General features: G+C 41.3%; 7 protein-coding genes across 9 annotated transcripts in view; all 7 read left to right on the top strand.

Annotated features, from left to right (window-relative positions):
• Positions 1 to 641: 641 nt before the first annotated feature.
• Positions 642 to 61312, top strand: plcl5 (phospholipase C like 5). Its single transcript, XM_018702631.2, is given in 8 exon segments — positions 642 to 1433; positions 37596 to 37637; positions 37639 to 40083; positions 45146 to 45349; positions 48924 to 48999; positions 55770 to 55879; positions 59398 to 59601; positions 59603 to 61312. Coding segments are annotated over 8 exon segments (3633 nt in total). The 5' UTR covers positions 642 to 1130; the 3' UTR covers positions 59852 to 61312.
• Positions 61313 to 61450: 138 nt separating this feature from the next.
• On the top strand, positions 61451 to 63822 carry hcrt (hypocretin (orexin) neuropeptide precursor). Its single transcript, XM_018702644.2, has 2 exons — positions 61451 to 62451; positions 63229 to 63822. Exons 1-2 carry the CDS (start codon positions 62368 to 62370, stop codon positions 63592 to 63594), a joined length of 450 nt encoding a protein of 149 aa, XP_018558160.1. The 5' UTR covers positions 61451 to 62367; the 3' UTR covers positions 63595 to 63822.
• A 1902-nt stretch (positions 63823 to 65724) lies between these two features.
• Positions 65725 to 81507, top strand: kcnh4a (potassium voltage-gated channel, subfamily H (eag-related), member 4a). Its single transcript, XM_018702656.2, is given in 17 exon segments — positions 65725 to 66770; positions 71895 to 72128; positions 72493 to 72624; positions 72786 to 72919; positions 73662 to 73914; positions 75659 to 75816; positions 76224 to 76431; positions 76886 to 77080; positions 77176 to 77375; positions 78029 to 78278; positions 78368 to 78582; positions 78709 to 78747; positions 79386 to 79753; positions 79841 to 79920; positions 80204 to 80280; positions 80362 to 80985; positions 80987 to 81507. Coding segments are annotated over 17 exon segments (3618 nt in total). The 5' UTR covers positions 65725 to 66694; the 3' UTR covers positions 81362 to 81507.
• Positions 81508 to 82776: 1269 nt separating this feature from the next.
• Positions 82777 to 93205, top strand: rab5c (RAB5C, member RAS oncogene family). Of its 2 annotated transcripts, none has more exons than XM_018702667.2 (6): positions 82777 to 82912; positions 88821 to 89184; positions 90761 to 90912; positions 91129 to 91251; positions 91366 to 91459; positions 91920 to 93205. In XM_018702667.2, exons 2-6 carry the CDS (start codon positions 89019 to 89021, stop codon positions 92045 to 92047), a joined length of 663 nt encoding a protein of 220 aa, XP_018558183.1. In that variant the 5' UTR covers positions 82777 to 82912; positions 88821 to 89018; the 3' UTR covers positions 92048 to 93205. The 2 variants fall into 2 exon arrangements, with proteins under 2 accessions (XP_018558183.1, XP_050929766.1); XM_051073809.1 differs by lacking the exon at positions 82777 to 82912 and adding an exon at positions 87861 to 87877.
• Positions 93206 to 95024: 1819 nt separating this feature from the next.
• On the top strand, positions 95025 to 102122 carry kat2a (K(lysine) acetyltransferase 2A). Its single transcript, XM_018702679.2, has 18 exons — positions 95025 to 95300; positions 95613 to 95736; positions 95857 to 96002; positions 96095 to 96184; positions 96360 to 96541; positions 96666 to 96857; positions 97213 to 97319; positions 97622 to 97726; positions 97973 to 98109; positions 98209 to 98417; positions 98496 to 98622; positions 99034 to 99144; positions 99230 to 99373; positions 99473 to 99587; positions 99673 to 99709; positions 99920 to 99983; positions 100074 to 100158; positions 100287 to 102122. The coding sequence occupies exons 1-18, from the start codon at positions 95076 to 95078 to the stop codon at positions 100478 to 100480; spliced, it is 2394 nt and encodes a 797-aa protein (XP_018558195.1). The 5' UTR covers positions 95025 to 95075; the 3' UTR covers positions 100481 to 102122.
• A 1753-nt stretch (positions 102123 to 103875) lies between these two features.
• dhx58 (DEXH (Asp-Glu-X-His) box polypeptide 58) lies at positions 103876 to 108815 on the top strand. Its single transcript, XM_018702696.2, has 12 exons — positions 103876 to 104035; positions 104255 to 104445; positions 104567 to 104771; positions 104858 to 105048; positions 105181 to 105294; positions 105543 to 105675; positions 105860 to 106045; positions 106159 to 106412; positions 106553 to 106864; positions 106944 to 107134; positions 107218 to 107317; positions 107456 to 108815. Exons 1-12 carry the CDS (start codon positions 103978 to 103980, stop codon positions 107639 to 107641), a joined length of 2121 nt encoding a protein of 706 aa, XP_018558212.1. The 5' UTR covers positions 103876 to 103977; the 3' UTR covers positions 107642 to 108815.
• A 1535-nt stretch (positions 108816 to 110350) lies between these two features.
• The window catches only part of znf385c (zinc finger protein 385C), a 137519-nt gene continuing 125973 nt past the window's right edge, over positions 110351 to 121896 (top strand). For both annotated transcript variants that reach the window (XM_051074084.1, XM_051074082.1), the window contains exon 1: positions 110351 to 110668. In XM_051074084.1, coding sequence (XP_050930041.1) covers positions 110608 to 110668 — 61 coding nt within the window. In that variant the 5' untranslated portion in view covers positions 110351 to 110607. The remainder of the gene's footprint in view (positions 110669 to 121896) is intronic.

The following is a 121896-nucleotide window of genomic DNA, read 5'->3' as shown; positions in this document are numbered from 1 at the left end:
TATTTGGAAGGTGAAAACAATTTAAAAATTCATTCTTCTGAAATGGTGCTTCAGAGACAGGCACCCAAGCCACTTACTCTCAGAATTCAGATTTTTCTTTTTAGCTCTTGTCTTCGTGAGTTTGTGGTTAATTAAGGTTTTACATTTTTACAATGTTCACCAGGAGTTCAATGTCATTTTTCACTGTCTCGTGATAGCTTTGAAGTCAGGTGGTGATGGCCAAATGTCAATGGCAGATTTCATACTTTCTTTTTATACAAAATTCACTTTTCACAATTCACTTTTTCACAATTTTCACAAATTTTCTAATAGACTCCCTTGAGCTCCCTCTAGTGGAGAGCCTACAGCCTGCTGAATGTCAGTTTGAGAGTGAGTTTTAAGCTCCACTGAACTACTTCACATTAAATATAATACTGGTATTTTCTCTAATAGAACTATAGTACAACTATAATACAACAAAAAATGTGAGATGTTTTTTCTAAACTCTGAAGCTTCCGACATAATCAGTTTCGCTAAAGGAGATGAGGCGAGCACACGCCTGAGGAATCAAACTGTGATTGCGTGCACCGGATGCTGGATTTGATTGTACACGCACGCGCCGGTGTGTGTGCGCGAGTTTGCGGTCTTATTGCGATTGCGCCCTCTCACTCTTGAATTTGTCCCGCGGATGCATGCGAGCGAGGGGAAGCTCTCCCGTTTGCAAGCACTGCAAAAGTGTACAAGACGCGAGGCGATGCGCACAGCGGAGAGTCCACAGAAGCAGACGTGGTGATCGAAACAGATTTTTGAGGACAAGGAGACGACAGTGCAAGCTGTAAACAGAAACGGCAACGGCTAACCCTTATCTTAAGTCAGTATTTCCAGTGTTTTTGAGCACACGCCTCCAGAGAGCTAATCGGAGAAGGTCGCGTGCGGGGTACACCGTCTGCTCATTATTTCACCAGGACGGTTCAGTCTGACCATCCGCTACCCGGCTTCAGACGCTACGGTGCGCTCCCATGATGGACAAGCAGTGGTGATAGGGTAAAGAAGACGAACCATCCTGGACGCCAACAAGTCCACTGCACTGTGAGAAAATGGGCTGTTTTTACATCGTGGAGGGGAGGGCTTTGCTGTAACACCGGCGGATCATGGCAGGGGTACACACTTCAGATGCTGTGTCGGGACATTTTTTGGATCCTACCATCGGCGCCCCGCCAGCCCAGGGCGCGACCAACGCAGCGGGAATCACCGGCGATGCGGCCGCACTTCCTCCGACCGGTACTCGGGCGTACTTGGAGGTGTCGGCCGCTGCTCAGGGCTACGGGGCCGAGGGAGTTTACACCAATGGACGGTACAGGGAGCACGGCAGTCCAAGGATCGGGAGTGGCAGCCGTGATAATTCCGCCGAGAGAAGTCAGGGAGCTGGAAACACACCTTGCGGCATCATGAAGGTTGGTTGATTGAAACACTTAATGTCCATTGTCAATGATTCTCAAGGTGACACAAGGGGAATTTGCTAAGTGAGTGTGCCACAATATAGCCTAACAAAACAAGAACAAGCTACACAAATACGTGGTAAAACCGTGATAGTCAAAGACTTTCGGGGGTCCTCAGAGTTCCACTGGGTACTCCAGAAAAATGAGAATTAAGCTGCTTTATTTCAGCAAATAAAAACTTTCCGTAGAAGTTCTAAGAGAATTACCCAGAATTAGACTTAATGTCCAAAAAATAGTCTGTAATTCACTAATCAAGATTAACGAATGCAAAAGTGCTTCCCCAGCACATCTACTGTGTTTTGGTTTCATATGTGGATGTCCTGGTGTCTGTGACCCACCCCACATGTGTGTGTCAACCCCACTAATGAAATCAACAGACACTTTGACATGAGGTGGACAAGATGTGCTACAATAATCATCTTAAAAAACTATTAACGTTCTTAAACTCTTGTGATGTCACTAGCACATTCAATGAGAGTTTTAACACCAGCATGATCAAAAGGAGCCAGACAGTTTGCATTCTTTGGAGTCGGTTGTTGTTTGCTGCACTTATTACTCCTACAATAAAGCACACAGTATAATACAGATACACCCAGAACAACAGAGTAACACACCAATAGAGTGACTGTAGAGAGATGTAGTGTATTTGTTCTTTGTTCTTAACAGTGTAGTAGTAAAAGCAGGTCTCAGTGAAACGGATGGTTCACAGAATTTAATGTGCTTTGAAACTTTAGCCTAATATAAACTTGATTTGTGGGCCAGGGGCAGGCTGTCTTTCTCCATATAGCTCTTCCAGTAATGGATAGTGGGATTTTAATAGTTCTAATGGTTGCCCAGCACTAATTAGGGCCCCCATTACTGGAAGGTTAATTAACTGGTCCTCCACACACTGACATAGACAAGACGACAAGTTTCCGTTTAGGATTATATAATGTTACCCCACACAAGAATGCCTTGTTTTTACAACACAGTGTGCAGTCTGTTAGCATGACAGACTGCATCATGGGGTCCTTGGTGGAGATACAAGGATTGTGTAGGTGGGATGCACTGGAGAGTTGCATTCTGTCATATCAGACCTAGTTTGCTTAGCAACTGACACAAAACACTGGTTAATTCTTTGTTACCCCCATCATTGGATTCTCTGTGGATGTGGACAAACAATATGCACTCTCCAATAAACAACATTTATGCATACAGTGTATGGATACACTCTTTCAGGTACACTGTCTGTTTTTCCTTGGTACTACTACTTCTAAAAAAAGACAAAAATGTCTTTGAAATATCATATGACTTGAAAGCCGTAAATCCCCCCTCTTCCCACAAAACAATCAGTCCACCTCTGTGAGGCTCATGAGCAAAACATGACAGGAAAGCTGGAGGGGATTGTGCTGTCTAAATATGATTGATAACAAATCTTCAAAGGCTGGTTCTCTGAATACCATGTTCATATTGTGCTAGCAAGTGATCCTGCTGAGCTTTGCTAGCACAGTGTGAGCAAATTCTCATGTCTTATCTCCTAAGACAAGACAGCTCTAAAAATGTATTCATCAGTGTAGACACACAAAAATGTGTAATGTACCTGAGGCTGTATAGTTTCCATAACTGACCCATGAGCTCATTTCACAGGAAAGAAATCGTCTTTGTGATATATTTGGAATTCAGACAAATCAGCATTCTGTAGATATCTGAGTGACTTCACACCTCATGTCACTTGAGTGTGGCTTTCTACACTTGCACGTAGTGACCACAGTGGTGATCCATTATTGACTGCGCTGACATTTCAGAGGCTCTTCTCTTCTTCTGTTGGATGACCGTGTGTACTTGGCTGCAGCCATATATGCGCTTGGTTAAATAAAGTGAAATCTCAGTTATCTGAAAGGTATAATAGACTCAACTGTTGAAGCACACAAATTTAGATTGCAGATTTCTAGACACATCACCACCCCACTGTCCCTTCCTTCTTGGGGGCAGTTTTTAGAGGAGAAAAGTCTTAAATCTTATGTTAATCACATGATGGTCTTGTAGAACAGGTTTAAGTATTTAACATAAGGATATTCAAAGCAGAGAGGTGAAACACTCTTGTCACAGAACCTGAAGTATGCCTTGTAACTAATACTTTCTCATGTTCAGCAGGTGTGGCCCAGTAAGGTTTAATTTGTTGGAGCACCTCTAGAAAGATGCATTGCATATTATAGTCATGATATGGTACACACTGTTCAAACAGAGCATAGTGGGAAACTGGGTCAGCCATTCGGTAGACTTGGTTCACGTATAGCTTCAGCACAGCCACCTACACTTGAGCGGCACTTTGCTGCGTGTGTGTTTGAGTGGAGTGTTAAAAGGTGAAGGGGCTGCAGGTCCATGGGAATGGGGAGGCAAATGAGCAATTACAGCGCTGCATTACCTCATTAACTTGGCCCTCAACATGCAGATCTTACAAGAGAGGGGTTTGTGTGTCCTTAAGCGGGCATCCAACTTTGTCCTCTTGTCACTTCCTCAGCGGGGTGACAGAGTCATGGTGGAGAGGCTGAAGAGTGGCTAGAGGGGGGTTTGTGATGCAGCGTTGTTATGTAATGTTGGACTGTGGACAGCTGCAAGGCTGGCTCCAGCCTGGCTGCTGGGTGGAGGGGAACTGACAACCAGCACAACTAGAAGGAGCAAACATGATTTTTTTACCCAGAATTTAGGGACAACACTATTGCAAATGAACAGAATCTGAGTGTTTTGCTTTTTCTTTCATTTCTCCTTTTTCCCCCTCTTCTTTGCACTCTGCAGTCCTGAACCTTAGCAGCAGATAAAAGGTCAAGCATTTATTTTCAGACATCTGCAAGAAATAAAAAAAACACAGTTCAAAAGTTGTCCAAAAAGTCGTCATTAGCAGTGTCACATCAGTGATGTAACACTGTTAATATCCATTGGGAATAAAGATCAGTAAAGATCACATGGTTACTAGTCTGTCTTGCATAAGGTTCGCTCTTCCATCCACCTCCACACTGTGCCTCTGTGAATGGCAGGATATCAATCCACCCTCTCATTCATGACCTCATATAATAGATCTGAGCCAAACTGACCCAGTGTGACCCCTCATCAGCTCAAGAGTGTACAGGGATTGTTAATAAGGGACTGATATGTATGATTGGCTTATAGAGGAGTCAGTCCTGTCGACTGAGAGCGATAGTGTGACACTTTCATTTTCAAGAGGTTTAATGATGAAAGATTCAAGGCTTGAATGTTTTTTTTGCACATTTATATTTAGGTCAACTATATCTGGTGCCTGTAGTTTAAAGGAGAGTTTGTGAAACTGTGTTCCTGCTTCTCAAAGGACAGAAAATCCTCTGGGTTAAAAACAGGAAACTTCAGATATAATTTTGGTGTACTTGCGTCTCCAAACCTGCCTCTGATAAAGTGAAGCATTCTGCCACATACAAGCGGGATGCATAAAGTGGTGTCAGATAAGCACAGGCACTGAAATGCTCCTTCCAATCTGAAAGTCATCCTCCTCCACTCACTGACCATATAAATAGAAAAAGCAGTTTAGTACTGTGTTTGACCACCTCTGGCCCTGATAACAGCCACCACGCATCGTGCCAGTGACTCAACAGAGGACCTGTAGTGTCCCAGTTTTAAAGCTGACCATGTACACATCAGTGCCTTTCATAACTGCCCAAGGTTGATAGTTGGATAGTCCTTTTTATGGTGCCTTTTAGTTTATCCCACAGGGGTTCAGTGAGATTGATATCAGGGACAGTGACCAGGTCGTTAATGACATTTTATCTGAATGTTCCGAGGATCATTTTAGGGCAATTCTCACACCATGACATCGAAAATATCTGTCCCCCTGGGGATTTATGGTCATGACGAGTGGTGGAACTAGATTTGGTCCCTGTGCCACAAATTTATATTGCGACATTAAATGTTGTGGCATTTTTTTGTTGGTCTATACTTTTAATCAAATTGTCAATTGTTGCTTCACATGGCAAACAGGTTTGCTGCGTGAGTTGCCGTTGCATGCGGCTGTTTTATGTATTCAAATATAGAGTTATGCAAATAGAAAGGGAGAGCCTATTTCTTCTGCATGTTATGGTGTTTGCATTTGAATGTAGATCTAAGTCTCCTATATTGGGTTCGCTTAGACCTCTCATAGACTGAGTATTTGAAATCAAATGATGATGTTATTTCCTCAAATATCCCCAAGTGTTTAAACAGACTTGATGTTGGAATTATTTTGTCAGTTAAGAACATATTTGTCATTGATTTAATGTTGTTTGCTTGGCAAGAACAGTGTGATGAATTCCTCAGTAGTTTAAAAGTGACTTCAGATGTTCTGAAATATCCATCAGTTACAGCCTCTAGGTAATGTCCTACATATTGTGGCTCTGTATGTTTAAAGTGGCGTTTGTGATTGTGTTTGGGCCACAACAATTATTTTCCTTTTTGATTCATTTTCAGACTCTTTTTCTCAGTGAATTGTTTGGTCCATAAAACACGAGCAAACAGTGAAAAATACTTACCTAGAGCACAAGGTGATCCCATCACATTTCTTGTTTTAACAAAACCCCAAAGTATTTATTTAATCAGGTTAAATGTTATAAAAAGCAGAAAATCATCACATTGGAGAACCTTGAACCATCAGACATTTGGCATTTTTGCTTGAAAATGACTCAAATACTCAACTAATCATTGCAGCCCTACATTGTTTGGCCTAAAATTTACTAACTGGTATATTAAAATGTGCATGTCTGTTTTTTTTTTATCTTAAAGCAGCAGCAATAAACTGATAAACATCAAAAGTATTGCTATCTGTGAGTTGTCTTGTCTTGCAGTGAAAAACAATGCACAACAGTTGATTTTTGAAAGACTTTTTTTCTCATTCATACAATTTGTTGGTCTGTATCTAGCTACATTATTTCACTTTCAGGAGGCTTCCCTTTGAAAGAAACACAACTAATTCACTGTGTTTCATTGTGGCATTTCAAAAGTTTAGTTAAAACCTGTCTGAGACCTGGATGGAAATGTAGCTGTAGGGGATCTGTCAGACAGCAGCATGGTGTCTTAAATTTCTGCCCCCTGATGGATCCCACTGCCAGGCTTCCTCTGATCCCGGCTATTGTTTCCCTAATGTGAGATTTGGCTGATCCCCCTGAGGACTGAGGACACCTCAGTACAAGCCTGGACAAATAACACTGATTACATCTAGTGGGATCATCTGAGATGATGATGGTGATGAGAATTGGAATAAGAGCCCATGCACGCCTCACTGCTCTTATCACAGGCTTTATGGAAGTTTGGAGCTTCCCACAGAAATTTGATTTAAAGTAATGGCATATGGGTAGAGATTCCATAAGTTTGAGTAAGATGCAAGGATTTTAAAGAGCACAAGTAATTCCCATGTCTCCTGCAGCACTCCATGCTGAACACTTAGATATTTTTGGAAAACAGAGATCTGCACTGCGTTGAAAAGGAGGCAGCAGAAGATGTGAAGTGGTGATTACAGGCGTCTGGGGCTGCTGAATCATCGCTTGCTCTCTTGGCTGGTTCTCTCAAAGCAGCAATCTGCAAAAATACAAACATCTCAAATAGGCCTCTTTGTATTTGAATCCACAGCTCAAACAGCATCGAACAGAGAGCAAAAGCGTCAACAGTTTTTATAAAGGTCACTCACCCGCAGAGAAACACAGAGCTCAAGAGCCCCAAATGCATTCCTAGATCGAGAGTGATTAACATCTCAATGGATTGAATCTAAACAAAGAAGAGCTGTGATTTATGTCTGTTTTATGTTTGTATTTATCTTTTCATTTCAAGGTTATTTGATAGACTCAGTAAAACTCTCTTGTCTGTGTGTGTTATCACTTGAAGCTGCCAACTCAGATGAGTATAGAAAACTCTGGGGAGACGGAAAAGTTAAATAGATCAAAGTCATGAGTGAGTCTTGAGTGTTTATTGGAGATATGGAGAGTCCTTATCTGAGTTTCTGAGGCTTGGTTTCAAACACATCCTGTAATAGTAGACTTGAACAGAAGTTACTCTCTTAGGTGAATCGTGGTCATCCAGTCCCTTAGATACAGCACTAATGCTAATTATCAAACACTAACTCTGACAAGGATTCGCTTTATTTGACTTTCACCACAGACCAATAGTTTCTCTTGTCCTTGTGGCCATCCGTCTCCTGATCTCGGGGGTGGGGTTGTCCAAAGCTGCCTCCCAATCCTTCATCCTCCTTTATTCACTTAAAGGATAATGACTTGAGCTGGAACCTCAATTACCCATGTGTCAAATTGGGCCCCAGACAAAGAAAGTTCTTTCAAACAAGAACAATTGATTTGATTGGACACCACCAGGGAGTGTTTGGGTTAATGCCTTATCTTGATGATCCTTGCGGGAGGTGTGAAGCAGTGCTGACACTATGGCAGCAGCGGCAGTAGGGCATTGAGGTTTTACTGTATGTGTGGTCCTCTTGACAGGCAAAAAATCTTCCTACAGAACAGCCTGGGCAGGGCATTGGTTTGATCAAGAGATGTTACCACACAGTATTTAGAATCTTGTAGAATGATCTTGACTCTCCCAGAAGAACTATTGTCATTTCAAGCACATAAGTAAGGATGAGTAATATTCAGATTTGTCAAGCTGGATGTTTCCCAGGTTCATCTCGGCTAGGGGAACAGGGGTCTGATGGATGAATAGGACAATCTGTCTGCAAGAGCCACATCCACCTGGCTTTGCTCTGACATGTTTTTTACTGCCTGTAGAACATAACGGCACTTCTTCTCAATCACAATTTTTTCCATGTGCAGTAAGACAGTAAAGGGATGTAACAATACACTCTCAAGAATTCTGTGTGACTAAGCGCGATGAAACGGTTTGTAATCATCACAAATAAAATGTCCACCAAAATAAAAAGTTGCATGTTCAACACCGCTATTTGAAAGCTATTTGAATTCTGTGTAGCTCATACATTGTTTCAGTGGATCCTATAAGGTGGGATTGAAAACAATTTTAACATTCAAGGCTGTTCAGTGGAGTCAGGTTTAATTTTCTGCTGCTCTCACTCTCCCTCTTTCTCTGTGACAATGTGTAGCAGTCGTGCCTCGAGTTTCGTATCCTGTCATATTACAGACATTAAGTGTGAATCCCAGGTTTTCCCCGAGTAATCCCATTGATGGGAAGGAAACATAGGAGACAGAGCTAGCTTGAAACTTAATTAAAAAGAGCAGAAAAGGATGGTAACAGGTAAGACTAGTGCCAAGTCCTCAAAGGCCTCGCTTTATTTCCTCAGACAGTCACTCTGTTGGGTTTGGCCTGCCGGAGGGAGCACACTGTTGTCACGTCCGCACCATTTCATTCCTCTGTTCCTCCTCTTGCTATCCAAGGTGGTCTGGTGGAGTTATCTCTGTGCCTGAGATCAGAACAGGGAGAGAATGATTAGCAGAGGGAGCAGTATGATGGATGAATTAGGACGTGTGTGTATGTGTGTCTTTTTGTACACGTGCGTGGTCATTTTCAGCTGCAGGCTCTCTGGTATAGAAAGTGACAGTAGTGAATGTTAATGGTAAATTAAGCATCCTCCTGGCACTGCAGCAGCTTTTCTCACTGAAATGGAGGGAAATTTCTAACAGAAAGTTGAACATGACAGCAGACCAAACCCCTGACAACTGCATCCTGAGAAAATACAATAAGCTGAGAGAGAACCAATAATGGGAGATAAGAACTGCAGGAGGAAGGAAGTGATGCAACTTCTGACCGTCTGACCTTGTGGGTGGATTTACATCGAGGCATGCCACATCTGTTGAGATGTTAGGATGGATATTATTAGGTGTTATAATAAGATAAAAAGAACTTTATTAATCCCACAGAGGAATATTTGCTATACTGCATTTGTGTGTCATGTACAAGTCAAGCTGTCTTGACTTTTAAGGCTCACACATATATCTATAGATACACACACCATCATCAAGGTGTGAACAACTGGGTGTTTCAGACTTCACTATCAGAAACAAAAAATCAGCAAAGAATAAATAAATAAATAAATATTGATTATTAGCCACGTTTTGCTACTTAAACTGAACACACAAACTGCTGTACTTTTTGGTAGGCTAGTGTTTTACCACAGGCCAAATACAGTGGTTATGCAAGAGAGCAAGGTTGTGTTTGGAGGTTTGCATTCCCATAGATTTGAGCAGAGACTAGTGAAGAAAAAAACCCTCTTCTTTTCTTATGCTGTCTTGTTTCTATATTTTTTTCCCTCGCCAGTGTAGATGTCAGTGTTGTTCCAGGGCTCCGTCTGCTCCACTTTGCTATGTTTTTCTTTCATATTTTCATTGTGTTCTTCCACTCTTGCGTTCTGTCTAACCTCGCACCATGTCAGAATCCAGTGAGCCACAGACTTCGCTTATTTATAGAATTTATCATCGTGGGCTCGATCTTGTATTCACCCATTCCGAATGATGAACAACACAAAGTGCTTTTTTTGCCTGTTGCATTTTCAACATGTTGCTGATAGATATCATGAGAAGATTATCTAATGATCGAGTTTCAGTCACGTAACAGTTGTAGCAGGAGTGGGTGGCAAACCTCAGTGTTTTTTATCTGTAGCACAAACAGTATCAAAACAACCAAAAAATACAGGAAGCAAGCATTGTATTACTTGATCCGACAGTGATGCCCTTAAACAGAAATTTTGCTACTTTACACTTTATTCTTTGTCATTGTTTGGTTTTGGTTTTGTAATACATGTATTGTATTAGCAGTGAAATCTAAACATGTCAAATGATAACCAGCAGAACTAGCTAACTATAGCTTCTTTGCCTCATGAGAACTATTGTCTTTAAAGTCAAAGTGGTTGTAGAAATGTGCTAAACTAAGACGGTGAACATGGTAAATATGTATATGTATATGAACACATTGATAGCATGTTAGTATGTTGCCTGCTGAAACTACAGCCTCACAGAGCTTCTACTAGTATGGCTGCAGACTTGTTAACCTGAAAATCAGTGCACTGCAAAAATGTGCAAAGTGCATGATGCATCATGTAAAAGTGATTCTGAGAAATCTTACTGCTGCTAAAATGTGATCATGTGATCCAGTTCCTTTTTACCAAATGTGCAACAGTGGCACTAAGATAGCACCATTATGAAAGAACCAACAGGGGCTAGTGTGTATGGAGAGGCTTGTTGTCTGCTGAGCTGTACTGTAGCCTACGTCTTTTTGCCACTGTGGTTGATGGTAGCCAGTGGTACACAGACCTTGCCAGTGATTCACAGATGGTGCCATTTTTCTTTTTGGCCTGGCACAGATGGCACGAGGAGATGAGGAAATTTTGGACTGTAAGCACATAGCTGAATGTTGACTGTATGATTGGAAGGGGATGCGACGTACTATTAAATTGTCTTATTTGATTCACTGATTTACTCTTTTTGGTGTGTGGCCAGAAATTGCCTTTTTTAAAAATAAAATAAAATGATGTCCTACCTTCCAGACTGCCATTAGTTGCAGTTTGTGCTAGTACAGAATAACATCTAATGTCATGGACTTGAATCCCCCACAGGAAATATGCTGACTCAGTGTTTTCTCAATGTTATCAGTCTAAATGTTTTTCTAATTTTCCGGTAGTTGTGGTGGCTGCCCACACATTTAAAAGAAATATCATGTTCCTTTATTGATGAGCCATTCTTAAACTCCAACACCTACACATCCTGAACATGAGATGGAACCAAATTAACTTCAAATCATTCACATTCGCTTTCCTCTTCCATAGGAGATGTTGTTTTTTGTCTGATTAGTAACTGATTATCCCAAATCTTGCACAGATGTTACTGAAGCCATCTGCCTGACTTGTTTTAAAGATGTTGAACTGGCTGTTTGTTGTTGTGCCACCATGTCCTCATTCATGCTGTCTGTGACCTAGTGTGCATTGCCCCAGGGTGTCTTTCTGCAGGTTACAGTGCAAGCATGGGCATGTCACTCAAACATTCCACTGATGCTTCTAAACACACATGCACGCACGCACACTAGAATTTCCTATGCAGCCTCAGTATGCGTCTCTGCAGCTTAAACAGAATACATTATTGACAGTTTCATCTCCAGGCCTTTACAAATCACTCTTTTACATTCCACAAGTGTGTTTTCAGCTTAGAGAGCTCTACGTCTGTGTGTTCATCTTTTCCATACAATACATGTGTCTAGATGGTCTATGTATGTTTGCAATACAGTACTGCATGTGTGTAGTTACAGACAGAGAACAGCTTCACTCAACTTTGAGAATATATGAGTTTGGGGATTGGAGGATTAGGTGCAGGGGTCTCATGCGATCCCAGCTTTCTGTCTGCTCTGGGCCTCTGGTCTGCCAGACCTCAGCCGGTGAATGTACTGTGTATCAGTTTGTATATTTATGTTTTCTCTGAAAGTATACAGTTTGTGTGTGAAGAGGGGAGCAAGCTGGGCTTTGCTGTGACTTTGAAATGAGGGATTTTATGTGTGTTCATTGCACTGAATGTGTAGGGGTCTTGAGAGAGATAGATCTGGACTTTACACTGTGAAATGTGATACTGTGCTGTCAGTTCTCCCCTGGAGCTAGGAAAATAAGAGAGGGAGAAAGTAAGAGGCTGTGGTGACAGGGAGGGAGTTCACTGATGTTAGTTTTCCTGATAAAAATGAAGAAGTGTAGTTTAAAGAAGGTTCAAATTAACATTTTAGATCCATTACAAGTTTGAAAATACAACATATAAGTGAAAAAAAATCCTTAGGACAACTTCTCAGCCACAACCTGTCCGTGCCACTGCAACCATATCATCTTAGGTGCAAGTGCAACCTGGTGTGACAGTTGATGCTGGCCAAATGCTGTACTAAAGTGAATATTATTTCCACCACCTCATGTTTATTTCTGCTTCTCCGGTTGCTGCAGCTCCAGCTGAGCCTCTCAGCGAGGAGCAAACACCTTTTTCTCTTGCAGCAAGAGGAAAAATGAGTCAGGAAAGGGTCAACAATAGTCACAGAGCAGTGTCAAAACAAGTGGTGAAAAACCTACATCCTTTCAGAACTGTAGAATCCCTGTGGCTCAAGCCACCTTCCCTCCAAAAAGCAACCATGAGTTTTGCTTATTTTAGCTTTTGCCAATCTTTACTGCCGACCATTTTTGGATAGCACAGTGTAAGATGGATATTCTACCTTTCAGACAGCCAGGGAATATGCTGATGCTGATGTTTTTTGGCAAAGAGAAGGGATGGTTTGAAATCTCTCCTGGGTGGTCCACTGAAGGATACTCTGACCATCCATGACTTACAGTATGTTGTCTGAACATCACCCCTAGTAGATAATACACAATAAACAATTGGATTTTGAGAAGAAGACAAGCATAATTTCGTTGGTCCCAATAAAAATGTGTCTGTTTTTGCAATGAATTTTGAAGTGAAAATGAAAGGGTTACTTGAATGCACCTAATCTGTAACATTTTAAAAGCCACTAAAAATAAATCCATCTGGAAGCAATTGAATCAATCTAAAAACCGAAAAGCACATCAGCGAAAAAACATGCCAAATTAGTAGTATGGCCCTTTAATAAGTTCCCAGTGCCAAGACATACTTTTTTATTTGGGCACCTTATTAACGCCATTGTATAATGTCAGATTCCAATTAGCCTGAACAGAGCAGGTCAGTCTGAGTAAGTGGGTACAAATTCTCAGCACAGGGTGACCCAGTTGTCAACGGCCCTGACAAGGTGTATGAGAGGAGCACTTGTTGTCATGAGCCTTTTTTAGATGGAAGCAGAAGGTGTAGAAGAGTCTGCATCCAGAATCCAGTTTTATTTGTGTGTGTGTTTGTGCGCGTGCACAAGTGACTGTCTTGGAGGAGTGAATGTACGCACATGAGCGTGTGTAATTCTGACTGCATGATTGTGATGATTGTGTGAAAAGGTCAGACACTCATGCAACAGGGAAGTTGGTTTGGTAATCAGGGAGAATTAAGGTCAGTGTGTGTGGCTCTGATTGTCAGTGGGTTGGCGGGTGCTGAGAGGTGTGGGTGGCACACAGCATGGGCCAAAAATAAACACAAGAATCTCAATTAAACTAATTCAGAGCTTGTAACAGAGATCCTAACAGTGGATACAACGGTTCTGAAAGCAGTCACATCTCGAGCAATTTATAGCGGTTACAGTTGGAAAGTGTTCAAATAAAAGTGCTACACTGGAAACTTTGAATGACAGTAATCAACTTCATTCTTGTATAGTTTGTTTATGAATAAGCCTCATAAATTTGCTTGTGAAAGGTTTAAATGCAGTCAAATCTTTTAAAAAGAGAAGATGGTTTTGAGCCGATTTGGTTTTTAACAAGAATAAATGTTACTGTGTTCTGGAGACTAAGCCTTTTAGTGGCACACTTTAAGTGTTTCAAAAGTGAATTAGAAAAATTAAGTAGGGAAAGTATCTTTAAAGGGATAGGTCAGTGTTTTTTGGGAAACATGCTTATTCACTTTCTTGCTATGAGTTACATAAGAAGATTGATACCACTCATGTCTATATGCTAAATATGAAACCACAGCCAGTTAGCTTAGCTTAGCAGAAGAACTGGAAAACAGTAGGAAACAGCTGGCCTAAATGCAACACTTTTCAGTGCAAATTAAACAAACCAGATATAAAACATTGATTAATGAGTTTTAGAGGTGTTGTTAGTGAAGATTGTGTTACTGTTAATGAAAGAGATGGGCTAGCTTATGTCCTCTGTTTCTAGTCTTTTGCTGAGCTAAGATAACCTACCACTGATGTTAGCTTCATGTTGAGCATGCAGACATGAGAGTGTTATTAATCTGCTGAAATAAGCAAGAATGGAAATCTGATTGGCCACTGACATTGAAATGTTCTGTGCTTGTCATCTTTGCAGAGCTAATGGTTAACATGCAAGTTAAAGTTTCAGTTAGGAGGTAAATGGACAGGAGAATGGACTTGCTGATTGTTTAGACCCCATGGGGAGTTCAGAGTGAGATACTTCCAGCACTTGGACATACTTCTTGCTAAATAATGCTTATTGGGACTTACTAAATAATGCTTAATTCCCCATGCTGGACCAGCAGTGGGGGAATAACATACAGATCAATATGCAGACTGCTCCTTTGAATATTGCTCACCAATGGAAAAATAAGAAAAGGGAGAGAAGAGGAGAAGGAGGATAGAGATGGTGAGAGGTGAGAAAAGGCAGAGGGATGGAGAAATAGAAGAACTGAGAGGGCACTGTCTGTTCTACAGCTATAGACCATTAGCACCTTCAGTTGGCAGTAATCCTGCACAGTCTTCTCCCAACAGCCCAGTCACGAAGCAGGAGGATGCAGAGAGAGACGGTGAAGTGAGACACCGATGAAGGGAAAGAGTGAAGATGTGAAAGCCATACATTTTGCATGCACATGCTTCAGTGGTTCTTAGCTCCTCCCGCCTTCCTGTCCTCATTTAACCTGAGTATAGCAGAAGCCTCGTCTCTCCATCCATGAGAGGTTTGAGATGACAAAGGCAGCTTTTTTCACCAGATGTTTCAAAACTGAAAAATACTATTTGTGTGAGGGCTGGGCGGATCCTGTTTGCCTTGAGAGACTCTCACAAATGTGTGTGTGTTTTTTTTTCACAGTTGTAATGTGCCATCTTGAACTGAAGTGTAATAACTGGTTTGTCAGACAAAACAAAATAGTGTAAGTGTGTGTCCATCAGACTGAGACTCTCAGTCACTGGGATTGTTTTTTACCGTGTGTGTGTATGCTTGAGGGTACATTTAATTTAATGTGTAAACTAGTGCTGAAACTTTTTTTTAAAGAATGTTATCCTAGATTATCAGTTGTCTGAAATGGATGATCTATAGTTGAATATTTTATTTTCTTACACCCACCACAATATATTAGTTTTACAGTGGGGTTAGTTCAAATCATCTGTGTTGAGTTCAGGACTGTGACTAATGATTGTTTTCATTATCATCATATTTCATTTACTGTCAGTTATTTTCTTAAAAAATTGCTGTATCATCACAAGTTCTCAGAGCCCAAGATGGCACCAATTCTGACTGCTTGTTTTGTCAACTGTCAAAAACTCAAAAAAAATTATTGTAATGTAAGACAATTATGTGATAGCATGATTGAACTGAGTTTGAAATAGCAAATCAAAATAAACACAAAATTTCAGATATTTGATATCAAAGCTGCAGTGGAGTAGTCGTTTCTTTTTCTTTTTTGTTTTTCTGAGTTTCACATTTGACGGACTTGCAGATGAAGAAACTGGGTAGCGATTGACTGCTTGAGCTTTTAGGAATCCTACTTCTGTGCCAGAGCTCACTTCTCTTTTTTTTCCTCATTTAATTTTCAGTTTTGTTCAAGTCACACACTTTACCCTCATTGTTTACCCAACATGCAGAGTGAATATCTACAACCAATCAGTAGCCAAATCAGGAGAGGTCCACTTCTCTAAACAGACACTATAATTACACATGTAAATATAACTGCTAGACAGCAAATGCTAGGGGTAGTTATGCCATAATCTTATTGTTCAGTTTTTTGTAAACAGAAGGCACAGCAAATTAAGAATTTAATCACACAGTGCAACTTGATCCCCATGTAACAGCTAAGATTTGAATCTAGAGTGACTCATTGAGGACATTATAGGCAGAGAACTGGACAGAGTAAGCAAAGTAGGCCAGGGCTGCCTACTGAAGGCAAATAGAGCACCCAAATCAGCCATTTTCTAAGAATTCATTGCTGAAAGAAAAGTTGCTGCACTTCATTTATTTACCCAGTTCTGGAGTGTGTACCATTGGTGCGACCAACTGAAGTTCAGGTTCTGAGAAAAAATAGGAGGCATTCCAGGAAACTGCTGAATATAGTAAACGAATAAAACCGACCAGACACATCTAATACATGTCAGTCATCTCCACCGCCTCGGGTAATTAGCATTCACACTGTATTCACAGACATCTCATGCTGAGGCTGATAAAACTCCCTCAGGCCTTGCATATGTGTGCGTGTGTGCTAGACTGTGGGAAACAGGTGTGCGCTTCCCCATTTGCCCGTCTTTGTTTACATTGCTTGTGGCTGTGAGGAAGGTACTGTGTGTTTGTGTGTGTGTGTTATTGTTTATACTGTGGAAGAAACATTCATGATGGTGCTGGCGACAATGCCAGCCCCTGTGGTGCAGCCTCTCTCCTACCTGCCACTTACTCTCTAGACTCCAGAGGCCCGTAAGACCCAATAATATGTGCGTGCGTTGCTTCGTGGAGCTGCCTGCTATCACAGACAGAAAGGATGGAGAGGAGGAAAAGAGGGGAAATGAAATGATGAGAAAAGGAGGTTTGGCTACAGATGCAAGGAAAGCAAGGGGGGATGTCAGAGAAACAAAGAGACAGAGATAACTGACATAAGCCTGGAGATGTCAAGGTTAAAGCGAGAGGGAGTGTGGGGTGTTTACAAGACAGAGAGCTCTACAGTTGGGTGGTGGAGGACGACAAATGGGAAGGAGGAGGAGAAGAACTTTCAGGGTGGGGTAGGAGGGTTGATGTGATGGTCAGCTAAATCTTGAGGCTGGGCAGGTGCCATTAGATTAGCAGATAACTGCAAAGCAATCCGATTATAGGCTAGTTTATCAAACAGTGATGCTAGGAGCACTGGAGTGGAACACGGGTGAAGGCCAAACCTGCACATCCCAGGGCGACTTCAGACTACAAGCACAAGCATACATTCAGCCACACACATAGGCACGTGCGCTGTTTGCTAATGTTGTTAAATGCTTTCCTGTCTGTGCAGGAGTTTGTCCTTGTAAGAGGATGTGCTACTCCTCCCTCTTCTCCTGCTCGGCCCCTCCCTTCCCATATCCCAGCTCACTGCCAGGCAAGAGAGAGAGAGAGAGAGAGAGAGAGAGAGAGAGAGAGAGAGATAGAGAGATAGAGAAGGAGAAGAAAAAGGATCACATTTCCCAGAGTCAACGCTACATAGGTGATATAGGAACCTGGCAGCCAGTTATCAGTCATAAGCATCTTCCAGCCCATCCTGCACCAGGCACCTCCACAATCTCCTCCCCTCCTTCCAGGTATTGATTTCAGACTGACAGGAGTTGTGATCGCCAGCGGAGATGTAGTGGTGTGCGTGCCAGCCCTGCCTTGTGTTATACCTCTGTATGTTATGGCTGACATGTATGTAGGGCCATTAGCGTGCTTGTGGTAACAGGTCAATTGCTACATCCCTTATTGATGGAGCTCTTGACTGGAAATAACTTAAAACAGATGAAGTGTATCCCTGCAGCCGCAGCATGTTGCAGGTCCCCAGCTCTCAGCAATGCAAATTAAGAGGACCACAGACCTTGCTTGAATTCTATTCAAATTAAGTAGTGTATGCTTTGATGCATGTAATAAATATTAAGGAGAAAATATTTGTGAATTACAGTATATTTAGGTTAATATCTTTGTTGCACACCTACTGTATGCACTAGACCACTTGGCACATCAGGCAGTAAATTCATAATGTAGTGCACGTTAGGAACAGATACCAGTAGAGAGACAATTGAGATAAAAAGAAAATACTAGAGTAGTGCTCAGAAGTGACACAATAAACAAGAAACAGTAGAATTTCCTGCCAAACTTAAACTAAAATAACATCAATGTGTGGCATGGCAAGTCCCGTCAACTGTGGAAATTGCAGCCCATCACAGATAGTAGGTGACTATTAGCTTAATAGCTCACTGACAGTTGAACATAATATCATTTTAGATCAGTAAAGCTGTCAGTGCGGTATAGTCTTATTGCGATCTGGAAGCCTTCAAACAATTTCAGTCACATTTTCTGAGCTCCTGCAGAAGAAAGTGGGTCTTAAAAGAATACACTGTAGATCCCCATGGACATTACTCTCCAACAACTGCCTCGCTCATGCCACACACAAGCTTTCTATTCTTGCATGGGAGCGAGCAATGGGTCCTAGATTTCAGATGATGGTAGACAAAAGCAGGCTTCTCATTTCTCGCCAACAACTGTTTGCTGGCAGATTTTAGTAGCTTGCTAATTAAGTTAATGTTAACTTTGTTAAAGTAGCTGACTCTGGCTGGCTTTTTAATGTATCTAATGACTTGTCTTAAATTGAGAATCTTGTAAAAGGGGTCTTTCGCAGTCAGCTGGACGCAATATATTGTATATATGTGAGTCTGAATGACTACTACAGGTAAATTTCAAAAACTATTCAGGTTGTAGCTTCGCCTGCACTCTGTCAGCAGTGCTGCTTGCATATCAATGAGAAATATCTCCCCTGAATTTCTTCACATTTGCAGGAAGTTTGATGGAGGAGACACATAATTTCATGCCTCTAGTCAAACATCCACTGTGCGTCAGTGTTCTCATCCCCCCCAACCCCCCCACCCAAAATTTGATTTATTCCTTGAAGGGAGACTGGCATTGCCACCTGACTTGTTCACCCAGTGATTTTCCACTTTAGTCATCCATCAAAATTCATTCTGCTGTTGATTAAAGCTCATCTGCGTCAAGCAGGCTGCTGTAGCGTCTGCTATTGTATCGTCAATCACATCCATGGTGAAAAATTAACCCTTAACGATACCCATAAGCTTTGTCAAGCTTCCGCCAGTCATATGTGCAGAGCAACTCCTACATGCTCTTTATGACAGGAAGAAGGTCATTACATGAATTACTGAATTTAGAGATTTACAAACTATGGTTATCATGTATTTTGATGCAATTTGGTTTTTAATGAATGTGAAAGTGTAAAAATCACTTGTAAACAGAAAAGTCTCTAATCTGCTAGATTCAAAAATGAACAACCAAAACATTCACAAAACCATGATGATGCCGGAGTCATCATGTCAGCTTTGTTTCCCGCTCAGACATATTTTTGGTTGTTTATTTGTGTAATTACAGAATCACGGCTTTGTCTGGTTTAAGAGCATGACAGAAAGTGAAAGAGGATGTGCAGCTGGAAATTGTTTTCTCTTCGCTTTAAAAAGCAGAAGCTGAAAGCTGAACAATCAGCCGGAAAAAGTGGCGAGTCGGCCGTATTTGTGTGTGCATGTTTGTCTGAGAGAGGGAAAGGAAAAGCGAGAAGAGTGATGCCTTATAAGGCTTTCTCTGTATATTTGGCTTTGTTTTGGAGGGATGAAGGACACTGGTGAGACACGGGGAGATCAGACAGGTGTCCCTGGGTTGAAAGGACAAACAGTGACCCAAAGGCAAGGAAGGTGAAAAATGTGTATGGTCTTAGGCTAAACAGAGGTTGATGATAGATGTCTTTTGACCAGGTGATGTGATGTTGTGCAGGCCTTGGTGAATATTTATACTCTTCATGCATGCTTGCCTCATGCTGACTCAGCACTCCGGGAGAGAGAGAAACAGAGACAGAGTCTGTAAGTGCACTAATGGTAGTTCATTCCTCCCTATGTCTTCACTGATGTAACATGATGTGATGGAAATGCATGTGTGCAAACTGAAATTCCTTGTGACAGACTGACAGGAACATCAAGTCAGTGAGGAAAAAAGTGTGATTTTACTTTTTATTTATTTATTCATTTATTTCATTTTTTGTAACTCCACTTCCAAACAGAGCTCCACCAGTGCCCCCTTTGCACTTTCATTATCTGCCCTTTCACACTGTCTGAATTAGCCACCGTGCTGGAAAGCGCACAAGCAAACACCCACAGCTTCACCTACCTTCTCTCACTCTCCCATCAACCTGTGTATTGATTCCTCTCTGCATCTTCACACTGTTTGGGCAGAATTAAAGCAGGATGACTCATTTCGCTGTGTCCATTGTTTTCCTCATGCACCGGCAGTATACACTGAGATTAGTGTCCTTCAGACCACCTCTGCACAGCTCAGGAACTGGATGTGCTAGATTCAGTGTGTAGTGCACAGCAGTTTTTCAGCTCTCTTCTCCACTATTAGTGAACTGGGCTTCTGCCTCACCTGCATATTTTTCCTTCTTCATCACCCAAAACTATATTCCCCTACTACTTCTCTTACTTTAGGTGATATATGCAATAATGCTCATAGCATAGAGTAGAGCAAATATTAAATACTGAATGCTCCAAAGTGTTACTTCAGAATTGCAACTAGCATGTTTTTTATGCTGCCTAGAGATTTTCATCTCAGTGAGACTTTAACCTGGTTAAGTAAAGGTTAAATATCAAACATACTATAGATATAGGTGACATTATTAAGGTAAAGTATAAAGAGTGGAGGTAGCGAGTGCTTTCAGGAATCATCTTTCTAACCAACTGTATGTTTCCAAATTTGCAGCCTATCTTTGTCCTTTTTCTGTCAGATTGAAGTTGTTCCCTCCTTCCATCCCTCTGTCGGCCCTTGAGTCGCTGACCTTCTTTGAGTGTAAATTACCAAATGAAAGGCATCACTGAGTTGCTAGGCAGCCAGGCCACTCTATTAACCTCTTTGTACATTTCTCTCTACAGCTCAAATTAATGAATTACAGTAGGAATGCTGGATGAACACATAAAGATATTACTGTACGAGTGTTCAGTATAGCAGCCTGTAATTAGAGTACTTATATTTACATTTAGGTGCCAGCTGAAAGTTCAACAAGTCCCCACAGGAAGTACCAAACAGTAATTAATGTAGTCAAGGGTCCACAAGAGTAAAATACACAGTTACCCCAGCAGCAAATTAACAGTTTGTATTGAGCAGATGATAAGCCTTAGACAGCTAGTACATGGCTAGCATGGCCAGCAGTGAACTAATCACAGAAAAACTAAGTTAAGAAATTACAAACCGCAATCACAAAACAGTTCTAGAAAAGATGGTTGTCAATATTTGCTCGGACAAAACATGTAGCACTGTCAATTAACTGACATGGACCTGTGCCAGTGGTGGTTGCCACTAGCAACGGGATGTTTCCTCATCACTCCCTCATCCATTACCCCCTATAGAATAGACACTCAATAGTGAGAGATAAATTACAATTTCAGACATTTACAAATCATCACCATTTTGCGTCATCACTGCACAGCTGCAGACTGGCTCAGTGGTCATTTTCACATCTGTAAAATTCAATTTCAATTTATGGTGTAAGCTGTCGTGCCAAACATTTAGTTGAACTGCTTGCACAGCAATCCCATCAATTATTTAGGGAGTGGAGAATGAGTGAACAAAGGACACAACCTCAGAATTCACACCCATATTAACCACCATATAGTAAATAGGGTGATTTCATGCACATGCCAGCTTTTGATGGAAGAATAAACCAGTTTTTGTTCTACAGATATGGAATACATTTATTCAGCAAGGGGATTACTTTCATGCAAAGGTTATTTGTCTCTCAAACAACAACTCTTTGGTTGGAAAGTGACAATAATGTGTTTCTCCCACTAACAATGGGATATGATTGTTTTTATTAGATCAGTTTTTAATTGTATCTCAGGGAGAGGCCACTTCCCATGTGTAAGGAATTACTGGGCAGCATCTAACATTCCTGCTCAATCAATTTTTATTTTTCCCTTGGCAGAAAAGTCATCAGTTTGGACAAGTGAATTTAATTAAAACCTTTGGCAGTTTTTTTTTTTTTAAAGATAAGTTGTTCTTTTCGCGTCTTCTTCCGCTTCATTGTTCCATCAGACCACCTTCTGTATCACTGCATTTGCTGTGTGCTACAATTAACGTAAATGTTGTGATTGCTGCAGCAATAATACTTTCAGATGATAACACCACCATAGTCCTCGAGTAAATCGAATTAGCTGCTCTCATTAACCTAAGACATAGCCTATAAAATTGTAAAGCAGCTGTAGGCTACTCTATGTACTGCAGGTCTGTCCACTTCGGCTGAGCAAGTTCATGCCTCAATTCTTATCGCTTAACTTAATATGCTGTCTGATTAACTTTCTGGGATAATCAGATGAAGGACTCTTATCTTTTTATGAAGAATATAATGTATAGAAAAGAATGTTCCCATGTAAAATTTATTTTACCTTCCTTGCCAAGACATGGAAAACCAGTGCTGAGCCACTTTTTTTCATAAAACTACCTGCTACGGTTGTTGATGTCCCTTGCTTAGAAAACAAATAATGTACAATATATAACCAGAGACTGAACAAAAATTAATTTTTATGTTTTTTTAAATTGCACAGTAGAATTGTGAACTGTAGAACTGAGTTTTTCAAAGATGAATTAGTTTAGTAAAAATCTATCATTGTTGTATGTTGTGCATGCTGTTAAATGCTCCAAAGAGAAGAGCAATATTTACTGGGAGTGAAAAACAGATATTGAGTCCAGTTTCACATGATTTGGGCAGGATGGGGGTGGGTGTGCAGGCTTCTTACTCTGTACCAAACATGTAAGCTCTTAAGCTGTTACAAAGAATAGCTGTATGAACGTCAATAGGCTAAGCTTCCTCTAGAAAGAAACAACAAAAGCTTTATCTAAAAAGGCTTCTCTCTTCTCATGACAGAGGGAAGCAGATCAAGCCACTGTAGTGCTCTCTTCACCCCTCTATTTAACTTGCCTCCTATTTCCCAAAGGTTTATAGCTAGTTAGCATGAATTTTGGAGTTGCCCTCATGATGTCTGAATACGGGCTTTGATGGGTTTGGCAAGATGCAGGGATTCACCAAATCGAGGTTCCCTGCAGTTTGTGTGACCTTGTAGTCTGTGAAGACTGGAACAGCTGCAGCTAAAGCCAGAGAAAATACACCTTTATACAGCATGTTTGATAAAGTCATCCCAGTTTCTCTCTTTTGCAAAATATGTCTTAGATTGAACAAAAGCTCACCATACCAACTCACTGCCTGCCAACACACCTGCATTATCATACATTACAAAGCTTTTTCCTTCATCACCTGATGGGTTCTGCTATCTGCTGTACCTCTTCTGAACTCCATTAGCCCAACAAATCATGTCAGAATCTCCCCCTATTTCTGACATTATCATTTAATTAATGTGTTGACAATATGCAAAAAGAGAGAGAACTCTCTGTATGTGGTGGGTCTCGTTTCCTTTTCCTGCTCATAATGTCCCTGTTATCTGTCACAGACAGGTTTGTGAATTAAATAAAATGCTGGATGCAGCTATGCCCAGCTTTTCCGAAGAAAGGTCACTGCTGATGAATTTCAATTACTCGTGTACCAGAAATTGGCGGCTGATTGTAATCTGGGTTCAAATTTAGACAGCTGCATTTTGATTGACAACTTGTAGCTTGTGAGAGAAAAAACCTGGGTGTGAAGGACAGGATGCAGATGTAGCTGGTTAGGGTGTGGGTACTGCTCAGGAGGCATTTATGAAATCAATAGTGTACAGAGCTATGATGAAAAATGTTTTGCAAGTAGGCACTTTCTGCTCTGTGGTGAAGATCTATATAAAATGAATGTATATGTATGTGGATTTTCTGCTTCCTGTTTTTCTTGAAAGTGAGCAAATCCCTTGTCTCATCTTCCCAGAGTCCTGATTTAACGTAATGTTTGCTCACCGATGACAATCTTATAGGATTATGCAGATGGCTGTTTTTTCCTATCTTCCCTAAATTTGATCAGATTAGATGCTGAGCATTTGCATTATGTTGTGTGTGCATGTGTTTAAAAGCATTTGTGTGATACCTCTTGTCCTTCTGGTGCCCTCACAATGCAAACACGGTTCCAAAGGGAGGAGGGGAATTAACAGAGATAGAGGTGATGGAAGAAGGCCTTACATACATCTTCCTAACATCCACTGCAATCATGTCGTGAAACTTCAGTGTTGTTTTTATCACCTCACTGCAGTGTTACAATACTGTTAAATCCCCCCTGTGAACTAAGCCCCGTACAGTGGAGCAGTGCAGAGCTGCCGTTGCTGTTATCCTTAATGAGTATAGTAAATCAGCCAGGATGCTCACGGATGCAGCATGTTAAATCACAATAAGCCCTTTGTACAGGAAGTGACAAAGGAGCTTCTACTTGCACAGCCCAGTAATTGAACAACTTTTAGTAAACAGTGCAGGCGGAGAGAAATGACAAAAACACACAAGACAAATGACGGTCATATTTAGCTCTGGTCAGGATGAGCGTCATTCAGATGAGTCTATTCAGACCTGGAAAAGAAATGCCAATAGGAGAGAAGGAAGGAAGGACACGAGGGAGGGGTCATGGGTGAGTAGCAGATGGATGAGGAGTGCCCTGTAAGATCCCTACTTCATGTGACTGCCCAGTGGACTGGCCTCAAATGCTGCTGAGTTCACTATGATTTTTCATTTCAGCAAGCGACTGTCAACCCTAAAAACCCTCTGCACTGTTGGAGTATTGATTTTTCAAGCACAGATAGGAATTTCATTCACTACTCGTGTAAGCATACAGCACATATATCATTTTTACCAAGACCAGAAGGATTACTAGGTCTTCCATTGTTAAATGTAGAAATGTAGCTTTGTGTGGTGTTTCTCTGTACCGCTGCATTCACCCACCCCCAAGCCCTCAACAGCTGCTCTGACCCTGGTTCTCCCCTCTGTGCCCTTGTAACACCCACACACTCCAGCGCGGTATGTCAGAGCAGCCGCTCCGCAGTGGGATTTTTATTTTTCCTTTTTGAAGGGCATTGAGTACCATTTTTCTGCATTTTTTTCTCTCTCCATAATTAAGCAAATGCCCAACAAAAGCCTTTGTTGTCCTTGGAGAGATGTGAGTAATGCTGTGACTTTGGGCATAGTTTCTACCTTTGAAATAAGGCCTCCATCTATGTTTATGTGATACTTTGGGTTTCACATTCCATCTGTAGAGAGACTCAACACAAATGTTGGTGGAGGATGGGAGAAGGGTGCAGGGAAGATGGGAGGTGTTCGTTGAAGTGATGCCGGTTGGGGCAAAGGCGGTCTTCAGGAAACAGGTCTTATAGCTCCCCACAGGGAATGGTAATGATGGGGGTTGTGGGCCCAGCCCTACCAGGTCCTCCCTGAAACACTGATGTGGTTCTGCTGCCGGAAATACTGCTTCTGTAGCTGCTGCCAGAAGGCTTACATGGTTTTTTGTGCTCTACAGGGAGCTGTAAAGTCAACCACATGAAGAGATAACACAACAGAGGACCAAAATAGCCTAACGGTGCTTCACTCACTTATCAAACTCATTATGGGTTCTTCCTCCCTTTGATACAGATTTCAGTCCCTCTCTCTGACACTGTGTAGTTCCAGATCTACAAAGGGTAGTGTAGTAGTGTTGAGATGATGACTTTTAAGACAAATGTATAACAGTTACAATAACCTCAATGTGAAGTTGACTGTTTGAGCCAGCCAGAGAAGCACAGCACAGAGAAGAAGACCACATGATTAAGTAAAATAAGCTTAGATAACAAGTTTTTCTGACTCTTCGAAAAGCACTTTGAGATGGTGGTCCTGATGGAGCCCAGTCCAGCGAGGACTATAGCTGAGGCACTTAGCAGATTGAATTCCACACCCCCCTAAACAGCCGTTTATATACCAAAGAACTCCTGAGGATCACGTTGCATAAGATTATATATAATGTGCTGGTTGTTCTGTGCCTACTGCATCCCCACTGTGCTGAGAATAACAATCGGGCCTAAGGAAAAGGCAAAGCATGAGAAATGACGCTGGTGACAGTATACATAATTTGCTTTGCATCAAGATAGCAGAATGGTTTGTAAAGAATACCATAGAAGATATAGGACTTGAATCTTCTACTGGTCCCTATCTCCTTCTTTTTGTGACCTTCACATGACCTTTAGCAACAAGAACACATCCTTGCTATTGGAGAGATGTTTAAGGTTGTGCCCTTGGCTTTTTTTGGTGAAAGTGGGTCAGCTTTTATCAAGGTCTGGATATCAGTGTGGCTTTCTTATGCATCCTCATCAGATTCACCTCCCCTCCTGCTGCTCAGTTCTCGCTTAGGGAATCCTGACTCCCCCTCTTCTCAGTAAAGGAGTGAGGCCAGACCTAAAAATAGGCACTGTTCTTCTCCCTGTTCTTCCCTTGCATGCCAACCGCTCTCTTTCTTCCTGATGCAAGAGACCCCCAGTTATTTTTCCATGTTATTCCTCTAATAATCCATCGTTAGTATCAGTCTACCATACCAGTGCAGGATGGACTTGATTTTCTCCTGGCTGCAGTCAGCCAGACTTTCCGGGCAAACACAAAGGTCACCTTCACCCAGAGCTCTTCTGCAAAGTGGGCACATTGAACCACTCTGCTCCTGTGTCCTCCACCCTCCCTTCACTGTGCATTTGCACAAACACACCCACTTCCTCCCATGTCCTACATTTGTCTCCACTTCTGAAACTGTTATGCGTCTAAGCAGAAGCTCAGCCTAGCTCCACTCTCTGCTCCTACTAGTTATTGCTAGCCAGCCTTAACCAGTGCTGGAAGTAGTGTTCACATCCTCATGTGAAGCAATTACACATCACAAAATTACATTATTAAAATCCTGCTTTCAAAGTACTCATTGTGCAGAATGGCCCTTGGTAGTGTTAACTGTATTATTACATATTACATAATTGGATTATTATCACTGATGCCTAAATGGGTAGGCAGCATTTAGTGTAGTCTGTGGAGGTGTAGCTAATTTTAACTACTTGATATATTGTTGGGTACTTCACAGGCTCATTGTGGGTTTTTAAATCTTAACTTGTATTGTAAATATAGTTATCATATTGATGTAATAGAGTAAAAAGTATATTTCAATCTGAAATGCAATGGGGTAGAATTTTAGTATGAGGTGGATATACTCAATTAAAGTATACCTCAGAGTTGTACATAAGTGCAGAACTGGAATATATGCACTCGGTTACCTTCTAGTAGCTGGCAATATGATAACATTTTAGAGGTAATTTAGAACATTCAAGGCATGGTCCAGATATACTTAACTAATTAAGTGTAATTGTGAATGATTATCTAATAGAAAAGGAGAGGGAAGGAGCTATGTAAGAAGGCTCATCATCCTGCAGATCAAAGATAAGCGGGTGCAGATACCACGCCAGAGTTTGTTTTTTTCCTGCTGGCACTGGAACAGTCCATGAGTCGGTTTGCCAGCCTCTTGACGAGACAGAAGGAGCCCAGCCAAGGATCAGGCTCACGGGGATTATTTATAGAGTTGAGTGGGCTTCACGGACACAGGCGTGGAATGTGTCAGGGAGAAAATGCATCATTGATCAAAGCCTGCTCAGAGTCGTAGTCTTATTTTTGCCAAATGCTGAGCAGAGACGGGCGTTTGGAAGAAAACAATAGCCTTTACCAAGGGTTCCATGTGCGCTGTGCTATAGTAAGCTTGCCTGCTCTTCTACCCACACACAGTCCTCTGCACCTACACAGGTGACTGGACTTGACTGAACACTTGCCAATTTTAGCCTCCTTCTCTTTCTCTACTCCAACATCTAAATAGCTCCTCAGCTCTGGATGTTTAAAATACATACATGGTGGGTGTTGGGTTAGTGAGTGTGCTGCACACGGAGGCTGGTGTGTACCTCCACAAAAATATGTGGGTTTTACAATGAAGCACTGCGTGTAGGTGTACATGAGGAGGTGTAGAAGGGAAAACACAACCTCTTTGGGATTGTGACAGAAGAATTGTAGGCATCGATTATGGATCTCGTGGTTTGTCCCCTTGTGAATTCTGCTCTGATGTACACCTCAGAAGAGGTGGAGACAAACATAGAATCACTGTCAAGGACAGGCTGTGGTGTTTGTGTGGTGGTCTGTGAATACCACGGGGCACATCTGTCAGAGGACAACGCAGGATGCTGCTCCCCCTTTATCTCCACCTCTCTCTGGTCCCATTGAGGGAGTACAGGAGAGGCAAAAAAAGCGAGGTGAGGTGTAGGCGGGGTGGAGGAGGGGAGAGAAGTGTAGCAGAGGTGTCCTGTACTGCAGCAGCAGCAGCAGCAGCAGTAGCTCTCTGGTGGCAGGCGGGGGCACTCCTCTCTCCCCGCCATTCGCTGCATTGCAGACAGCAGTCAAGGTTATGCCTGTGTGGCTAGATTGACAGACTGGAGTATTGAGGATGCCGGTACAGGCAGTCCGAGAGACAGCGATTAATTTTTGGGAAACTTGTGGCCTCTTTGTCCTGTAATGATTTTATTTATAGCCAAAGAACCTTCATGCTCAGACTTGCAAATCCCAAGCCAAGTCCTTTAATAGTGCCTGATGTTTCTGGGGCTTAAAAGACTGCATTATGTTTCTCTTCGAAACAGATAGCACCTCTCATATTTTCCTCCCTGTTGCAGAGTTACCTGTAATCTTTTGGCAGGCTGTCATTTCATACAAGCATTGTGTCTGAGGTGGAGGGTAAATGCCATGAAGATGTGTGGCATGGGACTGGCACGGTGACATTTGTTGTTAATCAGCATCCCGCTCATCCTCACCTTCCTCTGTCTGGCTGTGATAAACATGTCAGTCTCAGCAACACTGAGGACCGCGGGCTGTATATGGTCAGTGCCTCAGAGAGGTCCTGTGCAAAGTTAGCATTGGAAGTGGATCAGAGAGAGGCCACATCTGGTAGCAGCGCTCATGAGAGCCACTGCAACATTCTCACTTCCTGTTCAAAGTGAGCTGCAGTCTTACATAGAAATACTGAGAAGAAACAGAAGAGGATGGCCAGATTTCCACATCCTGTATATATGTGTGTGTGTGTGTGTGTGTGTGTGTGTGTGTGTGTGCGTGTGCGTGCATGTACCCAAAAGAATTCCTCTGGCTTCCCCATTTTGTTGTGCCTGAGGCCCAGGCAGACGATTCATTGTGAGCAGGTTCAAAACAGCTGCCTCTGTCAGATGTTATTGAGGAAGTGATAGATCATTTCCCACAGGGTGGAAACATCCAGCACACCACTAGTCTGCCCTTAATTGTTTCCCAGTATCAATCTTATCTCTTTAGCAGTGTTGTATGCAAGGATATATGTAAGGAAAGTGGCAGAGAGAGAGAGCAAGACAGGAAAAAAGAAACTATGTCAGGAACCGAGAGACATGAAGATTGAGTGGCAGAGAGAAAGACAAAGTGGGAGAACAAACAGTAGTGAGAGAGTGAAAGGACAAGCAATAGACAGGGAGGAGGGGACTGATACCAAGACCCAGGTGTCAATGCACCACTGTCAACTATTATCCTTTCACTGGTCATCATCGCAAGTTGGGCACAGTTTCGTGTCACCGTCCCTTATATTCTCTACATCTTTGGCAAACACAGCCGAGATCCGGAGCCTGTGGCTGAAAACCATTTGGGGAAATGAGAAAACACTGCGGTAATGAATGTAATGAGAGGAATGCTTTGAGATGAGACAACACTGTTTAATTAAAGCAATGCAGACCAGGGGGGAGTATTAAACATAGTTATATCTGATAGGGCTCAATGAGTGCCTTCAGCAGAGATGGCTGTGAGGGGTTTGGCACACAGCTATCAGTTTATAAGCATAAGGCTGTTGTCAGATTAAAAACCCCACAACTCAAATTTTATTGACTCTCATGATTTTATTTGAATTGGAAGGTAACACAGCTGTCTATTGCTCAGTCTTTGGCTCAGGGAAAAATGACCAAAGCCTGGTAGGATGTTCAAACTGCAGGGGCGCTTGAAATAACTGTTCCCATTTGTCCAAAGATGTGCTGCAAGAGAAGAAGAAGAAGTTTCAGCTTGTTTGCACAGATGAAATGAAGTTGTTCTCATAGCATTTTGTGCACAGGAAGTAACTAATCCAAGCCTAAAAACAAAAAATAAACTATTTCCTGCACAGAAGCTAAGCAAATACTCACCAGACCTTCTCTCTGCCCTCAGTATAAAGTGATCAAGGAACAGCTAATCTGTTACATATGAGGTTTTCTGAGAATTAAAGTTGTTCCAAAACCAATTTGCAATAGTCCCAAGCACAGCTATCGTGAAAACCTCGGGACAGATAAAGATTTTCATTTTTTCACAACTGAACCCTGTCATCTCTGCATACTCTGTTCTGGGACACTCAGACGCATTAGTTGAATGGGGGCACAGAGCCTGTACAGAGTTGGAATAGTCAATGGAGGATGCGTGAGATAGAAATCATGAATATGAGCTGATAGAACAACCGTCAAACATCCTCCATTGAACCAGGGAAAACAGTGGAGAGTACAATCGACAGGAGATTTTAAGGGAATTCAGGGGCAGACAGTCCTTTCCTGTGCCCCCTCCCCTCCATATACAAAGGATTATTTTGTTATTATTTAACGCAGCTTCTACAGAATTACCAACATGACCTGACAGGACCACAATCACTCAGAGTGAGTAGGAGCTGAGATTGACAGCGGACACCTTGCCTACGGAAGAGAACGACCACAGACTGATAAGACAGGAAGCTGACTGTGAGGAAATCATAGAGTGGATTTGACTTGACCCTACAGAAGAGACTCCCTCTGACTCTATCTCTTGTCTGTCTGTCTCTGATGCTTAGCAACAAGCATGCACATGTGAACACACACACAAAACTCACCTGAAGAGAGCTTATGAAATGGCTTCTGCAAGAAATAATTGGCCCCATTGGTGACGTGAGGTGATGGAAAGCATGAGGAAAGCAGCTGGGGAGAATGAGGGTGGCGTGATGGAGAAGCCACAGGAGGGCCTGACATTGGAGTGCATGTGTATGTGCATGTGTGCATTCAAATGTGCACTGAACTCAGATAGGTGTGATATAATTTATGACCAAATATGTCGTGCCGTACCAAATGTATTGAGGGGCTTCATGACTGATAAATAAATGGTCTCTTAAACACAAATGCTTTGTGACTGAAATATCTAAGCTGGAGGGCAGCACTTGGTGCTTTTTCCTGTGGTTCCACAGCTCAATAGCATTGACCTCCCCTCTCTCTGTGGGCCAGTAATTAGTGAGACTGTTTGGTGCTCTTTGGCTTGTTCAGAGTTCTCTGAGGAATTTCCACTTATTATCCGAGCAGTGAAAGAGCGTTAACAGCAGAGTCGGGGCTTTACATTCAAGGCACAGCGAGCAGCGTGCTCAGTGTACCACCTGGGTGAAAATGTAAATCCATCCGTGCACTGGGACAAACACGGGCATGTCTGCACACACTCAATTCACACATCTCACATTCCCTCTCAGACCCTCGATTTTCTCGCCTATTCACACATTATGTTCGTGATCTGCGAAACTCGCACTAAGATGGTGCGATGAGTTGCATGATGTGCGGCTGAGACTACTGCTCTGAGAATTTAAGCAGTCGCCCACATGAGAGATTACTGTGACAAACGGTGACAGGCCCGACTTCTCTCTCCTTCTGACTCTCTTTCCCTCATCTGTCTCTCTTTATTCTCTCCATCCCTCCCTCGCCTCTGCTTTTTCCAAAATCTGTATTCACTTTGAAGATGCTTTATTGGCATGACAGATAACAATGCCACATTGCCAAGGCAAAATGTTACTGACATCATATTTATCTCTCTACCCCTCTCTTTCCCCTATGAGAATTTAGTTTTTCAATTTGATTTCATTTGCTTTATTGGCATTGAGGTTGCACAGCATTGCCAAAACATCTAAACAAATTAGGTTAACATTAAGCTCATTAAACTTACCCTCTTTCTCAATTTATGTCAATCGTTCCTTCCATCTTCCTTTCTTGCATATACACAATCTTAGCAAAGATCCACTTTTCCTCTTCCTCTTTGTTTCTCTTTCCCCATGGGTGCCTCTTTCCATGCAGTTTTAGGAAGTAGATTCTGTTAGAGACTGAATGATGTCTGCCCTAAGCTGTGTGTGGCAGGATTCAGATGTCAGTTTGTGTAACCATCTTGGATGTGGGAAGGATGAGGCACTGTATTGCCTCGGGGAGGGGGAATGGTGGGCAGCCTAGACTTTTTGAGGAGGGAGTGAGGGAGGGAGGGAGAGTGGTGCTCCGATGATGACCTCCCACCTACCTCATTCATGTGGACTGTGGCTCACTGAGCAATGAAGTCCTTCAAGACAAAATCTATTCTCTGATTCTTCACCTCTACTGCTTCTGCAGGGAGCAGTTTTGTGTTTCATCCAAAAAAATCACAATACAAAATTTTTGGATCATCTTCACTTGATAATTGATTTCATTAAACTACTTTTTCTTGCTTTTGTTTCACACAAAATTGGAGGAAATCTTTCCATTACTTTGTTTGAAAAGATTCAAGGAACACAAATAACATTGATGTATAATGTTACTATCATTGTTTAGAGGCATAAAAATTAAAATAGTGGATATAAATCAACCGGTTCACAGTGAATTGCCCATTTGTCATCCAGACAGGCAATGCTTACAGTACAAGGACACCAGCTGATGATGAAAATCATTAATCTTATTATTAGAGGGGAAGATATTTTTGCCTTAACTATAATATTATCATTGAGATAGAAATGGCAATTAGTTACACAAATGAACATCAGGTACTCTGATGATAGCGATTTACCATCAAAACAGTAAGCATGTCTTTGTCTGTGTATTTCATTTCTCAGTGTTTGACATATCAATATGTGCATTTGATGTGTAATATGGCTCAACGGTGACTAGTTGTCTGTCATGATGTTCTGTATGTGTGTAGACACTGGTCCCATGATCCTCCAGCACACATGCAGGCAAACGCATTGCACATACTGTGACTCACATTTTGGAGAACACGTCATCAAGAGGGCTCTGCTCCGCTCTGCTCTGTCTTCACTCCCCATTATCCACGCTCCCCTGTTGCCTTATTCACCGCTTCACATTGCACACACACAAATGACACAGTAGCTCCGTGGGCGAGAGCAAGTGAGCCGTGCCTGACTTCTTTCCACAGACCCGTTTTAGAATTTGAGATATGATAGGAACAAGAGTAGCGAGTGGCAGGCAGCCAGAGCAGCCGTGACGAGGAGATGGGATGGTTGGAGGTTTGGTGGGATGGGGAGGAAGTGGGTAGTGAAAGAGGCAGTATGTCCACAGTCCCACAGGAAGACCTTCAGGGGAGAGATTCATCCTCCATGTGTTCAAAATCAGGTTGAGCAGCTCAGCAACACACACACTCTTTTTAGCCCTCAGATGGTGAGCTACAGTATGATGTTGTATTTGTGCGTGTGTTGAAACAGTCAAGTTGTTCATGCCACACACATAAGCAGTCAGAACAAGAGGACTTTTTAGTTTTGCTTGTGCTTCCTGACATAACAAGAGATCAGGCAGCTGAGGGAGCCCTTGGGGGTTTTTGTCGAGGTGCATGTTTTGCACACCCCCCCAATCACACACACATCGATAGAGATAAAGCAGGCATTAGTCTCTCTGATAGTGTTGTATTCTAGAACACACAACAGACTGGAGGAGTAAAGGAAAGCCAAGCTTATTTATGTTCATCACTTTTAGATATGATATAACCATGTAATTGGACATATAATGATTACAGAAATATACAAAGATAGGAAGTCTGTAAAAGTAGTTTGTCCATTGTGCCCTACAGGACCATTTTACATTGTTATTGTTTTGGCACACTCCATTCAGTGGGGCACTGCAGTGTAACAGGCAACATGAGAGCTCATGTTGCATTAATTGCCTCCCTAGAGTTCTCCATTGCTTAAGGTACCCAGCGTTACGGTGTGACAACAGTGACAGGGGGTGGGGGGTGACATAGCGCTGCCCTTCAGAGGATGTTGGGTGACTTGTCTCATAGCCTGTCCTGTCCCCAGCAGCCTCACCCTTCCTTCGGGGAGTGTTTGACCCAGGCTGGGGCAGCCGGCGTCACCACAGGAAAGGGGATGGGGGAGGTGTGGAGGATTACCAAAATACCCTCACATCACCGCGGCAACAGCAGCAACAGGCAGTCAAAAGCCAGAAGCACCCGAGCACACACACGCACACACACATAAACATAAACACTGACATCTCTACCAGGAAAGACCCCAGGGGATGTGAAAAAATGGTGAGAGAGTGCAACCAAAGCGTGGTTTATTAAGGGAAAAATGACTGCTGCATGTGGGAAAATACAGAGGTCAGAAAAGGATTGTTTAAAGGAAACTGAAATTCTCATTAAATTATGATTGATACTGATGATACTTTTTTTTGTTATTCATGCATAAGTCTGCAACACAGATAAAACTGGCCTGCTGTGTAATTAATCCTTCACCTCTAGGTCACCAGCCTTATGATATTGCATTTAAATTTCAATAGTCTGTGAAATGAGCCCTAGCAAACCCACAGTTTGCCTGCTTGGTTTTGATTGAGAGGCTGAGGGTAACAGCGTTGTGTCCTGCCTGGCTGTCCAGCTAATTGTAACAGCATGTTAATGAGACACAAGATTACCCTCACACCCTTTGACCCTCTGTGGCTGCTACTTCGCCAAACAAGGCCTGGAAACAATCAGACCTGAACAGATCTTCCCTTCTTGCCACTTGCTCAGTCTACCGTCCGTCTCACAGAGCTTTCTTCACTTATCCCCAATCCCCCCATAACTGTCCATCTAGTTGATTTTGCAAACAACTTCAGAAAAGAGGAGGACTAACTGCCTCTTTGGTCTGTTTTTAAAGAAAAGGCTGGAGTTGTTAAGTGTAGTTTTCTGTTACAAAATGTGAAAGGAGTAGGCTAGTGACATTTAAGGGCATGACATTTGGGCTGAAATGTGATCTCTGGATTATGGCATCCGCACTACAAGCAGTATGATGTGTGGAGGGCAGATCAGATGATCTTTTTGAGGAAATGAGTGTGTGGGAAAAAAAGACAAAGATATCAATACTATGGTCCGTCCAACTCTTGAAGTGGTTTACAACTTCTTTTCACTCATAGGTTACCTCTGAACCAGCAGCAGCCTCCTTCTTATCCTCACAGGCTTGGCAAGGTTACATGCATTACCATGTGCCTGTGGGTCTTGGCAGTAGCTCTCACAACAATTGCATGGAAGCATTTCTCAATGGGGAGGAAAATAAATGCCTGAATAACTCTATTTTAACACATAGCGACCAGCCCTTTTGACCTAGGTGGTCCCAGAGTCATTGGGCCACAGCACACTGATGTAAGATCAGTGAAGGCACAGACTGAAATTCTCATCCACATTTAAGAGTGATCTGTATCTCTATTTAAATCATAATACTGAGTACTCATGTGTAGGGAGAAGAGATAGGTCATAAAACAAGGACAAAACCAGAGAGTGATGATCATGTCATTTCTTCAGCTTTGCATCAAGTGGTGCTCATTAATCGTGATGAGGTGCCAAGCGTCATCTGCCTCTGACCGTCAGGTGGAAGATGGATGGCCCTGAGGTGCTTCACTGTGGCTGGTGTTGAACCATGCTCCGGGGAGATCCATCAGACCTGTACAGGCAGTCTCTGTCTAAGGGGAAGACACTCCTCCATAGCGCTGGGGCCCTCTGCACTTTCTAGCTTTCTTTCCTCAACCTAAAAAAAGATCAAGATATGTGGAGCAAGAAAGAAAACTAAGATTAGGAGGCTTTGGTTGCACTTATTTTATATTGGAGGTGTTGTGAGTAATCAAATATCACCACTGACATCTTCCTGTGGTAATAAATGGTTTCACAAAATTCTTTTGAAAGAGAATTTGTCTGCTGTCCGACTTTCAACAATGACAGTCTCAAAGGCTTTGTGTCTAGAATCTTTTATGTGTAACAGTAATTTGTGGATTGGTTTAGGTTTGATTTTAATGTACTGCTCTCTGTGGTATGCATTATTCAACAAGCCCACTTTCCAAACCCTAAACCAGGCCATCTGCATTCATGCTAACCACAGCCCAATGTGGAAATAGGGCAGCACTGTCTGTCTGCTTTCTGCCAGCTAGGCTTGCAGACCTAAATGCTGCAAAAGTTCAGCCATGTCACTGCAGGTGGTGTTGAGAGCATCTGTTTTACTACTTTCACAAGTTTGGCTTTTGCCTGTGTTGTTGTAGAGAGGCTGTCTCTTCAGAACTTCAACAAACATTGCAATGACTTTGGAATCGGCTGGCAAGAAATGTATATTGCCCACATGAGGTTGCCCACAGGATGAATATTTAACCAGCAAATCTCATTTGCAGTTATAAGGTAACATGAAACTGATTTAAAGTTCTTAACTTTGTTTGAGAAATGAAACTGTTTTGACTTCAGCAAAGCTGTGACTGTATCTTTAGTTTTGTACACACATCATTTCAATGAGCAGTCCTGTTTTAAAAAGACACAGACCACATGCAGTATACTATGCTTTGTCCCAAGGGAAAACCCCCGGTTACTCTGCCTTCACATGAAGTTATGTAATTTAAAATATGAGCAGAATAATTAGACAATGAGATGTGCATTTGAAATAAGCATGCAATTACCTCTGAGGCTATTGGTCTGCCACAAATATATTATTTAAAAAATACTGACGTTTTTGCCATTTTAATCGTCAAATGTCAAAGAGGACCCCACATGGTGCCCATCCACCACTGTGTCCCATCTGCATAAAGATGGGAAGAAAACTCCTTGGGTGAAAAAGAAAAGAAAGACTAAGCAGTTGATAACTGGGTGTTTAATGGCAGCCTATTAATATATTCTGTCAAACTGTAGGTCAGCACAGTTTACTGATAGGAATGGTGTATCATCTTCATCTTTTTTAATACTACCACTGCTAGTACTACTGAACTTCATTCATACACCATTTGTACAAAGACAAAACAAAATATAAACAAAGGTACATCACAAGTTTTAAGAAGTGATTTAAAATATGTCACAGATTCTGCAAGCCTCACATCCTAAAACAGGGTGCTTCAAAGCTGAAGGCCTCTGAATGCCAAAGCCCAGTCGTCGAACTGGGATCATCCAAAAGGCGCCTGCCTGAAGATATGAGGGAGGCTGTGCTTTAGCTTGTAGGGGAACAGCACTTCAGCAATACAGTGTAACTGGAAGATAAAACATTTCATGGTTTAGCAGGTAACCAGTGAAGAGAGGCTAAAACAGGAGTGATATGATCTTGTCTCTTTGAATTTGTCAAAAGCTGATCAGCTGTGTTTTGGACTAGCTGTACATAGTGTCTGTAGTAACTGTTTTTGGCTTAAACCTGAACACAGTGAATTGCAAGTCTTTTCTTTTAGAATTCAATATGCATAATCTGTATCTACCTTGGTGTAAAGCTGCTCTGTAATGAAAGGGTAAACTCAGCCTTTTATCTCCGTTCTCCTCTTCTATACTTAAGAATTTCACTTTAGTATTCACTGCTATTTCCTGCATTCAGATAAAAAGTCTAACCAATAGATCTTTCTCTTCTCCAACCCTCCCCCATCCCACTTTGTTTGCAGGATGGTTCCAAACAGAGGCAGGTGAGGAAGAAAACAGTGTCCTTTCAGCACAATGCCAAGTGACCGCAAGATCAACAGCACAGCTGCTTGCATGGCCTTCATGATGGAGGGTTGTGAGATGAAGAAGGTGCGATCCAACTCACGCATGTACAACCGATACTTCCTGCTTGATCCAGACATGCACTGGCTCCGCTGGGAGCCATCTAAGAAGGACTCAGAGAAGGCCAAACTGGAGATCAAGAGCATTAAGGAGGTCCGTTTGGGAAAGAAAACTCCTGTTCTGCGCAGCAATGGTCTCTCAGATCAGTTCCCTGATGAATGCGCCTTCTCAATCATTTATGGGGATAACTATGAGTCCTTAGATTTGGTAGCCAGCACAGCAGATGTTGTCAGCACCTGGGTGATGGGCCTGAGGTATCTGGTATCTTATGGCCGGCACACCGTGGACATGGTGGAGCCCAGCCAACCAAGTCTACGAACATCATGGATTGGCTCAGTGTTTGAGCTAGCAGATATGGAGAAGGAAGGACACATAGACCTGTTCAGGGCCACCCAGATAATCAAGGGCCTCAACCCTGGCATGAAGGAGTCTAGGATAGAGCTGAAATTTAAGGAACTCCAGAAAGCTAAAGACCAATACGGAGAGGCAATTAACATGGACACCTTTGTGGAGGCCTACTGTGAGCTCTGCACACGGCCAGAGATTTTCTTCCTACTGGTGCAATTCTCCAGTAACAAGGAGTATCTGGACAGTAAAGATCTGATGTTATTTGTAGAGGTAGAGCAAGGTGTGGAAGGTGTAACGGAGGATATGTGCAGGGATATTGTTCAGAAATTTGAGCCATCCGCAGAAGGCAGAGAGAGGAGCTACCTCTCCATCGATGGCTTTACACACTACCTCCTCTCCTCTGAATGCCACATCTTTGACCCCCAGCACAAACGTGTTTGCCAGGATATGACCCAGCCTCTGTCCCATTACTACATCAACTCCTCACATAATGCCTCTCTTCTGGAAGACCATTTCTGGGGTTCGTCTGACATCAGCAGCTACATCCGAGCTCTAAGGATGGGCTGTCGCAGCATTGAGGTCATTGTATGGGATGGCCCTGATAATGAGCCAGTGGTGTATGTAGGTAGTTCTGTAGCTTCACAGCTAGCTTTCTCTAAAGTACTGGACATTATAAACCAATATGCATTTGAGAGCTCTGAGTATCCCCTGATTCTCTGTTTGGTGACCCATTGCTGCGTCCCTCAGCAGAGAGTCATGGCACAGCACATGAAGAAGATTCTTGGTGACAAGTTGTACATTGAACTGCCCAACAGGGAGGAAAACTACCTACCCTCCCCTGAGAAACTCAAAGGTAAAATCCTCCTCAAGGGTAAGAGGCTACCACCCAGCTGCACTGATCCTGAGGGGGATGTGACAGACGAGGAGGAGGGTCTAGAAATGTCCCGAAGAGTGGGAGCTGATGAGAAGGACCAGCTAAATGGTTTGGGATGCAAAAGACTCAGACTGTGCAAGGAACTCTCTGATCTTGTGTCTCTCTGCAAGTCAGTCCAGTTCAGAGACTTTGAGATCTCTAAAAGGGAGCAAAAATACTGGGAGATTTGCTCCTTCAATGAGGTAGATGCAAACAGGTTTGCCAATGAGTTCCCAGAGGAATTTGTCTGTTATAACAAGCGCTTTCTCTCCAGGGTATATCCCACACCTATGAGAATTGATGCCAGCAACATGAATCCCCAGGATTTCTGGAAGTGTGGTTGCCAGATTGTGGCCATGAACTACCAGACCCCAGGCTTGATGATGGACCTCAACCTTGGCTGGTTCAGGCAGAACGGCAACTGTGGGTATGTTTTGCGGCCAGCCATCATGAGAGAGGAGGTGTCCTACTTCAGTGCCAATGCTCGGGACTCTCTGCCAGGGGTTTCCGCCCAGCTTCTTCACATTAAAGTCATCAGTGGGCAGAATTTGCCCAAGCCTCGTGGTTCTGCTGCTAAGGGTGATGTGGTGGAGCCCTACATATATGTGGAGATCCATGGCATCCCAGCTGACTGTGCTGAGCAAAGAACCAAGACTGTGTCCCAGAATGGTGACAACCCTATTTTTGATGAAAGTTTTGAATTCCAGATCAATTTACCAGAACTTGCAGTACTGCGCTTTGTGGTGCTGGATGATGACTACATCGGAGACGAGTTCATTGGCCAGTACACCATCCCATTTGAGTGCCTACAGCCAGGCTACAGACATGTCCCTCTACAATCTCTCACAGGAGAGTTCTTACCCAATACCACCCTGTTTGTCCATGTAGCCATCACCAACAGGCGGGGTGGAGGAAAGGCACATAAGAGGGGTCTGTCTGTCCGGAAGGGTAGGAAGGCCCGGGAGTACACCACCACCAAGACCACAGGCATCAAAGTAGTGGATGAGCTCTTCAGAGCCTCCACCCAGCCCCTCAGGGAGGCCACAGACCTCAGAGAAAATGTGCAGGTAAGAAACTATGGACACATAGACACAAAACCACCACTTTGTATTTGGTTTTGAGTTAAGGTGTGAAAAAACAGAGAAGCCTTTTAATAAAACTGCATAGTGTTTTATTGCTTCAGTAGGTCCAAACTGACATAAGTGTTTCTGAGTGGACTCATTTCACTTGCCGTTGTGGATAGAGGTTTGTCGCTAATTGTGCACTATTAATGTTGTAGAAGGGAACGGTAATAAAGTGACATTGCTGTACAATTATAAGGTTTATGAATAGTGTAATCATTAATGAGGGACAATTACTGCTCAGGGGAGAGGACTGGGTTGCTAAGCACTTAGTGCACTACTTTAAAACTCCTCTCAATGAGCAAATGAAGATTAGTAACCACGGTGTATATTTGGCTGATGACCAGCAGCAGAAGCCTTTCAGTTTATTATTTAGTTTTATTATTTTGTTTGTGATGGCTGAAGGGTGTGATAACAATGCTTGTCTCATTTGTTAACATGGAGAGCCAGTGAGCCTTTCACATGCCACCTGTTGAGTTGTTTGGTTGTCAGTTTAGAGTGGCATGCTTACTCTTGTTTTCTTTGTCAGTTTTCACAATAAAAATAATCTTGCTGTGCATTGAACAATGCTCTGTCTACCTAGGGAATTTTTGAAAATTAGAATAGTGTTGAATGATCAAGAGAAGTTATTATGTTCCCTAAAATGTATGTAAAATGCTTTGACAGTCAAATAACCAAACAAGCCTATTTACTTACTTACTTGTTTGCATACTTGAGAAATTCTCTCCTAAAACAATGAAAAATAAATAAGAGCAGCAACAGTGATTACAAAAATAACAACAAGAACTCTTTAATGCATTATGTACATAATTATATCCATCTCACCTAAAAAATATGGTAGTAAGTAGTTGACAAATCTGCATCTCTTCTTCTTCTTAACCTAATATCTTCAGTAACCTGTTGTCTTGTGCATTAGTAGTGAAATGTTTGTAGGGTGCAGGCTCAAATATATAAAATCAAATATATAATATTGATGTCTCACATAAGAAGACAACAAATCAAGCATTTTGTTCTCCCAGAAGCTAAGTGCCACACACCCCTCTTTATGTTTCCAGGTCATAAATACCAAGGTCTGTGCGTCTGTCTTCAATAAACAGTAACAGTAACTTCAGTCTAATGGCTCAGCAAACAAAAGACCAAACCCAAACTAAATAAGCAAAGATGTGATTAGAGATCCTGTGGCATGTTGTCATGCATTTTTCAGTTGAGGAAATAAAAGCGGACATAATTTTCCTCTCCAAGACCCCAGTGCAGGCAGAAATACTATATGTTTGTCTTCTGAAGATTATAAGTAGTAACATTATGAAATTATAGCCTGAATGAGATAAGAGGAAGGCAAATTTTGGGAAAACATTAAAGTGTGAATACAAGCAACTAATGAACAATCCTGTGTTGCTTGCTGGAATAATCTGAATTTGTGACAAACAGTTATTAGGTCCTAATCTTTGCTTGGGTATGAGTCAACATGGGAACATTTAATGAATAAGACATGAAATATGGCTCACTGTGAAGTCAGGCCTGTAAATCTGACACAGACTAATTAAATACATCCTAACTTTTGTAAAACTCAAGTCATCTGTTCTGTGGCTTTGACTCATCTCTCATAACAAATGGCTTTGGAATCTAATCTGTGGGTCTACATGAAAAATGTGAGTGGGTGGACAGATGATTGAATGTGAATCAGTGTTTTTAACCTGATCAAACACCATTGGCGCGCCTACCAATCACCAAACCACATTATCCTCACGTTTGAAATGTAAATTTTTCTTTTTGAAATGAAGAGATAAAAGTTGCTGAAATAAATGAAAGAGGTAAAGTTGAGAGGAAGGCTTTAAAAAGGATACATAAAGGTGGAATAAGGCCTTTGCCTTTTAAATGTAAAAAAAAAAAAATGGACAGTTGTGAAAGCTTTGTAGATGCCAGTTGTGTGGAGCCTGGTGTTGTGGATCTGGGGGACAGTGACATGGCTTATAGCCAACAACCCACAAGGCAACAACCAGGCCAGTTCTGGAAGCTTCGCCTGCCCTGGCTTGAATTCAAGATTAGACTTTAACGTGTGAGAGAAACGTCTTTTGTACCCCTACTCACTAAAATCCCAGATATCGTGGCATACAACCTCAGCCATGAAAGCAGCGCGCACACACACCACTTTAGATGTCGCCGTCAAAAGCGTTATTTCACCTCACCAAGCTCGTTTAAGATTCCTTTTATCCTCAAACAGCAAAGCTTCCAGGTGGCCTGCTTTGAATAATAACAGAAAGAGAAGTGCGTTTGACTATTAAAGAGACTGAGGAAATCCATGAACATTGACCAGTGGGCAGATATGATAGGTTGCCATGTTTCATATGTGGATCTAGGCAGCAAATCAATTATTTCTGCGGGAGACCTGAGTGAAGTCCTTTCCCGAGTGCTGCTACTCATGAACCTCATAAAGTGTTGATAGAGCCGGAGGAGAGCTGCCAGCCTGGAGTTTCTTTTTATTAGCTGAAATGTGTGTGTTCCATCATATGCTCCATTCACCACCACTCAATTCTGTAGGCTAGAGAGAGGAGGAGAGAGATACTCAGATAAAAGCAGAAAGAGAGAGAGAGGGGCAAAAAGAAACAAAAGCAGTGTTGTAACCGGACACAGAGCTCTCATTTGGGAATGTTGGAGGGGGAGTAAAGTGGGGGAAGGGAGTAATTAAAAACACAAGCCTCTCATTGGGTTTTGTAACACCGTGGCTTGGAAACAGTATGGCTTTTATTGCACATCAATTATTGAAAAACATTTACGTATGTGGTCCCATACACACATGCATGGAACTGAATGCTAATAACTTAAGCTCAAACCACACGGAGACATAAACACATACAGTGCAGTGTGTGTTTATGCGCGTGTTCACACACACATAATCACACACTGGGTTTTAATCCAGACGCCCAGAGCTGTCCTGCTTCCACCATTGTGTTTCTCTGTGGCTGTGTTCAATGGCCCAAGAGGTGTTAACTGTGGCTGAGGCTCAGCATACAGATGCCGACTGTGTCCCATGGCCACCCTCTCAGTCCACAGGAAGGTCAAGCTCGGGTAGAGGTGGTGGGGTGGATTTTTCTGCAGATCCTGGAGGTCTATCCCAGGGAGACCGCTAGTTCCCACACAGCAGAGTGTGTGGACTGAAATACCAACACCAGCTTGTTCTCTCTAAATTGTTTTTTTTCCTCCACTCCTGTTCTGTCCCCAGTTTTCCCTTTACCTCGTATTCTCTTTCATGCTTTCTTGCCTGACTTATGTTTCCTCAGTGCTTCTCATCATCGCCCTCACTCCTCTTATGTCTTTGCAGCTCTGCCTCTTCATGTCTCAGCCCAGATTGCTCTTTTTCACTGCCTCTCTTTCACTGTCCCTTTCTCTTCTCCCACATCACTCTGTCACGCTCGCTTTTCTTACTGTCACTTAACCAAGCTAACTGATGTGGTGCTGTGTGGAAAAACAGTAGGCCTGATTTGGTTGCTTAAATTCCCATGCTGGCAGAAGAATGAAACAGAATGAAGAGACAGTTGCCTAGTTGCTGGAGCTGCCGAGACTTTGAACCCAGACGTGCAGAGACTCTGGCTTTGTTGGCCTGGAAAGCAAGCTGGCACCAGGAAAGGTGAAGAGCAAGCAAAAGAGTGGGAGGCTGAGGCTGGCAGCATACTCCAAACTAAATGGAGTTTAGGCTAACAAACTGCTGCTTAACATGGTGTTGCCAACAAATGACAGTATACTCATGAGTTGAGGTGTTGGTCAAATTATCATGCTAGGTATAGAGGGGTTTGGGAGGCGTTTTAGGGCAGATGCAGTTAAAAAATGGGCGGGTGGGTTTTTGACATTGTTAACTAGTTTCAGCTTGTTATATGGCAGTGACAGCTACATTCTGTTCTGTTTTGTTTTAACTCCAAATCTTACTAGTCCAAATATGCCAAATTAGATTTTAGTTTGAAATAAACAGAAGTTGCAAGATGTAACATTAATTTGAAAAGAAAATCCTAACAAATTATTCTTACAAATATGACTGAAAACTAGAGATACAATGCTGGTAGATTTCTTCACTGATGACACTCATTTGGCAGATGCTTTTGTCCAAAGTGATACATACTCTACAATGAGAGCAGTTTGAGGCTCAGTGTCTTGCTCAAGGACACTTCAACATGTGGAGAGGAGGAGCTTGAGGTTCGACTCGCTAACCTTGTGATTGATGGCAGATTTGCTCTACTAACTAAGCTACAGCTGCCCCAAAAAGTAAGATTTGCTATTGGTGCTAGATTAAATAAATGGGACATGTTAAGATTTCTTCATTTATCCAGCAGCAGAGGGACAAAAATGTTCAGTGGTCCATGTAGACACAGGAACATAAGGAGAAGAATGCTTTGTATTTATTAATACTTGACAGTCTTTAAGGTGGATATTTACAGTGAATACAGAAAGGTAAATACAATGATATGGGTAGGAAAGGCATTAAAGAAAAGGTGAGAAAAGAGAAGGAGAAAGTAAGAGAGTGAAGGATGAGTGACTGAGTGAATGTATTTAGCATCTACAGGATCTGGTCAGACGTTTGGCTCCAGAGCCTCTCGGCTGTTGAATTAACAGACTGACGTTATGGGAAACTGATTTTTACTAATTTTACTGTCACTAAAACATATACTCGCTGCTATCTCATCTTGTCTCTGGTCTAAGGGAAGTATAACAATCCCTCTCATTAAATCTCACCCAAGGTCCTCTGCAAAAAGTGGTTGCAATATTTGCTATTTCATTAGGACCACAATCAGTTCATTTGGCAAGTACAATAACTCTGCAATTCTGGTTGTTTTTATTGAAACAGAGACATAACGTAGTCATAATTAACAGGTACAGAGCACAAGGACAAAGGGCAGCACAAATGTAATATGTGTATTTATTTATTTATACTGTAATATTTAACATTTCTTTTTATTTGTGCACTTTTTACATGTTCATACCCAAATTGCTATCCCTCACTGTGGATTTTTCTTCCCAGAATGCCATGGTGTCCTTCAAGGAGCTGTGTGGCCTGACCCCCGCCGCCAACATGAAGCAATGTATCCTGACAGTGTCTACCTGGCTGATGAACAGTGAGCGGTCACTGAGGGTAACAGTGGACCTGAGTGAGACCTACCCCACCATGGAGGCTCAGGGTCCTGTACCTGAGCTGCTGCGCAAAGTGCTCAACGCGTATGACATGGTAAGTAACCTGCACACACAGTAAAGTGAAGTGAACTGAATATCTTCATGGATCTGAATTTGGTATAACACATTAGCGTGTGTTTTAATCAGCAATAAAGTACAAGTAAATTCAGTACACACGCTGTCATAGCTTCTGGAAAGAGCACAGGCGGGGTGGTGCAATGAAGTTAATAAATATGGGTAGCAAGTTTAAGAGGCAAGCAAGAGTCCACAGCATGACCAGCACAAAAGGAAACATATTGAGACATTAGCAAATGATTTGGCAACTGACAAGGGGGAAAAGGGCTGGTTTAAATACATGGGAGAAAATAGGTGAAATGAGAAACAGGTGTGCAGGTAGGCAGGTCAAATATTTCCAGCTGCAGCCACAACACAAACGTCAAGGACAAACATGAAGGAAGCTGAGGGGAGCTGAACTTCTTACAAGGAGTTTGTTGTTTGTTTGGACTCCCCTTTGCCACTAACAAATTATGATAATGTGCATGGTGTGAAGGGGTGTGGTTTGTAGGGTCTGCAAGGCAGCAGCTGGAGCCTTCTCAGGCAGGGAGGTTCCAGTGATTGGGAACGGGTAACAGGTGAGCAGGTGGATCTGGGAACACGAAGAAAGCCCGGGACATCTGGTGGGGCGGGTGGAGCATGACAGCTAACTAGAAAGCCAACATAAACAGGGCTGTGACAGGAATCATGACACACGCATATACACATACACTTAAATCAATGTTATACTCTGTTCCTGTGAGACAATAACACTCTTATTATAGTGTGTAACATCTCACTAAATATCTACTTCAGATAAAGATAAAATGTCAAAGCACTCAGGCATTCAAATATGATAACAGGGGCTGCCTGGAGATGCTGTGATAAGCACTTCCTGCTCTGTGCAGATCTTCATAGGTGCTGCGCTTACAGAAATAACACAGAAAAAAAAAAAAAACAAAGCGGATGGTTAGCGTGCTTCCCCCCTTAATGCTAGATTGTTTAACATTTGATTCAAGCATTCACACAGCTGGATGTGTTTTACAAGGCTTTTAAACATGCCTCAAACCACCTATTTTACTAGTCAGATTGTCAAGCTGCAGCTACTCATTGTATAATTTCACATGTCCTTCTCTATCCTGCCTCCTCTCTTACAAGAACACTGCATTTTTCACCACTTGACATTGGCACGGCCCAAAAGGGGCTTGGAGGACTCTGTCTGTAATTAGTTATCACCCACTGTTTCTACTCCCCTCCTCTCCTCCCCCTTGTAAGGCTTGGTGGGAGCTGGTGAAGTGGGTCATGAACGAGGAACAAGGCTGTTGTTCCATGCTGCTCAGGTCAACGGTGCCCCCGCTGCTGACACAGACAGGAGTGCGCTGACTTCAGGAGCGACGCAGCGCACACGCACAGCTTCAAATAGAATCTGTTTTGGCTTTTATGAAGCTTCGCACCAAGCGGGAGGCTTCCTGGCACTGTCAGAGCAACTCTCATGCTCCAGTCCACAAAGCAAGTTTTCTGGGGACAAGCTGAAAGGCATGCCCAGAATCTCATATTTTTGAAGGTTAGAACATCCACTCTCAAAAACATTTGCTCTACCAATAGTGCAAGCTCCTTAACACCAACAAATGCTTGTCATCCATGTTACCTTACTGAATATTTATTACTTACTATTAATAAGAAGAATAAATATCATTTGTTTATATTTAAAAAGGGCATCAAAAATGACAAACATGCAAGTAAATATCTACTAGAGATTATTAATTATTCTCACTCAATTATCTTGTGACACCCTGTGATGACAGGTCCGGTCATTTTCCCCAGCCTGTTTATTTCCTAGCATATAGTCTAAGGAGTTAATAAAATTATGTATGTGCATTAACCTATGGTCTCGTCCTGAGGCTTGGGCATGGTCAGCTCAGTGTTTGTGTTTGCCTCCCAAAGACTGGCTCATTGGCACACTCCCTACTCAAGAACAGAGGACCCAGTGTGTGTGCACATGTGTATGCGCATGTGTGTAAATGCTTGTGACTTCATGGGATCATGGCTGCCAACATCAGGCCATTTACTGTAGAATATCAATGTACAGTGCGTGTCCTCAGTCACCCCCATGTGGGTTGCAACCAGCCAGTGTTGTAACCCTGAGCTGAACAAAGCTTCAATACAGTGCTACTCTGTTTCCAGAGATCATGCGCATACCTGTACATTTATGTGGAAATCCAAGCAGACCCTGTATGTTTGCCTCACTCTACTTGTGACAGCCTTCTGTTGATTATAATTATAGTTAGTTGTCTTATTCAACAGCTAATGTCAGATTAGTGAGACTCAGGGCATGGATGTTTTTTGTTTTTTTTAAAGACTTTTTAGTCATTTTCCGCACCAATACTCAACAGTCACACAGGAAGGAATCCTCTGTAGCAGAGGAAGAAGTGCTACTTTCAAGACCAGAAGGCAGTGCAGCTTCAAGACAAGTTGCATTCAAGACTCTTAGTTTGCTTCGCTGTTGGAAATATTTGCTGTTTGTCTTACTTTCACTATTGCTACAACTCTCACCCACACATTCAGCTCACAAGACTCTCATCCATTTTCTTGAGGCTGGTGAAGAAATTCTTGGAAATGTAGGTTCATCAAGTACTTAATGCAATAGACTTCAAAGGTTCTGCATATTTTTGTTTTTACTTTAGGTTTAAAACTTTCCCGTGACAAAGGGACCGTCCAAAATGAGCTCACTTTACAAATTTGTCTGCACTGAAACCAGTTGGGATAGCAAAACAAGAGAAGACATGCACATGTACACACACATGCACGTGTGCGCACAGACACAGACACACACACACACACACAGTATGAGAGTCCACTTCCTGTCTCCTTGCTAACAAGAGTGTGAAACTTCATTAGCTTCCCCCTCAGTGCTGCAGGGCTGGTCCAGCTGCTTCTCCTCAGCCTGTGGGATGATGGTTAGGGCTCAAACTACACCATGCTGTGATGGTCAGATGCAAATGTAGAGGTGAAAATTGGAAGCTGCATTCCTCATTTCCTTTAAACCACATCACATCATTGAAAAAACTAAATGTAGGCCTAATTTCCTTTATGCAAGCCCATAGTCAAACATTTAGTGCTAAATAGGCTGTTTGCAATGTAGCTTTTCTCACAAATGTTACTTAGCGTTCTCTCTGTACTTACATACAAGGCAAAAGAAGTTTGAACTTTGTTGTTTTCATGCCTAGTTAATTGGAAAGAATCCACTTCCCCTGATTATGATCTTGCACCAATTAAAGTAATCAGATAAAGACATTTACATGACAGCTATGTTGCCTTAATTGGGCTGTGGCTGAATTATTTGTATGCCAGTAAACATAGTAGCTAAGAGCTCAACCCAAATACTACAAAATGACCCTGGCTGTTGAGGAGATCAAATCTATTAGGTTATAGCCTAGCAATGTGGCAAGAGAGACACTTCCCATTATGTTTTATGGAACGTTTCCTTCTTTGTATTTTTGTTTTTTCTTATCTTAATTGTTGCTGTAAAGGTCCCTTGTGTTTGACTATGCTGCGATGCTGTTGCAAACTAATGCCATGTACTCTTTGTCTTCTAGATGATCCAAACCAGCAGAACGCTGATTGAGTCAGCTGACGTGGTCTACTCCAAGCTCACACAAGCACAACGGGCAGGTATGCTGTATTATGGGATTGAGCAGAGCACTCAGCTGCAACATCCCCATCCATTTACAGTGAGGAACATGGATGAGTAGTCCAAACTGAATCTGTTCCTGTTTTTCAGAAAACCAGTGACAATTTCATGGTATTGGCTTGAAAAGATTCCTGTTTTTTTCAAACGTAGATTCTCTCCTTTTATGACACTTCAAAAAAATAAGCAGCAGAACCATGAAACAAGGCAGGATGAGGTAGATCTGTCTGCTACTGTGAGGAAGATGACTCACAATTGAAGGACAAGAATCGTGTCAGACACAAATGAAATTCACTCACTTACTGGCATATTTCTTTAATTTGTTTAAGAAAAATAAGATCATAAGACACAAAGCACAGTAAATTCAGTTGGGGGATTCATATTTTCAGCTCCTCTGTTTTAAGATCCAAATGAATAATGTACTATAAGAACATGCAGCTACAGGCTTTTAAACGTATTATGTGTCACGTCCTCTTGCCTAAGAGAAAGAGCGCAGTGTATCTACTCCTACAGCATCTACATCAACATCAACAACAGTGGCTGCTGTTGATAGAACAGGCCATCATCAGTGAGTCAGCGCCGAGTAGTTATCATGTCAGTGGGCAGGTGAAAACAATCAGCCAGCCACACAGACAAAAGGGCTGCAAGAGAGAGAGGACAGAGAGCATAAACATCCTTTGAGAGGAGGAGAGAAATGAAATGGTTTGACAGAGTGTGGAGTGAGAGGGGGTGGGATGGCAAAACGGAGAGAAAGGGATGGTATTAAAGAAGCATTTTGTCAGTACAGTGTTTTTAAACAGGGTGCTCGGTGTAAAAGGTCCAGCCTTTTAGCAGAGAAGATAAAATTGACTATAATAAGATCATTAGGAGAGAAATCACTTCAAATCAAGAAATCCAGTGGCTTGTCTTCTCTAGCCTCTTTTACATTCAGCACTAATTGTTCCTCATTTGCCTTGCTTCTCTACTATGCTGCAGTGCCTCTGCCAGAGAGCTCCTCAAATAAGAGCACATAGGTTGAATACTGACATCTTCATTTTGCATGTTTGCCTCATTTTAAAGCATAATTAAAGAAAATGTGAAACCTACAAATTCAGGCCTATATTGTGTGTTTTGTGTATGATGAACCCACATGGCACATGCCAACCCAATATCCTGAGGCTGATAAGCCAATATAAGCCTGCTATGCCCAGCTTTACTCCCTGGTTTCACACAGAGGCAGGCATATGTTTCACTCCCCCCACCACAACAAGCCAAGCTGATATTTGTGCGGCGCAGTTACCCTGGGATGTAGGTTGAACGCTGGGGCTTCAATCACAGATTTGTCCCCTGGCTCCAAGGTTCCCCAGCCCAGAGCTGGAGGCATCTTCAAAAGCAATGACTGCAGAGTTAAGCAGAGCTTAAACCCCACACAGCCACAGCCACACTCACAGCAGTGTCAGTAGCTGGATACCGGAGGCTGATGCTTAGCTTACTCCTGCTGTCAGGTGAAAACTTTGTACTTGTACTTCCAAAATGTCAAAATTTTAGGAACTACACTTTTACACAAGAAAATCTGCCTTATTTTGTGCCTCACAAGCATACTTGTTTAAAGTAATTAAATTCATTTTGAAAGGGCTTTAAAAGCCTAAGGGTTTAAGTATTTTCTGAAGGAGCATGTAATCCTTCCAATCCACTTGCAGAGACAACGTGGAAATTCCTAAATTTGGAGTTAGGGTTAGTTTTACGCATAAGAGCAGCATTATGTAAGAACAATACAATGAGGCAGAGGGCAGGAGCGACAGCTCTGAGGGGCCTCAGCTGCATGCCAAACATAGCACTTTCCCTATCGCCCACTCCCCTGCCCCTGGTGCTAACACACATGCCTCAATCCAAACCATTGCCATTCTCAAATATACATAACTTGCATGTCTGCCTCCAGACATTTGCTGTCGTTTTGACAATGATAAGAGAGGCAAAAAATATAATGTTCAAATAGCTGCTTTTCCTCTGACATAATGTGGTATTAAAACAGGCTGCCAGAGAAACAGATGCCCTGACAGTGTTTACCAGATTCCAATTACTTAGCTTTTTATGTGTAAAAGAGCTATGTAATGTGACCTATTGCCTCTAATCAGAACTGGGAAATAACAATTCTAAACTTTAAATTAAATTTAACCTTGTTGGCCCTAGGGAATATAAATCTAAATTATTATAAACTCAGAATAGATAGAATAGAATAATAATACAGAATAGAGTGAGCCTACCAGCAGTATTTCATCACATTATTTAACTACGTGTTGTTTATGCACAATTTTACCTTACTTGTTAGTTATGTGCAACAGCCTTATCTACATCAGCACATGCGAGGGCAAAGTATAAAATATTGTTGATTTATAAATATAGAAGCAAATATAAATTTGTATCTGTGCTTGCAATGCATGAATAGCATTTAAGAAAAATTTCAAGGTGGGAAAAGTGCTTGATGGGAAAATTACGATGCTTCATACTGCTTCCTGTAAGTCGTCATTTTTAGATCTGCTATAATAATCTCTCCCTTGCTTTAATAAACAAATTATTTTCCGATATTAATGCAGACACTTCTGTCCTGCTCCTCCGCTCAGCATGCTCTTTGTCCTCTCCATCTGCTTCCTGTCTCACTCAGGTCCCTGTTGTCTGTTTATCTGCTGCTGCTTTTGCTTGCACATACGCAGAATTCTTCCATAATAGTCCATCAAGTGTTCAGTGTAGTTTTAATTGTATGGTTATGGCCAGTTGGAACATTAAATCCATCTATATAGCAATATGTCATTCTTAAAATTGCTGACCTGCTGCAGAACTTGAATTTTAAAAGTGCTCTAAAATGTGCTTGAATTTGACCTTCATAAAGCTGAATATGTGACAAATAGAAAGGTTGAGAGGGGTGAGGAAAGTCACTTCAATTTAATTTTACAATCAAAGTCAGTGGATCTAATAAAATGATGTACAGATTCACCTGTCTGCCTGTACAAATACTACAGCACAACCCATTCTTCATAAATGGGGTTTCTCCTCCTTTCCTGTCATCTTTGTCTTGTTTAGTCTGTATCCCAGTTCATTACAAGCATTTGTTATCCTCCAGAGAGCAGAAAACCCACAGAGGACACTTGGTTGAACTTATTGCTCCCCAACAAAGCACTGCATCTTTCTGATGGCTTGGAAGGCACAAAAATCTACCTCCTTTGATAGACTGACAAGCAGTGAATGCACCCTTCAGAAGCCATCTCATAAGCCAAATGATTATGTACAAACTGACGATGACAATAGCAAGACAACAGCCTGAGCACAGACAGAGAATCAGAGAGTGGAGGCATACGAGGAGAGAGATGGTGGATTTGCATGGAATTGAAGGTTTTGTCCCTATGATCGATCTGGAAGCCAAAGGTATAATTTTGGTGTAATGGCTATGTGAGGAGCGGAAAAAGGTGCTATTAGAGGACGGGCTGTCAGCATCGGAGAAAGAATATGGGATGGAGTGGGACGTGTGTGTGTGTGTGTGTGCGGTGAATCTAAGCTTAATTTAAGGCCTTTGATTGAACCTGACACTTTTGCCCTGGCCATTAAAAGTGTGCTCTGCTCATCAGCTAAATGCTGTTGTGACAAAGCCGTAATCGCAATGACGTGCAGGCTGCCATCTGAAATGAGGGACCTGAACTAACCCCTTACCTCCTAACTTGCCTTTCATTTTAAATTGCAGCAACTTCAAATGACTGGCATGTTGATAGATTTATCACTCACACAGCAGGATGCTAGAAACGGCAATGGACAGTTTTGGGTTGCTTTTCTTATTTCCCCAGCAGCCCCACCTCCTTTTCCTCTTTTCCTTCCTGCTTTCAGTTTATGCCCAGTCATTATAGCAGCTAATCAGTTTAATTTGGGCAGTGAAGCTGACGTGTTGATGAGGATGGAGAGGTGCTGGATGATCCCCCCTGGGCACTATTGATGGCTCGGCATCACACACACCGCTAATAGGGGAACAGATAGACAGCTGGGTTGCACACACTGGCACCTCCAGATGCTGCCACTGTGTGTTTGTCTGTGGGTGTACACTGTACACTGGCTTATGTGTCTGCACGCATATCTAATCTGTGCATGGAGAGCACAACTCCCACTCCATCTCCTAACTAGCCTCTGCCACACTGGTCTCTATAACTCAGTGGATTTCCTTAAGTAAGGGTGTCTGTCATCAGAAAGCTTTACAGAAAGAGTAATAGATGCTTGTAGAGCAGAGGCTACAGTGCCTTAGAGACGGGCCACGACTTAATTAAACTATTTATAAAACATCTCTGTGCTTTTGTGCATCTCTCAGCATCTCTGTGTGTTCAGCATTGGGGCTGTGAGGCGTTCAAGTTTGAAAATAGCCCTGCATCCAACCATGTTAAAACAGAAACAGGAACAGGTGCAAGTCTGTATGGGTTTGGGAGCTGCTGTCTCCCTGCAAGCTTGACTGTGCTTATTTATTGATGTCTCCTTCCATGCAAAGACATGCTCTCTGGCTGACCACTGTGCTGGTACGGTTTGAGGCCATGCCATTCCATTACAAGTGAAATCCAAGGGATAAAGACATCTCCCTTTCTTTGTCTTCTGCAGTCATTGTTTTCCCAGCTCATCAGCAGTAGCTGGAAAATCCCACTCTCTATTTGTAGTGACGATATTCTGCCTAGGCTTTGCAGTGTGTATGACTCGATATACTGTATATTAATGAAGCACTGATCTGACTGCATCTCCCTTTCTCACCCCCTTTTTACCATCTTTGTTTTCATCATTTCTTTTCATCACATCCTGTTTGGAGATTCTGTTTGATTTTATTATTTACTTACGTTTCTCTCTCTCTCTCTCTCTCTCTGCCTGTAACTGTCTCTCTTTCTGTGCATGTGTATTTGGAGCATAAGGGGTGCTGCTGCAGTACTCATTACAAAGGCAAAAACCCTCACTGCTCTATGCAGAGACTGAAGCTTGTGTCTGTCTACTCAGGAGAGACTTCTTGTTGTCCCCTCAGTCCTTCTGTCAGTCTAAGCACTAATTTCTCTATCTATGTCTCTCTGTCTCTCTTTTTCTGTGTTCCCACTAGAGAAGTAAGGCATACGATCCTGACTCATCAGAGTCACAGGGGCCACTTTCTGTTTATTAGCTCAAATTTCACAGAGTATAAGTGACAGTAAGGAACAGCAACCGTGTGGCTGTTGGGGGAAGGAAATGCTTAATAATTGGGAAATTAAATGCTTGAAGAGGCTGTATTGCGACAAGCTGCCTCCAGCTAATTTCATCTCTTATTCAGCTGCCTGCCTCGCTCCCCAAGTCCTGCGATCGCAAACCGCCTTGGCTCAGCTCTGCACCAGCAGCAGCCCATTAACTACACCAGATTACAAGATCAAATCAGCCCTAAACCCTGTTAACACAACTTTCAGGCTCAGAAACAGATATTCTGCAATGGCTTTACATCATCAATTATATGGAAATTAAAGAACAACAGGGGCCCTTGCACTGATGTGCACTGAAGGCCAGAGATGGTATTTTATGTATTTACTGCTTGACCTTTTGATCTGTTTTAAGTGTTGTATAAATTAGGGGAAATATGTTCTTGTAGTGAGTGTCAAACATACGGTTATGTTGAAGTCAAGTTCATCAAATGAGATTTGCATACATCAGCAGCTCATTGGTTTGGGGAAAACTGGGCTGTACTGAGGCGTACATAGGGGCATAAATTGAAGGTACCAGTAGTTCTAATAATGTAATTAAATGAGTTTTTTTTTTCTTCTTAAATTTTGTTCTCCACACTGACATGGTCTTAGGGCTTTGAATCAGGCGAGGAGGCTTGTGTGTATGTGTATATGTGTATCCATGAATGAATCTTCTAACTAGTTACTGAAAAGAGCTGATGACATAAGAGTGAATGACTTGTGATGTTGGGCTTTTTGTGAATTATAGCGAATTATGTTATATCAATGTCTCTGCAGTGAATCAAAGCTGGAGCAGTATAAGGTCAGTTGTCAGGGACAGACTGACAAGCAGGCAGAGACTTACAGCTTTAGGAGGAGTTTGTTCTTAAAGCCCAGAGGATTAGTAATGGTCTGCCTGGGATAAATGAAGCTAGATCTACTGATTGACTAATTAGAGGTTAGCCTGCATTGCACTACTTCAATTTCACCTATTATTATTGCAGCACATTGAATGGTGAACTACTACTGTGACCACTAAGGTACACCTTAGTGGTTCACTACGTGTCTTTTGTCCTGCAGATTCTGTGTTGCACAGTGCAAAAGTAAAAAAAATGACAATGAAAGGAAGCAAATGTCTGTCAGTTTGTTAGTTGGCATTGTAGATTAGATGCATGTTAACAGATTTCAGTCAAAAGTCAGTCATCGATTTGGATCTGCATTCTGCAGCACTAAAAACTTTTAAAAGAATTTTTAATATTAGGAAATAGCAAAAACATTTTGCTATTTCATCATTAACTCCTGCAGTTTAATGTAATAGAAAAAATGAGAGAGATTATCTACAATTGTTTGTGTTTTATGTCTCTGCACTTTAGATTTTCTATTTTACTATTTTAAGAGCAGCTCTTAACAAGACCAACCAAATTCCTAAATCCTTTAATAAGGCTTAAGTGGAGTAATTTCCCCTATACTTCTGTATGCGTCGAGATATTTGTGTACTTTTTTAAAAACATTCCCTGCTCTTAAAGCATTATTCATTATTCATTATTCATTATTTACGTGTCATGTGTGTCTCTGTCCAGGTCTGGACTTCCATGAGGACCTGCATCGCATTGGAGCAAAGGAGGGTCTGAAAGGCCGTAAACTCCAGAAGGCCATGGAGAGCTACGCGTGGAACATCACTGTGCTCAAGGTGTGGACCTCACAAGTGGTCTCTTTAACACAACAAATACCACCATAATTGCACTATACCTCCAGTTTATATAAAGTACTGGCTAATACCTTTTGATTGATTTAAGATGTGAGATTATGTCGCAGACTATAAGCAGCTGGATAAGCAATCCCAGACCCTGTTGGTGAGATTAAACTACATGATGTCTTAAGAAAGCTCCCTGGGCTAATTGTGTTTGCCTTCTCTCTAATCCCTAAATCTCTTAATTAATTACTGTTAATTCAAGTACTGCTTTATTTATTTGCTCATGTAACTATCCTGACAAGATATGAAAGGATTGTTCACACTTGTTTGCACACATGCAAGCTGCCCTATTATTCCTCATAAGGAGACACTGGGGCCCTTGGACAAGATTATGCTCAGCAAGATGCATTCTTGTCTCCGCCTGCCCCTTGACACAGGAGATAAGGTTGCCTAATGCCCTCAACTTATTGCATCTATGAGCACCAGTAGTAAAACCAGCTCTGATAAAACACCACATGCTGCTCAGACTGCACACTGCGGGTGGGCCAGTTTGGCTAAGTAAGGACAGAGCAGCGAGGATATTTTTATCTCATCTCATCACCCAGAAATCATTTAGTATTGAGTGAAGAAGCTCCCTTGGCTGAGCTTTTTGCTGGAGTGTCAGGTTAGGTAGATGTTTGATTGCTTGATTCTTCTTTGCCTTTTTATGTCTGCCCTATCAGACAGCTAACACCCAAAAGACCAGTGAAGATTAAGGGTACAACCTGCAGTTACTGTCAATAACTATTAGTCTGTTATTATTCTCTCGTGTTTTGATGAACTGCTTAATAGTTGAGTCTTAGATCACATTAGATTTCCTGTATTGTCGAACTAACAGTCCAAATCTTTACACCTGTTTGAAGCAGCAAAAAATAATAGCAGCAAATCCTCAAATCTGGGAAGCTGGACACCTGGTGTTATTGGTTTGTAAATGAATTAAATACTAATTTGTTTACCTTTTTTTCAGCTAATTGATTTATCAACTCATCATTTCAGCACTAATTAATGTTATGGCTCTAGCACTTGTAGATTAGTGTTACAAGTGCTTGTCTTCTTGTTTTTCTTGAACTATTAGAGTAGCACTGTGTTGTACAACAGCCAGATTTGTATTAATTAAGCTTCATTGCATTCTCTAGAATTCGGAAACACATAGCATAACAGGTGGACACCCAAACCCAATCCTAACCCCCCACCCCACCCCCACCTTTCCCCCTGTGCCCATCTCTGCTAAACCCATCCAACTCCTCCCATCCCTGCCCAGTCTCTCCAAAACACACTTTTTTTTCTTCTTTTTTTTCTGATGAGCTACATTCTCAACATGAAGGCATCTTGGCATGCACATAACCCCCTCCTCCTCTTCCTCCTCTCATTCTTCAGTTGTAATCTGTGTCTCATACTGAACATTTGGTGAGAGCCCGGTGCCTGTTCGCCAAGGCTGCCAACCGTGCCCAGTTATTTCACCTGTTAACCGCTCCAGATCCTCAGCGGGCTGGGAAGCACTTGCTGGTAGATAGCGGGGGAGCCGAGAGGAAGTGAGAGAAAGAGTCATGTCTGTCTCCCAAACTCCCTCTCTGCCCTTGCTTTGACAGTTACAGCCAGATCAGAGCTGTCATAGTGAATGAGGGTATTTGCCCATTTTTTCCAGTGATACCACCCTGTCACTCATTGTACCTTCCCATCAAGAGAAAACCGAAATCAGAGAGACAGAAAGAGAGGCTTTGAAGCTAATGTCAAGCATATTGTAGGCTAGTGTCTCGTTAAGAACAATAATAAGCACCAAAAACATGTTGCCTCTTTTTGTTTCTATTGTAATTTCAATAGAAAATTTATAACATACTCTGGCCCCTTTTTGTTTTACATTCTTTAATTTTCTGACTTCATCCATAAATGATAGCACAGGTGTAGATGCATCGCTCTAAGTCTTGCTCACGAGCCAGTGTCACATACCTTTCTCTGTCTACAACCTTAAAATAATCTACTCAAGGCAGGTTATTGACTCCCCAATTTCTACCAAAGGGGTGGACTGATTCTGATAAACACGAAAGGGATTATGGGCTAGAATTTAATGAGGATATAGTGGTGGGATTTGATGGCTGCCCTTGCTTGGGCTTAGCCCCCTGTGACCAGCTTTAGGCAAGCCGTAGGGGTAAATGTACCCAAATACAAGTGCCGTCGTGATTTGGCTCTGGCAGCAAAGAACAAGCTTCTCGCTGTCTTATTTTATGCCTGGTGAGTCATGACTTACATAATTTCTTTTTTTCTTTTTTTTCCAAACATATGACTTATTCATGCTCATGATTTGCGTACTGGAGTGGCTCAGGTAGAAAGGCACTTGCAGTGTATTAACATCACCTTGGAGTAGAACGTCCGGCAGCGTGTGTAGGGCAGTACCTTCACTCATCCCACAATATGTCAGACTGCTGTGCCTGCCTCGTGGCTATGAGAACTCTATCCCTTTGCACCGTTTACATGTCAGTCTGGTGCAGAACAGGTCAGTCTGTGCCGCTTCACAGGGATGTTAGCCCAGTGAGCTGTCACAGCGGGTCAGATGGAGTCCAGAGTGAAGTTCAGTGAGAGCAAGGGAAAATATGCAGATTCACAGATGAGAGGGCGACTGCTTTCAACTTGCTTGTGAGCAGATGTTGGAGGAGTGGCAGTATAAAAAAAGTGTTGGAGCGGACACACTGGAAGAGAGGGGGCTGTGGCAGGAATGAGAGGCCTGAAGGGAAGAGTCAAGGGTTTAAAGACTGAAGAAGTGGAGAAACTTTGGAAAAGCATGCGGTCAGATTTCATTTTCTCTCTTTTGGCCAGTTCTAATAATATAAGCACCTCTTACACACAGAAATAACCGCCTGTGGAGAAGACTCCACCACATTTCCACATGGCAGAGACAGCTAGCTTAAGGAGGCAGGCAGCCCATGGCGGTGGCCCAGACTGACTTGACAGTGCTGTATAGCAGGATGCCTGCCCTGACCACTTCCTCCACATATGGCAGGGATTCATCTCTGGGTGCTCCCAAATACAGAGCAGAAATGTAGTATAACATTATCACCATATGACAGCACTATTCACCAGCTGAGAGGAGCAGTTGGAGGGGCTGGCAAGCAACCAAAGGCCTTCATTCAGTGGCTTTATACTGCCCCCTTCTGCAACTTATTAGTTAATGCACTAAGGAAAGGTATTCGTGTAGCACTTTTACCACAATGTGTTTTTTTGTTTGTTTGTTTATTTGTTCTTGCTTTTTTGCCTAATCTTTATCTTAACAGGTACAAGTCCTTTTAAGATTAAAATCTCTCTCTCAAAAGAGTCTGGGTCAAAAAGGTAGCGTAACACTAGATGATTTTATCTAAGTGTAGGTTCAAACAGCCCTGAGGGAATGGATATCCTGCTGCTTTTGTTGCCTTAAAATTTGATATGGTTATGTGTTGTTGACAAAGCTGTCTTTCTTTCTCTCTGTTTCTGTGTCTCAATCTCAGGGCCAGGCAGACCTGCTGAAGCACGCTAAGAGCGAGGCGCTGGACACTCTGCGTCAAATCCACTGTGCAGCTCAGTCCTGTGGCCTCAGTAAAAACGGAGCAGCTTCCCCCCAGCTCCCGCATCATCCTTACCACCAGCCGCAGCAGGTCCAGATACAGCAACAGCCTCAGGCCAAGCCCCACCCACAGCCTCCACCACTGCACCAGTCCCAAACTCAGCCCCAGTCCCAGATTAGCACCTCAGGCTTATCTCCATCCCCTTCCCCAGCCACATCCCCAGCTACCAGCTCTCCCTCTGGTTCAAACTGTTACAAAACCACCAGCCTATCCTCAACCCCCACCCCTACTCCAGCCTCAGTTTCAGTCCCAGAGCCAGCAGCAGAGGGCAGCAGGACCTCTCGAAGCCATCCCCGAGAAAGAGATGGTCAGCAACGATCCTGCGGGATCCTGCTGACCCGCAGCCTGTGCCCACAGAGAATCCTACCCAAAGAGAGACAGAGAGAGCGAGACAGAGACAGAGAAGCAGAAGGGAGCACAAGAAAAGCAGCAGGCCAGTAATGAAAGGGAGCATAGAGGAAGTGATGGAAAGGGTTAAAGAGATGATGATGGCAAGGAAGACTCGTCGTGTTAGAAGCGAGACACAAGTCTGAGAGGAGGGCTTAAGGAGAAAAGAAGGAGAGACCTCACGCTTCAGTCACTCATTTCTAAACAGGATGGAAAGCTGGAAAGTCAGTCTTTATTTTTCTCTTCCATCTGAGCTAGAAGGTTTTGGTCTCTTCTGTCTTCTCTCTTGTGAAAAGCAAAAGGGTAAACAGCTAGTAACTTCTGGTGTGTGTTTCTGCACAGGAACATATTCAGTAGTTGTATCAGTAAGTTGGATATCCATGTCTCTCTCTGGGCTAGTGCTAGTTACATGCCTCTCTACTATGTACTCTAGCTCTGTGGGTACAGGCTTTACCTCACACTGGCATTTTAATGCCACAAATTTGCCTTTTCATTTTTAGAGACTCCTCAGCATGTCTTTGCTTTGGTTTCTTCATGCTCACGCTCTTCCTCCTCCATCTCAGACATAAAGCTATGAGCGAACCCTTACTCTTTTCAATGAAGAGGATGTCATTTTCATTTTTAAGTGCACAAAGTAGAGCAGCTTGTCTAGGCTGAGCTCTGTAGGAGTAACAGATCGACCATTTCAGCACAAACCAGGGAGCTGTAGAGCTAAAATAGAAAAACAAAACTGCAGCTGTTGATGTGTCACACTGATGCTCCACTTGTATCCCTTGCTGGTGTCAACCTCCATTAAGCCCCACTCACATTTTCAGCATCATTCCTTAGAATTTAAGTTCTCCAACATTCCTGGACTCTCCCCCGCAGGGTCTCCTTGTCTCCTCCCCAGGGGCTGTGTGTGTGACGTTACGTGAGTTGGTGTTTTGGTCCCCAGGGTGGAGCTCGCCCACATCCTTGAATGGCGGCGCTCACCAGCCAGTCACAACTGGAATATCTGACCCTGCCTGTTAGAGGTCAGAGGTCAACAGGAACATGGTACTGCTGTCAATAAACACACAAAATAAAGTAAATATAGATGTAAACTGTATGTAAAATGTATGAAGGGAAAATATATTGCTATAATTCTTGCAGACACAGACAGTAATGATTGATATTATAATAATTGTTGTTAGTTCTATTGATATTCTGATTCTTTTTTAACATTACTTCCACATATACAGTGATTTGACACCTATTGTTCTGTGGTGCAGATCAGGACAACCAGTGCATGTGGGACTGGAACGAGAGATTACGGGTTAGCGCCACAAGACGAGGGTCAAACAATAACCTGACATGTGTTTTCACTGCAAAGTGAGTGTGGAATCTGTAAGAGCTCCTTTAAGTGGCCCATTAAAACTGGCTTCGTTGTTTATCCTGCCTCCTCTCGTTCATTGCCCTTTGCTGACTTTCAAATGGGGATACATTTGAACGTTTTATACAGGGATGTTAAACGTTGGATTTGAACAATGTATCAATCAATTTCATGGGCTGCTATTAGAAAATGTTTTAGCTGTGCAGGGTTCAGAGAATGACTGAGTGAAGTTAGTTTTTTGATTGCCTTTAACCAGACATCACTGGCTCTTCTGAGCATTTTGAAAGCGGCTTTTACTGCCAACGTAAAGCAATCAATAGCTTTTGGAAAGCTTTATTGATTGCTTTTGATGCACTGTGACGCACCATTAATTCTCTTGATATAAAATCCTTTTTTGTATCAATAAGCAAGAAGTATCCATTTATTTTATCATGAATTAGTTTGTCTCATTTAAGCAGTGCTTCCTGCTGTCCATAAGATGGCAACAAATAATAAGTAAATGGCTGTGAGGATGGAAAGATGAAAACAGCAATCTGGAAGTCAATAATTGCTTTTAAGTGATTTTTGTTATTCTGTTATATTTACTTATGACAGTGACAGTATCATGTGGGAGCAGGAGTGTAACTGAGAGTTACAAAACTGTTCTTGATGTGTCAGTATGGCACCTTTTGTGTGAGGGAATAAAGTACATAGAACCTCATTAGCACTTTTGAATGAGCTTGTCATTAGCTGAGAAAGGGCATCAGGGCTTTTTCTCTATTTGTATGATATTTTTGAACTCACTGGACACATTAGCTAATTGACTTCTGTCCCTTGCTGCTCATTGCAATGGTATGTCTTAATAAACCTTTGGCATGCAGCCACAAAGACATACCTGTTGTTCGTCGAAGGTCCAGAGAAGTGCCTTGGAGATGATCTGCCACAGGAGACTAATTAATGGCAGCAAGCTTGACAGCAAAACCTCAAATGAAGAAGGAGCAGAAACAAAAGAATTTGTGGGGTTTGTGTCATTTCTGTGTTTGGCCTGAATGACGTCCACACAGGGTTGACGGCGTGCACTGCACAGAACAATATAAAAGACACTACTTCTTCCACTGGGGAGATAAGAAGATCAGATGACTCCCCTTCACAGAGACCAAAAGATGATGTGGTTCCCTGCCAACTTCCAGACAGCTGCTGGGGTGGACATGTCTAACAGGGTAAGGCAGCTGAAAATCTTTTATCTGAAATTAAAGAGAATAATTTATTGCGAGTGTGGGAAATAGTATTGAAGGTTGCATAAGAGTTGCTGCTTATTTATGAATGTGTTTGTTGCCATGTCTTCTTATTTAGATATAAATAACTAATATTTATTTTCTTTACACATTCATATCATTTTTGGCCTTATCAAGACATTATGTATATAAACAGTTGAGCTTTTATGCCCAACATGTTTCACCATGTCATTATGACCATGAGTTGCTCATTCAAAAGGTGAAACCTCAGTACTTGGGCTGCATTTCTGCAGAACTGTAGAGTGCCCTTTCCTAAAAACCTCTTTTGCACAGATGGTGTTCTCTGTTCAGGGGATCAATATGGATTATAACTGAGGCATTTTAACACATTCTGATCAGGCTGATCAGGTATGCAATCATGGTAATCAATGCTTTCCCATAGTATTTTGGCTCAAACTCTCCCACCACAACCCTCAAAGGATAAGCAGTATAGCTAATGGATGGAGATACTGGAGATTCAGTGAGTCATATTCATTATACATAGATAGGAGTCTGTTGGTCTGGCCATGATTGTTTCGTTTGCGTCAGTCAAGAATTCTAAACTTCAAATACCACCAATTGCTCTATAAAAAGATATATTTCAAAGACATGAGGATATAGTTCTAATCAAAAGTAAATGAAGTGTCAGTTTTTGTCTGCCAAAGCTGCAGATTGAAATTGATCATTGCATACAGGTGTAAACTAATCTCTTTTACCCAGCAGAAAGTCCTCGTGCTTGTCTTGATGTTGCTGCTGTCTCAGCTGACTTGCGATGCTCACAGCATGTCTGAGTGCTGCAGACAACCCTCTCGCTCCTGCCGCCTCTATGTGTTGCTGTGTCGCTCTGGTGGTAAGGCCTTGGGGGGACCCCTCACAGGAGATGCAGCTGCTGGCATCCTCACTCTAGGCAAACGGAGAGAAGATGAGTATCGCTTACACAGCCGACTCCACCAGCTCCTACAAGGCTCCAGGAACCAAGCAGCAGGGATCCTGACCATGGGGAAGAGGACTGAAGAGAGGGCTGGAGAGCAGTACATGGACTGGATGGCTCAGTCAGAAACTACCATCACAACACCCCTTCCTGTTTGAAGGCATATTTATACGTCATGATATAAGTAAACTGGGACTTATTTTGTGAGCGATATAAATAACTTATTTTGTGAGCATATAAAATGTATATATTGCTCGTGTGGAAACATGATTTGTTTGTGATTTTCTTTTATCTGTACCTTTTTGAGTGTGATTTGCATTTGCCTGTGAGAGAACTTTAGGGAGATGTGTAATATTGTACATACATGTACAATAAAAAAAAAAACCATAAAGCTGACAACATGTCTTTTGTCGATTCTTGGATGGGTCTTCTGGAATTTAGGTTTGGTTTATGTATGTATAAAGACATTATGCTATTCACTATTCTATTCTATGTACAATCTAACTACCTAAAAGAACAGCTGCAAATCAGACAATTCCAGAAACATGGAAGCAGTATTTAAAAGATATATATCCAGTACAAGTTCAGGAATTACTGCATGAGGGAGGAGAAGACCGATATATTCTGTAATGCCTTCTTTATCAAAACAGCAATATGTGGAAAGAAAAACCCAGTGTTGGCTTGATTTTGATTGCATGACATGCACCCAGAAGCTCATCGCAGTGTGGAAATAAAGTGGGCCACAAGATGGTGCTGACATTGTACAAAGTCAGTAAAGGTAGGAGTGATACAGACAATACCCTGACTACTGAATAATGTGGTCATCCAATAAGATGCAGTGTGCACGTTTTGCTGTATATAAAGTGGTTTTCACCATCAGTTCTGTTTGCCTTGATGAAAATGTGAACCAACATGTTTGTTTTTGATATAGCATAATGCTGCAAAGAATGATTTTTTTACATAGATAATCTAGGGGCTTTAATACGTTGCACTTTGACGTGAAAGAACACTGCAATGAAATTATTATCCTCTTGCATTCACACTGTAGGTATGTCACAAAAACCTTGTTTTTCACACATGCCCTCTCTTCTCCCACCTATTTATTCACTTATTTTATTTCCTAAGCTACATTTCCATTTGAAATAAAAGAAGCAACATTTTTATTACTATTCAAAGTTAAAAAGTCAATAATAACACTTCTGCATTTGATCCCTTTTTTTAATATGAAAACGATGGATATATTCAGGTTTAATTTTCTCTCTTTGCAGGATAATTGAATGGGCTCAAAGCCCCGCCCGCTTCTGTTCCACTGGCCTGTGTATGTTCAGCGTGTTTTTGCTTCGAGGGTTCTTTGAGACGCTAAATCATACCTGGATGTGTTTTCTGTTCTTATTCTAAGGTAAAACTAAATGTTCTTATTACTTTATCAGCATTCAGCAGCTGCACCTTGTTTGACCTACAGGTATTACTGAAAATTCTTGAGAAACTAGGATTATTGTTTCCATGGTGGACATGTTCCTGAACCGAGTAGCTCAATGTGCAGACAGACTATGATGTTGAAGCTCACCCAGTTACTTTACTGGCCCTTTTAAATGTCCCCAACACATATAGGCTTTATGATACACACACAGATGTTTTTCGTTACTTTCAGGGATATTTTATTGATTTGCCTTTACTGCACCTTCACCATTTTATTTTGCATGTTGTCTGTCACAATGTTGTTTGTAATTGTAGTGAATTCAAATTAAGGGAAAGCAGATTGTTTTCGACAGCTGCCTGACTGGGTACTCAGCTGCACCTGAGACTAATCCACTAATTTGACACATTGCAGAATAACCACACACACAAGAACAACTGCTTCTCAGCAACGTGATACATACATCCGACTCAAGCTGAATCTGCCAGTCTCCCACAGCCATGAGACTGCTGCTTATGGAGGTTTTCAAAGTTATATAAATCTGATAAAATGCCCTTTGATATGAAAACTAACATTTATTTTAACAGGCTGTGTTTTTGACCTTTTCATGGATGGAGTAGATTTTAATAACGGACACATTAATGAAATGTCAGGTCTCAGTGGATGTGTGATTGTGCACAACAGTTTTACACTCCCATATGGAACCTCAAGGAAAGTGGTAATTAGGAAGTGTGCTATACAAAGAACCAGTTTGTGTTGTGTGTGTGTGTCCGTCCGTGTATGCTTATATTGTATGTGTGACAGCAACTACCTGTGTGGGGGTGTTTGCTTATGCATGTGTATAGGTAGCAAAGAAAATGTGACATAGGTATGTTGATTCAGACAAGATTCTTCAGTCAGATGACTGACAGCAGCTCAGCAGCAGATGTACTGTAGTGTTCTTGAGCCAGGAATTGAATCATCTAGTGTTGTGCTTTACCCAATCTGACCTCTGACCCCCAGGTGTCCAGAGAAGGGCTGAAGAAAAAACTAAATCTCTATAGACACACAAAAGAAGTCTGACCATAGTGTCATCCTCTTTGTTGCAGAGTATCCACAGCAGCCAAAAGCCCTCTTTCTGTGTATCACAGTATTACATATATACACATCCTCCTATACAACTCCTATACAACAGTGTGTGAACATTAGTAGTTCAAGCAAACAAACCTGAAAAAGGATTTTCAGAAAAAACGCAGAGGTGTAGAGAGAGAGAAAGAGAAAGATAGAGAAAGAAAGTGATTTCTAATAACTTCTCGGGGGAGTCAGCAGTAGGAGGACATGGGTTCTGTATGAGAAAGCAAGAAAGCGAGAATGGTAACTAATAAGTTGACAGTGTGTGGAAAGGGGGATGGTTCAGGCTTTTGTATGAGAGACAGAGGGAGGGAGAGAGAGAGGCAGGGGACTCTGAGATGGCAGGAAGCATGGTGAGTGGAGTTAGACTGACTGAAGAGAGGCTGAGGCTTCGCTGTGATACCGGAGCAGCACTGAGAGCAGAGGGATGCGCAACAGAGCCTGAAAGCTCAATGACTCAACACTGAGAGAGAAGCATTACAGAACTACAACACCTCTGAGCTTTCTTCTGAGGAAAAAAAAAAGAGAGATTTCTGTGATGCAAGTCAGCGGTTCCCTCTCAACAACACAGAACAGAGACAACACATACTCCAACAGAACCTCGTAGAAGAGTTACAAGCGAGCCCAAGGAGAGGCACTGCGGTTCTCTTTCAAGTCCTCTTTGGGGAACGGTGATGAACTACTGGAATTACTGCTACTGCTGAGAGTCTGCAGCCTTCTCTTAGTACAAGATGCCTGTGATGAAGGGCCTCCTCGCTCCACAGAACACCTTCCTGGATACCATTGCAAACCACTTTGACGGCACTCGTAAGTATATTTTGGAGAGGAGATATGAATCATTCTCTGTAGTTGCAAAACTTGATATGAATATGCACTGAATGTCTTGCATACATGAATAGTACTTTTTATGCCATGGTCATGCCAATCCTTAGATTAGTTGTACCTGCACTGGTTCTTTTGGCTTTCTTATATTGTATCATCATTACGACTGAAATCAATGTGTTTCAAACTTTTCAAACAAAGGACACACATTACAAAATTCTAATTGTGTTGCCTACATACGGGTTTGTCTCAGTTATAAGGATGCAACACTACCAGCTATGCCTGGCTTTTAGGATTTTAGCCTGTGGCATTTTTGTAACCCAGTTTAGGATTGTGACTGGCACTGAAAAACACTGCTGTCGACAAATGTGTCCAACGGTAGTGAGATCCAATTATAAGAGTGCTAAGTTATGACAGTAAACCAGAACTAGAAATGGAGATGGACAGTGCAGTCTGGGATGATATATTGGAGCTGAAGAGCCACTTGTTGAACCATTGTATTGCTCGTTAGGATATTTTATTGTTGCGATTCGTGCATTATTCAGTCAAGGTGCACAAGTTCTTATCAATACAGTCATGGCTCTGTTTTTGTGACAGGACATACAATTTCAAGATATGTTTGTACTTTTGCTTTGCACATTCGTTGAGAGGAAGATAATTCTTTGTTAGTCCCACAATGGGAAAATTAGCAGTTACTAGACTTTAAATAAAAATAATCACCACAAGCAGAGTTTGAGCCTGTGTGGAGAACCCCCATTGGATTTCAGGTCCAACAACATAACCACTTGGCCATCACATCTAGTTGGTTCTTTTGTGCTAGGTATAGGACACATAGTGTACTGGTGGCAGGAGAGGTGCAACAAAATGGAGTCCCATGCAAATGAGGCAACAGAGGTGTTAATATTTTGATGAAAATTGACTATTTGAGGCTGTTGAAAATAGATGTCTCAGACAGGACCAGATCTGTTTCTGCACAGTGTCATTTATTTAATAATTATCCACCAGCAGCTACAGAATTATACTAATTACTATGAATAAACTCTCTGCAATCAATAGGAACATTAAAGCTGTGGAAAAATCACTGCCACCACATTTCATTATACTTTATAATACTTTTATTGTTTATTTTTGTAGGTATAGCATTCAAAATGAAAACGTGGCATGAGGGAACTTTCACTCTCTCCATAAATGTAAATTCAACTTTAAAAAGTCACATAGTTTGCATATTTGTAATGCTCGTCTGTTACCGCTCTGAAACTGCCAGACAGCAACATTATTTTTCTGTTTGGAGAAGCTAATCTCTTCGTGAGCTATTTTTATCTTTTACCACAGCAGTTTGAAGAATGAGACCAGTAATGAGACTAGCTGAGGCTGATTTGTACAGTATTTCATTCCACACAACCAAAGCATGCTGCACCTGTAGTACATGAAGGAAATATAGCAGATGCACCTGGATACACTGTCACAGACGTCACACATGTGAAATTGTCTGATCTTTGCTGTTGGATTATTGAACTAGAGCCTTAACAGTTAGACTGTGGCTGTTTATTTTCATGCATTTACAATGATGTTCATCCACTGTCCATTTGGACCATTGTTTTGCTGGTATATACTTTGTTCCTGCCCTGCTAGTTCATACTGTAGAGGGTCCATACAAAATTCATACAGAGTAGAGAGTAACCAGCAGGCACCAGGTAGCTCTTTCCAGAACATAATAAATGGTGTGTACAGGTCAGAGTCAGACTGTCCATATCCCTCACACTCACAAATTCACAAATATAGTGTGATAACACTATCTCCGTTTGTATCTCCCTATTGCACACATGCACACACAGACCGCCCAGCCCTTCTTCACGTCGCCTTGCCCTTGCTTTCACACACACACACACACACACACAGACTTGCACATACACATATTAGCGCAGCAGACATTTTCTCAATCTTAGCTGCCACAGTACCTCTGTATCAGTTGTATAATGTGGGCAGATTGGCCAAGAAGCTGAGTGGGAGGTGAAGGGGCTAACTGACAAGAGATGGCCTTAGAGCAGAACACAATTCAATCTAAGAACTGTGCAGGATCCGTCTCGGTTGAATTGAAAGCTTTTCTATGCAGAGACGTCTCTTTGAAGACAAGGGCATAACTGCAGAGATGAAAGTCTATTTCAACTGTCTCTGTGCTGAAGAAATAATAAATAATACTCAGGGGAATGGAGGTGGTATTCAAATGACTGTGGTGTGAGCAGGAAAATGAATTAAAATAAATTATGCAGGGGGCAAGAGCCAATCAAACATCACTGGCTGTCTTGCCTAGTCAGCCATCAAAATTACTTCAATTATTCATCTAATCATTTACCACCTACAAATATAGGTAATTAATGTTAGCTAAAGATTAAAGAATTAACTTGATGGTTTAGGGTAACATGATATCCTCTATAATATTTGTAGTTTGTGGACTGCAGGGTCAAGAGTATCATAGATCTAGATTGCTTCACTGATATAATTACACAGTAGCAGGCATAAAAAGCTGTAGCTTATTGTTGTTGCTCACTGTGGACAGTCTCTCCTGCTAATTGCCTGGGTAGGTGTTTGAATTGCATCTTTCTCCTCACAAGTGCCATTGATAATTAGCAATAATAACAATCATTGCTATTGAGTGACTGCAGTTTAACTGAAAGGAAGCAAATGCATTAAGTTAATGTTCTACAGAGCTGGAGATGTAACAGTGAGAGAAGTGGTTCACTGGCTGAGAAATCAAAATTCTTTTATTATCATTCACAATATACGCCCATTTTGAGTGCTGCCATCAGCATTTACTGACAAGAAATTGCTGTGAGTAAGTTTCACAGCCAGACTCTGGTGATCTGTCAGTGTGAACCATATTGTTCTCTTGAATAGCTTGAAGCCATAGAAACAGCCTGAGGGGGAGAGAAGAAGTAAAATGGAAAATTTTGATTTTAGAGACATGACCTGACAACTGTTGGCAAGGGATGCAACCAAGATTGAACTTTGTTCCTGAAGATCACAGTTGAGACAGAAATCTGATGGTAGGTGATCAGGTTATGGGAAAGAAAAAAAAACATCACAAGGAGCTTAAAGTGCTTCAGTTTTAGCCAAGAAGTCACTTTATCTTTACTAAATCCTCACTCTTGTATGTTGTAAGCACATTATCAATCAGAGTCAGACACATCTGTTAAATTAGTCAAGAATAAATCAGACAGATGCTAATATTGCCAGTTCTTTATTGCCTGCATCTGTGTTTCAGGGGGCACAGAGTCTTAGTAACCTCAGAGATGTGAACTACAGCACTGCCATATGTTTAGTTTTTTTTTTCTGCACAAATTACTATGGCAACACAAGCGTGGAAAGATCTTAATTTAGTTTCTTGTGAGATTAACTGCACTGATATCAGGAAGGATATATCCACACATCACTAATTGCACCTCTTTACCTCTGGAAGAAACACTTCGTTAACACCCCCACAGTGCTGCTCGCTCGGCAATTATTTTTGTTTGGCTTGAGAAATCATATGAAATACATCAGGTGAATCTATGGCTGCATGCATCTGAACAAACTGTGGCATTATCCGTCTGTGTTTACTTTCCTAGGTTTAGAGAGCATACAAAGCATCACTCATTAAAACTCGCTGCAGCACAGGTGTTCAACGTTGTCCTCTCAGCTACATCATCATTGCAGTGTTTTGCAGTATAGTCAAACAAAGATGTTTGTTTGAAATTTGAATGAATGAAACAGTGAAAAGAGACAACATTCAGTGGACTTGTCCAAATATTACAGGGTTATTTAGGATTATGTGGAGACAAGTGAAAGCAGACCTGCATTAGTCAGTAAATGATCTGGCTTTTATTTCTCTGTACAGTAGACAATGGAGTGCTTAATTTCACTTAATTTCACTGGTCTAGATTCTTGTTTTGGACAGACAATGGCTTTGTCAAGAGGTTACTCACAAAAGAACAAAACAAAACAAAAAAGATACCTGTTTTTGGGGGGGGGGGGGTTGTATAGTTTCCATGGACAGAAAAGGTGTACGTGAGTCTGTTTTACTGCACTGCACTAACACTAACCCTCCAATATATTGCTGGTTTTGAGCCTGTGTTTAAATGCAGTGTTCTTGATTATTTTCTGCTTTGCCACCTACACTTCCTGCCCTTAAGTGAATCCTCAATGCTCCAGCAGATAGCAACAATGTTCAGTGGTGTTTTTTTTCCCCTAAACAATATTTTCAATTATCTGTCTAAATTGATTTCACAAAGATATTCATCTCCTCCCTTTGTTCTCAAGCATAAAATGATTCTTTAAAGGCTTAGTCTCTCTCTTGTTACATAATCACTACATTTAAGTAGAATATGCTTATAAGCTGGTTCATGTGAATTTTTTGTGATGGGAATTGTGAAATTAGATAGTCCTGTAAGTATTGTTAGTTTAATCTGTCCAAAAACCTAAGTTTAAAAATGACAGTCTTGGCTGGTTGCCTGGCAACTGGTAAGTAAATGGTATACACTCAGTTGCCAGTTTATTAGGTACAACGCACCCTTCAGTGCAAAAGGAAGTCAATTTTGTGTGTGTGCGTGTGTGTGTCTTGCTGTGTAAATACGAAAATCCACTGCACAATTGGTGGCAGGATGAAAACATGCCCCACATGCTAATTAAGGGCTAAAGCCTCACTGAGAAACTAGTCCCCCATGGAGCCAGCTGGGGCCCTGTATATATATCCCTTAGAGTTCATACACACCACCAGCATACTTCAAAGTCCCCTCTGATGTATACTAGGCTATTTCAGGGATCTGCGCTGAAGCCAGATAGAAAGACTCAGATAAAGAAAAAATAAAAGTTGATTTTTTGTTGGTGCATCATGAATTGAATGAAATCTGAAGTGAGCTGGGTAGTGGGGAAAGGAAAGAAGCAACTAAATAAGTTGATTTCCATGTGTTAGTGTGAGAACTTTCAGAACTGCAACTGTCTCAAGCTTTGTCACAACTGTGCAGTTAGAAAAGCACAAAATATTGCCTGTTGATCAATCACTTTTTTCTATTCTTCAAAGTCACACAGCAGCTTCTTTCTCTTCTTTCTCCTCTTCTTTTATTTCCCTTGCAGACAGTAACTTCCTACTGGGAAATGCTCAGGGTCGCTATGGCTACCCTATCGTGTACTGCTCTGATGGGTTTTGTGAACTGACTGGCTTTGTTCGGACTGAGGTGATGCAGAAAACATGTACCTGCAGCTTTCTCCATGGGGCCGAGACCAATGAAAGTGTAATCCAACAGGTAGACAAAGCTCTGGAGGGACAGCAGGAGTACCAGGGAGAAGTCTGCTTCTATAGAAAAAATGGTGAGGATTTTATGTGCTCACCCAGATGTTGAGTTGGCCATGTTCTTTGAAACACTAACTTTTTAATACTGAATTTAAATCTATGCCCCCAAACTATCCTGAAAGGCATTTGTATACATGAGGAATAGTTATGATGTTCTTAATTTGAACCATTTTCCTGGCCTTTCTTTCATTGTGAGGACATTATTTTTTGAGGAAAGCAACTCTAGAATACATACAGACAGACAGCAGGGAGTGAGGTGAGGTTAGCTGCAAGAAAGAAAAAAAAACACTGTTGTTCCTGTGTTAATAGAAATCCAATCAATTTCAGGGTAAAAACTGTCTAGCAGTAATCTCAGTGTAATAACTTTTTTAATATCCTCAGGAAATCAATTTTGGTGCCTCCTGGATATCGTGCCAATTAAAAATGAGAAAGGTGAGGTGGTGCTGTTCCTGTTATCCTTCAAAGACATCAGTGAATCATTTGGGAAAAGCCATCACTACACCCACGGAGATGGTGAGGCCAGGCTACATGCATTTCCTGCTGTTAGCAGTCCTACTTTAATTCAGACCGTTTTAACTTCAAAATGTCATACTGCCACATGTGTTTATGTAAAAGCTAAATGGAACATGGCACAGTTTACATTCACTCAGTGGGTATTATGATTTTGCCCACAGGTATATCAGAAGTTGCTCACCAGAGCAGGAAAAGCAACCAATCACACTTTTCCCAAGCTCGAGAGAGGGGGAGGACAATTCTGCACCACCTGACCAACCTGTTCACCAAGAGGGGCAAGCGGAAACTGACTGATGTAGGTGTCTCAATACTGAATTTATTTATTTTCACTGATGGATGTTTGGCTGCTTCTCTTAAAATAAAAGGCAATGTGAAACCTTAGTCGGGTGAGTATTTGATACCAATCTGCAAGCTTTGTATATGAGGGAGGGGCAGTTTGATGAAGTTGAACTTGTATATGTCTTAATTAATGCTGAGTATAAATCTCACATTTTTGTGTTTTACTGCTAAAACAGACATGCAAACAGCAGTATTGTAAATTGCCTAGTCTGCTCAAAAAGCTCTCTTTGTGTTTATGACCATCTTCAAATCACTGCTGTCTACTCAACAACCCTGTGGTATAAATAGTTTATTTAAGTCTATTCAAAATGTATTCAAAACAGTATGATGTTTATGCTGATGATGACAAAATGGATGATCACTGGCAGGTTTATGAGCTACCTTCAGTGTTTCATGCTGAGCTAATTACTATATGCAAACACTGCCTCAGTAGGTGCTGAAGAAAATGGAAATTATGCATCTTTTCTCATTTTCAAAATTGCTTTCATTTATCCAAAGGATTCATTATTCCTCAGGGGCTATTAATATAATCCAACCACTTCAGTTTCTTAAGCCTGAGTAAGTTCATCAAACAAGCTTCCCCTCTCCAACTGTGTCAACTCTTCTCCCACAACACCAGGATGTTATTGAGAGCACCACAGATTTAAATTCAATGACTTTAGTTTTTCAGAGAGTCTATTTTCTTGTGATGCTTTCAGAGTGTGTTCCAGAAGCCGTCTCTACCCGAGTATAAGGTTGCAGCTGTGAAGAAGTCACGTTTCATCCTGCTGCACTACAGCATCTCCAAGGCCTTGTGGGACTGGCTGATTCTACTGGCGACCTTCTACGTTGCTGTCACTGTGCCTTATGATGTCTGCTTTGTCAGTCATGATGAAGGCAGTGACCATCACTCACTTGTCAGCCGCAGCACCATAGGCAGTGACATAGCAGTGGAGATGCTCTTCATTCTTGGTAAGAAGCATTTAACCCCTCTGTAAAGGAGGTTGTGTTTTCTCAGTGTCTTGTTTGTTAGCAGAATTACACAGAAAGTACTGAGCTGATTTGCACCAAACTTGGTGGAGGGATGGGGCATGAACCATGGACAAACCCATTAAAATGTGGTGTGGATCCAGTTAAAGGGTTGGATATGACAAATAAATCATTTATGTTATCAGATTACCTACTGTCAAGGCAGATGTGTAGGATTGTTTGGTTGTCATCACATGCAATCTTATTTATTCGAAATATTTTTCAAAGAAATTTGAGCTACTACTATGTAAGTTCAGATAATAAACATCTTACTCCTGATATGGTAGTAGGCGACTGTGGTGTAACTTCTTTCAGTAAGATAATTGGTACCTTGAACCACTATAATTTTAAAGTACAGTGATTACATGCTGTGCTCCAGTTGACCTTTATATTGAAGCATCTTGAGCAGCCTTATGAAGAGACAACAATGTTCAGTTTAAATTAAGACCAACTATATCCCCCAGTGCAGCTGCTGTGGTTTCTGTGGCAAGAGCTAACACATGACTCAACCTCCTACCTTGCTTCACCCACTCGGGGTGTCTCTGTTGCCCCAGGTTACGAATCATAATTAGATTTGTCTCACTTCGTCCCACTTTTCCTCTAGGAAGTGTGATAGCACATCTGTCATGAGGCTCTTTGACTTCCTCTCTCTCAATAAGTTTGTCCGGGGACAGACTCAAAATCAGCTCACCCGGTACCACATGCTGGCACTTTTTCCTGTGTGTGAAAGTAAATCATTTTTATGGCAAGTGTCACCTAAGACTTTTAGTGTGGAGTGCCACTGAATGTCAAATGCTTGTCCATGAACCAGTTTCATGCAGACAAGTTAAAATGCAGACAAGACTCAAATAAAATCAGTTAAACAGTGCTGAGATTAGTTATAACAGTAGAGGCGGAGGGTGGGGGGGTTGTGGCCATGGTCTTAAATTGCCCATAAAATATTAGGGAATTGATTTTCACAGTGTGTTGAGATTGTTCCAATAGGTCGGGGTATTAAAACAAAAGGCTTTCCAAATTTGGTCTGTATTCAGGGGACCTTGTTGAGCATAAGTCTTTTGAAAAAGTTAAGATAAGTTCCAAAGTTCCAGTCCAGCATCGTTGCAATATAAGGTGCGAGTTTTCCAATAATGGCCTTATAAATAAACAGAATATAGAAGCCTTGTTGCAAGAAACAAGAGAAAAACTTGCCCTTTTTAGTTAAATATACTGCCAGGCACGTATCACATTAGTTGGACCAAGTGTTATTTTACACATACAAGTTAAAGCAATTTCCATGATGTCAGCTTGCAACTCATTATTGGGAAGGTTTTGTGCACTTAAAGATAACTAATAACATAGTACATTGCAATATTTCCACCAACTGACATGATATAATCACTTACTTTTTTGCCTCTAATGTCCATGGAATGATGTAAATGCTGTAAAATATGGTCTTTTATTAAACTAAACTCTACTATACTATACATTACTACTGTTTTAAGATCTCATAATATATATATCAGATACCTCTTTTATCCCTACAAATGGATTTATGAGTGAACATGATACTGATCACTTATTTTATAAATTTGTGTTATTTTGTGAGTTTCTCATGAATAATTTGTGTATGTACCTGTCATACAGACATGAAATTTGTTTTTCTTTTTATGTGTAATTTTGTGATTCTGTTTTCACTGCTCCTTTTCAGATATTATCCTGAATTTTCGCACAACCTATGTGAGTCAGTCAGGTCAGGTGGTGTACGATGCCCGATCCATCTATCTCCATTACTGCACCACCTGGTTCTTTGTGGATCTGATCGCAGCCTTGCCCTTCGACCTTCTCTATGCTTTTAACATCACGGTGGTAAGATTATTGTTTTATATATCTGGAAGTACAGCATGCCCCCGGGTTTTGTACTTTCCCGTGTGCACCAACTTTAAGACTAGCCACTAATGTTTCAGTAGTGTTTTTCCCTCAGAGCATTGAACTTGAGATGATTATCCCTCTATCTTCTCCCACTTCACTGAACATTCTTGTTTGTCTGCTCGGTTTAGTTTTATCCTCAAGATAAACACTGGTACTTCTTGTGGATTGGTCTTACTTTGCCATAGGCCAGAGCTGACAGACAAAGACATCTCTCTGACTGGTTAAAAAACTTTCCTGCAAATAGTAACATTACAGTCAGTGCAAGTACCTCACAATACAGAGTATATACAGATTATATAAAAAAGATCTAGCTTATATGTTCTGCTCTCCTTCTCTTTTTCTAGACCTCACTCGTGCACTTGCTGAAGACAGTGCGTCTGCTGCGTCTCCTGCGCCTGTTACAGAAACTGGATCGCTATTCCCAGTACAGCGCTGTGGTCCTGACCTTGCTCATGTCTGTGTTTGCTCTGCTGGCTCACTGGATGGCTTGTGTCTGGTACGTCATCGGTCGCAAGGAAATCGAAAGCAGTGACCCCGTAACCTGGGACATAGGTGAGCACATTGTGTGTGTGTGTGTGTGTGTGTGTGTGTGTGTGTTTTACAGCTCCCACACCACTGAATCAAGAGTGTAATGCTCTTCCTCACTCATTAAGCTTTGCTGAAGCATTTTTAGTGTCTCTCCTGGCAACCCCTGCGGGCCAGCTCTGCACATCTCTAGTCAAGCTTGAATGCCTGAATGCCACAGCATCATTTCAGCATCTAAGCTTGTCCTGTCAGTCCAGAGGAAGTGCAGGTCACAGAATTATACCATATCACCAGCAATGCATTATATCATTTCCCATTATATCACCTACCTCGTATTATATCATATTCCAACGGGGAGAGGCTTATCTATTGAAGAAGACTATAAAAAAAAGAAATGAAAACACATTTTATACAGTTAGCATAGTTACCTAAGACCCCCCACATGAGTTTTATCCAACCACTTTCTGACCTCATTCACCAGGCTGGCTTCAGGAGCTGGGAAAGCGACTGGAGACACCATACATCAACAGCACTATGGGTGGTCCCTCCATGCCTAGCGCCTACATCGCCTCTCTCTACTTCACCCTCAGTAGCCTCACCAGTGTTGGCTTTGGCAATGTGTGTGCCAACACAGATGCAGAGAAAATCTTCTCCATCTGCATTATGCTCATGGGTGGTGAGTTAACTGGCAATCAGAGAAAATTAACAGAATTATGAATTTATGAATTATTCTGAGAATAGCAATAATGTTGCTCCCTCTCCCACCATCAGCCCTGATGCATGCAGTGGTCTTTGGCAACGTAACAGCCATCATCCAGCGCATGTACTCACGGCGCTCACTCTATCACACCCGAATGAAGGATCTTAAGGACTTTATCCGTGTGCATCGGCTACCTCAGCAGCTGAAGCAGAGGATGCTGGAGTACTTTCAGGCCACCTGGTCAGTCAACAATGGTATCAATGCCAATGAGGTGGGTGAAAAATCACAAATTAGCAGTGTTCATGTGGCTATGATAACCTTTTTCCTGTGGCTATCTTCAAATAAATGAAGTTGTCCTTGTAAAGTTAGTCACCTTTCAATAAGTAACTGAACTATATATGAACTGTTGACTGTGTGGGCTGCAGTAATTTCTTTCTTCATGAGGAAAAAGTACATTTTGTGTGGGCGCTAGATTCTAGATTCAGAAATGCCATCCTTAAAATGTGGGTCACCACAAACTCTCTTGAGTCTTATTCCATTTCCTTAAGTAGATTGTACTTTGTTGCAAATAGAACGTCAGTAACAATGCCAGAACTGATCTAGGAGAAGTTCCCTGTAATTAAAAGGGTAGGAGTTGAAATAGAAAGAATACTCATTAACACCCTCACCATCACCATCTGTAGATAATTAATTCACTGTTGAAGGTAACAGACACAGTCACTGGTTTCTGAGAACATGCTGGCTTTGACACCTTCATGTCTGTTTCTACTGAGCTTGACACATCATGTGAGTGCATCAATCATTTTTTGGTCCTTGTGTTTAGCAGTAGTGGAAGAAGTATTCAGATATTCGGCAGGCCTGCTGGACTACCAAATGCACTGCAGTGGTCAATAAAGGTTCAAGTTTTCCTGTCTTTTGTTTTAGTTGCTGCATGACTTCCCAGATGAACTGCGAGCTGACATTGCCATGCATCTGAACAAAGACATCCTGCAGCTGCCTGTGTTTGAGCGAGCCAGCAGAGGGTGCCTGCGCTCCCTCTCCCTGCACATTAAGACCTCCTTTTGTGCACCAGGAGAATACCTTATCCGCCATGGAGATGCCCTACAAGCCAACTATTTTGTCTGTTCAGGTTCCCTGGAGGTTCTGAAAGATGGCATGGTCCTTGCCATCCTGGGTCAGTGTGCACCAAGTGTTAAACATTTCCTCTCTTACTCATGTTTGCCTCTCCTTGTAACCCCTCTGTTTAACCCACAATCCCTACAGGCAAAGGTGACCTTATTGGGGCTGATCTCCCAGAACAAGACCATGTGATCAAGACCAATGCAGATGTGAAGGCGCTGACCTACTGTGACTTGCAGTACATCAGTGTCAGGGCTCTGAGAGAGGTCCTTGGGCTGTACCCGGAGTATGGCAGCCGCTTCAGCTCTGACATCCACCACAACCTCACCTACAACTTGAGAGAGGGCAGTGAAGCTGATGTAAGACATTTGACATCACTTGATGGGAGACAGAAATTTCAGTGAACCAGTATTTTTTAAAGTCCTACTCATTCATTGAAACATAGCTGTACTTTTTTGACTTCTCTTTGACTTCAATATCTCCAGGGAGTAACAAGGTTTCCATGGACTCCCAGGTTGTCTCAGGTATGTGTGCCTCACTAAGGTTATTATTTCAGCCTTACTCTGCTTGATACATACATCTGGCAATCAGTTACAGTACAATCTGCGTTTACATCATAAGGCACTAGTCTGTTTTACAGAAAACAGCACATTAAATTCATACACATAACTGAAAAAAAAAACAAATAAGATGCTGCTAAGCAAAACAGAAAGGAAAACTGAAGGAAACAGCATACTGTATCAGCTATACAGGCAAGAGCTAAAAACAAGCACACAAGCTAACTAATGGATTCCAAATAAAGCCTGTATGACACTGAAAAAAGATAAGACAACATCTCATAAGAAGCAAAGAAGGTTATTGTAATATAATGTGGTGGCCTAGAAACTTAGCCTTGCTGGCTAGCTTGCATGCTGGTATAAAGAAAGTAAAAATGATAACAATATCAAAAGTTCACTTACTAATGTAGCTACAAATGTTTGTTTTTGATTTCTGGTCTGTCGCAGAAGAGAACTTTGGATTTTGCTCTTAGATTTAACACAGGACTCTCTGTGCTTACAGATATGTGTTATTGTACACCAGAGATGAAATTTGACTCATAGTATGACTTCTTACTCTAATTGCCATTTTACTACAACCTGGTTTTCCAACATACTTTCCTCAGGGTCATGTATCTATGGACCATAAACTACCCTATATCATTGAGGCAGATGATGCAGAACACGGAGAAGATATGAGGCACTCTCAACAGAGGAGGGTGCCCCTGCTACAAGGAATGGGCAGCCCCGTTCGTCAGCCCTGCCTCAGCACCCTGTTAGGGGAAGAGCTCCGCCACATCAACGCACTGCGCCTCTGTCGGTCACCTGTTCAGGGCGGCAGAGGCCGAAGCCCCTCTCCTAAAGCGTTCATCAATGAGGAGCTCTCTCCGTCTCCTCTGTCCAATCATACCAGTGACCCAGGCTTGAACCATCGGCCTGCAAAGCTGCTCATGCCATCCTTGCCTTGTGTTAGTCCACTGAACCTTAGCCCCAGGTAATCTATTCAGCCTGCTTTATCCAAAAATGAATCTGTAATCACTTTCCATCTATTCACTCTAACACTAATTTGTGTCTCTGCTAGGGTCGTGGATGGAATTGAGGACAATGGTCACACATTTCAATTTAATATAGAGCAGAGTGAAGGAAAGACTAATGTAACAGGTAAAGTCTCTATGAGCTGCACATAAAAACTTTACTATACTTTTGGGGCAGCAAATATCTTGATTAAAGACACTTTTCCGGGACAAATGCTCAACTCTAAATTAAACAAGGTTGAATAAACATTAGGAAACATAAGAGTTTGCATTTTGAGACTTTGTGACTCTGTTTGTTACTTATAATCCCACTCATCAGGGATTAGATGTCATATTATATAGTGTGTATTTAGTAGTGAAGAGGCTGATCTCAGACCAGCTTAATTTCTCTATTGTTCATCCTTTTTCAGACCAGTCACAAGTGAGTGCTAACCTGCTTTTGGAAACAGAGGAAGTGAGACAAAACATAAGCAAACTGAACAAAGAGGTACTAGCAACGTGAAAATAGAAAAACTTAAATTACCTTGCTATATGTGCATTATTTATATGATTTTCTTTCTCTTTTTAGGTAAATAATTTGAACCAAGAAGCTTCCCATCTCGCCAAGGAGCTCCATGACATAATGCATTACCTACAGTCTCATATGGCCATGCTCCATTATAACTCTCCAGTTTCTTCATATTCCTATGGCATACAGATGGTTCCCAGTCCAAATGTGACTGCTTCCAGTGACTGGCAGCCCCATGTCCCTTTAAATATAGCCACCGGGCTGCACCTCCATCATGAAGCAATTAGCCACCCTGCCAGAAATGCATGGGGCTGCACTGGGATGCCCTCCCAGGGCAGAAGTCCCACCTTGCTGCACTCTTCAAGCCCTATGTCATCTTGTTTACACTTGTGCTGCACTGACAGAGAAGGGGCCACAGCTCACAGGCTACAGAGCCAGTGTGGCCCCTTCCAAACCCCCAGAACAACTCCAAACTCTCCTTACATGACCCACTCTCATGGCCAAGGAGGTCCATCCCTCTTGGGTATCAGTTCTGCCTTCAGTAGCTTCCCTGTGATTTGTCAGGCTGCACAGGGGGCCTACAATGCCTCTATTCCTACAATGAGCAACTCTCACCTGCTGTGTTCCCCAGTAAATTCTGGCTGCACCCATTCCTCTCTGAGTGTTCAAACCAAGCTCTGATCCCACACATAGCCAGACCAGGTCCCAGACACCCATCCATTCTTCCGTCACTCCCACCGGCCAGCCACAGTATCACACTGCCTTCAGCTCTCTCACCCCCTCAGGAGTCCACACGTCAATATGCACAGGGCACATCCCAGGCCAACAGAGCTCTATCAATAGTCCTAGACAAAATGACACAGTAGGATCTAGCCCTGTCAACCACACACAGGATGTTGCATATTCTCCGCTGGGCCAGGTAATAGACAGAGACTGTAGAGCTTCACTGTATCAAGAGAGGACAGGCAATGTTGAATCACAGGGTATGGGCGGCAGTACTCCAGCCGTAGAGGTTCAACCACCTCTCTTGGGCATGGAGGGAATACAAAACCCACCCTGATGACATCAGAATCTTCTTGTTTTATGGTACGACCATGATGATTTTACTGTATCTTTTGGTGTAAAGTTTCCATTCAATAAAATGCTCTTTGCCCAAACGCACAAACAACTGTTGAAACCTTACTGTCACAAATGAATAAAACATTTTGTAAAAGATTGTATTCATGTTTTATATGATAATAATATTATTTGTGAATTTCGGTTGAGATTACTTACTGGTCTACAGGGATCATATTAGGGACAATGTATTAACAGGCTGTCCACTGACACACAAACCACCAAATATCTCTAGCATTCTGCTGCGTTTGTGTGTTTTGGTTTGTAGCTTGCAAGACATGCAAGCTACAAACTATTGGTATGCAGTGCTGCTCAGTGGTGACAGGTGGTTACAGCAACAAAATAAAGGGTTGATATTTCATCTCACTGAGCACAGAGGAACAAACCTGTTTGTATATACTCATCTGATTATTCACCTTAAAACTGAGAAAATTCAGCCAAAGATAGCAAATCTGGAGCACAGCTGTGCAGTTATGTTGTGTAGTATTTTGCACCTCACTTTTTGCAGTAGGGTGTTGTTTCAATTCTTTTTATTTTTGTGTTATGTTTTTTCAATTCAACCCTCATAAAAACACATCAGTATGAGCACATGAACACTTGAACTTACCTAAGGATAAATATTTTTGAACAACAGAGAAATGATAGCTTTGAAGATCAAATCAGGATTTGAGCCTTCCACAGCCTCTTCTAATTACCTCGCACACATACAAATATCAGCTAAGAACATTGCCTGGAACATAATGTTCATCAGAGTGACGACGACAACACAAGGTCTGACACTCTCTCTTACCTACTTTATTGAGGCTGCATGCTTCATTATGTAATTTTGTCTGTGTGAATATTTTCAGACTCAAAGCTGCATGGCTGGGATTGACTGTCTGGTTGTTACTTTTTGAAATTTTGTGAAGCAAACTAGACTAGCAGCAAAGAACATCCAGAGAGACCATGCAGCAGACAAAAGCAAGTAAAACAAACACAAGAGAAGAATGTACATAAACTAGTTAAAACTAGCTCCAACTCAAGCAGCTAATCAGACAGACAGACAGACAGACTGTCAGAATAGTCATATAATAAAAGCAACAGTCATATATTGCAATTTAGGTTGATGCATCAGTACTAACAATTTAAGATAAAGTAAGCAGCGCTAATATTTAAATACTTTAATATGTCAAATAAAATCACTGACAGGGGCAATTTTTCTGCATAAAATTTTGAAAACAGGACTTTTGCTTGTAGTTAAATGTTGTAAAGGTTTTAAATACGTTAATTTCAAACACTATCTTGTGGGGCCCTGCAGACAGCCCCTGTAATGCATAAAGTGGTGTGTTGTGCTGACGGCGGCTTCGTCATTGGTCAGGCAGCAGCTGACAAAAAGTGGGAGGTTCCCGGAAAAATTGCTAACCGGAAGGGAAGGCCAGAGCCCAAGAAGAAGCAGAAGAAGAAGAAGAAGAAGACAGCCGCCGCTGATGAGAACAGCAAAAGAAGAAAAAGTATTGTAAGTCAGACAAGTTGAAATTATGAAAGATTGGGATACAGAGGAACACTGAACGTATGTTGGTCTTTTTTGTTGACGAGCTGTTAACCGTATTCAGGTCCCCTCTGTCAAATTGTGTTCAACCGATCAGCCAAGTCCGGGTTCAGCCGAAATGTCCATCAGACTGGATCGAGAGAGGCACCGAGCCTCAAGCTCTGTGAAACCACGGAAAACGTCCAAAAAAGCCTTGGGACGGATATTGCCGAGGAGCATATGACACCGTTTTAAGCCAGCAGCTGACATCATAACAAGTCTGCGTCCCATAGTTTTGTCAAATGTCAAAACAGCTGACGACATGGGGCCGAGAAATGGAAAGTTGTCTAATGACGTTTTCGACACTTGGCTGCTGTAGCTGCTAGCCCAGCTAACGCTATCACAATTCAGGTTTTCCCTCACAGAGCTTCGCATGACATATTTTGTTGTCAGTTTACGATAGCAAGCTAGTGCTAATGCTAGGTAAACGGTGAGGTCAGTTATTGCTGCTGCTAGGTTGTCGAGGTTAATTTTGTTAGCCAGCTGCTTGGTCCTACTGCAAGTGAATGACATGCTAAGTCAGTGATAGCTGTTGTTTTATTTGGGCTATCACAGCTAACTATACATTACCCTTACTAGCCAACAGAGTTAACTTCATTATGGCTAGAAGCGGTCAATATTTTTTTTAATAACAGCCACTGTGTTAGGTTTGTAAGGTAGCATATCACTATATTAAAGCTAGTTGCAACCAAACAGAGGTTAACTGTTTTTGTTTGTAATTTGGGATTGTTATAACTTGAAAATGATAACATTTGTAGTATGCACTCACTTGGTGAAAACATTACAATTATCAGTTTATGGCGCCGATCAAGTGATAATCGCTTTCACATATGAGACCCGTAAGTTTACAATCGAGTCACAGATGATTAAGCCACTTGATTCCCATAAGCAGCTATACTTTTTAAAAATTGAAAACAGCCTGTAAGTCATTTGATAGCTTTTATTTCTCTTTTGTGACGCTCTTTTGTAATGTCAGATCGATTTATAGCATACATCAACTCACAGGTTTGCCTTGAAGCTTTGACACAGTAGTTAATATGTTTCAACATTTTCACAGGCCAGTAAATGCCAGCACACTTGTACTTTCAGGAGTGCCATCACATTAAATGTCATAAAGGTGTCGTTACTGCTGACAGCGTTTGTGTAGTAAGCCTGACAGTTTACATTTTGAGGTTATGTGTCTGCACGTGCCTATCGTTACATTTGACAGCCAATACTGCATAGTCACATATACTTGTGTCTTCATAGCTCCTGTTTATGGCGCATTAAGGGCAGCAGAGCATGGACCTTTGAGACAGAGAGGGAATTTTTACAGTTACATGCTTGAGCTCTTGTTATGTTTATGGTATATGGACCTTGTCCTTCTAAAGTGGTGACACATCTTGACAAACCAGCCCTGAAAGAAGAACTGTGAATTTATTCCCCACACACTCTATACTTAGTGCCTGGGTTTATTAAGCACACCCCTCATTTTCTTTCTCAGGCTGTTTCAGCACTGTCTGAGTTTGAAGGTCAGTACTGTTGAACTGACTACTTGGCCTATTAGTTTTGCTTATTGGCTTATTTTTTGTCGAGTGTGCCTTGCATCAACTACTCCCCAACATGCATTATTTTTCTTATATTCTTTTTCATCTCTGTGGAAGGGAGCAGATTTTGAAGCTTTTGTTTTGATCATTTACCAAAAACTGCTAGCAAAACATAAAAGGGACAAATGGTGTTTTATGTGGCTTCATGAGTTGTGAGGTGCAGGACTGATTTTATTCTCTTTGCAACTACCAAGGAAACCAATATTTGTGCTCAGATTGCCATGCAAATAGAAAGAATTTGTAAGAGCAGCCTTCATCTTGTCCTTTCAAATGTCTTGTTTAGTGATAGGAATAGCAGCACAAGACTCAGTCTATACAGTAAGAAACATCTCATAATTATGTAACTTGGTACCTACTGTTGTATATTTCTGTTGTTGGTACATTTTGACATTTTTGAGTGTAATTTGGCAGGGTGGCACAGATTTTGTTTAGGCCTCTGGAGATAACCACGATTCTTGCTTTGGTCACTGATCTTTTCACACAGAAGTCACAAGAAAAGGAAGTGCCTGTGATTTCCTATTGGCCTTGCTAACCGCCAGTGATGAGTATCCTGTTTGCTTTTCCTGAGTTATGTCACCAGTTTCCCATCCAAACTGTCACTGTCTCCAAAGCCATTCTTTATTAGAAACCTGAACTGTAGAAGGGCTTACCTTGGATCAAGAGCTTTTCCTGTTTCATTTGAGGTCTCAAGGATTGTTCTGCTTTTGTATCTTTATTGTCATCTTGGGGCAAAATATTATGTATAAAAGCTCTTGGCCAATAATGTCTGGAGAATTGCTGCTTAAAGGTGAGAGTCTGACCTATTTGGCTTAATAGACAGGAGGAGGAGGAGGATGCAGCCCCTTAAATAAGACATCACCAGTTCTTCCAGGACTCCACCCTCCAAATGACATGAACAGCACAAGTCCCTGCTTGCTGTCTTGTAACTGGTATAGTCAGGCGTAAAGGTTGTAGAACCACTGCTTAAATGGAATGTGTGACTTCAGAGTTCAGATTTGTGCACAGTCATTACATGTTTGCACTCGTCAGTATACTGCCAATTCTCTTTTGTGTAAACAATAGCTGGCTTCCTTGTGAAGAAATGATCTTGTAATACCTTTTTAAAAAAAATAGGCCTCTAAACTGCAATCCATGTTGGCCAAAAACTGCATTGACCTTTCATATTTTAAATCCAAACTTTGACTTTATTTTTGCCACAACAGTTTCAGACTGACTCTTCCCTGAAGGACAATGCACAAAATATCATATAAGATACTCCACAAAATACAATATGTTTTTTTTCCTTGGGAAACTGTGAGCCATAGAAAAACTGCTGCTGACAGAAACTGACACCTGATCATTTTGCTGACATTTGTTGTACATGAACTTGTATCTTTCTGGGAAGTACTAGATTACTTTATTGCTGTCATTAATGAGTAATACCATAGTCAGTATCATTTCCGATTTGTTTATCTTCTTTTATACGTGTGACAGCACAAAACAAAGGAAGGGAGTGACTCTGGGAGACCAAAACATACGCATTCATAGAAATGGCATCTGCTTTTATTTCAGTTTTTGAAGCTGGTATAGAGTTTGAATAACACAACCATGAATGAGCTCTGTGTGTGCATTTAATTAGTGCACACATTCTCATATTTAGGTGCTCAGTGCATTGCAATCCTAGTGCTAAGTGTTTAGATATCACGCTGGCAGCAGAGCATACAGGAGGCCACGATGAATATTTCACAGGCTCACCCTCTAGTCTGCTCCTTCTTCCTGCCTTTATCATCCCCGTTCTCTGACCCATGTCCCACTGTCTCTCACTTTCTCTCTCTCTGACCCACTTCCCTGTGGAGGTCTTCAGAGCCCATTAGGGGTGCCATCAAAGCATCCGTCACAGGCTGCTTAAGATGTGTGCAGGTCTGTCTCAGTGTAAGAATGAGCCTCTGATTGCAAGCTAGAAAGCTGCTTCTATCTTTTGCACAGTATGCTGCCTTAGTATTTTGGCACTAAACTGTTATTGTTAAATCATTAATCAGGAGGTAGCAGACTGTGTGCATAACATTTGATACAATAATTGATTATTTTTCTGTTAATTGTTGTATTCTGCAGTATCTTTTGGTAGTAAAAACAAATCTACAATGTCCGGAATTATTGTTGTGTCATAAAGGCCCTTTTTTAAAACGTATTTGTAATTAGTTACAGCTAATTGGTCCAAAAATATCATTCTCCTACACATCATCTGTTCAAGAAGCTTTGAAGTCAAATTAGGCCTAGGTTTAATCATTATTCATGGAGTTTTGGAGGCCTTCTTCCACAATCTCAGTCCATCTCTTTGCCTCCTTTAGTGAGGAATGTGAACAGGTGAGAGCTCAGCTCTGCTGCTTGCAACCAATTTAGTACAGACCGACTGTTTGACCCAGTGAACAGAGTAGCCTTTGTTCCTTCTCCAGCTCTGCTGCTGCAGTTAAGGATTTCCTCGCTCCTTTAGGCCTTGTGGGAGTGAGTGTGTCTGTTGGTTAAAGAGTCCAGTGAGACCATTAGTTCAAATCTGATGATGTCTGCTGTAGTTTGATAAAGGTGTTTGTCCATGCACCTCCTTATAATTTCTATTAAGAGTAAATGGATTTGCTGAAGTTGGACATTAACATATGTAATGCTCTTGTTTTATGACCTGACTTATTTTTATATTTGAGTAAAAGGGGAAACCATGAAAGAGCTGGTGTGCTTTTATAGCTTATGATGCTCTGTGACAGTGACAGCTAAAATTAAACTAATTCTGTAAATGTAAACATGATAGATGCAGCCCTGCACTGCAGAAATTAGCTAATGTACTAAATTTATGTTGCGATGGTTAGTACACCGTCAAATGAAACATGCCAGCTCTGAATATTTCATGGACAGAGCCATGATCTCCTGTCACATGCCGAAGATTAAGCCCAGCTCAGCAACGTGCTGAGAAAAAGCCTAGCACAACCAAACTCCATATCCTATCAGCAGTGACATCTTTACTTCGGTTTTCCTCATTCTTGGCATTTCCCTTCCCTCTCAGGAATAGCCTAGCCTCCTGCTTGACTTCAGCATGGATTGTGTTTCTGCGTTGAATTGTCCCAGCGACAAAGCCGTGGCTATCCCAGGTTTTAATGTGCTCAGCAGTAAAATGTCTTCTGCAATCTTCACTTCCTGCTTTGAGCTGAGTTGTGTTTCCTGTCCTTTGACCAAGCAGAAGCTGGCTGACCTCATGTATATCACCCAACTGAAAAAAAGATTAGGCAAGGTTTCACATGCTCACAGCAGGCCGAAGTAAAGAGAACAAATCGCAGTTGTGGTATGCTGTTATCATTTGGTTTATTTGTATCAATTTCTGCTGGACAAAATATTTTCAAGTTCTGTGTTACAGGCTCCTCTTAGTACTGATTGTCAGCTGCCTGACTGTTACAGCAAGTGAAAACATGCTTTACATTTGGTTCTTGCGAAACAAAATGTTGTTAGAGGAAGTTGCAGTGTTAAAAATTTGTTATTTTTGACTTGTTGATTAATGTTGATGTATTGTATATTGGGTTCATTATCTGATTTTTGGTCTGGCTACACAGAAACTGTCACAGAGATCTTAACACTATATGGTTATGGCTTCAAACTGTGGCCAGACTCTGTTAAAAGATGAGTCACAGGAACAAATGTGTTGAGTTTATGCTTGGAAGGGTGTCTGGGCAAGGCTTCATGCTAATCTATGTTTTACATATGCTACTTCTTCAATTTAGGTTTTGAATTAGTTAAATATAAACTTACCTCAGTACGTGTGTACCATCAAGTTTCCAAACCCACATCATTTTATTTCTTTATTTTGTGTATTCTTTTAAGCTGTTAAGCTGAAGTAAAGCAAAAGTAATAATTTCTTTCTATGGTAGCATGTACTTGTGAAAAAAAAGCCTGAAATTACCCACTATTAGGACAACCTGTGGAAGCAAGACAGAGTACACAGTCACAAAAAATACACTAAGTGTTCTCTTCCAGCACTTGTTTACACTAAACATGGTTAAATAATAAACTCTTTATTTGGAGGCCTAGCGTGGAGTGATGCAGGTTTCATTCTTATTAGCAACTGCCAGCAGGAACAAGGAATTAATCTATTTTTTTGTTTTGTTTTTTCACTAAACACCCCATTCATTCGTTTTGACTGACTATAATATTCATAACATGGGTGTTTAAATGAAAAGTCTGGTTTCTGTTTGGAGTGGAGTTTAACATACTTTATATCTTGTGTTTTTTAGCTCGCACTGGTGAGGTCTCTTCTTCCTCTGGCTCATCTACCTGCCTGACCTGAACTCACCTCCCCCCTCCCCGTCTAGCTCAGCCTCACCCAGCCCCTCACCAGCCCCCTGCACCGAGCCCAAGCCTAGTCGACCAGACCTTCTCCCTCTTCTCCCAGCTTCTTCTGCTTCTTTCTCCTGGTTTTCTAACACTGCACCATGGCAGGGCGAGGCGGACAAGCACGGACCAACGGCACTGCGGCGAGCAACAAGATCTGCCAGTTTAAGCTAGTGCTGTTGGGGGAATCAGCGGTGGGGAAGTCCAGCTTGGTGCTGCGCTTTGTCAAAGGCCAGTTCCATGAATACCAGGAGAGCACCATCGGAGGTGAATGGTTTTTCTTTTTCGATTTCCAGCATTGTCTCTGTGCTGAGTCATGCTTTCATGGCATCATAGTTAGCATCATCACTGCACTGTGTGTGTAGTCAAATTTTTCAACATGTCAGTGGACACAGAGCAAAACATGTCCTTGCCAGTACAGAGGAACTGTTTCTGTTGTGAGAGCCCAGGAGAGGGAGTGGCAGAACCAGTTCTTTGCAGCTGATCACCTGACACTCCCATGAGCCACCAAGCTCCTTGCACATGGCAGACATATATATTGATTTTGTGGAGACAAATTACATTTCCTAGTTTAGTAGCTAGAGTTTTTGACAGTAATGAGATGAAGATGAAAAGAAAATGACTTTAGACTGTCTTCTGTGAGTACCAGTTCTTCTTAGGCAGCAGAGGAGTGAGGTTACATGAAACAGGAAGGAATTGAGACAACAATGGGGATTTCCTGGACCCTCCTGTAGATGAGTGAAGCTGATCAGAGTTTAATTTAAGTAAAGAAGAATATAAGCATATGGTGTGAATATGATAATCTGTCTATGTCTCAGAATTTTGCGAAGTGATAGGGTTAAACTTGTTGGTTTGCAAATTCCCAGTGCAGCTGCAAAAACAGTGACAGGTTTCCTCTTTCATCAGTCTACTTGGTTTTACAGAGGTTTGTATATAAACACACAAATGTTGAGTGGCCAGTGATGATATGGTAGAGTGGGTTATGATGACTAAATTATAAATCGCTATATGATAATAATTGAGAATCATATTAAGCATGTGCAGGTATGTGCAGGTGCTTTTCAGCAGCCGTATTAATGTTGAATTTCCATACAGTTGAGAAACCTTTTTGTGTACCGGCTCAACATGGATGCTGCTATTTTTATCACTGCTACATTGCACTATTATTCTTTTGATAAACTCAACCGCCAAGTATGTACCAAAGGATTTACAGTGAGTGGATTGTGCACACAGCTCACCTTTGACCGTAACTGATTTACTAGCAACAGAACTTCTTTCAGTGTCACTTTTTTTTTTTTTTTTTTTTTTTTTTAAATGTTGAAACAATTTAGTTTTTTTTTCCAAGTTTCCTGTGTCAGGTTGCTTATGAGTAATGCAGCATAAGGATGTAGGGACAGGATGCTCAGTGCTTACACTAACCAAAGACTAAGAACGAGTCAGCATTTTCTTATTTCTTCTGCACTTGTGGTCAGCTGCACGCCTGGTCAAAGATTACAAAGCTTTAAAGTATGTGCTATGCAAGTGAGTGCTCAGTTTCCTCTGTCATGTGACAGTCAGCTTAGAAAGTGAGTTGTATGCAGTTGTGTCTCCTCCTGTTGTTCATATGCTACATTATACAGAATACAGTATATATTTTGCTTTATAATTTGACTTGCATCTTCTTTTTGTCTTTTTATAATTACAGTGACTGTGTGATTTCCACATTGCTTCATCATAGCCTTAACCTTTGCATTTTGAAGCCAAAATATGAAACCTAAGCCCTGTGGATAACAAGTCTGTGATTTTCGCCCTTCTCTGTGAAATTAGCTTAATATCCTTATGTGTGTGTGTTTTTTTTTTCCAGCTGCCTTCCTCACACAGACGGTATGTCTGGATGACACAACAGTCAAGTTTGAGATCTGGGACACTGCAGGACAGGAACGATATCACAGCTTGGCACCTATGTACTACAGGGGAGCCCAGGCTGCCATTGTGGTCTATGATATCACCAACACAGTAAGTTACCTGGACTGTGGAAGGACATCAACCGCGACACTCAGAAAGTCTTATGTCATTTGTTTGCTGACCCTTGTCTTCCAGCCTGGGTTGATGATTGCTTAATTCAGCAGACAGCTACAGACCTTTGCTCTTTTAATTCTCACACTCAAATGTAACCAAAAGTTGCTTCAGTGATTTAAAGTTTAAAGCATGTTTCACTATTTTTTTTTAAAGGATACATTCACACGTGCAAAGAACTGGGTGAAGGAGCTCCAGCGACAAGCCAGCCCAAATATTGTTATTGCACTGGCAGGGAACAAAGCAGACCTGGCCAACAAGAGAGCTGTAGATTTCCAGGTAAAGAGGAACTCAGTCTGACACTTATTTTAGTCCTTTAATTAAATTATTGAATAAATGAAGCTGCTAAATGGCCCATAGATATTCAGTATCTGTGTTGTCCTATTTCTTCAGGAAGCACAAGCATATGCAGATGACAACAGTTTGCTCTTCATGGAGACCTCAGCCAAGACTGCTATGAATGTCAATGAGATTTTTATGGCTATAGGTAAGTGATCCCCATCATTGGTGTTGCACAGTTATTTTCAATATCGAGGAATCTGCTCATAATTTTCTTGATTAATTGATTCATAATTTTGATTATAAATTGTCAAGAATAATGAAATAATTTCCTAGATCTTAAGGTGGCATTTTCAAATTCCTTATTTTATCCAACCATCAGTCCAAAACCCAAAGAAATTCACTGTACTACCAAATGATAAAGAAAAGCAGCAAATCCTCACATTTTAGAAGCTGGAATGAGAATGTTTGTCAGTTTGCTTAAAAATCTCAAACATTTTATGGTTCCAGGTTCTCAAATGTGAGAATTTGTTGCTTTTCTTTATCTTACGTTACAGTAAACCGAATATCTTTGTATTTAAGGCTGTTGGTCGTATAAAACAAGACATTTGTTGCATCGCATTCATACAGTGCAGAAATTTATGCATTATACTCCTGCCCCACACCAGCCAAGAAGCTTCCCAAGAACGAGCCTCAGGGTGGAGTGGGTGCTGGTGGACGAGCCAGAGGCGGCGTGGACCTGCAGGAAGCTGCACCACAGGGCAGAAGTGGCCAATGCTGTGGGGGCGGGAACTAACCAACATCAAAAGTCAGCTGATCAACCAATCTACAGCTTCGATCAACCAGACCAGATATTAGCCAGCTGTCAAACAATGCCCCATTGGTCAAACCAAACCATGGTCCGACCAACTACCCTATCAGCACCAATTAACTGTTTGGCAAATGAGTCCACTGGCCAGTAAATTGCCAGACCCCACTGATGGTTCCAACTGATGAACCAACCAACAGACCAAGAAATCAACCCACAGGCTTATTTACAGAATCATGTTTTAACCCAAGGATTTGCCAATCCATGACCTCTCTATTGATGATGGACACTTGACGTCACCTTAGGGGAAAAGAAAAACGTCCCATTCTTGGAAGAAGGAAAAAAAGATCAGTCATTACTAATGGCACTTAATAGGGCCGTCTTGCTCACCTTTGTTTCTGTATTTGTGTAGAGGAAAAAAAAATTAAGGCAACAGGAAGGAATATCAACATGTTCATTTGCCCTGTCCCTTCTATACTACTTCCCTTTGCTTTCCCATGCACCATACATCTCTTAAGTATTTCCATCATGGTCTCATGACACTGTTAAAACTCAAATCCAGCTGCATGCTGCAGTCCTTCACTTTTCTGTCTTGTTCCTGGTCAGCTTCCTGGAAAAGATGGAGAGAGAAGGTTCGCAAGAGGAGAATGGGAATGGACAGATATTTCCTTCATGATAGAGCTGTGTAGATTGAATTATTACATTGTTATTGTTATCACTATTATTATTACTTCAACCTCTTTTGACTGTTCAGTATGATTTTAAAGCCTCGACTTTAAGGTTTTACAATCTTCCATCTATGTTATCAAACCATATACAGTAAATAGTACTTTATTAACATTGTCACCCATAAGTAATTTTAGCATTAATGTAATGTTTTTGAATCATCAGTGTACAATGACAAATACATAAAGCAAGATTTGTTTTCTTGACCAAAATCACAACTGTGTATTGAAAACATATTGCTGTATTTGTATCAGACTTTTCAAGTTTATAATCAATCAGTAGTTATTGTCAAAACAATATCTTCCCAATCTCTACATGATGTTTTGTCAACCTTAATTATTTTGTGGATATTTTTTATGTCTTAATTTTTTTTTTTTTCTGAAGATCTATGATATTAAATGCACTGGTTCTGTCTCATCATCTTTTGTGAATTGAGATGTTATCCTCATCCTTTCCTGTTTCTTTTCTCTCTTTGTTTTTACTCTTCATATCAGGGAGGGATTGCTTTCAACAGTGTTGTCATCATGTTATGACATCAACTACTAGCACAACAATACCTGCACAGCAGCCATTGCTGTTAGGTGGGGGCTAATGGGGAGGGTGGGGTCATGGGTAGATAAAGTGTAATTTTACGAATAAACAAGGGGAAGGTATCTTTTTTGTATGCCTGTTTTTAATTATCTCATCTAAATCACAAAAATGAACGACACCATCTGAATTCAGCTTACTGGAAGGTTATGTGTAATGTCTCAATACTCAATAATTTATCTTAAGTTAAAAATCTAGTTATTCCATCCCAGCTCTTGAAAGCATAAAATATAAGTTAATATGAAACAAATTCTGAGCAAGCTAAATAAACTTAAAATGATGCTGATGTTAATTGAATCAGGTTTTACAAGTGCTTAACATCTGCAAATATCTGATTTAATGTTTGTGTCCAAACAACTACATTATCCATGATTATCACCACAGGCATGGTGTGTTGCTTTCAAGTACACTGGCTATGCTGGTGTCCCTACAGGTGGTGTAATTTCCAACACCTGTGTAGCAGGTTAGGTCATGTAGCCAGGGTTTTTTATGTGTGTTAAATGATGTCTTAAATTATACAAATTAGTCTACTACAGGCAGATAAACTGACAATAGTAATTAAATATTTTCAAATAATGACATATTGAAGTCCACTGTAATATATTAGTAATATTGCAGGGCTGAGTCCATTGCACAGTGAAAATCAATGTATTATTTGATGATAGAATGAACATTATTGATACATACACTATTATGAGTACTAACATGATTGATTACCCTTATTGATAACTAAAGAATTAGCATTGGTATTAGTATCTGTGTAATTCCCACTGAAGAGTGTGGAGTCTGTAACAGTGCCCACCACAGAACAATTAACATAAAAATGTTCAGATAACCTCTGACTGTTTTCTGATTGCTTCAAAAAATAACTTTATTTTGCAATTTGTAATATGTTTCCAATTACATTACAGGTGCATTGGCGCTAGTTCTACTGTGTAATGTGTTGCAGTTCCTTATTGTGACCACTAGGGGGCAAAGAGACAGACTTCCTCCTACTCCGCAATGAGCAACCTCAGCTGCATTTCACTGGCATCAGGCAGACACAAAAGCATAGTAATACTTTCACTTAAAACATTCAAAATTAAAGATAATCGAGGACAGTATACTCACGCTGTCATGGCCATCATCCACTCTGTTCTGGGGAATTAGTGTTGCAGAACATTTTCGAAATAGCAAGAGATGTAGATACGGAGTATGGCCACTCGAGGGCACTAAAGTCTCCTGATTACACACTCAATACTATCATCTACACATGTATCAAGACAGACACAATACACCACACCAACACTGGACAGTAAGGGATTTAAAATAAAACCGTGGAATGAGGCAGTACTGAAGATTTTATGCTGTGACTGTGGGACATTGATGTGTGTAGGTGGTTATGGTGGAAACAAATGGAACAAGGCCGCTTTCATAGTGGCACGTAATTTTGGTGTGCGCAGCAAGTAACCGACTTATTTTGGTGTTATAGCTCTAATTTGACAGGTTGGTGTTGTGTCAGACAATGTGCTTCAAGCCTTAAATCAGGAGTGTGTACTCTTTGTGGTCTGTCTTTTAACATATCTGTTTTAAAGGAAAGATCTGGAAAAGACATTTCCAAACTGATGTGGTCTTCTCGTCCCTAATTTTCCGACAGTCAGACAGACAGTGAAGGCAGCGTACGAGCTAAACCGGAGAGGAGGACGATTCTAGCAGCGTGGATATGTCGGATCCGGCGGCGCAGGCCTTGCAACCCCGGCTTCTCCAAGCCCAGTCTACTGGGTCAGCCGGGTCCAGTACTGCCGCGACAGGCTCCGGGCCAGGAAATAGTGATCCGGCCAGGCCAGGACTTAGCCAGCAACAGCGTGCAAGTCAGAAGAAAGCCCAAGTCCGAGCTTTTCCACGGGCGAAAAAGCTTGAGAAACTTGGCGTATTCTCCGCATGCAAGGTAGCTAGCTTAGCTAGCCAAAGTTCACCACAACAAAGCACTCTCCGGGTACTATTAGCATTTGTGTATATAGGGTAGTAAATGGTAGCGCCGTCAGGACACCACAGACAAAAATATAAACAAATAGCTTAACGAGCTAACGTAATTGTTAACTTTTGTAGCTAGCTAGCCATAGTCTCCGGGTACTTTAAATCTCTGCAGATGCATTTAGTATCAGCTAGCTTAATTGTTGAGTCATTCATTGACGTATAAAGGCAGCAGAACAGTTTAAGTCGCTTTATTTGGTGTTCAGCATACTTTGCCTATTCTCAGGCTAGTGACACATGCAAGTGCAATGGATGGAAAAACCCAAATCCACCGTCAGCCACACGTATGGACCTTCAGCAGCAAGCAGCCAGCCTGAGCGAGCCGTGCCGCAGCTGTGGACATGCTCTGGGTACAAACAACTCCCATTTACACTCCCCTGCTATATACTAGTAACTTATTATTTGTAACACTTCACATTTACACTTTGAACTTACTAATATTTATGTTTTATTTAATGGTTCGTCTACAGCTGATCATGTGTCCCACCTGGAGAATGTGTCTGAGGATGAGATTAACAGGCTGTTGGGGATGGTGGTGGATGTGGAGAACCTTTTTATGTCTGTCCACAAAGAGGAGGACACGGATACTAAACAGGTCTACTTTTACCTGTTTAAGGTAAGCAAACATCAGTATAACAAGTTCAACAACAGGTTACGGTCAGTGTCATCATTAGGTAATCAGCATTGTTTGTTATTTCTCTCCCTTAGCTACTAAGGAAATGCATCCTGCAGATGAGCCAGCCAGTCGTAGAGGGATCCTTGGGAAGTCCACCCTTTGAAAAGCCCAACATTGAGCAGGTGAACATGAATCATAAAGCATTTTAATTCATGTCCAGAGGTTTAGCAGCAGCAGGATTATATGCTCTCATATATTTCCTCATAGTTTGCTAGCATCATCACATTTCACATTTACCTAACACTGATAATTCTTTTTTTTTTTTTTTTAATCTTGTGTTTCTTTATATTCCAAAAGGGGGTTTTGAATTTTGTTCAGTATAAGTTCAGTCACCTGGCACCAAAGGAAAGGCAGACCATGTTTGAACTGTCGAAGATGTTCCTCTTGTGCCTAAATTACTGGAAGCTGGAGACACCGACACAGTATCGCCAGCGCACACAGAAAGATGATGGGACAGCATACAAAGTAGACTACACCAGGTTGGTGCATGTGTTATATTTAAATGTCAATGATTCCACACACTTTTATGTGTTAGATTTCTGAATGTTGTTGAATGTTGTTATCAGTTTGTGCAATAGCACTATTTTTGCTTATGACTCCCAGGTGGCTGTGCTACTGCCATGTCCCCCAGAGTAACGACAGCCTGCCGCGCTATGAGACCACTCAGGTGTTCGGCCGCAGCTTGCTCAAGTCCATCTTCACCGTGACCCGACGCCAGCTCCTGGAGAAGTTCAGAGTGGAGAAGGATAAACTGCTGCCAGAGAAACGCACACTCATCCTCACACACTTCCCCAAGTAAGGGCAGACTCCTCATTTTGTGTGTTTGACTCTGACCTTGAATGACAAAGAAACAGCTGAAAATCCTAAGATTCAGTGGATGATCCCTGTTCATCTCTTATCTCATTCTTTGGTGTCTGTGCTACAATCAAATTACAAAATTAGATCAGTTAAGTATCATGGTTTTCGTTGGTCTTTCACCTACATTTGTAGAAATGCTGGTGCAGTCAGAATCTGTATCTGCTTTGACCAATGTGTTTTAGAAAAGGTCAGGTGTATGTATCAGCTTCAAAAAGCTCCAAGGTGTAAATCCCCAGATTCATCTATTGGAGACTCAGTTGTGTTAATTACATTTGTCTGTGTGTGTCACCAGGTTTCTGTCCATGCTGGAGGAGGAAATCTATGGCGAGAATTCACCCATCTGGGAGGCTGACTTCACCATGCCTGCTTCTGATGGCACACAGCTAGGACATCAGACAGGTGAGAAGGCTGTACAACCTGGTATGATGTTTGTAGTGGGATGAGCCTGTACGTATTTTGTGATTCTGATTTTGGACAGCCTTAAACATTAAGTTCTATTCTTAAATTGTAAATCAGGTTACTTGACCATGAGACCATAAACATTCAGCTATATTGTGTGATATACATATACTATAGAAATATAAATATCTAGGTGTAGTAGTAAATACAATACATATGCATCTATGTGTCTTAAGCTAATGTCATAGTTCCTCTTTTACAGTGTGTAATGAGTTACCTGTACGTATGTTTCTCCATTGCAGTGATCAGTCCTGCTGCAGTGTCAGGCTCCCCTGCTCTGACTAAAGGTCTGAGTAGCATCTCTTCTCTGGGCAGTATGGACTCTGGAGGTGCAGAGCCCATCACAGGTCTGTGAGTGCTGCTTTGCGCTGGTTTTCTTTCCTTTTTTTTTTTTTAATCAAAACAGCCTCAGTTCTTCATGGCATGGCCGCAGGATGTTAGAAACATTCCTGTGAGATTCTGAGATTCAGATGTGGTGACTGGGGAGGTCACAGTTTGAGACACTGCCACTGAGACTGCTTTGTGATATGTTGCATTATCATGCTGGAAGTATGTGTCTTTTCGTTGCATTGACCTGAGAAATGTCTGCTCAGGAGAGAAACGAAAACTTCCGGAGGCGCTGACCCTGGAGGATGCGAAACGGATCCGTGTGATGGGTGACATTCCTATGGAGCTGGTCAATGAAGTTATGATGACAATCACTGACCCTGCTGCTATGCTTGGACCAGAGGTAAGTGGTAAATTTAATCTTTGGTGATTTGTTAAGGTGAAAGCAACATACAGTATACTATTTTTGTTAATTATTTTGTTAATATATTTACTTTGCTAGACTAATCTGCTGACGCCAAATGCTGCCCGTGATGAGACTGCCAGGCTGGAGGAGAGGCGGGGCATCATTGAGTTCCACGTCATTGGAAACTCACTTTCCCAGAAGTCCAACAAGAAGATCCTCATGTGGCTCGTCGGCCTGCAGAACGTCTTTTCTCATCAATTACCTCGCATGCCCAAAGAGTACATCACACGACTGGTGTTTGACCCGTAAGTACATATTCTCATACCACATGTCGGGTGTCACTGGATGCCGTTACACCATCCTGACATTTTGCACTTTTACAGGAAGCACAAGACCCTAGCCCTTATCAAAGATGGCCGAGTTATTGGAGGCATCTGTTTTAGGATGTTTCCCACTCAGGGCTTCACGGAGATCGTCTTCTGTGCTGTCACATCCAATGAGCAAGTTAAGGTAGGCACTAACCATTTCCTCTCATGAAAGATGTGATGGTCTAAATGCACAAATATGATGCTTGTCCACACTTGTCTATTTGTTATAGTCTCTAGAAGCTTGTTCATTTGTAGTGAATCATACCTCAAAAAACCATACTATTTGGTACTAATTTATATATGATAATATGGTTTTGCCTGTTCTACATTTGGTTTGGGTGGTTCATAAAGAATGCCATGGTCATATAAAGTTAGGGTTATGTTGAGCTTCTTCGCTAAAGACAAGATCCACACTTTTTCCAAGTCAGCATCTACAATTTACCTTTTTATCATAAAAAGCACTGGTATTTTGAAAGATCCCAATAGTACCAAGATGCCTGTTGTAAAAATCCTGTTTTTCAAATTGTCCTCTCTCTGGTCTTTTGATTGTAAGGGCTATGGTACCCACCTGATGAACCACCTGAAGGAGTACCACATCAAACACAACATCCTCTATTTCCTCACTTACGCTGACGAGTACGCCATTGGCTACTTCAAGAAGCAGGTACTGCAGGCATGACCGGTACATGAGCTCTGTCCCATCCTCTCCCGCTATCTTGTCCATTCAGTAATTTGTTCTTTCCTCGCAGGGCTTTTCCAAAGACATCAAAGTGCCGAAGAGTCGATACCTGGGATACATCAAAGACTATGAAGGAGCGACCCTCATGGAGTGTGAGCTGAACCCGAGAATCCCCTACACTGAGCTCTCTCACATCATCAAAAGACAGAAGGAGGTATGTGAGGCTGTAGGATGCTCTCATTAAAGCAAGGACCTGTTTTCTGCCTCTAATATGTGGTTTTAATATCACATAAACCTGAAATTGTTCTGTCAGATCATTAAGAAGCTGATCGAGAGAAAACAGAGCCAGATCAGGAAGGTTTACCCAGGTCTCACCTGCTTCAAAGAGGGAGTACGGCAAATCCCAGTAGAAAGCATTCCAGGCATAAGTAAGTGTTTGGTTTGTTTACAATGAAGAGAAAAATATTTTAAAAACTGGCTTTAGCATATTATTGACAAGTCTTTTTCTTCCAGGAGAGACAGGCTGGAAACCCAGTAACAAGGACAAAGGGTAAACTCTGCATAAAGTTTAAAATCAGTTTTGTAGTGTTTAGATGCTCGTGTAATTGAAACGACATGAGTTCCTGTCTTCAGCACTTGTACAACATTAAGATTTTGAAATTCTACACCAAGTAGAATTACAATTAAAAGTAAACATTAATTGCATTGTTATAAATTTTTTTTTGTTGTACTCTCCTTCTCATCATTTAATGTTTTGTAGGAAAGAGGTGAAGGACCCTGACGTGTTATACAACATGCTGAAGAACCTCCTGGCCCAGATAAAGGTAAGGGACACCAAAAAGGAACAAAACAAACACACATTACAGGAGTGACAAGAACAGAGTCTAACCAGGACTTTGCCATCACTTCAACAGACTCATCCTGATGCCTGGCCCTTCATGGAACCAGTGAAGAAATCAGAGGCTCCAGATTACTATGAAATCATCCGCTTTCCCATCGGTGAGTGAGCATCTCTTGGATTATATAACAACTCCTCCTTTTCCTGATTAACTGCCTGTTTATATCACACAAGCTATTAATAAGTTAAATTATGCGTAACCATTGTTCTCTCTTTTTTGTCCCCACAGACCTGAAGACCATGACAGAGAGACTGAAGAACAGATACTATGTGACCAAGAAGCTTTTTATTGCTGATCTGCAGCGAATCATCACCAACTGTCGTGAGTACAACCCTCCAGACAGTGAGTACTGCAAGTGCGCCAACACCTTGGAGAAGTTCTTCTACTTCAAATTAAAAGACGGAGGCCTAATTGAGAAATGAACTCAGCCACAGAATTATTTACAGATGAGGAGTGACCGTCTCTGCTGCCACACACTGAGATGAAGCAGATCACAAGGAAACTATCGCTAGCTATTGTCATATCTGAGTTAATAAAGGGTATGTACATGACTGACAGATTTTACAAGGGAATCATTGGACTCGAACAAACATGATGGTTGTTTGGAAATATCAGAGCCAGTTTAGCATTACACAGTGTCAAATGGCATTACCTTTCCCCTTAAAGCCGTTTTCTGTCATTTTTTTCTTTTCCAATACTCACAGTGGGTTAATAATCTTGATAAACATGTTTCATTAAGTGTACCAAAGTTATAGGTCCAAGTTATAAAAATGCCACTCTTTCCACCATTATTTATAGTATGATTCACCCAGTTTTGTCGTGTTAAATGATATTTGTTCATTCCAGTTTGCTTAAACCTCATCACTCAAGCAGGTGTATATGTAGTGTAGAGTTATTTCATAGAAAACTGGACCTCGGGACCTAAAGCCACGTTGCCTTCCGTTACTGACAGACACTTGAACATCCCAACCATTTTCATGGGTTTAAAGAAATATTCTTTCAGAGGTGAAGTCCTTAAAACACTTAATTATGAAAGATGGGCAGTATATTGACTGTTGAGTAGTTCAGACACAATTTCATTAGTCTGTTGCAGCCCTACTCCTGACTAGTTCAGAGACTGCTAGACTGCCAGCACTTGTGTGCTAAATGAAATCATTTCCCCAATTGTTGCCTTCAAGAAAACACTGTTTTCATGTTGACAACAACATAACAGATGCTTAATTATACAGTAAATATAATACATACTGTTTATGCACCATTTACCACTGGCAGGGTTTTATTCCACACCATTTAGGATGAGGTCGTACATTAGTATAGCTTTTACCATGCTTGCAGGTGATATGGTAGCTGTTGGCACTGATTTGTTGTGTAATACACTCACTTCCACACATATGCTAAGTAGTCTATTTTGTGTACAGCCACATTTTGTTGTGGTGTCACAGGTTTACTGGATAGTTTGTCTTGTTAAGTCCCAAACATGGGGGGAGAAGCTAACCAGCAGTTCTCACAGGGCTTTAGGAAAGAACTGTACACAAGCAGTAGTAGGTGTTCATGCATTGCGGACAGTTTACAATTTACATTCATTAAAAAACGATCCAACTTTTAGCCTTTGTTGTTGCAGGTTTTTTTTTTTTTTTACAGTGTCAAGACATTGTAATGAAATGTTGGAAACCTGTCTTTGCTCACCGTCAGTGTCAAACGGAGTGCTTCCTGAGACGAATCCACTTCTTTTATGGGAAGTAACTGTCCAGTGCTGTTTGAGCCTGCTTGTTGAATGTTTCATTGACTTGTGTATGTTTGTTTGTGTGTTGAGTGGATGTTTATTTTGTACTTGAATCATGACTAGCTTTGAATTACTGAAGTGATGTCAGCGTTGCATTATTCAGGGTTGTCAGTTGCGTACTTCTTCCTCAGTCTACCTATGCTGCATTTCAGATTTTCTTAAAAGGTCAGTCTGAGTGAACTTTTCACCCGTTTGAGGATTGCTACTGTCTCAAGTTATGGTATAAATGCCACTTACTGTAACTATAATACTGTTCATGACAATAAAGTTTTTATAAATGATTCTTAAATGTGCCGGTGATTTCTGAACGGTGAGTAAACATCAATTACTAATGGCACTGAAACATGTAAACACATCCATGCAGGCATGAACTTGACCATTCACACCAGTGTTAGACCTGCCAGTGTAGGTCTGCATGGCAGACAGTTTACAGTTTGCATTTATAGAAACTATCCAACTTTTGGCCTTAACAATGTAACAATGTTACAGAGATTATAATGAAATGTTTTGCACTGTTTTGTCATAATGTAAAGTCAATTGTGTTCATATAGCCTAAAATCATAAATACATTTACAACTTAAATTTATCAGGAAATAGTTTAGTATCTTTTATAGTGGGTCAAAAAGTGCATCCAAAGCCAAATAGGAAACTTATTTGCATAACATGTTTTTTGTTAGTCAGCCAGTAGGTTTCACTTTCCTGAAAAGCCACAGGCAGGGCCCAATTAAGGTACAGTTTATGTGAAATCTGACAAAATTCGCAGTAGCCTCTCACTTCATCAAAACACTTCAACTGTAAGCCTTGTATACAGTTTAAGATAATTATAAAATCACCCATGGACAGACAGGGTTTGTGAAAGACTTAGTCTGTCATTGAAGTTTACGCTTCATCTGTCACTGCATAGTGAGGATTGTTCTGTTTCTCCAAATCCTCCCTCTGCAGGGCCATTCAGCAGGCAGAGTGCACAAAGGTTTTACTTTTGTTTCTCTGTCAGACAGCTGATCATAACACTGTTTAAAAGTGCACCTAAAACCCTCAAAATAACTGTTGGGTGCTGCCTGTACCATCTTCTGTGACTCATTTGATCAGTGTGCTGGTAATAGAAATTAACCACAGAATATATTATAGCTACTGTATCCGTTTCTTATGATTTCCTGTGACTTTCCCCTCACCCACCTTTTTCTATAGGGGTAATTCATCCAGTGTGACATTGTACATCTTTTTTTATTCATACTTTTTCATTCATCCTGTGATTCTCCTTGTTTTCAGCTTTTTACCCAGAATGTATCATGACCTAAATATATTTTTTCCAGATTACGTAAGAATGGGAATATTTTGTTCATTGATATGTATAGGTATAGGATTTCTGAACTTGTTATTATCTCTGACGGAATAATCATGTATATCTGATTTCTCCAGAAGCTTCAGATATTATTTTCCATTACTTTTATACTCTGATGATAGTAGTATTGGTACAGTGTTAGCAGTCAAATGTTAAAGTCAAAGCTGCATGTTTGTCACTTTAAAGTGCTCCTGCTTTTTCTAATCAAGCTATAATATTTATTATTTTATTGAATGTTTACCATTATGCTTTGTCAGTCTAGGTTAACTCAACATTTTCTCAGGACTGGAATACCTGCTGTACCTAGATTCTGAAAAACAATGACTTTCAAAAGTTTCTGAATAACCAGGAACCAGTAAACCACAAGTTAAAACTGCCTATGGCAATCCCACTGCATCAACAGTAACAGGCCGTAAGTTTTGCCTTCCTGATGTAATGAAGAACAGCAGGTAGGGCCCTATAAGGGTGCATGCAAAAATTTTGGGACATTTTAAACACCCTCAATAAAACGTCTCAGCTGTAAGCCACTCATAGAGTATATACCATAGAAAACACACACATATATATAATATATATATGTGTATATATCAATAGGATTGAATATGGCTTTATTTAAAAATGATGTTTTTAATATAGTTCAGGCTTCCCCTGTTACTGCATAATGATGTCTAGCTGTTGTCCCTCTAGAGCCTCCCTCAGTAGGGCCATTTGTCTGAGTTCAACTCGCTTTTACTTTCGTTTCTGTCTCACACAGCTGATCAGGACAGAATTTAAAACCCCATCACCCACACTGTATGGTGTTAGTGGACGAGGAGAAGCTGAAAATACCACACGGTTCCCTACAGCTGCCTGGTGAGTTATTGAAGGCTGATTTCCTTTATAACAGCTCATAGATACAGATGAGGCACAGAGTAGCTTGTTCAGTTAACATGCATCTCTCACAGAATACTTGTCTGTTTTCTCTCAGCAGCTTTACTTAGATGATGATCAAAACAGTTCTCATATAATCTAGTATTCATTGCTTTCCTGTGGTGTTTGGATTCTGTGTAATTCTGATGTGTTGTCAAACAGGAGTAAAGTGTAGGATGGCAGATTTTGGACTGTATTCATACCAGGAGGAAGTGGTTGAAAGGGCTCTTAGGGGAGAGAACACAATTATCTGGCTGCCGACCGGAGGTGGAAAGACCCGTGCTGCTGTGTATGTAGCCAAAAGACACCTGGAGACCACACAGAAAGCTAAGGTGGTGGTCCTGGTAAACAAGGTACACAGAATGCACAGAACAGACAGAATGAACAGTACAGACTGATTTTCATTATAGTAACAAATGCAGTGTGGCTGAAGACAGTCAAGTCACAATATTTTTGATATGTTCTATAATGCAGGTTCACCTTGTAGACCAACATTACACCAAAGAGTTTAAACCTCACCTGGGTTATGACTACAAGCTGGTGCCAGTCAGTGGAGAGAGTGAGGAGAAGGACTTCTTTGGAAAAGTGGTGCAGGACTCAGACCTGGTCATCTGCACAGCACAGATCTTATATAATGCCCTGATTAACACGGAGGAAACCAAACATGTTGAGCTCTCAGGTTAGTAAAAGTTAGATTTAATAGCCTTGATTATAGTGTTATGATGTTATGATTATGGTGAATTGACTCCTCATGGTTCCTTACAGATATCACTCTACTGATAATCGATGAGTGTCACCACACCCACAAGGAGTCAGTCTACAACAAGATAATGAGATGCTACGTGGAGAAAAAGTTGAGACGAGAACATCCATTGCCACAGATCCTGGGTCTCACTGCATCACCAGGGACAGGGGGCGCAAAGATCCTGGAAAAGGCTGTGGAGCATGTCCTGCAGGTCAGGGTCTATGGATTTGACTTTTATTATATTTGTCACTAATATGATCCATCTGTCTGATTTCTCACAATTCTCCTCCTCTTCATCTTTCTGATCTGAAGAATCATTCATAAAAACTTTATTGTCATTCAGATCTGTGCTAACCTGGACTCAGCCATAGTTTCAACTAAAAACTATGCCCCTGAGCTGAAGAAGAAGGTCCCCAGACCCATCAAGACATTTGACATTGTGGAGAAAAGGCATGAGGTATGTCAATTTTCACAATTAAGAAAATCTCACCAACTTGGAATCCTTGGCACACTGATACTTAACTCCTCAACTGATCTGACCTGGGGACAGCAAGATGAATGGGATAAAAGCAATATAAATTTTATCAGGATTGTCTTATATATTAACAAACAAAACCTTGTGTCATCACAATGATTTGGAAGTTGCTCTAATTGCAAAATAATTCTATGTAGAGTGGACACAAAGACAATATTTTGTTCTCTTAGGATCCATTTGGGGATCATCTGAAGTGGATGATGCAGCTGATCCATGAGTACATGAACCTACCACCAGACGTCAAACTGAGAGAGTGTGGCACACAAGAGTATGAGGCAGATGTGGTGATTTTAGAGCAGCGAGGTAAGAACAGTTCTCCTTTACATTCTGTAATATGATGCTGTCGCTTTGAGGGTGCTAACTTCTGATGTCAAGGAGAACATGTTTGTCCTAGTCTGGGTCACACAAATGAAATGTTAATCATAAGTTATAAGAAAGCAATGCTCCTGTTGACACTCATACTATATTTGTGTATTCCTTGGATCAGGGGTAATAGTGAACAACAGACTGCTCGCACAGTGTGCACTCCACCTCAGACAGTACAACGACGCCCTGCTCATCAATGACACCCTGAGAATGATGGATGCTTATCGCTCCCTAGAAGAATTCTACATCACAAAGTCAGACACAGCCATCGATGGAACAGACTTCTTCCTGGTGGGACTTTTCCAAGGTGGGAATACAGAAATTTTCATTAGTTGTTTTGACATGTTCAGGTGCATAATTTTAATTTGTGCAATTTTCATTATATAAGCAAACATAAATACCACTGTCCTTGTTACACAGAGAATCAGGTGGAGCTGAGGAAACTTGCAATGGATTCTCACTATGAGAACCCAAAGATGGGTAAACTTGAGAGTGTTCTACTCAATCAATTTGGTCATGGATCAAAGGAATCAAGAGGGATTCTCTTCAGTAAAACTCGTAAAAGCACCCACTGCCTAAAAGACTGGGTCGTTAACAACAGAACCCTACAGCAAGCTGGAATCAAGGCAGCCATCCTCACTGGGGCTGGCAATGGCATCACTTACATGACACAGGTGTGTTGACATATGATCTTCACTTATGAGTTTTTATTAATCTGAATTTATTTGCAACTTCTTTGTGGTTTCTGTTGTTAATGTTTCTGTTTTGTATGGCTTAGTCTTTACCTGCTTTCATTTGCATATTTTCCGTGTAGAACGAGCAGGCAGACACAATCCGCAATTTCCGCCAGGGTAAGCTCAACCTTCTGATCTCCACCAGTGTGGCTGAAGAAGGCCTTGACATCCCTGAGTGTAATCTGGTAGTGCGTTATGGACTGCTTACAAATGAGATTGCCCAGCAGCAGGCCAGTGGACGTGCCAGAGCGCGAGACAGCCAGTATTCAGTGGTCGCTGTAAAAGGTGGAAGGGAAGAGCGCCGAGAACTCACCAATGAATACCTGGAAGAGCTCACTGGAAAAGCCATCGCTCAGGTCCAAGATATGAGCCTCCGAGAGTTTTGCAGAAAGGTGAGGCTGTGCTACTCTGTTCATTCTTAATATTTGTCCTCAATTTCCAGTGTTTCTACCATCACCTCTTTGTCTCCAGATAACTGAACTACAGACAGAAGCAGTTGTTACCAGTAAAGTTGCAGAGACCCGCAAAATTGAGAAGAGGAGTCGCTACGCTGCTTCCAGTATCCAGCTCTTGTGTCGAAATTGTTTCAAGCCTGTGGCCTCTGGCAGTGACATCAAACTTGTTGACAATGCGCACTATGTCAATGTCAATCCTGACTTCAAGTGAGTTGAGCTCCTTGTGGCATAAGAGTTCATCCAAAAGTATGTTCTTTACCGCTCTACTTATGGCTTGTCTTTGTTCTCAGGAGACACTACAGAGTTGGTGGGCCAGTGATTCTAGAGAGGAGTTTTGAGGACTGGGAGCCTGGGTGCACTATCAACTGCAATAATGGCAACTGCAACTTGGTACAGTGACCCCCTGTCAAATATTAATTTAAACCTCAACAACAGACACTGTCCTGCTCAAGGCAGTATTTCAGTAGAGCTGGTGTTGGTGCTTGCTGTATGTTGGGATCTGAGTGTTATTCTTATGTAAATTCACAGCAATGGGGATTCGAGATCAAGTACAAGAAGATCGCCCTGCTGCCCAATTTAGCCATAAAGAATTTTGCCCTGGAGACCCCTGATGGCAGGACAACTGTGAAGAAGTGGAAGGATGTCCTTTTCACCGTCGAGGACTTTAGCTTTGAGCAATACTGCCAAGACACCTTCCCTGACCTCTTCGATTGAGACACCATCAAGAGAGCTCTTTGCAAGGTTTTTTCCCAACTTCACGTCAGCTTTTATCAGTTTTTTTCATTCCAGTCTGTCAGTATTGGTGTTTTGTCATCTGTGCTCATTTACAGAAACCATCATTGTACTGTTTGAGGTGCTTACATATGAACATATGCTATTCAAAAATTCACTCTCCACATGTATTAGCACTTACTTGGGCTGCAGGGCCAATGAGGCAGCAGTGTGCTAAAACCCATTATGCATCGATCGTGCTTGAAATTAGCACGACAGCTTTGTTTATGCCCAAGGTCCCAGCTCCCTTTGCATGTTTCTGTATTTTCCATGCTTCATCTCAAAGCAAGCACTGAAACACAGCGCAACACTAACTCTGCTGTAACATGAACCTTGACCATCATGAACACTTGAAATGTCATCATGAAAATGATCCCTCATGAATGCTCTTTTAGTCCATCAGTTTTTAAAAGGCAACAAAATTTGATGCAGAAGCATACACGTGATATTATGCAGATGCTGATTGTCTCAAATAAATAATGTAATTATCTGAATATTACAGGGATTAGGTTTTAACTAAATATTTATTTTGTCATTTTCAACCAATTTTGAAATATCGACTGTCATATGTTTCTTTTTATGTTGTTGCTCTATACTATTTTATATCAGCTAATTATGGGGTATGAAAATGAACTAAAACTAAGGTTTAAATTAGTTTGACTAAAACATTCTTTTGATATGCCTAAAAGATTGTCTTTAGGAATTAATTTGCCTCTTAACCACTAGGTGTCAGTGTTGGTTAGCCAATGTTCACACCAAGTCAGATACTGTATTTCTTTTCTACCTTTATAATCTCTCACAAATGGTGTGAGTAAAGCCAGAATGGAAATTTTCCCTGTTGGCTCTCAAACCGACAGCAATGGGCCGATGATGCCCAGAGGCTCTAAGGGAGGCAGGAGTGAGTCTGAAATCCCAGATATGCTGTAAAAAGGAGGATGAGGAAGAGGAATGTTTAACTCTCGATTCACACCCAGGAAACGTTGCTGATGTACGCTTGAGCAAGGCACTTCATCCCCAGACTGCTTCAGTGGAATGTCTTGTTTTTCGCTAGTGCAAGATGGCTTCCACACTTGTGTATGCAATATCTGGAGAAATAAAATGCAATCAGTTGAAAGTATTTTCATGCTTTAGTTCTGATATAATCAGAAACTGTTTCTTATATGTGCTTAGATAAAAGTGTTGGATGTAGTAAAAAAAACATCTCTGAAACCACAATGTCTACAAGAGCTTCTCTTTGAAGGTTTTATAAAATGATAGCCTCATTTTGACTGCTGAAGCTTACTATGCTGCTTCTGCATCACTGGATCAATACAGCATTATGTATTTCAGCTTGGATCATTTAACACCATCTGAACAGGCTACATAGAGGAACAGATTTATTAGACTTGCAAATTATAATTTAACATACTGGCTTCAAAGATACACAACTCAGAACCCCTACAGCTAGATTTTTAGCAGTCCCCAAAAGACAGATTTAGACAGCTAATCGTTTACAGTTTCATTTTGCTGGTGCTTTGTTTACATACATGAATCAAACTCAATATACAATAGCACCAATTCAGCTGTAACGAGCAGTTTCCAAAACAAACGCAGATTATGAAACTAAAGCAACTGGCAAGGAAACCATTAATTTCAAGCTGGCAGCTGTATTGGGTAGATTCATTTTTGACCCACAAAACATCTCTGTGTGCATCTCCGGGCAAGACATGATTAGGTCAGCCTCACTGTGTCACATGTGTCGTAATCCTTTCAAATCTGGCAGAGAGCTGGAGTCAGTAGCGCTGCCATGGACGTAATCACACTAAAAACAGGCTCTGTTCCGGTGTCATGCCTGACTCAGATTCAGGCAGGCGGAGAGGAGCCATACAGTGTATGATTTACTCTGATCAGGCTCAGGCTCTATAATCAACACTGATTACTTCCTTTTACTTTCCAGCTTGACACCCCGTGCATCTTAATTGCAATTAGCTCTCTTCTGAAATTAAAGCAGCTTGGAGTAGTTGAGCAAAAGATGATAATGTGGTGTGTTGTGTGTGTTTGTGAGTGTGTATAGGTGTGTTTGTGTGAATTTAGGGGATGCTACTCAAACAATAGGCTCTGTCTCATTTGTTTCAAGGGCATGTCTGCCTACTGTATTAGCATATTAACAGCATATTAACATTTGTAACGGATTTGTCAAGTCATAATACATGGGTTCGTCAAACTCATATTTAAGATTTAATTTATAATTGTGAAATCAAGATGGCACTTATCTGAATTAGATTTTTCAAATTAGACCTGAAACAATTAGCCAATTAATCTATTAGTTGATCAACAAAAAACAACAATTTTGATAAGCAATTAATCATTTCAGTCATTTTAACCAAGCAAAAATGCCAAAATGTTTCAGCTACTACATTGTGACTATTTGGTGCTTTTTTTTCATTAAAGACGAGTAAATACCTGGGGCTGTTGGAAACTTTAAAGAGCATTTTTTTTCAATAGTTAACTCACTCTGACATTTTATTAAAAGAGTCCATAATCAGCAGATGTTAAATTGATAATAAGAACAATTATTGGTAGCATCCCTACTTTTAATTTATTGGTTTGACTTCATATTCTCATTACTTTCCTTCCTGGTCTACTTTAGTTTTGAAAGTTTTCAGTTGTTGTCACAGACCGGAAAACTCTACCCCAGGTGTCACCTATGATTGACAGGTCATTAGCCTAATTAGCTATGTGTAGTGGAAGCTAGGTGACCTGCCGACCTCGGCTTTTTGGACTATACACGGAAAGACTACCACAGCAGAAACCCGTCAACTTTGCCGGATTGTCCTTGATAAAACTTCCAGAGAGGAACCGGACATTTATATTCTGTGGGCAATTGAACTGCTCAACACAAAACAAACTGAGCTAGTAAACAAAATGTAATGCAAGATGCGTCGCAGCGTGGCACCTCCATTGTTGGCATTTGGTGGAGCTCAGCACCTGGTAAGTGTTTCCAAATTAACTGTGAATTGGAGGCTTATTTGTTACCTACACACATGTTACTTTTATAGCTGTAGCCATGGGCGAACTCGTAACGATTAAACAGCTTTTTGGTATTGCTAAATTAACGTCCTCTTCAAATACATACACAGTGAAGGCAGAGGAGCACTGACTTTGTTTTTCCATCCACGGTGTAGTGGTGAATCAGTTTGCTATACGTTTGTGGCGCATGAGCAGGTGGTCTCTGAGGGTCTGCCTAAGGGGTGTAGCAGTTTGTGCTTTCAGCTGACAGCACAAACTGTCGGGTTGAACAGGACGAAGCTGCTCTGCAGCATGGATTTACCTGAAAAGTGAAGGGTTTTGGTCCTGTTATCCACTGTGTCGTGGGTTCACATGCTGCAATAGAAACCTGGGCCTTGTGGGTTTTTTGTGTGGAGGAGGGCTGATTAAGCTTTTATGTAGCCCCTGAGCAAAAAAGTACTGTCAGACCCCTGTTGTGGTAATTTCATTTAACGCCACTTCATTTAGATATATGTAGTGTGTGAGCATCAGGACCTTCTAAAATACAGAGCCACTGAAGCTAATACTGTAGGGTCCATCTTGTATTTAAGTGGATCAAATTCCTTCCTAATCCTTCTGACAAACCACACAACCAACCAACAGACACAGGTGAAAACATAACCTCCTTGACAGAGGTAACCATAAACTACACACACTAGGCTGCGCCTTTAGGGGTCTGGGGCCCATGTGCATTTGCCTGCTTAGCCCTGCTGGTAATTCAGCTGAGGTATGGAGTCTATTTTTGATTTCAGTTCAACCAATACTGTAAGCTATTCCTTGATTACTTGAGCTCTGAGTGTTTCATTTGAAAGATTTTTAGATGCCTAAGGTGGTGAAAATATTGAAAATTTAAAGCAAAAAACCAAAACAAACAAACAAACAAACAAAAAAAAGAACAAACAAACAATCTTTAGAGTCTGCAGTCATGCTAGCAGCGCTTCGGCTGGTCTTTGGCACAGTGGTGCACTCAAATAAAATGTCATTGTACTGTCAACTGAGGCTACTGGGAATGTCATTCGTTTTTCAGATATTTAGTCATAAAATAGTGATTTCCTAGTGATTGCACTAGGAAAAAAATTAGGGCATCACCAAGGTGACTGTAGTCCATCCTGAGCGGGGCATGGCTGTACAAAATCTCATGGCAATCCATCTAGTTGTTGTCAGTTCAATACTAGTTGCACTTTACTGTTGTTGTACTTGTTTTCTGTTGTTTTTTTCATTGTATCTTATTATTGTCTACACTGTAGTGTTGAAATAACACAGTTTTGTTCCCATGTATACTGAGCATTTTCTATGGAGAGAATGGAAATAAATTTTACCTTGACCTTACGTCAAATAGAGTTATGTCACAAACAGCTGAAAATGAAAACAGCATTTGTAACAGATATATTTATATTCTTTCCAATTGATTTTATCATCCTGTAATCACCTTTAAAGTTTATCTTGGGATCCCCTAGGGGGTGCCAAGGGATCCCAAGATAGTTTAGGGACTGCCACATTACATCATCTTTATACAGTAAAGTACTCTTATACATATAGATGACCTGTGAAGGTGTCTTGTAAATCCATGAGGGATGGGCTATGAGAAGGCAGGATACTTAAATAAAAGTCATTCATCCTTTTATATAGATTTAGAAAAAAAAACATCCCTCAACTTCCTGTCATTTATAGGAATGGACTACAAAGCCCATCACTGGCTCATTTTCCTGGCTGCAGACAGAAGTCACACCTGTTAGGCCAGTGTCAGACTGGTCTCACACGAAGCAACACATTCATGCTGTCAACAGTTTTTGAGCACACAGTCGGTTTCTGCTTGTGTAGTCTTCCCACATACTCTCTCTAGGACTTGCACTCACACAGGGACACAGACAGAGACAATGACAGACACAAATAACTTGTAACAGTACAGTGAGCCGGTCACCAGGACGGGCATTTCCTCTGGGACCGGTCTACTTGTCAGCCCAGCTGCTCGTGCTGTCTGAGAGCTTTCACTGTGTTGCTTGTTGGCCTTCTTGTGGAGGTGATGGGACGTCATTGTCTCTATTCTCATGGCCACAGTAGAGGATCAAGTTACTTTCAGTGACAAGAATGGTGATGACATTTGCATTGTTCTACTGTGTGTTGTTATGCATATCATCTGTGCATTATTTGTAGTTCAAAGAGGTCATCTTGCTGCTGCCCAGGCTGCGTGTCATGTAGAGTACTCTAACTCAACCAAGTCTGGAGTCTTGTGGTTTGGAGGGAGTGTGGAGGTCTTTGACATCTCTGTTTTGAAATGCCTTTTGACCTCTGTGGGGACATTTGTGTCTTAGCTACTGTCTAAAAGCTCTTGAATGAATTCAAGATGGGGGAATATTTGAAATTTTCTTCTTCTTCTTTCTTCCTTTTTAATGCCCAGATACTTGAAAACATGTTTGTGTGTATTTTCAGGGCAACATGAAAGCAATTATAGTCCTCAAAGGGTACATCTTTGTTGTCGCAAGTCTCATTTGATTGAGGATGTTGCTCTCTGAAGTGGACTGGAACTCTGGTGTTGATGGCAGAGTAGAGAGTTAACCAGGCTATTTCATGCTTTATTATAGAGCAGATAAAAGAGACACTTGTCTTTGCTGTCTGCCACTTTGTGGCTGGGCTTTTGTCTGCGCTTCACCATCTTGTCCCTTTCTGCTGTTTTCCTTTTGACAGATCTGCCTGCTGAATTATTAGTCTGGAATGAACTCCTAATAAGTTCTTTATCAGGATCTTTGCCCCCCCCCACGGACTGTTCATCTGTTTCACAGGCAAAGAATTCACTCTAAAAACTCAAACAGCTGTCTGTGTTTTAGTCCATAAAACATTATGACATATCAGCAGTACAAATATTAGTGCTCACATCAGAATGTCTGGGAGAAGTAGAGACATTGTGTGCGCCCGTGTGCGTAGCTGTGTTTACAGGTTTGGTGTGGACTAAAATAAATGTTTTTTGGTTCTGCTTCCTTTGTCTTTGCCACTGACTGCAGTTTGTGTCACTCTAATCCTTGTTATTAATCCATGTTGAGTCGCTTTAAGTCATTCAGGCTGGTGAGGATTATTGTGGACTCGTATGACAGCCCACAGTTTTTTATTTTCTCCTCTCTATGCTGATCACTGGAGGATGATTGAGTGTGGCCTTGTGCTTATGTGTGTGTTGTGGGATGGATGTGAGGGTTAACTGAATAAGTTGAGAGAAATTCAAATCATCACTTTGACCAAGACTGTGGTGGTAAAATGATTAGTCAAATATAAAATTGACAAAAACAGTGTAACAGAAAATTTACTAGTTAATTAATTGTTAATGTAATTTTTAAGCCCAAAATTGACTGCCGTCACCAGTTTAAATTCAGAGTATTTGCTTGTTTCTTCTGTGGTAATAAACTGGATTGGTTTGGGGTTTTCGACTTCTGGTCCAACAAAACAGTTTTATAAACCAAACAATTTATTGATTAATCACAAAATGAAATCAGTAGCAGAACTCTCAGGAGTAGTTAATAATCAATGAATCAGTTATGTTAATTATAGTTTATTATATTTATTTATGTAGTTAAAAAACCATTCCATTCTCTCAAACCTGAATATTTGCTGCTTTTCTCTGTCTTTATATCATCATAAACATCATTTTTGAGTTTTAGACTGATGGTTGGACAAAAACAATTTGATTACATAACTTTGGGTTCTGCTATTTTCCGTTCACGGTTTTCCTTCTGTTCACTAAATAGAAAATGCCTATCAGCTGAATAAATTAATTGATGGAAATGATTTTTTGTTGCAAACAAGACACATTCGTGCTTGCTGTGCATGAGTGCTAAATGCAAAAACTGCAAATTAGTATAAAGTTGTGTATGTTTGTTTGAGAGAGCAAGAAAGATGGTGTGTGTGTGTGTGATACACCTGGCAAAGTCCTTGATCTCAAGGCATGACCAGGGGTGCGTTCATGGGCTGTAATAGTTGTACACACAAGAGGAACTCAAAAGCATTTGACTAAAACAGGCTATCCCTGAGGTCGGGGCTGAGGGTATCGATTATGCCTCACTTGTATAAAACAGTCAAAGCTTAGACTTGAAAGCTCTATTATTTCCAATTCCAACTTTAAAAATGAGAAGAACGAGAAAAATAAAAATGACTACAGCGCGCTGAAAAGTGTTTTAGAAAATTATGCGTCTGACAGAAAGAGAGAAATGATGGAACTAGAATGAGGGGGCAGAGAGAGGAGGGTTTAAAAAGGAAAAAACAGTTGATTATGGAAGGGAGAATAAGGTGAGACGGATTAACGCAGATGGAAGGAGAGCATTGAATACTTTTATTGAGTGCAGAAAAGTGGGAGGTTGAATTAGAGAGGAGGAACAGCGGCATATGTCCTGGAGGAGGAATATTGCTGTACGAAAGTGAAGTCGTTCATCTTCTGTAACCTTGCCAGGACACAGGATGACTCCCAGAAATCTGATGTAAACAGAATGAGATGACAACAACAACACAGTCTCATAGGGCCAGTTGATAAACACTGTTAAATCCCCACGCAGCCCAGTCAAACTTAGAAAAGCCTTGTTTCTGTGTACCAGTTGGAGCCAGAGATAAGTAGAGGGATCATATAGCATAAAAAGATTTCTACAGATTTATGAGGCTCTTGGAAAGCGAGCTATCGATCCCCTTCCCCAATCTGAACCAGTCGAAGGAGAGTGGAGACTACTGCAAACCTCAGAATGGTTTACTTATATTTTTCATTTTTGGGATGTAGGTTGTACTTATTTTCAGAGTGACTTACTGTAACTGGAGAATAAGAGATTACTAGAATTTCTGTTTGAAAGGGCGGCAATAAAGCTTCAAATCACCAATGTCAAGAGTACAGTTGTAGAAAACAAAATCTTGAAAATACTGGAGGTGCTACTAGAGGACATTGTCTGTAGATTATCCTGAACAACAGGACATTGTAACTGGAAAGATGTTTTCACATTACTCCTTATGTTTTATTTAAACTTTTTAAACCAATTTATGGAGCTAACATTAGGCTAATGAGCATGCCAGCTAACATACAGTTGATGTTAGCGATAATTGTCATTTCAGCGGGCAAAATTGATGGTTGCCAGTTTAGAAGAAATGAGAAACTTGCTCTTGCTGACAATTCAAAAATTATTAAGAATTCCAGACTGGAAATCTGCCATTGTTCTTGTTATAGATTGTATTGAGCTGTGCAAGAACAGGAAGCATGACAAATGTAGCAACAGTAATTGAGGGAGGCAGGGCATAGTGAAGGTCAGGTGATGATATGAGACCACAAGTGCACCACAAAATCAGCAAGTGACAACTCTACAGAGTGAGTGGTTCAGTGCACAACATCCTGCCAATATATGTAAAAAGCATTGTCGTTATCAACATCATTAACGTCATCATCACCATCAACAACGCCACCAATAAAAACAACAGCAGCAGCAGCAACAGCAGCAAAATAACAAATAGAGCCATCGATCACGCTTGGAGAGCTTCAGGTCATGGGCTGCAGCTTTGCCTAATAGAGGCACTACATTAACCGGTGGCGAGTTTTGACAGATCCAATTAAAATGAGCTCCATACCTCTGCCACTGCCCTGCCCTCAAAACAACTCTCACATGCAGTTATAAGATAGCATGGCATCCATGGTCTCACTGTTGGTTTTCCTTTGGTGCATCACAGGGAACTGCATAAGTAGACCCAACAGCAATTAGCACCATCATCCAAGTATTAATTGTTGTTTCTGTTGTTTTTCCTAGCTTTGGATGTTATCATAAAAATAATCATACACTGTCCATATACAGCATATTACTAGAAAACACATGTTTGCCTGCTGAATACTTTTCATTCTGCCACCACACGCCCTTTTTTCTGCATCCCTCAAAATGTCTATTCCTGTCTTTGGTAAAGCTGCTTTTCTCTCATCTATCCACAAATGTCCAAATGATAGGTTTTGTGTCTAAGGAGAAAAGGGAGTCATGCTTCACAAGACAGAGCACAGCAAAACATCTGACTCCTGCCAAGGAGAGGAAACAAAGCAGACTCATTTTTGCAAAATCTATTCTTTTGTCCTCATCCGAGGCCTGCTTTCTTTGTGTACCCTTCACTCTCCCTCCAGCCGCAGTCCTCCCTCACAATTATTCCTGAGAAACAACGTACTTGTCAATCTTTTTCTTTTCAATAGCTAATAGTCCATCTATTCCCCCTCTGCCTAACAGTCAAGCCAATTAATTCGATCAAGCTGTTGAAAGTCATTTTCAGTCGCAGCGGGAGGGCAGTGCCAGACTGACAGTGTTGACTCACTATATCCATTGTTAAGAGAGGAACAACATAGAGTAAACCAAGGTAAATTAGCCTGAATGGATCCAGAAGTAATTTTATATCTACACCGTTCAATTATGTTTTTGTGTGCATCATTTCCCTGTTATTTCTCCCCTATCATACAATGTGTGGATGTGTACTTTTGCAGTCACATTCAGTGCAAAACACGTGGTTAGACTGTGCCTTCAATGTGTTGTCAGTGTGAATACTTGACTAAAACCGACAAGATGGTGAGAAACTGTGTTTTCAGTCTAAAGCATGGCCTTGATACAGTATGTGTAGAGGGCAAGTTGTCTGTTTTCAGGTGTCATACCATACCTATATTCCTTACATTTTCTTACCTGTAGAAAAGGATCAAGACTGCTGGAAATGCTTTCCATGCTGCACATGCTGTCTGAACAGCTTTTCTTTTACTTTCTGAAAAAGACACCCCTGAGAAGATGGAACCTCTGTTGCAAGTGCATTGAAAGATGATGAGTTGTCCAAATAGTGTTGAACGAAAATTGCGTGTGAATGATTTTTTTCTTTCACTGATGTGAGCTATCAAACCCCTCATGCAGGCCTTTGATGTAGCTCTCCATTGTCTTGCAGAGCTGCAGGAAATTGAAAGGGAAGATCAGGGGAGTGTTAGTGAAGGGGAAAAGAGGTGGAGGACGGGAGTGACGTGTAGCACGTCAGGATTTTCTGGGACACAGCACACGGAAATGAACTAGCCTTGCATGACCTGCGGGAGCTCGCTCTTCAGAGCGCGGGCATATACAGAGCAGAGAAGCAAGAACTGTTGTTTTAGAAAACACAAGAGATCAAATAAGTGATTTTTTTTTTCTTTGCTAAAAAGACTCAGGGCACAAATCCAGGTTTAATATTTCTGCAGCATCCTTCCAAGCCCACGCCGCCTCTCACCACTGCATCCGAAGCTCTATTCTAATTCACAGAAAAAACACTAAACCTTAGGAGAATTACACAAAACACACTTGCACAGCCTTAAAAGAGCATTTGTCCCTCGAGTGTTGAAAGAGTAAAGTTTTTAATGTGACCAGAATTTGATTTGAAGCTCTCAGTGACTTGAAAAAATGAGAGAGGCTTCTTTTCTCTGAATGTCATTCTCTTGAACACTGTAAGTGCTTTCTTGCTGTCTGTCAATGAACACACACTTTCCCATATTTCCTCCTGTGCTGATAAATTATAATGACAGTACGAACAGGCTGTTTCAGGTTGGGGAGTACAAAGTGGTTTTAGGCAAGGTTAATAAGTCCATTTCTGCTCTTTTGTGAGCCCTGGGAAATGGAATTAGCATTTTATTTTAACATGGCTGTTGCATATTTTGGTGATTATATTTGAATATTTCAACCATATTTCAAGACATGATTAATATAGGTTGGTCCATTAGTGCCTGTAAATACTGAAAGTTAGAAGTCACCTGGTGTTCATCCTGTTGTTACATTTCATTAGCTTAAATTTAAACTGGACGTACTTCTTGTCCTAATAAATATAACTGCTTCTCCTGAAAACAAGTTTTGAGTCACAACATATTTGGGTATTTATAGTGAGTTGGCTACTCACTGCAGGAATGAGAGTAATTCCATTTGAATTTGTGAAGCCAAGCTTCTCCCTTGTGAGTCTAGGTTGTTTAAATGGAGATGAATACAGAGGACAATGGCAGCAGTCCGTTATATCAAAATGACAGATAAGGAATGAAGGAGCACAGTTCACCCCCCACCCCACCCCTGCTATTGTGCTCAGGTAGAGCAGAGAAGGAGGTGGGAAGTGTGATGTGCAACGTGGCAGGTCAGACACAGGAAAAGTGGGTTTGCTCTGGCGGGAAATGGCTATTTACGTAGCTGAAAATGGAGTGGGCCTTTCTGACATTTTCATAGCCCTGCAGGCAAGAGTAACCTTCAGCAGAAAACAGAACGATTAAAGAAACAGGAGTGGGAGATGGAAGGGGAGAGGCAGAGGGAGAGGTGGGGCAGAAAGCAGGGGAAGTGATTGCATGGGAGAGTTAAAAATGATTGGAAACTGAGTTTGGGAGCTGGGATGGGGAGAGGGAAATAGAGATGGACAGAAATAGACAAAATTTATTTGGAGGTCATGGAAAGGTGTGAGGGGAAAATACAGAGTGTGGAGATTGACAGGTAGAAAATCAAGCAAATAAAGGGGATAATGGAGCGTAATGCTGGACAAGGTTAACAAAATACTTGCATCTAATCTTCAAGAATAACGTTCAATAAACAACATATTTCAGCCTTTTCATAACAGCTTTACACCTTGTTGCACCTCTTAAGCACTGCTATCAAACCATGCAAATCATTCAGCCTTGAAATGTCTGTACTGATGTGACATGACAGAGAAATTATGCATGTATAAATCATAATGGCCACTCACAACAGCTCTAGTTAATATTTCAGTCTTCAATAAATTTGACATGATAATGTGCACCATAAAGTGTCCTCTACCCTGTTATTGTCTTGTGTGAGTGAACAACTGAATATAACAAGGTATCTCCATCAATTACTTGTGTCACACCGTGTTACCTCAACTTTCAATCACAGTTGCAGTCAAGGTTTGTAGATTTCTGTGGCAGAATTAAAAAAAAAAAAAAAGTTAAATACTGGAGTTTTAGTTTTGATTTAAACAAACCACTAAAATCAGCTTATAAGTTATAATGAATAGGCATCTACTAACTAACTAACTAAATGTCTGTCAACATGTATTGGATAACAAGACTAAGAGTCTAGCCATGTTTGCATCTCTTTGAGGCTGCACAGTGGTGCTTTGAGCTAAATGTAAACACTGGCATGCTAACATGCTCACACTGACAATGGGTGCAGGTATAATGTTAATTGTTTTCACAGTTTTAGACTATTGTTTTATTATGTAAATATTTGCTATATCAGCAAATTTGCAGCTGAGACTGATGGAATGTCTTCATTGTGAGTATTTGATTATAAATATAATATTTTGGCTCTAAACCGAAATAGTGGACAATAGAGCTGATGGTGTTGCTAGAGGAAACGTTAAAGGATTACCAAAGTTGTTAGAATTCTGAGGTGGACATTGTTGGTTGTTCCAAATCTCATGACAATCCAGTAGTTGTTGTTTTTGTTTTACTCAAAAACACAAATGTCAATTTTGTGGTGGCACTACAGGAAAAATCAGGGGATTGCTAGATTCATCCTCTGAGCACTATGAATATCTATACGAAAGTGAATTGCAGTCCATTTTATAGTTAATGAGATATTTTATTCTGGACCAAAGTGGTAAACCACCTGACAGAGTGCCATTGCCATGCCACTAGCATAGCTAAAAAGCAGGATAACACCCTTGGCAGGTTGCTTGTCCATCACAGGACCGCCACACAGACAAGCAAATTCACACCCACAGGCAATTTAGAGTTTCCACTTCATTCAACCTGTATATCTTCAGACTGTGGGAGGAAAGCCAAGCATAAACCCATGTAAACATGGCAAGAAAGCAAAACACAAAACCGGGACATAAAGGAACAAAAATATCAAAATTGTGTAAAATGTTTTGAATTTCAATTATAGACAACCTGTGGGTGTCTCTTTGTATGCACTGCAGGCTCTCTATCTCTCACACCTCTCCTCTTCTGAGTTGTGCAAATGTCCTAGTTTCCTGATAAAAATTGTTAACGTAATAGTTGTTACTGTACTATATTGCTGGATGAGAACTTATCATATGATCATCAGACAGAGAAAGTTCCGTGGGAGAAAGTAAATGATTTCCATGTGGCTGTGTAGCCAAAGTAGGACTGATTATATCAGTAGATGCAGCTAATAGACTCTGATTATGAGCAGCCTCATTTCATACAAATGACTCCTTTGCGGAGTGTTACAACATATTATTTTTCTTTTATGCGCTGTCTTTCTTTCGTAGCTTAACAATGTCACCATAATGAGAAACTTGGTAAAGACACAAATGTATTCAACTTATCTTTGCATTTTCTTTCCTATAAATCTGTCTCCCTCTGTAATTAAGTGAGGGTATGAGTTCATGAGCTATGACTGTTTCATTACTTTTGAATAGGCCAAGATGGGCTGATATGGTTGAGAATGGGATATCAATATGTGCACTATTACTTGGGTCTTTATTAATTTTATTCTACCATTGGCTGCATACTTCTTATTCAGTATCCGCCCAAGGCTGTGCAGAGATAGAAAATATTTTTACATCATGTGGTGATTCACTTGCTTCTGTTCGGGGCAAACTTTGGTTTATTTAAAACCCTAGCCAGGAGTTTAGAATGAAATAAAACATACATGTATCATCTTGTTGAATAATATAAGTAATATACAGGTATCTAATAATAGACATAAAGATGGAGCGAAAACAAGTGTTTTATGGAATATTGTTCCACAAGGAGGGTTAAACTTCTGAATTTTTCTTCTGTTCAACAGAGAAGAGGTGTGAAGATGGCTCCTGCATGTCACTTTGATGATTAATCCTGTTGAGACTCAATCAGCAATCATCTATAATGTACGTTCAAGAGTGAAAAAGCCTCAGTTTCTACACAGCAACTCTCATGCATGGTCAGTTCTCAGACCCAGAAGATGAATGATTCTCAGCTGCATTTATTTTATTATTCTCAGCAGGCTTTGCATGATAGACTATTTTAGAGGTTGCACATAGTATTGTGCTCACATAAGCTATACATACAGTACCAAAGGGAGAGCATCCTAATAAACTGACAGTGGTTCAGCTCAGCGGCAGACTCCTCTGTGTAAAAGGTGTGGGAATAGGCATGTCTACTTATTAATATGTATAGCCTTTGCTTCCTCGTTCTCCCTGTGGAATAAAAATCTGATAGCGTGTAGTGGTAGTGTGAGAGC

This window comes from Lates calcarifer, linkage group LG11 (assembly GCF_001640805.2).
Source record: "Lates calcarifer isolate ASB-BC8 linkage group LG11, TLL_Latcal_v3, whole genome shotgun sequence".
NCBI classification, from domain to species: Eukaryota; Metazoa; Chordata; class Actinopteri; family Centropomidae; genus Lates; species Lates calcarifer.
This window is presented reverse-complemented; position numbering and strand designations above follow the sequence as displayed.

What these genes read in the sequence shown, in the direction of transcription:
- rab5c (XM_018702667.2), top strand. Translation starts at nt 89,019, where the DNA reads ATGGCAGGGCGAGGCGGACAAGCACGGACCAACGGCACTGCGGCGAGC. An exon ending in AGAGAGCTGTAGATTTCCAG is followed by an intron (nt 91,252 to 91,365) that starts GTAAAGAGGAAC and finishes CTATTTCTTCAG; the next exon opens with GAAGCACAAGCATATGCAGA. An exon ending in TGAGATTTTTATGGCTATAG is followed by an intron (nt 91,460 to 91,919) that starts GTAAGTGATCCC and finishes GCCCCACACCAG; the next exon opens with CCAAGAAGCTTCCCAAGAAC.
- kat2a (XM_018702679.2), top strand. Translation starts at nt 95,076, where the DNA reads ATGTCGGATCCGGCGGCGCAGGCCTTGCAACCCCGGCTTCTCCAAGCC. An exon ending in AGAAAGCATTCCAGGCATAA is followed by an intron (nt 99,588 to 99,672) that starts GTAAGTGTTTGG and finishes TTTTTCTTCCAG; the next exon opens with GAGAGACAGGCTGGAAACCC. An exon ending in CCCAGTAACAAGGACAAAGG is followed by an intron (nt 99,710 to 99,919) that starts GTAAACTCTGCA and finishes AATGTTTTGTAG; the next exon opens with GAAAGAGGTGAAGGACCCTG.
- hcrt (XM_018702644.2), top strand. Translation starts at nt 62,368, where the DNA reads ATGACTCCCCTTCACAGAGACCAAAAGATGATGTGGTTCCCTGCCAAC. An exon ending in GGGTGGACATGTCTAACAGG is followed by an intron (nt 62,452 to 63,228) that starts GTAAGGCAGCTG and finishes TTTACCCAGCAG; the next exon opens with AAAGTCCTCGTGCTTGTCTT.
- dhx58 (XM_018702696.2), top strand. Translation starts at nt 103,978, where the DNA reads ATGGTGTTAGTGGACGAGGAGAAGCTGAAAATACCACACGGTTCCCTA. An exon ending in CAAACATGTTGAGCTCTCAG is followed by an intron (nt 104,772 to 104,857) that starts GTTAGTAAAAGT and finishes GGTTCCTTACAG; the next exon opens with ATATCACTCTACTGATAATC. An exon ending in GGTGATTTTAGAGCAGCGAG is followed by an intron (nt 105,676 to 105,859) that starts GTAAGAACAGTT and finishes TCCTTGGATCAG; the next exon opens with GGGTAATAGTGAACAACAGA.